General features: G+C 34.3%; 15 protein-coding genes, 2 long non-coding RNA genes and 2 other non-coding genes across 32 annotated transcripts; 11 read left to right on the top strand and 8 right to left on the bottom strand.

The window, feature by feature from the left end:
* Positions 1-2921: 2921 nt before the first annotated feature.
* Positions 2922-6178, bottom strand: LOC118062468 (peptidyl-prolyl cis-trans isomerase CYP21-4). Of its 3 annotated transcripts, none has more exons than XM_035076230.2 (8): positions 6021-6178; positions 5123-5289; positions 4955-4994; positions 4735-4788; positions 4249-4334; positions 3781-3918; positions 3546-3693; positions 2922-3454 (listed from the first exon to the last, which is right to left on the bottom strand). In XM_035076230.2, exons 2-8 carry the CDS (start codon positions 5272-5274, stop codon positions 3368-3370), a joined length of 705 nt encoding a protein of 234 aa, XP_034932121.1. In that variant the 5' UTR covers positions 5275-5289; positions 6021-6178; the 3' UTR covers positions 2922-3367. The 3 variants fall into 3 exon arrangements, with proteins under 3 accessions (XP_034932121.1, XP_034932122.1, XP_034932123.1); XM_035076231.2 differs by having other exon boundaries at positions 5916-6064; XM_035076232.2 differs by having other exon boundaries at positions 5123-5294; positions 6021-6039.
* A 575-nt stretch (positions 6179-6753) lies between these two features.
* LOC118062470 (protein Iojap-related, mitochondrial) lies at positions 6754-9983 on the top strand. 2 transcript variants are annotated; one of them, XM_035076234.2, is made up of 5 exons: positions 6754-6949; positions 7926-8245; positions 8553-8640; positions 9077-9174; positions 9766-9983. In XM_035076234.2, exons 2-5 carry the CDS (start codon positions 7946-7948, stop codon positions 9838-9840), a joined length of 561 nt encoding a protein of 186 aa, XP_034932125.1. In that variant the 5' UTR covers positions 6754-6949; positions 7926-7945; the 3' UTR covers positions 9841-9983. The 2 variants fall into 2 exon arrangements, with proteins under 2 accessions (XP_034932125.1, XP_034932124.1); XM_035076233.2 differs by having other exon boundaries at positions 6756-6949; positions 7892-8245.
* An 8359-nt stretch (positions 9984-18342) lies between these two features.
* Positions 18343-20964, bottom strand: LOC118062459 (receptor-like protein kinase ANXUR1). Its single transcript, XM_035076216.2, has one exon. The coding sequence runs from the start codon at positions 20962-20964 to the stop codon at positions 18400-18402; it is 2565 nt and encodes an 854-aa protein (XP_034932107.1). The 3' UTR covers positions 18343-18399.
* A 7602-nt stretch (positions 20965-28566) lies between these two features.
* Positions 28567-34572, top strand: LOC118062461 (ATP-citrate synthase beta chain protein 1). Of its 3 annotated transcripts, none has more exons than XM_073411014.1 (17): positions 28567-28901; positions 29504-29625; positions 29764-29866; positions 30445-30510; positions 30595-30718; positions 30853-30987; positions 31223-31283; positions 31391-31467; positions 31776-31931; positions 32036-32164; positions 32320-32452; positions 32539-32666; positions 32842-32947; positions 33075-33151; positions 33252-33322; positions 33420-33704; positions 34123-34572. In XM_073411014.1, the coding sequence occupies exons 2-17, from the start codon at positions 29526-29528 to the stop codon at positions 34196-34198; spliced, it is 1827 nt and encodes a 608-aa protein (XP_073267115.1). In that variant the 5' UTR covers positions 28567-28901; positions 29504-29525; the 3' UTR covers positions 34199-34572. The 3 variants fall into 3 exon arrangements, with proteins under 3 accessions (XP_073267115.1, XP_034932108.1, XP_034932109.1); XM_035076217.2 differs by having other exon boundaries at positions 28568-28912; XM_035076218.2 differs by lacking the exon at positions 28567-28901 and adding an exon at positions 29058-29278.
* Positions 34573-39423: 4851 nt separating this feature from the next.
* Positions 39424-47526, top strand: LOC118062457 (phytochrome B). Of its 2 annotated transcripts, XM_035076212.2 has the most exons (4): positions 39424-41916; positions 43407-44214; positions 45915-46208; positions 46720-47526. In XM_035076212.2, exons 1-4 carry the CDS (start codon positions 39831-39833, stop codon positions 46952-46954), a joined length of 3423 nt encoding a protein of 1140 aa, XP_034932103.1. In that variant the 5' UTR covers positions 39424-39830; the 3' UTR covers positions 46955-47526. The 2 variants fall into 2 exon arrangements, with proteins under 2 accessions (XP_034932103.1, XP_073266957.1); XM_073410856.1 differs by lacking the exon at positions 46720-47526 and having other exon boundaries at positions 45872-46075.
* A 4590-nt stretch (positions 47527-52116) lies between these two features.
* Positions 52117-58669, top strand: LOC118062456 (uncharacterized). 2 transcript variants are annotated; one of them, XM_035076211.2, is made up of 13 exons: positions 52119-52789; positions 53130-53544; positions 53627-54287; positions 54502-54542; positions 54987-55055; positions 55702-55802; positions 55986-56064; positions 56381-56479; positions 56613-56681; positions 56803-56852; positions 56988-57069; positions 57307-57401; positions 58087-58669. In XM_035076211.2, the coding sequence occupies exons 1-13, from the start codon at positions 52341-52343 to the stop codon at positions 58211-58213; spliced, it is 2337 nt and encodes a 778-aa protein (XP_034932102.1). In that variant the 5' UTR covers positions 52119-52340; the 3' UTR covers positions 58214-58669. The 2 variants fall into 2 exon arrangements, with proteins under 2 accessions (XP_073267154.1, XP_034932102.1); XM_073411053.1 differs by lacking the exon at positions 58087-58669 and having other exon boundaries at positions 52117-52789; positions 57296-57401.
* A 2544-nt stretch (positions 58670-61213) lies between these two features.
* On the bottom strand, positions 61214-62920 carry LOC118062455 (uncharacterized). Its single transcript, XM_035076210.2, has 3 exons — positions 62610-62920; positions 61545-61611; positions 61214-61452 (listed from the first exon to the last, which is right to left on the bottom strand). The coding sequence occupies exons 1-3, from the start codon at positions 62795-62797 to the stop codon at positions 61372-61374; spliced, it is 336 nt and encodes a 111-aa protein (XP_034932101.1). The 5' UTR covers positions 62798-62920; the 3' UTR covers positions 61214-61371.
* A 7729-nt stretch (positions 62921-70649) lies between these two features.
* On the bottom strand, positions 70650-72160 carry LOC118062342 (probable pectinesterase 67). Its single transcript, XM_035076039.2, has 5 exons — positions 71874-72160; positions 71601-71763; positions 71276-71482; positions 70939-71183; positions 70650-70840 (listed from the first exon to the last, which is right to left on the bottom strand). The coding sequence occupies exons 1-5, from the start codon at positions 72158-72160 to the stop codon at positions 70684-70686; spliced, it is 1059 nt and encodes a 352-aa protein (XP_034931930.1). The 3' UTR covers positions 70650-70683.
* Positions 72161-73781: 1621 nt separating this feature from the next.
* LOC118062341 (GDSL esterase/lipase At4g16230) lies at positions 73782-75067 on the top strand. The gene is made up of 3 exons (XM_073410896.1): positions 73782-74082; positions 74159-74289; positions 74795-75067. The coding sequence occupies exons 1-3, from the start codon at positions 73782-73784 to the stop codon at positions 75065-75067; spliced, it is 705 nt and encodes a 234-aa protein (XP_073266997.1).
* Positions 75068-78058: 2991 nt separating this feature from the next.
* On the top strand, positions 78059-80075 carry LOC118062453 (GDSL esterase/lipase At4g16230). The gene is made up of 5 exons (XM_035076209.2): positions 78059-78528; positions 78661-78791; positions 79140-79385; positions 79493-79748; positions 79835-80075. The coding sequence occupies exons 1-5, from the start codon at positions 78279-78281 to the stop codon at positions 80056-80058; spliced, it is 1107 nt and encodes a 368-aa protein (XP_034932100.2). The 5' UTR covers positions 78059-78278; the 3' UTR covers positions 80059-80075.
* Positions 80076-83954: 3879 nt separating this feature from the next.
* LOC118062452 (probable enoyl-CoA hydratase 1, peroxisomal) lies at positions 83955-85680 on the top strand. The gene is made up of 3 exons (XM_035076208.2): positions 83955-84602; positions 84954-85236; positions 85472-85680. Exons 1-3 carry the CDS (start codon positions 84193-84195, stop codon positions 85574-85576), a joined length of 798 nt encoding a protein of 265 aa, XP_034932099.1. The 5' UTR covers positions 83955-84192; the 3' UTR covers positions 85577-85680.
* Positions 85681-89570: 3890 nt separating this feature from the next.
* LOC118062491 (putative ubiquitin-conjugating enzyme E2 38) lies at positions 89571-91140 on the top strand. The gene has a single exon (XM_035076267.2). It carries the CDS (start codon positions 89797-89799, stop codon positions 90943-90945), a length of 1149 nt encoding a protein of 382 aa, XP_034932158.1. The 5' UTR covers positions 89571-89796; the 3' UTR covers positions 90946-91140.
* A 7596-nt stretch (positions 91141-98736) lies between these two features.
* Positions 98737-102859, top strand: LOC118062501 (probable protein phosphatase 2C 42). Its single transcript, XM_035076278.2, has 4 exons — positions 98737-99323; positions 100318-100688; positions 101523-101759; positions 102490-102859. Exons 1-4 carry the CDS (start codon positions 99002-99004, stop codon positions 102700-102702), a joined length of 1143 nt encoding a protein of 380 aa, XP_034932169.1. The 5' UTR covers positions 98737-99001; the 3' UTR covers positions 102703-102859.
* Positions 102860-103280: 421 nt separating this feature from the next.
* On the top strand, positions 103281-106368 carry LOC118062549 (uncharacterized). Of its 7 annotated transcripts, none has more exons than XR_012170472.1 (7): positions 103284-103616; positions 103995-104069; positions 104170-104277; positions 104511-104652; positions 105188-105349; positions 105434-105547; positions 105678-106366. It is a non-coding gene; the product is annotated as an uncharacterized lncRNA (long non-coding RNA). The 7 variants fall into 7 exon arrangements; XR_012170473.1 differs by having other exon boundaries at positions 105666-106366; XR_012170471.1 differs by having other exon boundaries at positions 103282-103616; positions 105188-105547; positions 105666-106368.
* A 673-nt stretch (positions 106369-107041) lies between these two features.
* On the bottom strand, positions 107042-107134 carry LOC118062562 (small nucleolar RNA snoR118). Its single transcript, XR_004689791.1, has one exon. It is a non-coding gene; the product is annotated as a small nucleolar RNA snoR118 (small nucleolar RNA).
* A 124-nt stretch (positions 107135-107258) lies between these two features.
* On the bottom strand, positions 107259-107333 carry LOC118062559 (small nucleolar RNA R66). The gene has a single exon (XR_004689788.1). It is a non-coding gene; the product is annotated as a small nucleolar RNA R66 (small nucleolar RNA).
* Positions 107334-113332: 5999 nt separating this feature from the next.
* On the top strand, positions 113333-114164 carry LOC118062500 (calcium-binding protein CP1). Its single transcript, XM_035076277.2, has one exon. It carries the CDS (start codon positions 113466-113468, stop codon positions 113979-113981), a length of 516 nt encoding a protein of 171 aa, XP_034932168.1. The 5' UTR covers positions 113333-113465; the 3' UTR covers positions 113982-114164.
* Positions 114165-114920: 756 nt separating this feature from the next.
* On the bottom strand, positions 114921-117915 carry LOC118062499 (DNA replication complex GINS protein SLD5). Its single transcript, XM_035076275.2, has 6 exons — positions 117639-117915; positions 117128-117250; positions 116965-117047; positions 116760-116869; positions 115464-115545; positions 114921-115325 (listed from the first exon to the last, which is right to left on the bottom strand). Exons 1-6 carry the CDS (start codon positions 117804-117806, stop codon positions 115229-115231), a joined length of 663 nt encoding a protein of 220 aa, XP_034932166.1. The 5' UTR covers positions 117807-117915; the 3' UTR covers positions 114921-115228.
* A 3413-nt stretch (positions 117916-121328) lies between these two features.
* LOC118062492 (uncharacterized) lies at positions 121329-121817 on the bottom strand. Its single transcript, XR_004689760.2, has 2 exons — positions 121731-121817; positions 121329-121591 (listed from the first exon to the last, which is right to left on the bottom strand). It is a non-coding gene; the product is annotated as an uncharacterized lncRNA (long non-coding RNA).
* Between the last annotated feature and the right edge of the window lie 79 nt (positions 121818-121896).

The following is a 121896-nucleotide window of genomic DNA, read 5'->3' as shown; positions in this document are numbered from 1 at the left end:
AAGAATGAAGTGAGCAACTAGAACTTTCCCGGAAAGGAGAATTGTAGTCAGCCTGCAAGAGATTCTTCGTGACTAGATTTTGAGGTGGTCGCTATGCTTGCAATTACTTTCAGTGCTTCAGACTGTGTCAACTCCTGCGTGAATTTTTAAGCGTCCTGCATTAGAAGGGAAGATTTGTGCAGCTGAAAAACCAAGGAAGCTGCAGGGGCCGTTCCATGCTCAAAGAGCCATGGAAAATGGATGTCTAATACCAACCTTGGAACAGCAAATTAGACAACCATGAATTGCAGCGAATTGATTGGCAGTTTTTTTTTTAATATTTATCGATGTTCAAAGCACCACCATTCTCAATCTACGCATCCATGAGTGGATGTTAATGGGCATACCTAATATGTGTACTTAGAAATGACTTTGTGTCGATATCATCAAAAGTTATGGAACATTAAGTAAAAAAACGAAATAGAAGCTTGTGTTGTATAAAACAAATCATTGAGCTTAGTCCTTATCTCAGGGATCATGGAATTCACCAGGGGATATCTGCAGCAACTCTCTGGCAGTTTGACAGACAAACCAAGCTAAACATTTTTCGAGTCTCGTCTGCAAGAGTGATTTTTAGGTGGAATATGCGCGCAACTTCAGCATCACAATTAGAGGCTGCATTCGACCTCCCCACTAGGCATCTTGTTAACAACATGTCCACAATGAGAGAATCTTGTATTCGCATGAAATTGATCCACGTGGTCAAGCTGAAATCGACATATCCATTAACATGTTTGTTGAAAAATAAGTAAAAGGATTATTAGCACAAGAAAGCATAAGCACTGCCCATTCATTCAATATGTAATGCTAATGACCGCATAAAATTTGAAATAGGGTTAGGAGATGCTCTGTCACTAAAATGCATGCCATTACCATTTTACCACCATGACATTTTGCTTCTTGTACCCCTTCCACATTTGAGCAAGCAACTTCTAGTACGATGCGATCATATCTGGGAAATCAAAGTCATGCAAACTGACTATCTTTCTTACTTTTAAGAGAAAACGTAGATTGACTCAATCATCCAGAATCATGCAAATGATTGCTTCTTTTACCCCTTCCACGTTTTAGCAAGCAATTTATAGTGCGTTGCGGTCATATCTAGGAAATCAAAGTCATGCAAACTAGCTATCTTTTTTACTTTCAAGAGAAAAAATAGATTGACTCAAATCATCCATAGAATAGACAACGGAAAGCATATAGAAATGAAAGTAAAAAGGATTTATTAAAAAATAGCCGATCCAAGCCTGTAAAGTAAGAACCTACACGAGTCAGCTGGCTTCACTGGATAGATCAGAGAGGCAAGATAACTTGTGAAGACAAGATGAGGTCAGCAATGCAGGCAAGAAACTAAGGTTTATGAAGAAAGCCCTTGCTGCATTCTCATTCCATGTTGCTTCAAGGCTGCAAGTGAAGTAAACAATCGTTAAAAGAGATTCTTGAAAGACAATACACACCAGAATGGAATAGAAACCACAGAAACCCATCCACCTAATACACATCTGCTAATCAGTTTCAACTGAAACTAACGAAGATAAGTGACTATATTTTGAATATACTCACCTACGATGTAGATAAAGGTCGATAGTGTTCGAGCTCCAAAAATCCCCCAAAGCAAGCATACAAATCAACTAATAACCAAACACGCAACGTTTTAATTTTATATCACTATCAGGTATAACAAAAGCATTGACAATAACAGCTTCCAAGACACTATTTAAAGACAAGAAATTCTTCTCATAAACAGAATCAACAATCGCAGTTTTTGCTAACTTTCTTCTCCTGTGTTTCCTTTTCAACCGATTCATAATTTCCTGTCTATTCTTCGACAATCCACTTCTTCTTTGCTCGCTTCCACGCCTTCAAAACAAATCAATCACTCTATAATGATTGATAACTCTTAAATAACAAAAACTAGCAACGATATAATAATTTATTAAAAGAAACCCTGATAATTTACTCAGATCCGTTTCCATTCGGATCGTAAATTTCTTCGTCTTCAACGGAAGATAAAACAGACCTGGCGTGATCGATGAATGCAAGAAACAGGTCTTCTTGATTGTCTATGTCCATTAGAGAGTCTTCTCTTGAGTTATTGAATTGACTCGTGTTTAACTCGTTGATTTGCGATTTCAAAAACCAGTGAAGGGTTCTTAACTTCTAGCGTTTTGGCGCGGGAATATTTTTAATGGGAGAAGAGTGAAGGTTTAGTTTTGGGCCCAGCACGTTTATTTATATGTCCAAAGGGAGTAGTTATTTCAAAGAATAACCTCCGAGACCTATAATTTATACTACATAAAAAGCTCAATGAGGGTGAAAAGAAGAAATTTCTTGTTTTGATGTACTGGTTTGGAATTGGATATGGATGGTTTACTTAAAAGACATCGTAATCATCCAAAGAATAACAATAACAATAATATTAAAAGTAAAAAATCCTAACCATCCAAAGAATAATATTATTATTAATAATAAAAGATTTTAATATGAAAAATAATCACATGAATTTTCTTTTTCTTGTTCATTTTGATTTGATTTTTTTGGTCCAAGGGATATGTTTCTCATATTTTTTCCTAGCAACATATTAAATTAAAATATAACTAAACCCAGGTCATAAAACACTCGTGAAATAAAGCTCGACCATGTTATTCGTGTTAATTTCGCCTATTGTAGCCCAACCGTTTTATGGGTCACGAAAAGAGAGGGAGGTTCAAGAGACTGGAGCGTTTCACTATTTTTCTGAATTGTCGATCGGATTGCTAAAGGCATCTGTTCTATCTCAGGATTGAAACCACATATGCGTTTAAATTTCTAAGGGAGATGGGAGGATGCATGGTTTAAAAGGCTACAAATGTTTTAAATGTCAAGCATGAACGAAGACAAAGTGCTTGAAATCCGTCTAAAATACATAATGGCTGAAGCCTGAAAGTGACTGCATTGTATCCAATCATAGACAACATGATGACAAGAAGGATGCCATCTCATAGACGATGAAATGGCATTTTCATGGTAGATATACAACCAACAGCAGTCGAGTACAAACTGTCGGTAACAATAACAGGACCAGATGTGAAACATGACATGTTATACATAGAATCAACAGAACGTGTTTTCTCCTATCCAAATATTAGCTCTTTAAAACCCTAAACAAGTCGGGTCAATTTAACACCCCTCCAAAAAAATTCTAAATTAGAGAAAGATGTCTGCATGGGGACAGTTGAAACAGAAGCATGAAGAGATGATGCAGCACCCAGAAACCTTGACAGAAATGATCGAGCAAGCAGCATCTCTGAAGGCAGCCACAGCACTTGCAAAAACCATTTAATAGCACTTAAATTTCACGTTTCAGTGTCACGCCAACGATCCCTACTGGAGACTTGGGGCGATAATGTTCATCTGTGTCCACCTCTTCAATTTCCTGATGGAACATTGCAGATAAATGGTTAATCCAATATGATACAGATGGTAGGAAGAGGAGCAAATAGATCATGAAGCAAATGCCTTTGTACCTGCACCACATCCTCACCCTTTACAGCCCGTCCAAACACCAAAATCTTGTCATTTAAATCTGGAATGGGTGCAGTTGTAATGAATAGCTCAAATCCTGTGCTGTCTATAGTTTTTGAGGTTCCAATCATAAAAGCCTCGTGCTTTGGGCTGATTATCAAAATTAGAAATTATCATCGCCAAAACAAGGAGCCAAATTCCATAAAAAGCTAGTCATAAAATTTCAAGGCAAAAAACCTTGTAGCAAGCCTACTGTGGAGCTTTCCTTTTGTGGTCCAATCTTCAGCAGCCCCAAGCCCTTGGGAATGCCCTGCTTGAATTACATAATGCTTGATCACGTGATGGAAAGGCATCCCTTTGAAGTACCCCTTTTGACTGCAAAACCAAATTTGAAGATTTAAGAGTAAGACAAAGCTAATGAATATAGAACTAAATAAAAATGAAGAAAAGAAGAGCATCATAATAACCACATTACCAAATCAGAAACTGAGCAAATAATTGGTCTTCTGCTATTAGACAAAATCACAAAAAAAAAAAAAAAAAAACTAAAGCAAATAGAATGGATCTTCTAAGCAACTGTCCTTTTAAAATTCAAAAGACAGCCAAATACATTCAATGCATTCTTGTTATTGCATGTAAACCATGTTTCAGTTTAACGAAACAGTAGATGTAGATCAAAGAATGCCAACATATGTTGTTGCTTACCACAAGTCAAGGAATTTGTCCACAATCATTGGAGAACCATCTTTGTACAGTTCTACTGTTATATAACCTTTTGATGTATTCAGAATCTACAGATGAATGAAAGATCACGACAAGTAAGTATAGGGGATTTCAATCACAGTACAGCAATGTAAATATGGTTTTATGCAGGTGATACAAAGGATTAGTCATAGAGCCATTAAGATAGAATCGAAGATGTTAAGAAAGGCTCAAGAAGTCATAAATCAGTTGCATCTCAGCAGAAACAGTCAGACAGACAATGTATGTTTTAAGACTCCAGTTAAACTTCACTAGGAGAAACTTTTCACATTCAGAGACGGGCCCCTCACACCCACACATAAATGGCTCTTCTATATAGATATTTAACTTCGCTTGTCAAACAAATACACAAATAAAATGACATCAGCACCTCAACTACAATCAACAATCACAGCATAAAAATTGTAGCAAGCAAATTCAACAACTTACAGCATAACCAGGGAGATCATACTTCTTTGAATCTGCAAATGAATCGGCAGTATCCTAAGTAACATAAAATGGAATCAACTTCAAATTTACAGATTTACTTCAACAGAATAACATAAATATGATTGAATTTATCAGAGAATCCCTGAATTGCTAGATGATTAAGAAATTACCAGAAAATTTTTATAAAAAAAAATGATGAAGAAGAAATCCTATTATATACCTCAAAAGTTGACAGGCCACTTCCTGGTTGGTTCTTTGACCTGCAAGTTATGGATTAAATCAAAAGAATCATTTCTCAACGAGATCCATGAGTAAATTCTCGTGAGAAAACTGATGACAGCTATCCACAAAACAACAGGTGCCATTGAGTAAGGGAGGGACAGCAAACCTTTGCGACCAATGTCTATATGTTGCAACTAAGGACAATATAATCACCAGAACAACTAAGTTACAGAGAAATATAGTAGTGGCGCTGATTCGAGCCGGCCCCTTCTTCTTTTTGCTCTGATTTAGCAATGCCTGAGGTTTTATCCTTGCCATGGAGCGTAACTTTGACTATAATTTCACAAACAAAATAAACTATGTCACAAGCAATAACTGTAACATGCATTTACAAAGTAAAATGAAAACCATAGTAAGCATCTCTACAACACCATTTTCCTTTCTCGTTATTTAGTTGATTAAATATATCAACTTGCATTTAAACCCATCAAAAATCACTCCAATGGCAAGAACAGCAGGTACTTCAATTAACTAAAGCCGGTCATAAAATGACTGGATAGGTAACTTTACCATATATATCTTCTATAAGTTTTTCGTGTTTATCTAAAACATATGTTTTCCCTACCAACCAGCACATACAATTAAATAAACATCCTTTATAATAAATACCAAACTCAAATCCATTCCACAAGAGATAAATTCCAACAATCGAAGCGATGATGCACTTGGCGAATGCAACATCCAATAAAAAAAAAAATTGTGTCTAATTCTTGTTTTGCAAGTTCAGTTAATCAGATAAAACAGTTCATAATAGCCATTTCTCTTTTTTCGATGTTAAATAAGTGCAGAACAACAAGATTAGAAACAGCAAATTCCTCTCAAACTAACGAAAAAGGTAATTTTCAGCTCAGTAAAATAGAATTCAGAGACTAGAACTTCAGTACAAATAAAGAATTTACCTAAAAAGTTCGGAAGAAAGGAAACCCTAACATTTCAGAGACTATCAGAGCATAAAAAGTAATAATCGCACAGTACATGTAGCTTGAAGACTAGCGAGGCAGTACCTTAATTTTGACAGAGCTGGTTAATTCTTAGCGTGCCACAGCCGGTGACGTCAATGACTTTTCTACTGCTTAAGGAGATAATCGAGAACCTGCGAGTTGGTAGAATTTGTATTATAATAGATTATCAGGCGATGGTAATTAATTAGTTAAGTTTCAAGGTGAGGTGGGTTCCACGTGAGGAGGAGATTCAAAAACTGACTGTATAGTGTATACGGGGAGTGGAGCAGACGGTTATGATTGAATCAATCAAGGTGGAGTACCGGACACGTTTACAGTCATGATGACATTTAGAGGTGGAGATGATCTAGACCGTCCGGGTTGAATATCACTTGAGCCTAGCCTAAGTTTATGTGTCTATGGGTTTGTACACTACACTATGGCCCAACTTCAAACCTCAAAGACCCCAATAGACAAAAAATTATATGGTCCTCGGATTCTGTACAAAGCCGATTTTTGGTCATATGACTCTCCATCTACTAACCAGGAAGACTCTACGGATTATCTTTTGGATTCCACTTTCATATAAATAAAAGAGAAGCACTCTGGAATTTGAATGCATTATCTCACTAGTTAGATACCTCGGTGATTGATGACTAACGCTGGGACTGCTACACAAATCCAATGTATTATGAAAATATACAGGGATTAGATGTGGAGTTCCTGAACTGGAGGGACTAACCCATCAGTTCCTTAAAAGTTAAAAACCTAGTAACAAGTTATAACATGTTTTTCGAATATATGATAGGCAGAAGAAATAACGGTGCTGTATGGTGCCCCTCCCTGGCTACCAGAGACAAACTCTCCAGTTATTCTAGAGAGAAGGAGCTCGATCGTGAGTCATCGTCTGCTTTGTGGAGCTAGATATATTCAGGGTTTTCTCCTGTTCTTACTGTCGGTGGAAAGCGATATATAAAACGGCAGATAAAAAGGTAATCTTTTCTTTTCTTACTTATTAGATATCTGAAGTATTTAGGGTTTGTTACTGGAATAGTGAGAACATCTTTAATTATTTGATGCATTTCTTGCTCTCAAGATAGCATTACATGATAAAAAATGGGGAGAGGATTAAGAAGAAGCTGTGTCCTTTTATTTTGGCCAACAAAATCCTCTCTTTCTCTGTCAAATGCTTCTTCAAGTGGCAACTTTTTAGTTTGTATATATACTCAGATCACGAAAAAGACTTTTTATTGTGTTATTTGTGTGTTTTAAAATAATTTACACAGAAAAAACTTATAAAAGACACCGAATCTCATTATTTAAGATTTTTTGTTTTGGAGGAGGAATTATTTACATGGTAGCAAAAATGTGAATTTTGTTAGCGAATATGGCTAAATGATGAGTTAAGTGCCGTGATGTAATGTAATACATATGCTAATTTAATACCTTTTCATCGAGATTTGGTTGAGATGGTACCAGCATGATTTCTTATGCCCTTGGACCTTTTTGTTCAGCTAATTGAAATGAAAGAATATTGTCAATCTATTACTTTGGCCAACACTAGAGATCATAGCGGAATTGCCTGAACTACTATGGAGATATGATTCTTTCCAGGTTGCTCCACCAAATGAAGAGAGTAAATTTTGAGGAGATTATTTTTTTTTACGGTAATTTAAATGTGAACCATAGAGTAGAATAAGGGATGAAGTTGTAACACAATGCAAGTATGCAATTTGTGCGGTGCTTAACGTTACATTATCATTCTAAAAAAAAGAAAAAGAAAAAAGAATTTTTTTTTGCCATTGAGCAGTGGCTGGTACAGTTGGGAACACAATGTAGTTTAGTTGCATAGGTAGTTCTGTTTTGCTAGTAATAATCACAGAAAGCATGTGCCACTCAAGCTAGTTTTATAATTTGTTTGTGCATTGCAACAGGCTTGCAAGCCATTTTGACATACTGCTTCAACAGCTCTGGACTGGTGTGATAAAATGTTGGCTGCAACTCTGCGATCTCGGTCTCTTCATCTCTCATCTTCACTCCTGAGTCATCCATGGAAACCTGTGTTGTCAGGTTCTGGTCATACTTTCTCTTCATCAGCAGTTGAATCCAACAGTGACAGAAGCATACTGGACCTAAACGAGATAGAGAAGGTTCTCACTGATGTGAGAGCAGATGACGTGAAAGTTATACCAGCTAAAAAGCACGCTGAATGGGCTGATTATATGGTCATTGCCACTGGCAGGTCCACATGGCATGTCAAAAACATTGCTCAAGCCCTTATTTACAAGGCACGTTCAACTCTCTCTCTCTCTGACTTCCTAGGCAGCTAAATTGAATAATATTAGCAATTGGTATCATTTTCCTTGTTTGATATTTGCAATTTGGCTCATGGGAAGATTTAGGGAAGGAAAAAGAAATGAACCTTTCAGTATCACATTGAATTCTTGGGCAGTGCAGGAGGGTTTGTGTTTATTGCTGTTTTGTTGTTTTGATTGATGATGGTTTCTTTGGTGTTTAAGAACAATTTGTAGTAAGATGTTTATTGATTTTTCCAAGGATTGAGATTATTTTTCTTTTCTTTTTTTTCATGAGCAGGCTAAGCAAAAGCAAAAGGGGGCTCATCGAATGACCCTCCCCAGTGTGGAAGGGCAAGAGGGAGGAAAGTGGATTGTTATTGACTCTGGTTTGTCTCCACTCTATGATGTTAGATACGTAGGCTGTTACAGAAAATCAAAAGTTAGATATGTTGGTCCTTTAATGGTATAATCAGTACAGGCCCCCTTCTATTTTACTAGAAATTTGTTACACCAACCAACTAATAGCTTTAATTACTGGTATCGCAAAGTTGAGTTGGTTAGAGTTCCCTTGCTCGCTGCTTAAAGGGGAAAACTGGAAACGAGCTTGTCAAATAATTTCCGTCTTATCTTTTCTTATTCAGTTTCTATCTTACTCTATATGGGCATCTATTTCACGCTGATGATAACCTTATGAGCTACATGAAATTGACTTAAATTATGTTAGCATAATTGTGAAACTGATACTTTGATGAACTTTAGTGTTGATAAAGTGGCTTATTGATTTCTAGAATCTTGCTCTTTTAGTAATTTTTCTCTCCGCAGGTAAGGTGATAGTCCATGCTCTTGACGAGAAAGCTCGAGCATACTACAATTTGGAAAGTCTTTGGACCTCAGATGCATCTAAAGAGGAACCAGATCAGGTAAAAGATAAAATCAAGGATTTTGAACTTTTCTGGTCTTTGTCCAATCTGCTACACCCCAACATGCACACCCACCCACCGATACATGATGTTGTAAGTTGTGTTTTCCTCTTGATCTAGAAGATAGAGGAATGCATCAACACAAACGGAGACTGTTAGTTAATTCTTTTAAGCTTTGTTGGAAAAATCAATGTGCATTTAACAAAAGAGAAATCCAAGTATATTAAAGCAGTTGAGTTCCAATCTCTCAAGCAAGTTGGTTTATCCCGGTTCCAAGAGAAATGTATTCAATTTTGAGAGTCATCTTGCTATAACCGCATCTCTGTTTTTTAAATCATTTCTACCTTTTACCCATTTTGTGTCTTCTGAATCTGCTAGTGGCTTTCTGATTATTTTACTTGTGAATTTGAAGGGGAAAGAGATTTCTAATTATTTTAATAATGAGCAGTTATGCTCAAAATATCCTTTATGTTTAAGCTGTGGAGTGATGTATCGGTCTTGTGAGAGTTCTATATACTTGCACTATAATATGAGTCCTCAAATTAGAGGGGAAATGAAAACCTGTTTTCTTTTTTTGTTTCATCTGTTTAGGACTTGGATAAAGCTTTTATCAAGATTCGTCCCAAGAGAAACAATTCTAAAAGACCAGCAAATAGAGATGCCTGAAGCATTAATAGTTGTTACATGAGCAGCTGCTGCCATTGTTGCCAATATAGTTTTCTCGTGCCAAAGTTTTTTCCACAATCAACATGTACGTGTAAACTGTATATTGTTCTCTTATGAATTATTTTCTGCAGTTTTCTTCAGAATTGTCTATATTGTCACATCATTTGCTTGGAATCTCTCTTCCATCTTTTTTTCGTACAAAAATTCCAGAAAAGGAACGAGGAATTAGTTCATAAATCACAACCTGATTTATGATTTTCTGCAGTTTTCTTCAGAATTGTCTATACGTTGTTTTCTTTGCTTATATTTCTACAAAAACGGATTTATAGCAAGTTACAGGATGTTTGGCATAATTTTTTTCCTGTTTTTTTAAAATATTTTTAATTCAAAAAAACATTAAATTAATATTTTCTTAATAGTCTCTAAGAATTTTAATGTGCCGATGTTAATAGTAAAAAAAAAAAATATATATATATATATATATATTTAAATAAAAAACTATTTTAAAAAGCACTCGTAGCACCACCTTAGTGTTTAATTTGTGGTATTAATATCATTTAGTTTGGAGTCTCCAAACAATTATTGTCTCACTCTCACCTTAAAACCTTGGAGCTAACTTGTGGGTATACCAACTTTCAGTTTGCAGTCCATCTCACCTTAGAGTACCCGTAAATTTGACGGGCCTTGCCCTTGAGAAAATACCTTCAGGGGAGGAGTGCTTCATGGGCCCAAAATCCCTTCTCGCATTGGATGACGTGGGATTGAGCACAGTAGTATGTATTACTAGAATGCCATCCAACATCAGCCCACTCGATTCAGTTGAATATTTTACCCGATCTGAATGGTGTCAGAGCAGATCGGATAAATTCTAATCCAATTATGGGTGAAGGTCTCGGCTAACTACAACAACATGATATTTTTACTGTTCGCTTTTTTATATATATTTATAATTATATTAAATCCAGTAAAATAAACTCAAATATCTAATCTTCACTAATTAACTAAACTTTACTTAATAATTGACAGTCTAAGTTTATTGCAGTATTCACTGCAATCCTCGTAAAAATCAATCTAAGTTTCTAACTCTACTTTATAAGTGAATTTTAATTTATAATTATTAACATGTGATAATAATGATAGTTAAATAACAATATATATAAATTAGTATGGCAATGTCCCTTGGTAATTGTATGTAACATCTCCATATCAAATACCAGGCAGTGCCCGTGTAAGTTAGGTAAATATTGATACATTCCTCTTTGAAATACATTACAAACATAATTTTAAATATAAAAGATATCTTCAATAATTCATATATACAACTATATTAATTGTTGATGATTTGTTGCTGAGTACAGAGCACTTATATGTTTAATCATATAATTTTATATTTCTAAAACACTTGTAGTGTTAGTTTTTAAATGTAATATAGAGAAATCAGATTATTGGACAAATAAATCAATATCTTGCACGATTTTACTATGAAGTGGTACTGCTAGGTGATAGAACAGTTTAAAGAGATGTTTTTTCAAAAATTAAAAAAACATGCCAGACTAAATACTCGGTTGGTATCTGATGGGTAAAAATAACCCTTCACCGAATCTGATCGGTCATGTGATGGCATTGAATATACCAAGCCGGGTGCATCGAAATCATGATCCGACTTGATATTTTGCCATGCTACCCAGCTACTAAAATGAGTTTTAGCTTTAAGTTACCTCTAGCACGGTTGAAGAAACAATGGGATGAGAATTAAATGTGAAAATTATGTCTGATGATGCAATATAATGTGTTTTTTAAAATATATTTTTACATAAAAATATCAAATTAATATATTTTTATATGTTTTTTCTTCTACCAAGCATAACGTTATCCTTGACTTATCGTTGCATTTCTATGATCAACGCCACTGTTTCCATGTACACTCATCGACTTGACAGTACAAGACTCTCTAAGCGTTCAGAAATCATTTGAAAGCCCGTTTTAAAATATAGTTATAGTTATTTTTTAAAGTATTTTTTAATTATAAATATATTAAAATAATTTTATTTATTTTTAAATATTATTTTTTATATTAAAATATTAAAATAATTTAAAAACAACAAAAAAAATATTAATTTGAATTAAACAAAGAAAAAATTAAAAATATTTTAATTTTTTTAAAAAATATCTTTAAAATACAAAAACACAAACAGGCCTAATAAGTAATTCCCGGTTAGAGGCTCAAGTTTGGCCCATAAATAAATCAGGCGGTCTTGTCGTGAAAAAATATATATTGAGGAAGAGAAGTGCCCAAGGGTTCATAACTGAAAAAAGACAAACACCTGTCGAAGGACTCGATCTCCTAGATTCATATGAGAATAATTTTGAAATTAATAAATTATGTTTTTTTTACAAATTTGATTATTTTTAAAGGTTTAAATTATTTTGGTATATTATTATTAAAAATAATTTTTTTTAAAATTAAAAAATTTATTTTAATATATTTCTAAAAATAAAATATTATATTTTCAAAAAAAAAAAATTAAAAACAGGATTGTGCCCACAAAATGGTAAAAATCATTCGGAGACCGCAGGAAGGAACTTCTAAGCCCAATATACTAAAAAATTGTTAAACCTCTTGCCTCCGTGCCGCAGTCAAACCCAGGTCCCAAGCTGAGGTACTACACCCCCCGCCTCACAAATAATCATGCACATACATAATATATGTCGATACCTTATAATAAGTCATTGATTCATATCACTTTTATCTTTGATTTACGAGAGTTAATCCGTTCATTTGATTCACAAAAAATATTTTAAAAAATATTTAAAGATAATACCTAAATTTAATATTCTTCTCATTTCATAATTTAAGTCATTGCCACTTGTACTAGTACTGTGGAATATGAAACCAGCCATGTTATTCAATTCGCTTTTTAATCTTTCTCCATTCCAGGAAAAATAAAAAAGAAAACGAAAAATAGAAACCCCATTTGATGCATGGCCCTTGAATTTTTGGCAAATAAATAAATAATAATAATAAAAGAGAAGCAGCTGACTTTGAGGGGGTGTTTTGGTCTAGTCAGATATGGTACGTATTTGGCGAGTAGACAATAATATTGTCATCTCATACAAGTCACTGTTGTGTGTTCTTCTGCACAGAGTGATCATGGTTATATCACAGTACAGACACTGTTATTTATGTCCCAAGCTCGCCTGCAACCCGGAGCTGCTCAGGTGGCTTTCCAAGTGCAATGTCAAGATTCTACAACTACACAAGCAAAAGGGGGCTTGAATGTTTTTTTATAGCATTTTTAGGTGATTTTTGTAAAACTTCTTTGTTTTTACGCTGATGAATTGTTGGAGGTTTTTTCTCTCTTGGTTTTTGTGTTTATGAGTAATCTATCAATTATTGCAAAGCATGACTGCATAATCTTGCAAGCCACGCACCTTGATAAAGTTCAAAAAAATCATTCAGTCAATGGCACAAAAAACTAAATATTATCAGAAACTAAAATTAGCTCCTTAATTTATTACCCACCCTTCTTCCTCCTCCTCCCCTCTAAAGCTCATATAAGCAATTCGTTGCAATTAACAGGGAGGATTGACGTCAAGCCATCGGCATTGTATAGGGAAAAGAGATCATGGGTGGCTCTGGTTCAACATAGACAGATCGCATATAAAGCCTGACCTGACCTAGCCAGGTCTATACAAGCCAGCTATCTGTAAGCCTATAACATATCCACGTGACTTTGATAGGTAACCATGCATATGCACCTGACGGTTTTCTGCCTGTGCATTTAGGCCAACCACTTCGTTATTCATAAAAAGAAACTTTTCATTGATTTTGGCTCGAAAAGAAACAGTGGACAGATGCTTTTTTTATGTGTGTGGATTGGATAACTAGATTCATCTTTCTTGTAATTCATCTACTAAGGTGACTGCTACTCATAAATCTCGTCCACATGGGCCATTGCTTCATAAAACCCATGATATGACATGGCTGACAGATTATAGGTTGCTCTATTTTGAGAAAGCAAAAAAATCGGTGCTTCCATCTTTGGCCTCGAAGTTCAGGCCAATTGTGCAACTAAACACAAGGTGATTCTACAGCGTCTTTGGTTTTCAACCAAAAGCGTTGTCTTTAGATCGACGACTCATTGACCGGAAGGTTCTTTCAAACGTCATGAGGCATGACTCCACCGGATTTATTAGATATCCTATTCAAATTGGTTGGCGAGATGTTGCAGTATCCTGTCAAAAACGATTTAGTTTTATTACATCAACAGTTTCATCATCCTGGAAGCATGCATGCCATCCGAAAAACTAGAAAATGCTCGAGAATCTGCAGTGAACCTGTATTTGAAAAAGGCAGTGCCTTCTGTTTTTCCAAAGCCATTGAAGAAAATGCTCTAAATATATAGAACATGGAACAGTGAATGGGGGCACGTCGTGGTTTACGTACAGGACTTATTTGTTAATTCTTTAGCGATAAAATTGTAGAGTCTCACAACAAATCACGTATGGATTCCAATATCTGTGATTTCTAGTCCGCCAGAAACCGCCACCTCTACGGTGTATATGCTTATGATAAGGTGCTCAAATCCTTTCCTGAATTCGCAATATCTGCTTCATGATAACATCTCAGGTCTCCAGGTAGCAGAAATTAAAGTCAAGATCTGAGGGCTCTTAAAGATTCACACCATAGACATACAAAGAAAATTTCAAGAAGGCGAGATGTTGAGTTTTTTTAGAAAAAAATGAAGTGAAAAACGCGTTTTTGTCTCTAATGGAAAGATTATCAATGGATACTATAGTTGTTTTGAAGACCCAATTCAAGTGATCAAACCAATCTTACAGTAGGAATATACTGTAGAATCCGATGATAGAAACAGAACTTGTTACATCAACGAATCAAATAGCTTGTTTTGATCCACATAAAATCTCATGAATGTGAATGGAGCTGTGAAGAGTAATTTGACTTGTGATAAACACGCCGTTAATTAATCTAACATGTAATGATAAATTATTAGAAGCACGTGACAGTATCCAAGAACTGATGAGTTTTGGAGGCACCTCATTGTATGAATTTGGTAAAAGACGTACGACAGAAGCAGGCACGGGTAAAAACGGAAAGGTATCATTCTTCTGAACGTTGTTTGGGCAAGTTCTAATTGAGCCCAGAAAGGACCTGCCAATGACTCCCTCTGTACACAGTAAGCCCTGAACTTTTGTCCGATCTCTCCCGGTGCAGTCCTATCAGGGGTTCAGACACAGAAATTGCTCAGAGAAAGAGTAGAAAAGATATGGTGATTTCAGTATTGAAATTCAAGTACTTTTAAGCAAATAAGATGAGTTAAATATTCACACACTGAGGTCCTACAACTACAACTACTATTTCGAGGAAAAGACTCGCCTAAACAAGAAATGGTAAAGGAAAGATTTTGAGTATTGGGAAAACAGATCAAGAACAAGTACTAGAAGTTGATGCCCTGTAACAGGATGAGGGGATTTGCTTTTTGGCCAGGAAACTGATTCACTCTCTATTGGACACATCAAAAAGATATGAGCAGCAGTAGAAAGCATGTAGAAGAATGGGATGTGATGTAACAACACGTACCCACTTTTATGTCCTTTTATATTTTGAAATTCTTGACGAAGATGAAGATCCCAATCCATGATGCTAGAGGTTCAGTTTTCAAGCACATAGTCTATCTAACATCTATGTATTATAAGGGTCGATTTAAGATGTGATTAGGAGATTAAGAGGTTGCAGTTGATGTTTTGAAGGTAGACTATTAAAAAAATAATAAAACTGTAAAATAAATCCCTTCTCTCTGTCTTTCTTGTTTTTTTTTTTTAAATTTTAATTTCTTTATTATCATCCAAGTCGATGTCAAAAATCATAACAAAAAAGTCCTTGGCTTGACGCAGTTCATTGTCTTACTTTTCCCCACCCCATGGAACAACCACAGTGATTGTGATGCGGCGGAAAATTGAGCATCTCTGTCAAAACTGGATAAATAAAATGTGTTATGCCATTATATCATGGCACATAATTTTCATTTCAATGCAAGAGGAGCATAGGTATTCAATCAAGGGTTTAATGCCTGTTGGGAAGTATACTTAGAAAATTAAAGACTGATAAGAATTTTCTAGACCGAAGAGAAGTAATTTTGATTTTTTAGTGCTATCTGAAATGGGATCGAACATACAGACTATACTTTACAGAGATGGGAGATCAGTTTTGCCTTTTGCATTAAGGAACTGTTTGGGAAAGCGGTTGAAACCGCGTTCCTATAAAATTAAATTTTTTTTTTTTGCTAAAATTTAATATAGTTTGTATGTTTTGAATTATTTTGATATATTAATGTTAAAAATAATTTTTACAAAATAAAAAAACATCATTGACATGTATTTTTACATGAAAAATTATTTGAAAAAAAACCACTGACATACTGTCAAACATACTCTAAATATATGGCGTCTTTCTTTTGTCTTGGCAACAATAAAACAAAGAGATGGGGACCTAAAATGTTAATGGAATATGAAATTAATGGTGGTCCTCAATCTTCGCAGCATTCCTCCCTCCCTCCCTCTCTCTCTGTCTCCAACACCCTAAACTGTACTTTGTTCACAATGCGGTCATGCATCCTACTTGCATGTCATAAGGAGCACTGACCAACCTTCAAAAGCTCAAATATAAACCCCATTTGAATGATGTCAAGGTTGACAGAAGCAAGTCCATGAGAATCTAGCTACTAGCCAAACTGCTAAACTGTGAGAGCAATTTCCATCTAGCAGTTGATCTCAATTTATCATGAGCTCTTGTCATATTTGCCTCCTCTACTTGATGATGATGATGATGATGCTCATCATTACAGGTTGCAGTCTTGGAATAAAAACAGGTGATATTGAACTCCTGTTCCTTCTCTCCAAGTCTTCCTTTCTCAGGCACTTATTTTACTTCTAACACACGTTGCAGGTGGTTCAGACAAGTTTTTGCAATCATGTGATGGAAGTAATAACCAATCAACAACACTAATCACCATAAGACAACAGTCATACTCAAGCCACAGAAAGCTTTCGGTACATGGTAAAATTCAATCTCTTGACAACTTCCTACATGCTCTATTGTTTGTCCTAGCCAGACTTCAAGTTTCCCTGGAAGTCTATACTTCTTCTTCTTGTCTCAAACGGTACTTGTCTTGCTTGGTCCTTTAAATTTTCAACAATAGGTACTTGCACAAACAGAGATATAAGCATCTCACAAAGTAGAGATACTACTTCTGGGATCCCACAGTACATAGTGCAGATTGTCAACACTTGCGTTTATGGTTGTGCTCCTTCAAATATCCATCTCCATTGTGGCTGGTTTGCCTCTGCAAGAATGGTTAACCCAAGAACCTTCAAAAGGCTCTCTTATGATGATTGCTTGGTCAATGGAGGGAAAGCTTTGAAGACTAGTCAGATTGTCAGATTCACATACTCAAACTCCTTCATGTACGCACTCCAATTCAAGTCTGCCAAGTTCTGCTGACTTGCCTAAAAACAAGGTCTTATCATAGAGAGATAAAGAGAGAATCGGACCATGTACAACTAAATCCCAGTAAAGAAAAACCCTAACACCCTGTCCCTGTTGGTCGAAAAAAAAACATCATTCCCTAGCATCGTTGAAAATGAAATATCAACAGTCTCAGCTTTGAGCTTTCTCATCACAGCCTAGAGCCTACAATCCATAGATGCTGAACCATAAGCTCCCCCTTTTGAAACTTTAAACCGGCCCGTTGTTCGTTGAGTTTTAACAGCCATTTTGTTTTGATATTTGAAGGTGAAAGTATTATTTTATTATCTCCAGAGACGTTAATATTTCATCATTCTGAAACTGGACTTTTTCGAGTCTAAAAGCTAATGTTTGTCTGAAAAAATTTGTGCGTTCTTGGCAGAAGCGTGTGCTCTCATTGCAGTCTCTCTTTTATTTTGCTTTAATTAAACACCAACCTGTGAAGGTTTGAGAGAGAGTTGACAAAGGAGGTTGCATGGTAGCATCAAGGCTCATTGCTGGAAAAGAAAAATTGAAAAAAATAAAATAGAGCAGCAAGAAACCAAGGGAACCCTAATTGGGAAAGTCTCTGGTAACATCAATGTGGTAGTTAGGAGAACTGTTACAAGCAAACGGGGTTTGAAATCATCCTCTGTAGCATACAAGTTGAAGCGCAGATGTTACAATCTTATAGTCTTGTTAACAAATAGTAAACAGGTAAAGAAATGCTTTTGGTTTTCTTACGTGGTAAACTGTGATTTTTATGTTAGCTCTGTAAATTCTGACTTGGTGTTTGATGTAGACTGGAGAATGTTGATATTGATTTATGCTCTAATCTTTCTCTTCTAAACCAATCAACATAGAAATGAAAATTAATTTACTGGCGAACTGCAATATTAACACCCTAGACTTGATCAGACTAGTGTTTTCAAGAATAGATTGCAAATATCCTACAGTATGACAACCATACATTCCTCCTAACTGGGCTAATTAAATAGAAAAGGAGAAACTTTAAGAAAAAGAAGAAAAAATCCTCATCTTCCTTTGGGATTTACTGCTGAAAAAATTTCTCTAGTGTATGGCTCATCAGTTCCCTCACGTCCTGTCTCCTCAGTTCCAGCAATCTCTCTATGATTTGCATCGGTGTCATTTGTTGTGCTGTCTGCAATTAATCCAGCACCTGCAGGATTGTCTTGCAATTGTAGAGAATATTCAAGATTCCACAGCACATCACCCATGGAAGGGCGATTGTGTCCATGATCAGCCAAACATTTTTCTGCTGTCTCAGCGAATTTGTTATAGCACTCAGGATTTATGTCTCCCTTTATATATGGATCAACAATATCCCAAAGGGTTCCCTTCTTTTGGCAATGTAGAGCCCAATCTGCTAGACTAACTTGCTCCTTGGGCAAGCTAGGATTAAGGGCCGGCCTGGCACATAATACTTCAAAAAGGACTACCCCGAAAGAGTAGACATCAGATTTTTCTGTCAATTGTTGCCGACGGAAGTACTCAGGATCCAAGTACCCAAAGCTACCCTTTACTACTGTACTGACATGTGTTTGGTTAAGATTAGGTCCAGTTTTTGAAAGGCCAAAATCGGAAACTTTTGCCACCCACTTCTCATCCAAGAGTATGTTTGTAGTCTTTACATCCCTGTGAATGATTGTGTACCTTGCACCAGTGTGGAGATAGTGGAGCCCTCTTGCAGCACCAATACATATCTCCAATCTTTGCTTCCAAGACAAGGCTGGATTGTTGCCCTTGTAGAGATGTTCCCTTAGAGTACCATTTGCCATATAATCGTAAACTAGAACCATTTCCCCATCTTCTTCACAGAACCCAATTAAAGAGACTAAATGCTTGTGTCTCAGCTTAGAAAGCATCTCAATCTCGGTCTGAAACTCGTGAACTCCTTGTTCTGAAGAAGGATTTGATCTTTTGATTGCAACTGCTATCCCTTGGTCAATAATGCCTTTGTAAACCTTCCCAAATCCTCCGACTCCTATGACTTGAGATTCATCGAAGTTCTTGGTAGCATGTTTAATATCTGGCAATGAAAAATGGCGACATAGGCCTTGTGCAAGAGTCGAAAGATGGCTACTGCAATTGCTTTTACCAGATATTGTTGATCTGCTGGCCGATGTGTGTGAATGTCCGTAGAGGGGCAACCAACTAGCACTGCTTCCATACTGATTTCCATAATCACAGCTCATCTTCCTGTATACAAAAATGGAGATAAGAGCTGCTATTGCTATTCCAGCACTCCCACCAAGAATGCCACCAATCAGTGGGACAAAACTGGATCTTGATGGTGAAAAACCCTTTTTTGCTTCTGCCTGAAGCATCATCAGTGATGGCACTGGATTCGGGCCTGCCAAATTCCCTCTGGAGTCATTAAGCTTAAAAATCTCCAGTCCATTAAGAATCGCATCATAGTATTCTGGCTTCATCGATACACTAGGATGCAATGCCACCCATAAATCATCATCACCACTCCGATCACCAACATAAACAGCATAATCCTTATAGATTGGCACTCCTTGAGATCCTGCCCAACCTATCACGTCAGCACCTTCTTGTGCTGTTTGGTTATTAACATAGATATCAAACACTCTCTGGTTGACCTTTGTCTCCTGATACTCGCAGAAATGGAACCTAAACGCATATGTAAAATTCGGATCAACCTGGAATATCCATGTTAGATTATAGTTCTGATTCACTTTCGAATCTGGCCCCATTGATCTTGCTGTACTATAAACATCTAAAGGTGCAATAGACTTTGGTAGATTATCTGTAGGGTATTGAATGCTAATGTTAGCTTGAGAAGTGACGCCGCTGCCTGCGCCAAACAAATATGGTGTATCATCATACCATGTTCTTGTAAGGCCTGAGTCCTTGATTGCAGGAATGAAGCGCCCACCAACATTTAACCTAAACATTGTTTGCAAAGTCGAGCTACCAACATCAAGGGTTTGGTCGCTGAAACCAACCAATGCCGCAGGCTGGTAAATATCTGGCATTGGAATTACTTCAATGCCATTAACAAAAGCATATGCATTATCATAATTTGAGGAGGGTGTGAAGGTGAGATTGAGAGTGCCAGAATCAATTGGTATCAGAGAGAATTCCCTAACAATAAAGGCCTGCGTGAGAGCCTGCGCCGTAATGGAGGCACTGAAATTGTTCAGGAGGGTGAAAGTATTTGCAGTAACGGAGAAGTAAGAAGTGTTAGGATCAAGAGAGCTATAAGTAGATGGATAAAAATGGAGTCTGACCCAGAGGCGACCCTTTTTAGGAACAGAAAACTTGTACGTAGATTTAGATGAAAATATCCTTGCAGTCATGTAAGGAATTGTGGATGGCAATGAAGGGTCTTGGTTTTGAGCTGTTGCAGCTGTTGAATTACCTGAAGAAATGATGTAATTTGCATCAGACTGCCAATTCCTGCCATCACTATCTGTGCCAGAACCAGAAGCACCACAAGCGAGGACATAAGAACCTGATCCTGATTTAGAGTCTTTGCTTACAACAGGAATTGTGTTTAAGCCAATAGACAAGACAATCAGAGAAAACAGGATATGGCTATTGCATTTCATATCTAAGAATAAAATATATAACAAAAACAGAGGACACGAAAGCAGGGGATCTGAAAAAATGAGAGAAAATGTTTGCTAATGGTCAAGAATGAATGAAGATGTGGGGAAATTGGGGTTAAATAATGATTACTCCATTGATATAAACGTGTTTTGTTTTGTTTTGATTATGAGGACTAAATTTGAAGGTTCACCTGGAATGTACAGGGGAAGAAGCAGAGAGAACATGGTTTTTTTTTTTTTTGTCCCTCTGTTTTTATTCTCTCTTTTTTTTTCCCTTTTGAGAATGGACGTTATGATAGGAGTGGCAGTTAGAGACTAGTGGAGAAAGAGAGCTATAAATTGCCTATTGCATTGATTTCCCTTAAAACATGGGCGTTTCTTTAGGATTCTCCCTTCACTTTATGCATAGCAACACCCTGCACAGATGACTTTCTTTAGTGCTTTCATTCTTTTTTTTCTTTTTTTTTTTACAAGGAGTTAATTGATATAACAAGTTCGAGAACTATAAAAATTAATAAAATTATCGAGAAAAATATAAGTTATTAGATTGAAATAACCTATTAATAACTTTCAGAATAATCTTGTGATTGGATGTCTGGTTTTTGTTATTTTTTACTGTGAAACGACATCACTTTTTTTTCATACTCTGTACAAATTCTTAGTTTGTAGGCACTCGGAGTGAATTTTATTTAAGAATTTCATTCAGTTTATCACCACAATTTTCTCAAATACACATAAGGCCTGGCTAACAGTTTATCTGGGCAACGAAAGAAGCCCAAGAGGCCAGCACTAGATGTATTAAAGGTCTTTAAATGATATATGTTGCGAAGTTTATGAATATTCACCCCATATTATCACCACAATTCATATATTTGTCTGTAACTGACATTAATATTGCAGGGTGGAGTGATTTCTGAAAGCCGCTGTGGTCGTTGCTTTCCATTTTGCCCATATGATAAAATAAGTTGGTGGTTTCTTGTCAGGTTTTATGCAACTCTTTTCCAATACTTTGGCCTTCCATTTTCTCCGTGATGAGCTCTTCAAACCTTTTTCCTCGTAAAATCACAAACTTCTTGTAGCTTCCCTCTCTCACTGCTTGCAGTATGTTCAGTTTAAACTAATGTTCAAATTGATCTAGGAATGGCTACATATGGAAGAGATGCTGCTGCCGCTGATGAACTCCATAAAACAAATAATGTCGATGCTATAGAGATACGTACAAGGGGAAGGTATGATTCCAAGACAGTTAAACAGTATACAAAGCAAATCCATTAGTATCTATCATATGGATCGGGAGCTAGTAAACCAGCTGGCTGTCTTATTGAGTTCTAGGTGATTATTAATGCGTACAAGTTAGCTTACCAGCTTATGCTGGAGATTCAACTATATCTTCGATGAAGACAATGACGGAACCTCGTCTGGCATGCCTCAATTAATGAAGGTGTTCCCTACGTATTTCCATCTATTATTAAATATGTTTCAAATATCATCATCGGAAACCATAAATAGCCTCTGATAACCCTTATGATTGAAGTTGGATGCCGTCCCATGAGTGGAGATATTGGCCTGCATTAATCTGGGGGCACAAATTCTCACCGGGTTGAAGAGTTGAAAAGGGAAGGGCTTTTCTAAACAACATTAGTTTACTGTAATTTTTTTTACCTAGTTCTCTTGTCCTGTAATCTAATCACCCTTAATTGTTTCTCAATTTTACTTGAACCTTTTCTTCTTCAGAGAATTCAAAGGATAGGAAATTAATGTCTACTCTACCTGCTTCATCACATGCTTTAGAAGGTGGAATAGCTTACAGCAGCCAAACAAAGAGCGAATGCAAAAGGTGGAATAGTTTATATAGCCATGATATATAAACCAGACTTGGTATATAGTAATCGATGCCGCCCGTATTCCTTGAATCTTGAAAACAAAAGGAATGATTAGATACCTCACACTGTCACTGTGGCAACGTTGCAGTCCATATAGTGTTGCTGATAAAATGATAATTAATTGAATAGCGATTTTGACCATTTTGTAAACCTGAACTATCCTTTTGAATTCAAATAGTTGATCGTGCATCCTGATATTCCACGGCCTGATAATCAATCCTGCGGCATCGAGCCTTTCAGCTTTGTAAAAGGATTTCTCTTCCACTGGAATTGATGGCTACTCAAACCCTTTTCAGATTGACTTGTAGATATAAAAAAGAAAACAAGACTTGGACTTTTGTGCGAGTCAATATTCAACTTTGTCTACAGGCTTCTTAGTGCTGAAATCTCCATGGTAGATATATTTTTTTGTGAAATCGCCTCCTAACATTTTAGAATTGTGTTAATTGCATCCTTCTGTCAAATATCATTGAAGAAACTAGCGGAAAACATTTTTTTTTTTTTAGTAAAATAAGTTCCAAAATCCAAATCCTCTGTTTAAGGTTTAATAGTTTCCAAATAAAGATGAGTTGATATATGATGTGTAAATTAATTGCTTACATGCAAAATCTGACTTGGTTTCAGGGAAAAAAATTGAATCCTTTTGCACTAGTTTATTGAGGTACACGGGTGTAATTTTAGAGTCTGTTTGATATTTTGTTAGTAATTGTTTTTTTAAGTAATCTTGATTTGAAAATCTATTCAAAAAGTATTTTTTTATATTTTTTTAAATTTATTTTGTTAAATTCAAATTTTTAAAATACACAAACAATTTTAAAATTTTGATAGTGATTCCAGCAGCAGTCAAAAGGCAACTGTGAAGGATATTTTCACACATAAATCATAACTCGGACCAAATTTTACATTCATGACCTCTGAATTATTATACTTCTAACGCTTTTGCAAGTCAAATGTCAACCTCGACCATCACAGGCTACTTGCGCATTTCTTTCCTTTATTTATTTTTAATTTTTTTCTTAAGAATTTACCTATGCATGTTGGAACAAGTAAAGCCGCCTTAAAGAATTCGTGCAGGATCCGATCTGTGAGGGGAAAAAACGCTATTTGTTAATGGTACCCATTCTTGGAAAAAAAAAGAGAGAAAAAAGTTGCAGTTTATTTCTCTTCTTATCGCCCAAAAACTTGATTTAAAAATAAAATCAAAGTATTCGAAAGGAGGTGGGGCGGCAGAAGAATCAACTATCGAGCCCTTGCTATCAGCCCATATATTACTAGTTAATTAATAAAACTGTATAACTATATATTTAAATTATTTTTTATTCGATAAATACAAACTCAGAAAAAAAAAAAAAAAAAAAGAACAGAGCAGGTTCAAATAGGACAAATCTTGGGAAAACGAAGACTGATGCGGATGTAGAGGCTTGAAGCAAAGGCTTTGTTGCTTTCACCAAGCTCTTCCGCTTTTGTAAAGGTACTTGTTTCACAGCCAGCATGCTCGGATTTGATCCTTGTGTTTGGAGTTATTATACTGCTGACTGGATTTTGCAGTATGTCCTGTTTGGTTTTTTTATTTTAAAAATAAAAAAAATTTAAAAATTTTTTATTTTTTTTTTTTATTAATTTTAAATTAATATATTTTTAGTGTTTTCAAGTTATTTTAATGTGTTAATGTTAAAAATAATTTTTAAAAAATAAAAAAATATTATTAATATATATTTTAACATAAAATATTATTTAAAAAACAACCATAATCATACTCTCAAGTCAACTCGCATGTTTTGTACGCTACTTCAATTGTGCATGATGCGCCAGGGACTACGTCTAGGTCAATTTTGAGGGGTTGCTTATATGACTAAAATATAAAACATGCAGGGGTGCATCCACGAAAGGTTATACGGAGGGGGTTTTGCGGTGCTGATGCGGTCGCCCATCTAAAACGTTTTTGTTCACGGTCAACTTTTCGCCATCACCCGTCGGAAAAAATAAATAAACAAGCAAATAAACATGCTAGTATAAATAAACAAGTATACATAATGTTTTATTGATGGTTGAGTGTATGAATGCAAATACTAGCTCAGCTTATTAACCGCGTCCTCAGGTGAATAGAATCTTAAGAAAAAACTACAAATAAGATATTATATTATTATTATTATTTATGTATATTTGATAAATGACGTCTTTAATAATCTTTATTTTATACTAGATTTATTAAGCAGAAATTTTGCGAGTCTTAACTTAAACCGGATTTGTAATTTAGGTAAATTACTGCCGTTTTAAAATCTTGGTTGAACAGTTGCTTATATAAATAACTGTCTAACCATGTTACAGCCGTGCGTTCACGTGTCACTCATTTATTTACTTTCACCGTTTAATTATTTATTGTCTGCTCTACCACTTGTACATAATAGACTCTTCATCGTTACAGACGCAACTCACTTTGACTGTCAAGCATTCCAGTTCCCATTTCACGTTTCTTTTCACAAGGAAGCATGGTGACTTCTACTTTTATTTAGCAGGAAAAGTCTTTGCAAACAGAATCTTTATCAATAAGTTTATTCTAAATTGATGTGCAGTGAGTCAAGCGAGTGATAATTACATAAATTACAATTTTTATTTGTAGTTTATATATATATATATATATATATATATATATATATTAGCTGTTCGTGTATTCTTTATTCAATATCAGTTCCGGTATTTTTTTTAAATCAAGGCGTTACTTTAGCCGATGCAATCATTTGATTTGAGATTAGCTGGCTTTAAGCTTGATTTATGTTTGGTAGCGGTTCAGAGGTTAGCTATATTGTGAATCTGTGACTGTGATTATAAAAAAAAAAAATGTTGTTAAAATTTAATTTATAACAAAGATAATTAGATATATCGAATACTGAGATTAACTTTTTATATCAAATATATATATTCAATATCTAACATGTGGATTATAGTATGATCTGTACAGAATTTTCAAAGAAGGGCTGCAGAATCCCCCCCCCCCTCTCTCTCTCTCTCTATATATATATATATATATATAAAGACAGCTTTCCAGCTTGTGGCGTCAAAAATATGATAACCACACGCTACAACAGCAGCGTTTGGCGCGATACGGCACCCAAGCTAATCAACGGAGCCACAGGACTCCTAATCCATATGATCATCAAGAGTGGGGCCATTCATGAATTGGCATTCAACAGCATGAAAACAATAGGGCGGCTTCTAAAACAGAACAAAATTATTTAAAAAAAAATGTTTTTGTAAATAGTTTTTATTACCGATATTCTACAATTCGACACCTCAATTTGATCGAAGGTTATATAATTCATTATAGTGGGCAGAGGCAACGGCCAGAGAGTGGTGCAGACTTGCAGTCGTCGCTTCTTCTCGGATTTCAACACGAAACTTTTAATTTAATGAATTTTTAAAAAGAAAAATCTTGTTTTTTAACAAAATGGCGTATTCAAAACTTGTAAGTTAGTCACGACCCTCTGTAGTTTGAATAATTTAAATACAAGAAAAACATTTTTACACCAACAAAATTCCTGACTCTGCCTTCAATTCTATTTAGTTTTTAATTCAAATTGTTTCTAAAAACTACTTTCAAAACATTTACATGTTTATTTATATTGTAAAAGTTGGTAAACTTCGAACACTTCGAGTAAAAGAAAAACCTTATTTGTTTTCATTAAACTGTTTTTTTATTTTTATTTTGAGTGGACTGTATTTTTTAAAAGTTATAAAAAAAAATATATTATTTATTTATTATATCAAATTTAATTATCAATCTCTTAATTACTATATATTTTATTTTAAATTATTATTTATTTATTTTAATTTTACTAGTTAAAATTTTAGTTAATTTGATTTTTAGATCTATTTTAGTCTATTTTTTTTTATTTTTTCTTGTTCTTTTCTTAATTAATTTTTTTGTATTTATTGGATTTGATCCTCATTGTTTTATTGCTATTTATTACATTTGAAAATAATTAATGAAATTAATTTTTTTTTAATTCATCATCTTTTAAATTTTTTATCTGTTAGATTTTTTTTCATATTTTTTTTTGTTATTTATTTTATTTTAAATAATTTATGAAATTTAAGGGGTTTTTTTGTTAATTTAATTATCTTTCAACTTTTTAATATATTAAATTTGGATCTCTTTTATTTTAATAAAATTTTTAAAAAATATTAATAATTTTTTTTTACTTCATTCTCTGTAACATGTCTATGAAATAAAAAGTATTTTTAACTGTTTTTAATGGTAACAAAAAATTATTAGAAATGAAAATTTTAAAATTAATTTCAAATTTTAAACAACAACTATCAACTACCCACTACATGCTGTAAATAACTAAAGAGACAGGCAACACGAGCCAAGATATGGCTTTTAGGATTTTAAAGATGACATGAGACGGTGAGCATTCACACGTGAATTGATATTAAGAGCATGTTAGATATACAACTATATCGTGAGTATTTTTACCATTTTAACATAGCTTTAAAAGTATTGACAAATAATATGAGTTAAAAAAATATTTGAAAAATTATATAGTTTGAACATGACCGTGATTCTAAATTGTCATGACTAATAGCTGTTTACTTGAGAAATCAAAAATAAATTTCATTAATACATACAAAAGTTAACATAGAATTCTATAAAGATTTAATGGGTAATAAATAAAGATTTAAAATTTAATCATAAAAAAAAAAAGAAAAGATAAGCTAACAGAAAACAAGAGAGAAATGAGAGACGAAATAAAGAATAAGGTTGCTGGGACAAACTGGGACTAAATTTTTATATATCCAATATTGTTAAAAAAATTTCGATGAAATAATTATAATTGCACAATGAAACGAGATTATAATTGATTAATAGTTTTACCTAAAGTTAACCAAATCTTAAAATACTTTAATCTAGGTTTTACTCATTTAAAACCCGGGTCAATATATTAGGCGAACGAGGTTCATAACTATGCTTGGCAACAACAAACTCGGGTAATCAATGGATCTTATTTATTTTAGTTGATAGAATGGTTAGCATTGTACAAGCAACCCGCAGTTGATTCTCGCCTACGCAAGAATGGAGAGAAATTAAAAAAGCTTCCAATGAAAAAATAAAAAAATGAAAAGCCCGGGGAGGATATAAAAAGAGACAAAAAAAAAACCCATGTTCCTCTAGTATATGACTACCATCTGAACCAATTAACTGTTTTTGTTCAAATCAAGTCATCGTCTCTCGAGTTACCCTTGATCGAGTCCGTTCATGCACTTCTTTTCCCAGGATATGGCAAATCCTGGTGGCTGTTGAGTAAGTTTGTTTTTGTATTTAAAGAATATTATTAAAAAATTGATTTTTTTATTTTTAATTTTATTTTCAAATTATTTTTAACGTGTTTATATTAAAAATAAATTTTAAAAATAAAAAAATATTATTTTAATACTTTAAAAAAATCTTAAAAAATAAGCATATTATAATAGCAAAATGAACTCAAAATTAAACATTAACTGAATAGAGAAAAAAGATATTTAATTTTAACAAAAAAAAATTGCATTGACTTGACCAAATATTCAAACTCGAGGGACTACACCGCGAATAAGTTTACTGTATTAGAATAAGAAACTGTAGCAGAGGAGCCCAACCCTTCTTTCAAGTCAAGCTACCTCATTTCATGTTAGATAGTTGAATCTACCTAACCCAACTACCTACCCCTCTCTACCTCCCCTCTCTCTCTGCCCCCCTCTCTCAGCATTCAACAAAGGCAAACTAAAAATCTCAAAAAATAACAACATTTCGTTTTTTACAAACACGAAAAGAAAAATAATGTTTAGCAGCGCATAAACAAGTCGTAGGTGGATGATATTGGTCTGTGAGCTAACCAGGCACCATCTAGCAGATAAAATACCGCCACGTGACCCATCTTACCATTCCTCCTCGACTTCCCCTATATAATCGCCCCCCCTCCCGCTCCAAATTTCTGTAATATTCCACTTCATTAACATTACCCTCTCCTTCTCTTCAAGTCGAGGCCAGAACATAGAAACAGAAACAGGAGTTGCAAGGTCCAATTCTGGTTAGTTAGATCCCGCTTTTTAACTAGGAGTACAGTCAAAACAAATTATTCCTAGTTTCCTTCTCAGATCCGCTTTTCTTTCTATTCCGATTCCATTTTGTGTTTCTTACTCTTGTCCGTTATTATTATTTTTTTCTTATTAAATTACAACCGTTCCTCGTTGACATCGAAAATGCGTTTTAATCCTTCGTTTTCTTTTTCTTTCTTCTTTAGCTAAACCACTTGAAAGATTTATTTGTTTATATAAATTCGTGTCGTTTGGAAAAAAAAGAGATCCCAAAGTGTTGTTTGGCAACTGAAGAGATTTTGTAAACGACATTTCGTTTTGATATTTTTTCGCTCATCTGTTAAGGATCTGTTTGTTAGGTAGGTATGGTTTGGTGGGTGTTTGTTTTAAAGTTAGGTGCAATGGCGTTTGTCTGGTTACTTGTTTAACGTTAGATCTGCATTTGGTAAAACATGGATTTACCGTCTGTTCACATATTTTTTTTTGTAATTAATTACACTTTTAAGCGTGCAATTAAAAACATTTTGCTTCATTTTGTTATTATTGTCTTTATAAACTGAGGGATTTTTGTTGTTTGATGACAGGCCAGTTTGAGTTTTGTACAATATGGCGACAGGACAACTCTTCTCTCGAACAACACAAGCTCTGTTTTACAACTATAAGCAGCTGCCTATTCAACGCATGCTTGATTTTGATTTTCTTTGTGGTATGTTTTTTTTTTTTTTGGATTCGTTTTTATCGAGGAAGGAAGAAATGTAATTGAATTGAATATATATTTTTTGGATTATTGAGCTTGCTGTTATTTGATAGTCAATAATTAATTTATTTATTGCTGTGTTTATAGGGAGGGAATTACCGTCTGTAGCTGGAATCATTAACCCTGGTGCTGAGGGATTTCAGAAACTCTTTTTCGGTCAAGAGGAAATAGCAATCCCTGTGCATTCGACGTATGATTTTCTTTTCTTTTCTTTCTCTGTTTTCTATTCCTTTCACTTGTTTTGTTTCTGATTATACGAGTCATTTAATGATTTCTGTACCCAGTTATCGATCTTGGAAGGGTTCATTAGTTATGTGGCAAAAGCAATCAATTTGGTTTGATTTGCTGAGGTTGAGTGTTTTATGATACCAAATCACGATCTGTATCAAGATTACATTTAACTCTTATGATACTCTGCCTTCTGGTGTGCTGGTTCATTAGAACATCAACTCCTTGATGATGAGGCTCCGGTCTACTCAAATGTGATTGGATTATGAGTTGTTGGATGTGGATCATGTGCTGGTTTTGTTTCTATTTTTACTAGTCATTTTGTGATTCGAGTACCGATTTTGGAATGGTTACTAGTTGTGGTTTGAAAAAAGTCCATTTAATTTGTTGTGATACTAGATCATGATTATTATTGAGATTACACTTAATTGCATGACCTTTTTCTCTCCCGTATGTTTGTTCATTACATTAACCATTAAATGTACTTGTATTTTTCTGAGGTTTAGTTTCCCACTTTTGTTTTATCGTCTTTCTTTGCAGTGTTGAGGCAGCTTGTGCTGCTCATCCAACCGCTGATGTGTTTATCAACTTCGCATCATTCAGAAGGTCTGTATTTGTTTGCTTGGTAGCATCAAAGATTGCATATTTTTGTTTGAACTGTGTAATAATCATCTGTTAACTTGTTTGCAGTGCGGCTGCTTCATCCATGGCTGCTCTGAAGCAGCCAACCGTTCGAGTTGTGGCTATTATAGCTGAGGGTGTTCCTGAGGCAGATGCCAAACAATTGATTGCATATGCTCGGGCTAACAATAAGGCAAGGACAATGATGCGATGCTATTTGAATTGCAATGAACGAAAAGTTTAAGTGGCACAGTATCTTTGGGTCCCTGAGTATTCATTACCCGGTTGACTTAAGTTTTTGCTAATTTAGCACTGCTGGTGTTTCAGGTTGTCATTGGTCCAGCTACTGTTGGAGGCATTCAAGCTGGAGCATTCAAGATAGGCGATACTGCTGGAACAATCGATAACATAATTGCTTGCAAGCTGTACCGGCCTGGATCTGTTGGATTTGTCTCCAAATCAGTAAGCATTCATTCCATTGCTCCTCTTTCTTTGTTGACATGTTTATCAATTAAACCTGAGGTCTCATTTGGTCACTATACATGTATGGCACGGAATTTATCATCAATGAAAGAACTGTTATACCAGAAATGAAAGGAATGACATTCTAATTGGTCTAGACGTGCTATCACTCTCCTCTTACTCACCATTGCTGTATGTTAAGGGTTCTGAGAACAATGCATCTTTTCCAATGCAGGGTGGTATGTCTAATGAACTATACAATACCATTGCCCGTGTAACCGATGGAATTTATGAAGGTAATTACACATGCTAACTACTTCTTTTGGGTTTGTTTTTATGATTTCCCTTATGCAGGCAGATTTCAATTGGAATTAAATCAGCATTATTTTTGTAAATCTTTTAGGTATTGCAATCGGAGGGGATGTGTTCCCAGGATCTACTCTTTCTGATCATGTCCTGAGGTTTAACAACATCCCACAGGTATATTATTGTTCCCACGTATTTTACATTTAATCAAGAGCATTTGCCTTTTGTTTCTCTCTTGTTGACAAAGCTGGCAATACATCAAGTTCCAAATTTGTATACATGCTCATTCATAAAGTTAATGTCTGTAATTAGTACTGTTTAATGGTAGATTTGTAATCATGCTATTTTGCCACTGCAACTCTCTGCTGTGACCATTTACTGATTTTGGCAATCTACACTTTAAACTGCTGCATATTATCATATTTGAGGCCTTTTCATGTATTTTTGTGCCTTCTCCAATTTTATTTTCTGTTCTTACACAGGTTAAAATGATAGTTGTACTTGGGGAACTTGGTGGAAGAGACGAGTATTCTCTTGTTGAAGCCCTAAAACAGGGAAAGGTAAGCAAACCAGTGGTTGCTTGGGTCAGTGGAACTTGCGCGCGACTCTTCAAGTCAGAAGTGCAATTTGGTCATGCTGTAAGTGGTTGCCCAACTTTATCACACTTATCTGTTAAAAATCACAGCTGCCATTGCAGGACAAGAGGCATATTCTGAATCTCCCTTGTGACATTGTAAACTAGGGTGCTAAAAGTGGTGGTGAGATGGAGTCTGCTCAAGCAAAAAATCAAGCACTGAAAGATGCTGGAGCAGTTGTTCCCACTTCATATGAAGCTTTTGAGACTGCAATTAAGGAAACATTTGGGAAACTGGTTAGTCTATATATGCTATAAACTTTTTCCCTTGAGTAACTCTCTAAACTTGGATAAATTAAAAGAGTAACTTTCCAAACCAGAAAAGAGACATTCAAGTTTCCCTTCAGGTGCTTGACCTGCTTTGAGAATGTTATTTGGTGATTTGCTTCTAGGTTGAAGAGGGGAAGATATCATCTGTTAAGGAGTTTACGCCTCCACAAATCCCGGAAGATCTTAACATTGCGATCAAGAGTGGAAAAGTTCGGGCACCAACTCATATTATTTCTACCATCTCTGATGACAGAGGTACTTTTACCTATGCATCCCGAGTTATTGTTATGGTGCAACTTGGCTTAAATGTCTAATAATGTACTCTTAACCCAACTTTGCAGGCGAGGAACCATGCTATGCTGGCGTGCCAATGTCTTCCATTGTTGAACAGGGTTATGGTGTGGGTGATGTCATCTCTCTTTTATGGTTCAAGCGCAGCCTTCCACGTTACTGTACCCATTTTATTGAGGTAAGTTTCTCATAATTAATTGTATGACCCTTATTTACACTTTTAACTATTATGCTGAGCTTTAAGTTCTATGTTGCACTTGCCTTTTTATCCTTTTGTTTTCATAGAATGACATTCATTTAGAAGCAATTTTTGGTCCAGCTTCTTTTTAACTGATACATATGAACTCAATCAGATATGCATCATGTTGTGTGCTGACCATGGTCCCTGTGTCTCTGGTGCTCACAACACTATAGTAACTGCGAGGGCAGGAAAGGACCTTGTTTCCAGCCTTGTCTCAGGTACACAATGGGCATGGGATGATTTATTTTCGTTTCTTTGGTGAAATTCTCTACACTTTAATTGATGGTAAGGGTTTTTGAGATAACATTACCAGAAAGAATACTGAATCATGATCTTCTGAGACAGGTTTGCTCACAATTGGTCCCCGATTTGGTGGTGCCATTGATGATGCTGCTCGGTACTTTAAGGATGCATATGACAGGGTAAGGCATAATAAATTTTGCATGTACATTTGAAATTGGCCTCCCATATTTCTGATAGCTTGTAGAGACTTGGATTAATTTGTGTGCCATTTCTTGTCAGGGTCTAACACCCTATGAGTTTGTTGAAAGCATGAAAAAGAAGGGAATACGAGTTCCTGGTATTGGGCACAGGTGAGAGTTTTCTAGAATTACACACAGCTTAAATGCTTTCATTGGTTTCCATTGCTAATATGAATGATGGAAATTCTTGTTTACTTTTTTGGAAAAGGATCAAGAGAGGGGACAACAGGGATAAAAGAGTGGAGCTTCTACAGCTGTTCGCTCGCACACATTTCCCTTCTGTGAAGTATATGGAGTATGCTGTTCAAGTTGAAACTTACACTCTCTCAAAGGCCAATAACTTGGTCCTTAACGTCGATGGCGCGATTGGGTCCCTTTTCTTGGATCTCCTTGCAGGCAGTGGAATGTTTACTAAACAAGAGATTGATGAAATTGTTGGGATTGGTTATTTGAATGGGCTCTTTGTGTTGGCTCGTTCCATTGGTTTGATTGGGTAAGTTGGATTCCCCTTCAAAATTTCCTTATCGCATCCCTTTGGACTTTCTTATGCTTCTCATTAGGTTACATCAAACCCTTGATACTGACACATTGACAGGGAGATCACCGACATGATTAACTCTTTCATTACTATGCTTCTAAAAGCTGAACTCCTTGTAGTCCCATCATAGAATTGGCTGGTTGTATGGCTGCTCGATGGATATGACTTAATTAGGACAAAAGAGTGCATAGTGTAATGTGTTAGGGGTGTCTGGGCTATACTAGCAAATGCCTGGCTTATGTAAAATAAGGTTCAGTGGCGGGTAAAAGGACCTTGTAAGGATGAGTGGCATGGACCACCATGTACTGCAAATTTGCGTCACTACATGCTTACATAATGTTGCATCTGACCCTACAAGTATTTGTTGTTTCAGGCACACCTTTGATCAGAAGAGATTGAAACAGCCTCTATACCGTCACCCATGGGAGGATGTTCTCTACTCCAAGTGAGAAAATTACAGGTAGCAGGTGCAGCTCTCACGTGCTCTACACTGGCCTTTTGTTTTTCAAATTTCTTGAGTCTTTGCTGAAATGTCTGCTCAGTTGTTAGATTAGTGTTGTGCTGCGGCAAGGTCAAGCGGTCCATTGTGTTTGGAAGCTATAAGTAGCCTTTTATCATTTATTAACCAGATGGTGCTATAAGATGCTAGTTTCAGATTTCAAGAAGGAATAACTCTGTTGCTGGGATGTATGGGTAAAGAACATTAACCATCACCCTAATGTAAGAGAATTTGTCCTTTCTTGGTATTCCCTTTGGATTTTTGGTCACATTCTCCTGTTTTGGATGCTAATAAAGGAAATGAAATAAGGTTTTTTTTTTTTTTTTTTAATTATTCTTGTTCTCCGTATCATTAACGATATTGAATTATTACGAGAAACCATCAAACATCAGATAATGTTGGTCCAGTCCACGTGAACTCGGTCCGTGTTGTAATTTCACATCCTTATGTTCATCGAAGATGCTCATCAAAGGTGCTTGGCTATCTTTCAAAGGATGTATATTTTTGTGTCAGCATTACGATGCAGGTAGTCAATTCTGGCTTTCAAAGTAAAAACTTCCATCACCGTGGAAACGATGGGTGCGTTGTTACACAAAACAAAAGACAAGACAGGTTGTGGAATAATATAGTATCTCTCACGTGGACGAGATGGTCATGTGGGGAATAAATCACATGGGCATTATACTTGGTTGTCCCCTGCCCTAGCTCATAAAACAGAAAAAAAACAGTTTTGGTGTCGGAAACCTTGTCCTGCTCTGTTGCCTTGTTTTGTAAAGTTTGTTGCACGCGTTGTTAGGATGGACGTGATGCGGGGAAAGAAAAAACCCAGAAGCAAGCAAAGAAAGAAGAAGCCAATAATCATAGTAGGAAGAAGGGAGAATTTAGATGTGTAATAGTGTGATACTTTTATTAAATCAATAAAAATTGTGACACATTCAAAAAAAAAATATAAATAAAATAATTCTAAATATCCAATTATTAAACTCAACTCATCAATAAAAATGAAGCAAGAATAATAAAATAGATTTAAATAAGCCCAGTCTCCTAATTAAAAAGTAACAGGCCGGGCATCTATTTGTATAATTTGCTGTGTGGATATAATGTCCCCACCGGTACCACTTCTCTGCATTTTGTCCCGGAATAAAACCAACAAAATAAAACATTTGAAGACATTTTATTTTGAGAAAAAAGGCGAAGCCTGCCAGTCAGGACGATCATGTTCTCTTTTAGAGAATGCTCTCAGATTTGCGTGTCGCAACTGTATATATATGTCTTGATAAATGGTCAGTTTTTAAGGTGTAAGGGGTGGTGAGATAATATTATAAACTCGAAAATAAATTGTGAAAGAATCGCTTATTCTAATTTATTTGAAAGTATTGTTATATATTAAAATAATTTTTTTATTATTTTTTAAAAATTATTTTTGATATCAGCTTATCAAAATAATTTAAAAATATATAAAAAGATTAATTTAAAATAAAAAAATAATTTTTTTTTAATTTTTTTCAAAAACATTTTTTAAAACGCAAAAATAAATAGACATCTACTCATTTGACAATATGTAATATTATCTATTTTTTTAAAATATTTTTTTATTTAAAAATATATTAAAATAGTATTTTTAATTTTTTTAAAAAATAATTTTTATATTAAAAAATATATAATTTAAAGAAAAAATCATTTTTTTATTATAAAAAAATTGAAATGTAAAAAGAAAGCAAGTATATAAATAACATAGAACTCGGAGATCGCGTCGAAGATTAAGGAAATGGTCTGGGGATCCTTGACCTTGCACTTGCCTGCTTGGGATGAAGAAACATGCTTTGGAAGAAGATTTGTTAACTAATCGTGTTTAATAATATGTTTTGTTCTCGCGTCAGTCATCCTAATAAATTAATATATTCTCTTCTGGTTTTAGCTTCTTGAGTCCTCTGTTAACTTTTTTGTCTTGCCTGACAGAAACTAATTTTTTAGAGGACACGGCTGTCCCGTGGGATATGTGTTTTTTTTTTTTTTAAGGTTGTAACTTCATTGTATGAATTTGCTTGTCTTAAAAAACTGGAGATTTATTTTGGTAGTTGAGAGTGTGTTGAAACAAAAACCTCGCTTTCAATTGTCGCAAAATTTATGTTTAATAATACGAAGCGTTTGAAATTGCTTTTAAAAGGGTGTAGACTGTAGAGGTCTCGAGACATTATTTTTAATACATTTTAAATGACCTTAAATAGTTTTAAAATAAATTTGCCATGCATAGTTTTTAGACCTGACTCGGTTCGAGGTTGGGGTTTCGGGTTCTGACCTGGTCACCAAGGTGTCCAAGTCAATTTTTTTTTTTTTAAAAATTAAAACGATCTCGTTTTAATAATAAAAACAAAAGTCAGCAGGTTACAATCGAATCGATGAGTCAACCCTTTAAGTCAACCGGGTCGTACTGGATTTTTTTTCCAACTCGGTCTGGTTTCAGTTCCGAATCGGTCGAATCCTATATCGACCCGCAATTACGCTGCTATAATCACTAATGAAATCTAAGAAAATAAAAATGATATTTTTCAATTAAAAATATTTTTGTTTTCAAAATCACTTGTGTCACGATTATACATGATCTTTCTTTATATTTTAAATGCTAGCAATAAGTTGACTAGTATATTTCAAGAAATTTCATCTGAATCTTTTTATTAATATATTTATGTTACTCGTGATTTTATCTTGAATTGGAACTGAAATAATGACACGGGGGAGCATATCGAGTTGATTAGTTGGTCACATTAAATTAAAATTTAATTTAAAAAAATAATAATTTTCTAAGTGTTTTACTATAGTTACATCACAGTGCATGCTCCCGTATTTTACTTTAGATTTCAATGGTGGATTTTCTTCGAATATTTTTTAGAATTAAAGGTTTTGATTGGATTTAAAAACTTAATCGGAGACCGATCACAACTTGTAGCATAAATATATAATTAAAAGAAAAGTAGCTAAATGGAGAACTAGAAGAAAACAGCTAGGCTTATCTAAAATTTGCGTGAAAAAATACATTATAGTCCATATATTATTCATTGACTCCATTTTTAGTCTCTTTAATTTTAGAATTTTAAGTTTTAGTTTTAAATTTTATTTTACTTGTGTTCCAGTTTCTAAGCTCGGGCGAGGAGATAAAAAATAGTTGAAAAACAAGGGGTTGAGAGTAATTGTATGTTTATAAGTATGATTGTGATTGTTTTTTAAAGTATTTTTTTCATGTTAAAGTATATTAAAAATAGTGTTTTTTTAATTTTTTTTTTAAATTTAAGATCAATACATCAAAACATACAAAATATAAAAAAAATATTAATTTTTAACATAAAAAATTTGAATTTTTTAAATGCAGGTTGCCCTGTGTTTTCAAACGCTCTCTAGATTGTCAACTGAACATGTCATGGCAATAAAAAAAAAAGATATTGATATGAATATGTTTTATTTGTCGCGACTTAAGATGTTTTTTTATCTTTTGTATTGTTGGGAAAAAATCGATGCTCAATATTTTTTTTATTAATTTGGATTGATTTTGTGTTTTTTGACATACTAAATGATAAATTTAAAATTATAAATGGGTTTATTGAGTTTTTTAATGTGTTTCCTTTTTAGATGAAAACTAATTGAAAATAAAATTTTTGAGTTAAATAAATAAAAACCCGGCCTTTTGACCATCTCATAAAAAAGCACCAACAATTATTTAATTAATCATTATATATAAATTTATTATGCATGATGTTTTAAGTTTGAGATCATGAATATTATACATACATATATATATATATATATATATATATTGCATGCAAAATAGCTAGACATGATGTTTAATATGTTTTTCCTAATTAAAACTTACTTTTAATATCATACTAAGTTTTTATATTTTAAAAAAAATATTTATTGTAGAAATTATTTTTGTTAAAAAGACATGTATAATTTTTTATTTATCTTATTAAATACATGTATTTATATTTTATTTATAATTCATTTTTAATGTTGTTAATAAGATGGTGTTTGAAATTACTTTAACAATTATTTTTTAAAGTACTTTTTATTTGAAAATATATTAAAATAATATATTTTTTATTTTTTAAAATTTATTTATGACAATAACATATTAAAATTATCTTAAATTATAAAAAATTTAATCTATTTTTTTTTAATATAAAACAACAAAATCTAAATTTGTTAGGACGAGCTAAAGAAGCAAGGAAAGGACAGTGTCGCAACTTCCCAAAACCCCCCTCTTCTATTGTCCACCAGTCAAGTGGTCCTCTATTGCATCCCTCTCCTTATTAGTGTTTGTCTTTACATTTTAAAAATATTTTTTTAAAAATTAAAATTTATTTATTTTAAATTAATATTTATTAATATTTTTAAATTATTTTAATATAATTTTTTAAAAATAAAAAAAATATTATTTTAATATATTTTAAAATAACAAATATTTTAAAAAATAATCATTAGTAAACTATCTGGGAAACACGTAATGCCCTCTCTACTCTTCGAGCCTGTTTGGCCCTGTGGCTGCGGTTGTGTTTTATTTAAAACGCAATGTGCAGCCGTTTAGTTAAAGAAAAAATTCATTTACTGTTCACTGGGCCCCACTTAATTTCTGCGTTAAAAACACAGGAAAAGAGAAGCAGTCATTTCATGCTTTTTTTTTAGTGTTCATGTTAATTGCACTGTTCAATGAACAATGCAATTAACATGAACAATAGTTTTTGTCGGATGTATTTCGTATGTAATATAATTATAAATGGTTTTATGAAATAATAAAAAATATTTTATATAAAGTATGATTTATTTCATGATATAATAGCAATAATTAAATCCATAATATTTAAATTAAAAATCATCAATATTAATATATATTTTTTAAAATTATTTTATAACCTTAATTTTAAAAACACTCTTAACCAAATACATTAAATTACTTTTTCTTCAATTTCAATTTCAATCACAGTTTTAATCAAACACCTATTTTTTCAAATTAACCTTAACTAAAAATACTTTTTATAAAATAATTTTTTTTAAACCACAACCACAACAGCTATCATAATACTAAACATTTTCTTTATGCACACAATTAAAAAATTTCCATTACGCGCACACGAGCTATAATACAAAATACAATACAATACAGTATATAAAAAGGAAAAAAAAAAAAGCAATGAAACTTTTTCGTCAATTTTCTTTTCGGGTTTTAATGGTCTCCGTATCTTGAGATCAGACGTCGGAACTAAATTTCTGCTACTGTCCAGCCTTGCAGGGTGAGTGCAGTACTCCTACTTAATTTTCTATTCAAACATTTTCTTTCCCTCAAATCCAAACTAAACTCTCTTCTCCAGCCAATCCACACACAAGATCAAAAAGAGCAGACCAGACTTTATTTGTTTTGATCTCCTTCCCATTTCTCTGCAACCCAACACGAGATCTCAGTAACCCATGTGAGGTTTTCCTTCCCTCTTGTCGCTGTTTTGTTGTTTTTTTTTCCTTGTCACTCTCCTGTCCACCGCTAAATATACTAGGTTAAACCAAAAGCAAGGAAAATAATTGAAAAAAGAAGAAGAATGGCATCACAGTCACAAAGACAAAGCAACCAGCGGCAACACCAGAATCAAGCGGCGCAGTCTTCTGGTACTAGTAACATGAGGCAACACCATCACGCCACAGAATCAGTAAGCAAAGCAATTGCACAATACACTGTCGATGCACAACTCCATGCAGTTTTTGAACAATCTGGTGGGTCTGGAAAGTCGTTTGATTATTCACAGTCAGTTAGAACTACTAGCCAGTCAGTACCCGAGGAACAAATCACTGCTTATTTATCAAAAATCCAAAGGGGTGGTCATATCCAGCCATTTGGGTGCATGATTGCTGTAGATGAAGGGTCGTTTAGGGTCATTGCATATAGCGAAAATGCCAAAGAAATGCTTGGTTTCACTCCACAGTCAGTCCCTTCTCTAGATAAACAGGAAATTCTCTCTGATGGGACTGATGTAAGGACTCTTTTTAGGCCTTCGAGCTCCGCTATGCTTGAAAAAGCATTTGGTGCAAGGGAAATAACTTTGTTGAATCCAATTTGGATTCATTCCAAGAATTCCGGGAAGCCTTTTTACGCAATTTTGCATAGGATTGATGTTGGTATTGTTATTGATTTAGAGCCTGCTAGGACTGAAGACCCTGCTCTATCCATAGCAGGGGCTGTACAGTCTCAGAAATTAGCAGTTCGTTCGATTTCACAATTACAATCACTTCCTGGTGGGGATATTAAGTTACTGTGTGATACTGTAGTGGAGAGTGTCAGAGAGCTTACCGGGTATGATAGAGTTATGGTTTATAAGTTTCATGAAGATGAGCATGGTGAGGTTGTGGCTGAGAATAAAAGGGCTGATTTGGAACCTTATATTGGTTTGCATTATCCTTCTACGGATATACCACAAGCTTCAAGGTTTTTGTTCAAGCAGAATAGGGTTAGGATGATTGTGGATTGCCATGCTACACCTGTCAGTGTTATCCAGGATGAGGCGCTTATGCAGCCTTTATGCTTGGTTGGTTCAACTCTTCGAGCTCCTCATGGTTGTCATGCTCAGTATATGGCGAATATGGGGTCAATTGCTTCAATGGCCATGGCTGTTATTATTAATGGAAATGAGGAAGAAGCTATTGGTGGGAGGAATTCAACGAGGCTTTGGGGTTTGGTTGTTTGCCATCACACTTCTGCTAGGTGTATTCCATTTCCGCTTCGTTATGCATGTGAGTTTTTAATGCAGGCTTTCGGACTTCAATTGAACATGGAATTGCAGTTAGCGTCACAGTTGTCAGAGAAACATGTCTTGAGGACTCAGACTCTCTTGTGTGATATGCTTCTCCGTGACTCTCCTACTGGCATTGTTACTCAAAGTCCAAGTATCATGGATCTTGTGAAGTGTGACGGGGCAGCTCTTTATTACCAAGGACAGTATTACCCATCGGGCGTGACCCCAACCGAAGCCCAAATAAAAGATATTGTGGAGTGGTTGTTGGCCCTTCACGGAGACTCAACTGGTTTAAGCACAGACAGTTTAGCTGATGCTGGGTATCCTGGGGCAGCCTCACTTGGCAATGCAGTTTGTGGAATGGCAGTTGCTTATATTACTAAGAGAGATTTTCTTTTCTGGTTTCGGTCTCACACTGCAAAGGAGGTCAAATGGGGTGGTGCAAAGCATCACCCAGAGGACAAGGATGATGGGCAGAGGATGCATCCACGTTCTTCATTCAAGGCATTTTTGGAGGTGGTGAAGAGCCGGAGTTTACTGTGGGAGAATGCAGAAATGGATGCCATTCATTCGTTGCAGCTTATTTTGCGAGACTCATTTAGGGACGCTGAAGCAACCAATTCTAAGGCTGTTGTACGTACCCAGCTCGAGGATACAGAATTGCAAGGGATGGATGAGCTCAGTTCGGTCGCAAGAGAAATGGTAAGACTAATAGAGACTGCAACTGCTCCGATATTCGCTGTAGATGTTGATGGCTGCATAAATGGGTGGAATGCAAAGGTCGCTGAGTTGACTGGGCTCTCAGTTGAAAAAGCCATGGGGAAGTCTTTGGTTCACGATCTTGTTTATAAGGAATATGAAGAAACAGTTGACATGCTCCTTCATCGTGCTTTAAGAGGTACCTGCTTTATATCTCACATATTTAAGTTGTTTATCAAGTCAGATTGTCATCTCATGGCAATGGATTTTTTTCTAAAGTTGCATCTGAGCATGCAGGCTTGCCCCTTTAATAGAAATAAATCTTGGAAAATGTATATGAGTTTTGCAAAAAACTGGAATTAAAAAAGTTGATAATGGAAATGTGAAAGGTCAAACTCAAATCCTGGAAATAATTCTATGCAATAAAAGGTTTCATAAAAAAATAGAAACTTTCATCAAACTAAGAATACAATTGGCTCACTCATAAGTGCTACATGAAGTACATTGTAATGGTTTCATCTGCATGGGATACCTGACTAGTCTTCTGATCAAATGACTTGAATGAAGTAATGTGTATAATTGTTTCTCTTGAATGCTCTCTGTTGACAAAGACAAATTGAAGTTCTGATGCAGCAAAGGCTGTGGCAATGCACAATTTATTCAAAATTAGCAATAAATAAAAAGGAAATTAAGGGTTTTGGGCTTTTAAGAGGAATCAGCTACTCAGGAATTTGAATACTGCGATGAAGAAGAATATATTCTACAGACATCATTCACTAGGATCTTGGGTGCCTCATCTTGGGCAAAATCCAGGAGACATTCGCCATTGAGAAGAGCCTAGAGGGTGAAGTATTTCTCATCAAACTTTCCTTGAAAGTGGATAACTGCAGTCTTGTGTATGACTTGCCATTGAGATTAGTCCGTTTTATATCTAGCAGCTTAGAAGCAAAGCCCTAGCATCCCTATTATTGTAAGACTCTTAAGGACTGAGAGGCTGCTGATGATATAGCTCTGTGTTCATAAGATCCAGCCTTCAAATAAATCTCTAGGCCCCTGAATGCAGAGGTAGCTCCAACGACTGAGTCTCCACAGCCCTAAAGAAACTGCTGATCCAGTTACTATAATTTCCAGGGAACAAACTTGCACTCAACACCTCTCGTGTAAGAAAATAGTTGTTCGCATATGCTATGACTCTAAAAAGTTAGTGAAGAGATCAGTTCCCTCTTCCAAGTACTTTGTAACTGTTGGTGGATCCACACAGAACATGTTCGAAATGACTCCTTTAATCATGTTTCAAGCATGTGATGGGCCTCCATAAAAAATATGTGCTTATTGCTTACATTACCTTTATCTACGCATTTTTTTAGGTGTCAAAGAGAGTATAACCTAGAACATTGTATGTTATATCGCTACAATAACTCAGTTTTGATTACAAAAAAAAAAAAACAGAAAAGATAATGCTCATGCAATGGTTTGAAATAGAAATTTGATAGATGCCTCATCCTACAGTGCTAATATGGACAGTGTATGTGATCATTCTAATCAGCACTTTAACATAACAGTAAGACAAGCTTTGATATAGTTTTGAGGAACTGAAACACAGCAACATAAAACAAGGCTACTTATTGTGGTTTGATATTCTATTAATTTTTTACAATCTTTTGCTTCAATTATGTTTAACTGATGCAGGTGAAGAGGATAAGAACGTGGAGATAAAATTGAGGACATTTGGCTCTGAACACCAAAAGAAGGCCCTTTTTGTGGTGGTAAATGCTTGTTCTAGCAAGGATTACATGAATAATATAGTCGGAGTCTGCTTTGTCGGTCAGGATGTTACAGGTCAAAAGGTGGTAATGGACAAATATGTCCATATACAAGGTGATTATAAGGCTATTGTACACAGCCCCAATCCTTTGATCCCTCCTATATTTGCTTCAGATGAAAACACATGTTGCTTGGAGTGGAACACTGCCATGGAAAAATTCACGGGGTGGTCCCGGGGGGAAGTTATTGGGAAGATGTTGGTTGGGGAGGTTTTTGGCAGTTTCTGTCAGCTCAAGGGTTCAGATGCACTGACAAAATTCATGATTGCTCTGCACAATGCAATTGGAGGGCAAGATACAGACAAGCTACCATTTTCATTTTTTGACCGGAATGGAAAATATGTGCAAGCTCTCTTGACAGCGAACAAGAGGGTAAATATGGAGGGAGAGATTATTGGAGCCTTCTGCTTCTTGCAGATTGCAAGTAATGAGTTGCAGCAAGCTTTGAAAGTCCAGAGACAGCAGGAAAAGAAATGCTCTGCAAGGATGAAAGAGTTGGCTTACATCTGCCAGGAAATAAGGAATCCTTTAAGCGGTCTACGCTTTACCAACTCGCTTTTGGAGAACACGGACTTGACTGAAGATCAAAAGCAGTTTCTTGAGACTAGTGCTGCTTGTGAAAAGCAGATATTGAAGATCACACGAGATGTTGATCTTGAGAGCATCGAAAATGGGTTAGTTTTCCTCTAACAAATTATCAAAACTTAATATTGATGGTCAGGCGATTATTTATGCTTTGGTACTATTTTTTGAGAAATGTATGTTAGTTGAGAAATACTACTTTAAAGGTATGGACATATTCATTTTGGCACTAGGTGAATGTCTGTCATGCAGTGTCATTCCCTTGAGTTCATTTGGAGATTTTTTATGTCTCTTCTACACATTTCCTGATTTTAAACCAACTAAGAATTTAAATTCTTGACTCGGATGTTACTATACTGATCTGCTTTTAGTAGTCCGACACTATTGACTTACCACCTGTGGATGCCCCAGGTGGTAAACAATATGGGTTTCTTTTCTGTAATTTCATTTTAAGTCTTTTTAGCAATCCCAGGTGATAGCTTTGCTTTTGACAACATCTATAAGGAACAAGATGTAGGGACACAAATCATATCGTAAATCCATTGCTCACAAATGCTGAATTACATTTTGATCCATAACTTTTTATGATTGTGTGATTAGGTCCAAAAACAACTAAAAAATAAAGCTCTCCTTTATAACCCTTTTGCCCTTGAAGTTTGATATATCAATTTAATTTTGCAACATAGATAAGCAATGCATAATACTGCAGTTCACTTTTTGATAGACCTTAGAAAAAAATTTAATTAATCTGTAAAGAAAATAGATACGTCCAATCAATAAAACTACAAGAATTAGATCGTCCAATCAATAAAACTACAAGAATCCAAATATCACGAATTAGAAAGTAAAAGGCGGAGAAAACTCAAGATCTACAATTAGAGAAACTTAAAAATCTTTTAATGGTTTCATTAGAGAGGAGATATCAAAAAATTGGATCCTCTTGCTATTGATAGCTGACTAATAGTTGAACGTATATGAAAAGATTAAGTTACCGACAAAATTACAAGGAAAAACTCATATTTTTAATTAAATAATTTGGATGGATTCATGTGATTATAATTTCATATTTGAAAATTAATTTCTCAAGTAAGATGAAATCGGTCATGTATTTTACTCATTGATATATTGGAAAAAAGCATAGCAGACAAGGTAAGGTGCGCTGATATTATTTCAAGTATATAACTTGACTCAATATTTTAAAGATCACTCTGTTTACGTATTGTTGTTACTGTGAAAGAAGAGTGCAAATGTTAGAAAGATTATCAATATAAAGAAGCCAAGAATTTCATCAAATGATAGAAAAACTGGATGAAACTAAAGCGATAAGGAATTATTACTAGGATAAATAACACTATCATGTAAAATTCATGAAAATTCAATTAGAAACAAAAGATATTATCTTTGACAACATAGAAAAATTTAATAGACTTGAGAAACAATTTCAATCTATGATAAGTAATCATATCATGTGAGTTTGATTATTAGTTAAAAAATTGGTTATTTTTGCTTATATTGATAAATTGAGAAAATTTAAGGATCAATATCTATTCTAGCATCAAATCCAAGGACAAACATGAAATCAATAGAAAAGGACAAAAATAACTATCTAACGGTTGCAATTCAGTGTATTGTAAAAGGGTGTTACACATGTGTGACAGTGTATCATGGTCCTACATATGATTTTCTTTTAAATTAATTATTGTGCATTCGAGTGCATTTTATTTTATTTCTCATCTCAACCTCTAGCAGACATATCCTAACGAGAGGGTGTCTCCGTTTGCTTTTGAATAAGTTTACTGGAGCTTGAGAAGGCTGAATTCTTACTTGGGAGTGTCATAAATGCTGTTGTTAGCCAAGCAATGCTATTGCTGAGGGAAAGAAATCTGCAATTGCTTCGTGATATTCCTGAAGAAATAAAAACGCTGGTGGTTTATGGTGATCAGGCAAGAATTCAACAAGTACTGGCTGATTTCTTGTTGAACATGGTGCGTTATGCTCCATCTTCAGAAGGTTGGGTAGAGATTCATGTTTGTCCAACACTGAAGCAAATCTCTGATGGACACACTCTCGTGCATTTGGAGTTCAAGTAGGCTCTCCTCAACTCTTTTGCATGTTGTTGATAACATTATCTATATTGATAAAAGGAAAATCCAAAAATTTGATGATGACAGTTACCTGTGTTCCTTTGCCCTTCTCTATTTTCTTTTAAACCCTAATAATCTGGTCTCCAAGTTGTATAGAATTCAATTTTTTAGATTTGATCTGCCATAAACCATGCTTCTCACCATGCACAGAGCTATAGTTGTAGAATTTTGACATCTAAACTGGCTGTTTCCTCGAATTTGTAGAATATTGGTTGTATGAACAAGGATGGTTGATGATGCTGTAATAGAGAGCTATCTGTGCTAACTGTTTGTTGTCTAAATGATAATGTGGTTTATATGAAGTCCAATTTGTGCTTCTTCTGTTCATCGTATCATATAGACCAAGGAAATATAGATGATAGTTGCTAATCACGTTGCAATTTTCTCCTCCCCCTCTTCAATGAACTTTGGTACTAAATTAACTAATATTATTTATTATCATTTTTCTTGAAGGATTGTTTGCCCTGGTGAAGGTCTTCCTCCTGAATTAGTTCAAGACATGTTCCATAGTAGTAGATGGGTTACTCAAGAGGGCCTAGGGCTCAGCATGTGCAGGAAGATTTTAAAGCTAATGAATGGTGAGGTCCAATATATTAGAGAGTCAGAAAGATGCTATTTCTTAGTTATCCTCGAAGTACCCATGCCTAATAGTGTGAGAGGTATAACTGTAAAAAGTGCTGCAGACTAGGATGCTTGGCCTGTAACGTCTATTAAAGAGCTTTCTCAATTGCAAACTGATACTTGTTCTGCTGCGTGCCCGAGGGGGTGGTTCCAAAAATCCAGGTACAAGGTGCATGTGCCAGTGCGGGCCACCTAATTTGGCAAATTTATCTTGCAAACAGAACTGTTTCGCTCTATCCATTGAGAATACGGTATATGCTTCTTTATCAACACGAGTCCAAATCAACAACCTACACATGTGAGGTAGCTTCTTGATTTCTAGCCTATTAATTTGAGGATATCATCAATGTAGATAGCCAAGTTATAATGCTGTGGTTTGCTGTCGTTTTTATAAATAAAGAAGCATCAAAGGGATGCCATTAGATTTTAGCAGAGGCTTCCACAATAAGTGCCCTCCATGTATGGATACATTCGACTGCTGCAAGTATATATCTGTATGTAACGTAGCTTCTGAAATCCCTAGGTAACTATAACATGTTTGTCTTTACGAGTTTACTCCAGCGAGAGCCAGTCAAATAATTTATCATTTTCTCAAGTTTAATAAAGTCAAATGTCCTGCTCTAGCATGCAGTTTCAGGATTTGTATTTTGTCTTTCCTGTTACCCCTTGGTTGAGGATTTTGGACTGCGTAAGTTTGGACCCCTTGTTTTATAGCTTGATTGGTCTTTCATTGTACGGAACGGTCACATGCATGCCCAAGAGTGTGCTCGCATGCTTCGCAGGTGGGTTTGTGCATAAATTTCTTCGTGCACAGCTAGCCTAAGTTTTAGACACTTCATTATTTAATTAGTAATACCATATGCATGAATGTGGGTACATTTAATAACTTACTTTTTCTTGAATTAATCGCCCAGTGACCCCAAAGACGAACTCAAATTCTTGTCCCCTCTGCCTACAGGGTCATGGATACATTGAATTACTCAAAGATACAAGACGTCTACTATTTAAGATGTATGTGCTTGGTGAACTTACGCAATTCTTTTTAGTCCCAGTGAGCTGGTTTTGATAACATGATTTGACGTAAACGGCAAGTGGGTAAACTCCACCTTTTTATGATTTTTGTGTTTTTCCTGGCTTTATAGCAGCAGGGTAACTCTCCCCTGCTTTCCTGATGAATAAAATCCTTAATTCATCCAAAAGAAGAAGAAAACTCCACCTTGTTGGAGGATTTAGCTCGAAGACTAAGATATAGAAAAGTGAAATAGCATATGATTAGAGATTAGTATTTGTCTCCATGCATGCAAGTGGTACCGATAAAACCAGCTCATACTTGATGGAAAAGTTTGCTTGATGAGATTTCCCGATCAACCTGCAAGTCAGCTTGAATATGTCTGTTTTATACTAGCTCCAGTCACATGAGCGGAGACAAGGGTGTGACTTGTAGAGACATCTCAAAGCTAGTGGAATTTCTATTTCATTGCAAATCTAGTGACCCCGGCCTTGGTCAGGACAAGTTTCTTGGTAGATTTTTATTTTTGCATTTCAAAATAATTTTTTTTAAAAGTTATTTTTATTATTTTTTTAAAATTAATATATTGTAGATAATTTTAAATCATTTTGATTTACTAATATTAAAAATAATTTTTTAAAAATAAAAAGTATTATTTTGATACATTTCTAAATAAAAATTATTTTAAAAAACAATCGCAACCATACTCTAAAACTCGAGCTTAGCCTATTCTGATACGTGATTGCAATCGAAACCTAATCAAGTTAAACATAGAAATAAATTAATGACGCAGGAAGGGGAAAATTTGATTTGTGGGTTGAATTCTTAACTTACAAATTGACTCGATGGCACAGTAGTTTGAACCCTTGATCATATTAGACCCGTCCGGGAAGCGAATTTGACTACTGTAATGCCCAAGGGTTTATAAACTATCCCTTGAATTCTCTAGTGTAAGATGGGAGTTTACCTGAATCTGCCTCCAGTCACTATCACAACTACTACGTCCATGCACGCCCTTAATCATGCTGTGCACGCAAAACGAAACCTGTAGAGAGGGCAAAAGTTTTAAAGCAGCGGAAAAAATAGGGCTAGTTGCCTCTTGCTTCCAAAATCGGAGCTAGCCATAAAAAAATGATTTATTAAGAACGACACGCACATTTTGGGGAGAGATTAGGCATAAAAATAGCTCACGGGCATGTATTTAAAAGAGGGAAAACATGGTCAAAACTTAAAAGAGAACCATGCCCATGCTCCCCCATTCAAGAAAAATAAGCCATGCATCCTGTTTATAGAAGATATAGACACCAAACATTTTTTTCTCCCTTCTAAATTCTTCTAGATATATATACACACAGAACAAGCATCTAAATTATAGATGGTTAAGACAGGTTCAGCTTAGACGTCAATTTTATTGCGTCTTACCTTTTTCAGGGCTGACCTGCATGAATCACTTACCTATCTTCTTTATTGATCACGCCTTCCATTAACTCGTAAGCCGACCTCAATCTTGTGTGAGGCGTTGCAGTAAACTTGAAAATGAGCTAGAGTAAAAACATATTTAATAGAAAATGTTATTCTTGGGAAGCTACATATACACGTGCGTTGTGAAATAATTCTTAATTTGAAAACCATCTTAAAAAATATTAAAATTAATTTGGGTTTGATAAAATTGATTTAGGTTAACTTGACTAATACATGACCTATGATATAAAATTAGGATAATTATGTAAAAAAAAAAAATACAAAGCTCAAAGTTCTATAACTAAATGTCAAAAGATGAAAGTAAATAAAAATCAATTGAAAAAAAAAGATACATAAAAAAAAAAAAACATCAAGTGAAGTTGGGATAAACTTTGTTAACCCACCAAATTAATATGAGATCATGATTTAAAAATTAAATTAAAAAAAAAGACCAGAACAAAAAATGATTGAAGTTAAATAAAAAACAATGAAAAAAAATCAAGTGCACACGTGTTAACTACCCTGCACCCAAGATAAAGATAAACTCGTATAAAGAAAAGTGAAAAAAATCACAAAACTCAATAATTAATAATTTAATGTCAAAGGATAAAATTAAAAAAAAATTAAAAAAAATTGAGTCTACCCAAGTTAACTTGATCAATCTTCGATTCAAGATATGTGACAAGGATAACCCAACAAAAAAAAAAAAAAACAAATCATGAAACTCAAAGCTCAAAAAATTAATGTTAAATGATAAAAAAAATTAGTTTTTAAAAAAAACTTAAAAAACTAAACTTAAATCAGGTCAATCGTCGAAATTAGTAAACTAGGTTATGAGACATAGATTGCCCTGTAAAAAGGTAAGACGCAAAATGAAAAAAAATCAATGAAACAGAATTCTCAATCATAAAACATTAAAAAACAAAACAATAAGAATTAAATCTTGTACAAAAATAATAATTGAAATACTTTTTTAAATAATTTAGGGATTAAATAAAAAAACAAGATAAATGAAGAAAATGTTTTATTTTTTATAAAAAAAAGAGTTTAAACAAAAAAAAAAGTTTAAGGACCAAAATTTTGGAAACAAAAAAAAATTTTTTAAAAATTGTAAAGGACAAAATTTGAAACAAATGCAAAGAATAAAAAAATAATAATTAAAAGAATAAAGATCAGATTTGGATATGAAATAAAATGTTAAGGAATGATATTTGAAAAAAAACTTTAAAAAAACATTAAAATTAAAATAAATAGAAAAATAAAAAAATAAAAATAAAATTTAAAACAAAAGAGGGGATCCATTAGCCGCCTAACCCTAAACAAAACACGTCACTCCAATACATTATGTGGTCACCTTACATATTGAATGAAATAATGCTCGATACTTTTTTTCTAAAAAAATCAGAACATCTTTTAGTACATCTCTATAATAAATCGGGGCACAATTACATGTGTGTAGTTTTTATTAATTTATTAGTATTTTAAATTACAAAACAGTCCTTAAAAACATTTGAATATATAAGAAATCCTCTTGCAAGGACAAAAATATTCTCCTAAACCAGTCTTAGATTTTGGCTAGATCTGTAATTTCACTGTATATAAAACATGAAAAAACTAAAAAACCTCTCTTTACAAGTTCAATGTTTTTAAACTCTTAAAGGTAACAGCGTCATTTTACTTTACAATAAAATGTAAAAGACACAAAAACCCCTAAGTTGAATAATACTTTAATGAAGGAGGTGCCATGGCGAGCAATCCAACAGCCCATCATCACATTTATTAGACAGTAAAGACAGAGAACCGAGAGAATATAATAGTCATCTTCAACTAGTCAACTCAACCGAGGCTTGCCTTTGCGAAGTAAGTAATTCAAAACGTTGAAGCTGTTAAGCTCCCACGTTATCCATAATTAAAGCCAGGTGGCACCATTGACAAAAAGGTAATTTAAGAGAAGGTGGAGTGAGATTAAGCTGTAATTTAATGGGAGCAGGAAACACTAACCTGACACGCTGTATCGCGTATAATCGACGCGCTATTACAGCGGACAAATAGGCAAAAATCTACCGCTACCATAGGCTATAAATATACACGCAATTGAGTAGCGAGTGTAAGGGACAAAAGTGTCTCGGCATTTTACTGTAACAGGAACGTCTGGTCTGGATTGTTTGATTCAGACGATGAAAAAGGAGCAGAGAGCCAGAGACCCAGAAAAGGACAACATGAGATGACCATAACCGAACCAACGACAGTCAAGCGCAAGCCTTGAGGGAGAGGAAGGGTTCCTTGCTGGGGAAGCTTCAATGCACATGGATCAATCATCCGGATAAATAAATGATTTTTTTTTTCCATTGGAGATATATTTTTATTATCATGTTAAAAAAAAGTTTACATATAGTGTATTAAATCATTTTATAATTGGACTTTGTCTGGATTAGATTATGAAAATCTCTTTCACATACTCATGCATAGAATCCACTAAATATTGGACCAATTACTTCAAAAAATATTTGAGTGTTGGGTGTTTCTACTTTATCTATATACATAAAAAAAAAACTATATGTAAATTATATGTAAAATTTCTTCTAATTGGATTTTAATGATTTCATTGTAATGGTGAAAAAAATATTTTTTAATTAAAAAAAACTAACTTGCAAGCAAAATAAATATTTCCGTGATGTTTAAGTGTTTTAAAGAGAGGAAGCAAGTGAAATAAAATATTAGAGGGAGAAAGTTAAAGGAGGGGAGGAATAATAATAATAGCAAGCAACAAAAAAACAAAAGAGAGAGAGAGAGAGGGAAGTCTTGTGAGCTGAAAGTGATTAGAGAGAGAGAGAGAGAGGGTAAAATAAAAGAAGAAGAAAAAAATATTAACTCAAGAAACAAATTCTTGACCCCTCAAACCCTATTCATCGAGAAATCTAGAACAGGCAAGTTAGAAAAAAAAGAAAGATTTCAATGAACTGATTTATCAAGAAGCAAAGGAATGGAAAGCACAGCACCAGCAGAAGAGCTGCTAAAAAAGATCGAAGAACTTGAAGCAGGACACCATCATCTTCAACAAGAAGTGTCAAAGCTCAAGCTCTCCTCTACTACTACCGATCCAAAATCAACCCAACAACGGTCCCATTCAATATCTCCTCAAAGGTCCGGTCCCAGGAGGCGGGTTTCTGGTGGGCCAACCGGGTCAAGTTTTGAGGCTGCTTGGAAGAAGGGTTCTGCTTCATCTAGACATTCATCGCCCCTACAGAAAGAAAGTAGAAGTTTGAATAGTGATAATGTTAGAGCTGGCAACAGTAATGGTGGTAGAGAAGGAGGAGATGGCAATAGTGGACCTTCTGCTGTGAAGTTTACTGATAAACAGTATTTGAATATATTGCAGTCTATGGGACAGTCTGTTCATATTTTTGATGTTTCAGGTCGTATTATTTACTGGTAAGTTTGTGTGCCTTGTATTTTTATTTCACATCATTTGTCATTCGGGGTTGTTATTTGCGTGTATCGGGTATTTCTTTTGGTTCGAACTTTGAATGGGTAGTTGATTTATAATCAATGCTGTTGGAACTTTGTATATTTTGATGTTCGACTATGGAAATTGTGATTCTGATTTCTGAATTTGGTCCGTACTATATGATAATCCCGTTTAATTCGGAGTTGTATTGTCAATTTGTGCCTTCGAACAAGTTTTGCGTGGTTTCTTTCTTCTTTTTTTATGTGAGAATTTGTTTGGAGGACATTGATTTATGGGGTTTAGGTGCATCTTATGATTGTGCAGGAACCGAACAGCGGAGAACCTTTATGGTTATTCAGCTGCAGAAGCTCTTGGTCAGGATGCTACTGGGCTTCTAATTGATCCTCGGGATTATGCGGTGGCGAATGGTATTATTCAACGGGTTAGTATGGGGGAGAAATGGACAGGGAAGTTTCCAGTTAAGAACAAAATGGCTGAAAGGTTTACAGTTGTTGCTACTAATACTCCATTATACGATGATGATGGCGCTTTGGTTGGGATTATTTGTGTATCGAGTGATTCACGGCCTTTTCAAGAAATGGAAGTTGCATTGTTGGATTCAAGGAACTTGGAAGCAGAGTCGAGCCATAGAAGGCCCAAGAATACTGTCATGACCAAACTTGGTCTTGATTCTCAACAGCCCTTGCAAGCAGCGGTTGCGTCAAAAATATCAAATTTGGTCAGTTCATTAGTTTTTATATGTTCTTGTGTATTTAAATATTCACCGTGGTGTATCTTGATAGTTAGAATCACCAAAACAGGCATCCAAGGTGAGTAACAAAGTCAAGTCCAAAATTCAGATTGGAGAGAACAGCACGGATCGTGAAGTAGGGAGTGGGGATAGTCACTATTCTGACCATGGGTACTCAGATGCAGCTCTATCTGACCATCGGGAGGATGCAAATTCTAGTGGAGCTAGCACACCAAGAGGAGATTTGCATCCATCTCCTTTTGGTGTATTTTCTAATCTTGATGACAAGTCCCCAGTAAAACCATCCAGAGACTCTGGTGATGAGAGTGAAGGAAAGCCTGCAATTCACAAGATCATTACCTCAAAGGCAGAAGCATGGATTGGTAAGAAAGGGTTGTCGTGGCCCTGGAAAGGGAATGAAAAGGAAGGTTCAGAAGCAAGGACAACCCGTTTTGGGTGGCCATGGTTGCAAAATGATCAAGAGAGTGAAACGTATCATGAGACAAGTCCCTCTTCTGTTGCAAAATCTGAAAGCCAGGTCAGTGAAAGTATTCGGCCTGCCACTAATGAGGCCTCTGGGTCCTGGTCTTCAATTAATGTTAACAGCACAAGCAGTGCTAGTAGTTGCGGAAGTACCAGCAGTACTGTGAATAAGGTGGATATGGACACTGATTGCTTGGACTATGAAATATTGTGGGAGGACCTGACAATTGGAGAGCAAATTGGGCAAGGTAACTGTCTTTAAATTCAAAAGCATGCTTCTAGAGCATTGACTCTAATCTGCATTTGATCTTTCCTGAACTTGAAATTTTTGCGTCCTCATTGAATGTCCAGTGACAGAACAGTGATCTTCCATTATACTTCTTTATCTTTAAGCTGGGACTATTTTTTTACTATGCTTCATTCTCATTTTCACCTTACCCTTTTTACTCTATATTCCTGCAGGTTCTTGTGGAACTGTTTATCATGCCCTGTGGTACGGATCAGTATGTTCCTTTGCTCTTTCCCTTTTAAACATCTTAATTCTTAATGATGCATAATCACAAATGTATATGAATTCAGATTTTTGAGACAAGATATAGTGCTGTCCCTGCTCTGTCCAAATCTAAGGCTTTCATTTATGTTAATTATGGATAATTTGAACAGAAGCAAATTGAATCCAAAGTGGCTGTCTGAACTTTGTAAGCATGTATGTGCATGGCATTGATAAGTGTTACATAAATCTCTTAAATGTGAGGTTTTGTGCAATTAGTGCATATGTGACTTTGCTTATTCTTACAAAAATAAGATGCTGCCTTGTGAGCTAGGATCTTTATGAAGCTTTAACTGTTTTTTATGCCTTGAATGAATTGAGGTAAAGAATAAATAAAAAAAAATTGTGATGATGATATTTTTTTGTCTTTGGTTGAGTAATATGCATTTTATTTCAGGATGTTGCTGTCAAGGTATTCTCCAAGCAAGAATATTCAGATGATATTATACTTGCATTTCGACAAGAGGTTGGATTTCCAGTTACCTCAAGAAAATCTTAGTTACAGTTTCTTGTTAGCTTAAGAGAATCTTATTTACAGTTTCTTGCCATTTAAATGCATTTCACTTGGGCTGTTTTTAGAATCGTCAGGTCTCTTGCTACGCATGCTCCGTTTTATCTAATTCTTTTTCTTATCTGCTACTAACTGGTTCATATATATGTACATGCTTTGTATTATCTCGCAATCAGTGTAATATTAACTTTTTAATGAAAGGTTGTTTCCTTAGAATGTCACGTTGTCTACAATGAATATCGATGCTTATGTTGGTGTAGACAAGTAATACCATTTAGTTGAAGGCTTTGAAGTCAGTAAACATGTAAATTAAGATAGTAAGAATTGAAATGGTAGTAGACTGAACTATACTGGCCTTAGTTGGAGATAGACGTGCAACACTAGATTTTCTTAAGTTGATGCATAAAGCTGTATTATGATTACTGGTATTGTCAAATCTTGAATGAAAATAGTGTAACAATGCTGGATCTTGCATGAAGAATTGAGTTATTTTTGGGATTCAGATTTGGAATCTATCATTTCTTGCATTGTTATATAATGAAGGATCCCCATCTCCCGCTATAATATAGCATCAATGGCATTATTCTTTTTATTCATGTAGGTATCTCTTATGAAGAGACTCCGGCATCCAAATGTTTTGCTCTTCATGGGTGCTGTGACTTCAACTCAGCGTCTCTGCATTGTTACAGAGTTCCTCCCACGGTAATTCTGAAGTCCTTTTCAACAACTATGAATGATGAGCTGTCAGTTTTATTAACTTTACTATTGCTTACTAAGAAATGACATTTTTTTTTGTAGGGTATCATATGACTGAAATTAACCTGTAAAAACTTGAAAAGATTACATGTGCTTTTCAGTAACTGTTCTATTTTTCCGTTAATGCAGTGGAAGTTTGTTTCGCTTACTGCAGAGGAACACAGCCAAACTAGATTGGAGACGGCGTGTTCACATGGCATTGGATATAGTGAGTATCAAATTTATTTACAGAGATATGCTTTATTTCCCTGGTAGGAAAATTACTGTTTGGTAAAGTGGTAAAACCCTTAGGCTTGTAACCACAGGGGTTACGAAAACATCTACTTCACGTAAGAAATCCTGAAGAGTAATGATGTCTCTGAATTTTTCCTTTCTAGAAACGCATTTTGGTTGTGATGATTTTGTTGTTTTCTTGTTGAGAATCTCTATGGTTTTGCATTTGTTGGGGTTTATGAGGTGTTCTGATTGATATTTAGTAATGAAGACTTACTCATCCTTTATTTTATTGTTTGAATCTTCTACAGGCTCGAGGTATGAACTATCTTCATCATTGCAACCCGCCTATCATTCATCGTGATCTGAAGTCTTCAAATCTCTTAGTTGACAAGAATTGGACTGTAAAGGTCTGTCATTAATTATGAGTATTTTCTTTTATTTAATTGTTTGTTCGTCCATTTGACTTCATCAATTTGAGATATCTTGCATCTTTGTTTTTCCCCATTAAGGTGAAAAAGTAACCAGATTATATATAACCAGGTTGGAGATTTTGGTCTATCACGTCTAAAGCATGAAACTTATTTGACAACAAAGACCGGAAAGGGAACGGTACTGCAACTTTTGTTATTTCATCCCATCAAACTAGTCATCCTGCAATTTTTTTTTCATTAGGTTGCAAAAACAATCAGGGTCAAATTCTCACTCCACTTCCCATATTTTGCTGTTGTAGCCTCAATGGATGGCACCCGAAGTTCTCCGTAATGAACCCTCTGATGAGAAGTATGTTCTACCCTTTGGGCTGGGAAAACATTAAACTTTTCAAGTTCTGATTGAAGTGTCTTCTGCCCTAAGCTTGGAAATAATTTCTTTCTTTTCTTTTCTTTTCTTTTTACCCCCCTATTTCGGTTCGTTTAGGTCTGATATTTACAGCTATGGAGTAATACTTTGGGAGCTTTCCACTGAGAAGATCCCTTGGGATAATCTCAACTCAATGCAGGTATAGTTTTCACTTGAAAATTTGTGAGGGTATTATTCTTAGGAAAGCAAATACCAAACTGTTGCATATGCAAATAGTATGCAGTCTTTGATTGCTTAAACAACAGAAAACATTGCTGGCAGCACCTGTACTGAATGTATAATTCAGAACTTTTTCAATTTTGTAATTCTGCAAATAATAAATAATGTTAACATGGCAATGCACATATGAACAATAGTCTGTTTAGTTTACTTGCAGGTGATTGGAGCTGTAGGGTTTATGAACCAACGGCTAGAGATCCCAAAAGATGTGGATCCACAGTGGGCTTCTATAATTGAGAGTTGCTGGCACAGGTGCTTATTTTCTTCTACTTGATTCCAAAAGATGTGCTTCAAGTGTTAAGCATTTTACCCTTGTTGAAAGTGCTTCTATGGTTGGTTAGGGTGCTTATTAGACTTCCACTGCTTTAAAGTATTCGACATGCAAATTCTCAAGACTTTCTGGTTATAAAATATTTAGGGTTCCATGTTTTGATGCTAATTGATGAACCTTAATCCTTTCAAATTTCTGTTTCCATATTTTGGCTGACAATGTTATGTTATGTTTTTTCTATATCATTATAAATATATTTTTTATTTTTTTAGACAACACATTATCATAAATGTAGACACTCATAAAATTTGAATTATTGTCCTGGATAGAGCGAAATAGGATTCATGTTACTAACACCATGCGGTTAAATGTTGGGTATGAAATGTTCGTTAAAAAGAGATTCAGATCGTTGGCTTTGTTTGACTCTGGCAGGCTGTGGAGATATTTCAATTATTGTTGGTAGATATCTGATGTTGATCTTGTGCATTTCATTTTGGTGGTAAATATATTAAAGAATAAATAGGTTTGGTCTTAGGTATTGATTAAGACGTACTGGAAATTGAAATCATTTGTTTTTCTTGCCCCCTTTTTACAGTTCTCAATTATTTTTATTCCCACTTTTTAAGAACTTCCTAGTGGCTAAATTCATAACTTTGTCAAAACCAGTGATCCAAGGTGCCGTCCAACGTTCCAGGAATTGCTGGAAAAGCTTAGAGATCTTCAAAGACAATATGCCATTCAAGTCCAGGCAGCCCGTTCTGCAACTGCAGACAACACACAGAAGGAACTGTAGTCCTAGACCAGATTCATGTGTTTGTTGTCTCATTAGCATGGCCTAAGAGCAATGACTTTACTTTTCAAAAGGCTCGTCTACCCAAGTGCTGATGAAGAGAATGGTTGCTAGGATAGCCTTCGGGTTGCCACCAAAGGCTTTTGGCATTGGCATGGAAAAGGTCGCACCAGATAGACAAAGAAAAGGAAAAGAAAATGAAAGTCGTTGGCGTCCATGTGAGCTGCCTAATCTTTCATGGTGTTTGCTGGGGTTGGTTGGTTGTGGATGTTTGTTTATTTACTAACATCATTAAAATATTTTGACATCCGACAGTGGTGCTGTGTGATTGGAATTATGTTGGTTGGATTCATGTAAACCCATTAGTGATTTCTACGTTGAGAGATGTTTAGGACCACTTAGAAAAGTTGTACAGAACACAGTTTTTAATTGATCAAATAGGAGAATCAGATAGATAAATTTCTTTTGTTGGTTATTTTTTCTTGTTTGTTTAAAAGAAACGGACACGTTGCCCTAATTGTTGCGCTTCTACATCACCCACTTCGGGCAATTTTAAAAGTCAGAATGAAGCACTCAGCTCGCATGAATTAATCTAATGTTTCTCTCTATCTCTTCTATGATGTAATCTAAGTTGGCTTATAATGTATATACCCTTTGATACTCTTCTGGTAGAGGTTCAATTATATGGGATGAGAGCAGGTTTTGGCATCTCGTGGTTTGACTTATCTTGGAGGAGAGATGAAGATTGATCGGTTATCTCTGCCCCTCGAGGGGCAACATGAGCATAATCTAGTAGATGATCCCAGAAATTCAGTTTAAGGAAAAAAAGTACTATTTTCTGGTTCTCAGCTTTTACTGTACCTTGCATTTAGTAGAATGTTAAAAAAACAGGAGGAATTATGACAGAAATAATTATTACATTGAGTGATTTAAAAAAAAAATATGTTATATGAGTAATTTAAAAAGGTGTAAGACTGTAAAATTGATTTTAGAAATCGTTTGTCAGGAGGCTAAACACCAAAATGTGCAAGAGAACCAACTAGACACGATTTTAAATAAAATATCGAACCTTGCATATTAGAGGTTTTCATAATAAGATGCAAGTAAAAAAGGGAGGGTAGGTTAAGTTTAAGACGGAAAATACACCTCCCTTTTCCCTTAAAAATCTTTCACCTTTCTCTCCCAAAGATTAAAATTGAGTAATTTTTAATCCCCACCCCCCAAACAACCTTCTGACTGAATTACCATAAATCATAGAGCCCGAGTCCCTAAGTCACGAAGCAACCTATAAATCGCAAAATCAACCTATAAACCATTGTCCAGAATGATGTCATTTTAAAAAAAATAATTCTTAGAATTAACCTATCCAAGTCTTACTTGAATTTGTAAGTCAACCTCCTCGCGGATCAATCTACCAAGTCACTTTATCAAATCACAAGTTTAATCTGGTCAATATTCAAAATGATTCAAAGTAAAACTTAATTTATGTCAAGCTTGAGGAGACTAACCTAATTCAGGTGAAGTTTTGAGGAGACTTATCAACCTAATTCAAAGTAAAAATATATGGATTTAGATTTTTTTAATATGATAATGTCAAAATTAATTTTTTAAAAATAAAAAAACTTTATTTTAATATATTTCTAAGTAAAAAATATTTTTAACCATTATTATTATTATAATTTCAAACAGATCCTGATCAAAACATCTAATTTCAAAAGATCATTGATCAACCCACTGAGTTGAAGCTGAACTGGGTTAAGAGCCCGTTTGGCTCTGCAGCTGCGGCTGCGTTTTATTTAAAACGCAGTACGTAGCTGTTTGGTAACATATAAAATCAATTTACTGTTCACTAGGCCCCACTTAATTTTTGCATTAGAAACACAGGAAAAGAAAAAGCAATCATTTCATGTTTTTTTTCATTGTTCATGTTAATTGCATTGATTGTTCATATTAATTGCATTGTTCAATGAACAGTCAATGCAATTAACATGAACAATGTATTGTGTACACTGTTCACTTAAAAATAGTGAACCAATTCTCTTGCACTGTTCACTTGCCTGCGGGAGCTGCTTCTTTTTTCTTTTTCTTTTTCTCTTTTTTTTTTAATATTTAAAAAAAAAAACTAGTTTAAAGTGAATTTTATACTTGATAATATTTTATTCAATTTTATTACATGGTAAAAATATTATGAAAAACTATAGTTTTTTTCGGATGTATTTTGTACGTAATGGAATTATAAATGGTTTCATGGAATAATAAAAAATATTTTATATAAAGTATGATTTATTTCATGATATAATAGCAATAATTAAATTCATAATATTTAAATTAAAAATCATTAGTATTAATATATATTTTTAAAATTATTTTATAACCTCAATTTTAAAAATACTCTTAACCAAATACATTAAACTACTTTTTTTTCAACTTCAATTTCAACCACAGTTTTAACCAAACACCTATTTTTTCAAACCAATCTCAACTAAAAATACTTTTTATAAAATAATTTTTTTTAAACTACAACCACAACAGTTACCACAATACCAAATACACTCTTTGTAAACTCAAATCCGAAATAATGCTTTGTTTTGCACCAATCGTCCCTGGACTGCAAATACACAGCTTCACCAAGCCTCCAACAGTGACACCGTATACTGAGATGGTTGGCTAGCTGACACCGCCAAACGACAGGTCTGGGAGTGCATTGCACTGTTACCACATGTGATGAGCAACAGTTTTCCATCGAAGTTCCCCACGTCGGAGTTAACAATATTTGATATGCCGATAAAGCTCAAGAAACATCCACTAGGACGATAAAGGCTTTGTATGAGCTAAGCAGATCCAGGCCCACACGTTCACTATTTCACGACAAGAAGTCGAGAAACACAATAAATTCGGAACAGAAGGGATTTTGGTAAATGATTTTTGCGGCCAACTTCGATATGGCCTTTTAATATGTGGTGGATAAATGATCACAGAGAAATAAAAAAAAATCGAGGCACGGAAAAAAAATATAGTTGGGCATCGCTAATGGGGATGCTAGATGCAGCTTTTGGAAAAGCATAGCAAGCATGTTTTACATAGATCATCAATTCCAATAGAAATTCTTCATGTAGCTCGTTCTATGAAAAATTTTGAACCCCAACATTCCCAATGAATTTCTAGTGAAGAAGATGGCGGATAGCAGCAACAGCATCGCCCTTGTGCTCGCGTAAGGTTCTCTCTGCTACCTTCTTGTCCAACTGGCATCAACACCAAAGTAAAATGCTATAAAACACTGACAGATGCAAATAGAAATTCGTTAATGCAAATGGAAAGATACTAGGAAAGTAACCTCTAATTCATTTGCAATTATGTCAACATCAGCTGCGTTGATCTTCACAGCAGCCAATTCTTTCTCCCTGTAAAGCAGCACAAGTGTAATGTTTAGTTGATAAAGGGAAGACATTCAACAGGTATCAGCCAGAGAAGAATCAAAATATACCAAAAGATGAGGGGTAAATTTCCATGAAAAAAATCATGCTGCAGTGCCTTTTGGTTTGCATACAATAATGATTAAAATTCAGATCAAGTCACAGAATTCTGTGATTCTACTTCGAGATCTTAAATACCAGCTCAGATAGAGAAAAAAGATGCACATATATATGAAATAACTAAAAGAATAAATATATTTTCGTCAACAAACGTTCAATGGAATCCACAAACCAATATGTAACAGGATCGTCTCCAAAGTCATCAGACCATGATGAACTCGTTGAAATTTCACTCTTTTAAGATCACATATCCTTTTTAATGGTATTCAAATAAACGAAGGAAAAAGTCTTCTAAATTTTTGCTAAGTACTCATATTAAAGATTGCCATGCCTAAGAATTCTCCATCCCCTATCCTTTTTAAGGTCACCTATCCTTTTTAATGGTATTCAAAGAAAAAAAAGAAAGAGTCTTCTAAATTTTTGCTACGTACTGATATTAAAGATTGCCATACCTAAGGATTCTCCATCCCCTGTCCATTTGTTTAGTCTAAACTCTCGTTTAAACAACAAAACAAGGCATCGACTTATCGCATTCACCAAAGTAAAATTAAACCAAGGCTGAACATCATTAAGAAACCCGACACAGCTACAATAATACGTTTGTATTGTTCTGCAAAAATTCATAAATCATACCACATTTACTAGTAAAACATATCCATTTTTTTAACTAATTCCAGAACATTGTAATATTTAAAAAAAAAAATCTAAATTATTTAGGCAAAAACCCCGAGCAGTGGAATTCGAGCTTCAGATTATTACCCTATTCTTAATCAAGAAAATAAATGTTCCACACACAAGCAAAATCTTTTAATAATACCTTTAATTAATAAGATATCTTTTAAAAAAATCTTGAAAGAGATTGGTACCTCAATCTCATAGCGTTAGCATCAGCTTCAGCAGAAGCGGAAATAGAAGCCATAGCTTCTTGAACTCGAGTAGAATCGAGTTGGCGATCTTCTACACGGTCGGTGAGTTTATCAAGTGCTTTGCTTTGTTGTTGTAAGTCTTTCGAATCTACTACTCTGTCTATTCCTTCTCCGTCTCCACCTTCCATTTTTTCAGTTTCAGTTTTGGAGTTGCAGGCTTCAATAGATTAAATTTCGAAGCTTCTGCTTCTTCTCTTGGTTTCGGCTCCTAAAACCCTAAATTGCTTCACCCCTCCCCCTGGGCTGTCTGTTTTTCTATTCTCGAATCAGGAATAAAGTGTGAAAGGACTAGAGTAACCTTCATTTGACCCGACCCGGTAGATTCGGTGGACTGGTCTGCTGCAAGTCCACATGGGCTTTGACATAGAAAATATGTCTCAAGCCCACTAGAAAGGGATCCCGACTCAAACCTACTAAGTCAGCCCAATGGGAATGGAGGCGCTGGTCACTATTGATTATCGAATGCATAGCCGGCCCTGCAAATCCGAATTAAGGGCCTTTTAGAGAACCGAGGACGTACAAATAACGCCCTCACCTTGTGTCCATCCAACACCAAAAAATCTGGAGTAAAATATGAAGGGACACTCGTCCTCGGATAACAGAAGGGATCCCAATTACCCTACTTATCCCTGTATGGTCTCTACCAAGCATTAAAATCCCCAGTGAATGCGATGTTTTATCACTCTTGTTACTGTCCCTTAAAGTAATTTGCCTGTCATGACAAAAGGCGCGTACTTATCAATCCTAGTTGCAGGTTTTCACGCATGCCTAAATGATATAAAACAATATATACTATTTCCAAATACAAAGCATTTGATCACAATTTAATTTCCAGTTCGTAGGTAGTAGCTTTGAAGATCAGAATTACAAAATAAATAAATGACATCAATTTTTTACTTTTTATGAAGACATGAATTATTATGAATTGAAATAGTATAAAAATAATTTAATCCTTATTAAAAAAATTGACTAAGCATGTAATTGGGGGAAGAAGATTTTTTTCATGGGATAATTTGGCACTGCATATTTGATTGAGAGAAAAATGGTATGTGAATTTTAATTTTTTTTTTGCTATGATATAAATATTATTTTTCCCTTAAAACACAAAAAACAAAATCCTTAAATGAGGAGCTCTTCTTTCTTTTCAGATAAAAAGGAAAAAAGAAACAGCAAGAGTACAACCATACTCCTGGTAGGGAAAAAAATATACATGCAAAGAGAAGCTTATTTGTCTTTTCTTTTTACTAAAATAGTTAAATGGCAGAGTTATCCTTGGGATTTGAAAATTCAAAGGTAATTGCGATGGTGTTTTTGTCTTTTTAAATTGTTTTGTTGTTATTTTTGGATTTTGAGAGGGGTATCTTGGTAATTTTAGGTTTAAAAATATTATTAAAAACAATATTAAGACGTAACGCGTGATGGCTTGTACATCATTCAAGTGACGTATGAGAGCGCGTACATCAACTAAAATCCTATTTCCTTCACATCGTTAGGAGCGACACATCATCTTTTTTCTAGCGACATGGTGCGTGTTCACAAAGAAGACCCGATTGAGTTGCAGTTGAGCCTTTTTTCTATATTTGCTCCTTCTCTTTTGTTTCCAAGAAAAACGCGCATGAACTTCCAAAAAACACAATTGTGTCGCCTGATTTGTAATCTTATCAATTTTGGTTCTTTTTCTTTTAATTGTTGTTTATTTGGCCTTTGAACCCTTTTGAAGTTTGGATTTTTTAAAGTTTATCACTGGCTATTTTATTCAATTTGATTTTTTTTATATAGTTTGGTCCCTTTATTTTTAATTGCTCCATTTATGTGTCTTATACCTTCCTTGAATTTTTTTTCCTCTTGAAATTTCATCCCTTTCTATTTTATTGCATTTGTTTTTTAATTTATTTTTATCTTCATTCTTTTAATTGCTATATTTTTATCATTTTCTTGACTTTTTTTAATTCTTATCCCTCAACATTTAATTTTCTTTGGTTTTCTATCAAGTTTCTGTACCTTTTAATTCGATAACTTTTTTTTTTTATCCCTTTCTTAGATTTTTTTTGTTTTACAATTTAGCCTGTAATTATTTCATTTCATCTTTTTTATACCATATTTGGTTTGCATTGTTTGAGTTTTAAATTGTTTTACGGTTTAATATTGTACTTTGTTATTTTTTTTTTTGTAGTTGCCTTCCAAAAGGGCAGTTTATTATTATTTTTTTTTAAATCACCATTTTCCATTTGGTTATCAAGTCCATTAGCTTCTGTTTTTTGTTTTTTTTTTTACCGAGTTATCGAGGTTTAATATCCTGAATAATAGGTTAGTCAGGTTAACCATGGCTGCCTTGGATTTTTTTTTTCTCGGTTTTTTTCATAATTTTTTTTTTATAATTTTATACTTTGATGTTGAATTATTAGCCCTTGAGTTATGTGATTTTTTTACTTTTATTTCTTTTGAGTTGCCCCGGGTGTGTGTTAATCAAGTTAACCCAAGCTGACTTGCATTTTCTTACCTAGTTTTTTTATTTAACTTCGATCTTTTTTGTTGATTCCTTCTTTTAGAAGTCTGTTTTTTTTTTTTTTTATCCCGATTCAATATTGTGAGTAACGGGCTAGTCAAGTTAATCTAAGTTGAATTAGTTTTTTTCCCTAAAGTTTTTTTGATGACTTTTTTTTTTTTTTAATTTCATCATTTTGCATAAAATTATTTGCCCTTAAGCTTTGTTATTTTTTCACTTCTCTTTCTACTTCGTTATTTCTAGAGCGGGTTGATCAAGCTCACCCAAGTCAGCTTGTGTTTTGTTCACAACTTTTTTTTTACTTAGCTTAGGCTTTTTTTGCTGGGTCCTCCTTCTAGAACTATTTTTTTTTTATTTTGATCTCGTTTCATAGGTGCCAAATTAGTTGAGTTAACTTAGGTTGACTTGAATTTCTTTTTCCCCATTTGTTAATGATTCCTTTTAATTTAATTTTTTTGATAAATTATTATCTATTGAGCTTTGTTATCTTTTCACTTTTTTTTTTTTTGTTATTTTGAGAGCAAATTGCTAAAGTTAACCCGGGTTGGCTTAGAGATTTTTTTATTTTTTTTTACTAAGTGAATATATTTTTTTTATTTTGATCCTATATTGTATCTTGTTGGCTAGTTAAGTTAGCTTGAGTTGTCTCAGATTATATATTGGTGTTATATTTTTTATATATTTTTTTATCTTTAATATTAAGTTATTAGATTTTAAATTTTATAATATTTTTGTATACTTTTTTGCGATTTTAGTTTTGTATCAAGGTTACATTTTTAATTAATTTAATTTGAATTATGTCGAATTATCTGGATATCATTTTGTTAACGTTGAAATAAATTTAACCCGAAACATGGCGTAGCGAGGGACATATATATCTAGTAGTTACTAAGAAGAGACAAGCCGGGAAAAGATAATAATCCGGGACAGGTAGGGGAGGGGCTACCTGTCGACACAGCCCAGCTGTATCCATGCTGTTATTAAAGTTTGAAAAACTGTGGCTGAATTTTTGAGGGAGATTATGGTTATTTTAAAAGTATTTTTTATTTATAAATATATTAAAATAATATTTTTTTATTTTTTAAAAATTATTTTTTGATATTAATGCATTAAAATGATTTAAAAATATCTAAAATATATTAATTTAAAATAAAAAAATAAAAAAAATTAATTTTTTAAAAATATTTTTAAGACACATAAATAATCATAATCAAGACAAAGGGAGAAAAAATGGACGTTGCCAGCCTATTTGCCTGCCATCTGAACATTCTAAGCAAAAAGTCATCTGTGCCATAAATACCGAGAAGATTACTTACGTGCATATGTTTTTTTCTCTTGTGAAAATTTAATTTTTTATATATTTTATTTGACTGTCATATAGTATATTTTTTAGACTAGTTTTTCCTTTTTTTTCTCTAGAGGAATTTAGATGCTAATCAAGTAAATCTTGAATAAGCGCACAACCAGCTTGACTCAACTGCTAACTAAAATGAAATCTACTGATCTGATTGGTGGCGACAAATATTAATATTCCTAAAATAAATATTCAAAATCTATAAACTATGAATATTTAAATATTTTTATCTAATGATAGGTTGTGGATGAATATAAAATAACCTGCTATGATTGTCATCCCGGCACAAGATTCTATCTCTTTTCTCAGCATGTGTTTAATACCATGTTGCATAATATTTTTAAAAATAATTTTTTACTTGAAAATAAATTAAAATATTTTTTTTATTTTTGATTTGAGTATATTAAAATATTTATAAAATACTAAAAAATATTAATTTAATAATTTTTTAAATTTAAAATATTTTGGAAAAGTTTTCAAAAACAAAAGCAAGAGAAGAGAACTACCCAACACAACTGTATTGACCAACGATTCATATTATGTGTTTATTCCTATATCAGTTTTGTGCACAACCAGATTAAGAAAATATTTAGGAAGGTGGTTGAAATTGTGTTTTTATAAAATTTTAATTTTTTTTTATTAAAATTTAATATAATTTATATGTTTTGGATTTTTTAATATGTTAATGTTAAAAATAATTTTTATAAAATAAAAAAATATTATTAATGTATATTTTAATATAAAAAATTATCTAAAAAACAATTTTTATCGTAATATAAACCTACTCTAAAAAGTTGATGTCTGTGCACGGTCATGTCAAAGAGACAGGCCATGAAAGCTAGGACCTAAGAGAATGCATTCTCATGATCAGACCTTAGAATTGATGAAACCCAAGGGAGAAGGTAGAAAGGACGTGTTAATTCGCCCTAAAAGTTCCAAAGAAAACATTGCTGAAATCATGCATATAATTGATGACTGAGTGTATAAGATACAACTCATCGATGATCTTCAATTTCACATGTAAATCATCCTGATGATCAGACCTTTTGAAGATATATGATGGTAATCAGACTTATCTGGGGATTAATCGTAATTAATGTATGAATCCAAACCTTTGCATTAATTATTTAGTTAACTAGGAGAAGTTGAAATTAAAAATTTATTTCTGTTTTTAAAAGTATTTTTTAAAAAATTAATTTTATTTATTTATTAACTTTAAATTAATATATTTTTAGTATTTTCAAATCATTTTAACATGTTGATATTAAAAATAAAAAATATCAGTAATATGTATTTTGATACAAAAAATTATTTTAACATGTTGATATTAAAAATAATATTTTTTTTTTAAAATCAATAATATATATTTTGATATAAAAAATTATTTAAAAAGTAATTATAACCACATTATCAAACAAACTCTATATAGAAAGATGTGTGTTGAAATATCAGGGACGGTGAGAATATACATGGTTTTGAATTATGTTTTGAAAATATTTTTAAAAAATAATTAAAAAATTTATTATTAATTTTAAAAATTATTATTGTTTTAATATTTTTACATTATTTTAATATACTGATATAAAAAATAATTGTTAAAAAATAAAATAATATTATTTTAAAATAAAAAAATAATTACTGACAGTACTTGTACGATATTTAGTTGGTAGTTGAGAGCTGAAAGACAGCATCTTAATGAGCCCACGTACCATGCTAAAAGAGAGTTGATTTTTTGCACCATTTCATTCAAAAAAAACTTTGCATATATATATATATATATATATAGAAAGAAAGAAATGAATTTGACTTCATCATTAATGATTTACTAGTTGGATTTTACGACTATCACTATAAATAAGCTCACCCTACTGGTGATCTTCTCACAGCTATCCTCTTCGTATAGATAAAGAGAGATGGGGAAATTTTCAAGCAAGTATGTTGGCGTTTTAGCTGTGATGTTTGTTTTAGTGCTGGGTATAGCAGAATGTAGAAAAATAGAGAAAGATGGCTTTGGAGATGGTGCTGGGGGAGGTGCAGGCTTTGGTGGTGGTGCTGGTCTAGGTGGTGGTGGAGGAGGTGTTGGAGGAGGAGGTGGTGCTGGTGGTGGCTTCGGAGGAGGCAAGGGTGGTGGTGTAGGAATTGGAGGAGGCAAGGGTGGTGGTGTAGGTGGGGGTGCTGGTGGTGGCATTGGAGGTGGAGCCGGGGGAGGAGGTGGTGCTGGTGGTGGCATTGGAGGTGGTGTTGGTGGCGGGGTTGGGGGTGGTGCCGGTGGGGGTGCTGGTGGTGGCGTTGGAGGTGGAGCCGGGGGAGGAGGTGGTGCTGGTGGTGGCATTGGAGGTGGTGTTGGTGGTGGCGCCGGTGGGGGTGCTGGTGGCGGCATTGGAGGTGGAGCAGGGGGAGGAGGTGGGGTTGGAGGTGGAGCCGGTGGGGGTGCTGGTGGTGGCATTGGAGGTGGAGGTGGAGCTGGGGCAGGTGGAGGGGTTGGAGGTGGAGCCGGTGGGGGTGCTGGTGGTGGCATTGGAGGTGGAGGTGGAGCTGGGGCAGGTGGAGGGGTTGGAGGTGGTGTAGGTGGGGGTTCTGGTGGAGGTATTGGAGGAGGCAAAGGTGGGGGGTTTGGAGGTGGCGTAGGTGGGGGTTCTGGTGGTGGCATTGGAGGTGGAGCCGGGGGAGGGTTTGGAGGTGGTGCCGGTGGGGGCATTGGAGGTGGAGCTGGGGGAGGTGGTGCTGGTGGTGGTGGAGGTATTGGAGGAGGCAAAGGTGGAGGGGTTGGAGGTGGTGTAGGTGGTGGAGCCGGGGGAGGTGGTGGAGTTGGAGGTGGTGTAGGTGGGGGTGCTGGTGGTGGCATTGGAGGTGGTGCTGGTGGCGGAAAAGGTGGCGGTGCAGGAGGAGGATTTGGTGGGGGGGCTGGAGGTGGTGCTGGTGGTGGCTTCGGAGGAGGCAAAGGAGGGGGAGGAGGTTTCGGTGGAGGAAGTGGTGGTGGGCATTAATTCCGAAAGTTAGCGAGCTTTTAATGTCATGCTTGTGCATGGGATATTAGTAAACATATTATTATATCGCAATTAAGATTATAATTAGAATAAATAACTAAAGCTTGTATTATCTTGCATCATTTTCTTCCACACGAAAAAATATAAATGTATAATCAGTCTTTGACAAGATGAACAAATTGAAGTTATCTGCGCGCGTTCATTGCACTAAAGACCCTTTTATGCACTCGAAAATTCTTTTGGAAGCAGAACCAAGATAATGGACAGGAACTGAAAGCTAGAAATCCACGTCTGAACATAGGGAAGGTAGGCATTTCCTAATTCATACAAGTGTAGACCCAGAAGGCTTCATTAGATATGAAAAGCCTTGTAGGTTTCCAAGATACTGCATAGTATATTATCTCATATAAATTGTTTTAAAACATGGTTAAATAACATATTTCATACCGGATGAAACATGAAGTCCATTCATTTTTTGTGTTAAGAATTTGTTAGAAATTATCCCCCAACAAAACAATCTTAATATGAAGTATTAATATGTTTAAAATAAAATGTGGGTAAATAAAAAATTAATCTAAAAATAAATAAATTTTTTGACATGTTTTTAGAAATCTAAAACCATGAATCACACTGAAAAATGACAAAATTCTCCGGTAGCTTATATAATAATAAGCTTAAGAGTTAAATTTAAAGTTGTGGGACATAATAACTTTTAGATGGGAAAGTTAAGTAGGCTACCAGCTTAAGCCACATGCGCTCTTTTATTTATATTTTTTAGTCAAAATAATAATTTTTTATCAACCAATAAATAAATTAACAATAATTTTTTAAGGACAAATTATATAATCTTTAACAACAATGTAATATGTTTGCAGCTCTTTTTACATAGTAAGTACTTCAATAAGTATAATAATCAATTTATTTAGATATTGTATTCGCTTACATGCATGTTTACGCTGATTATTTGTTATAGTAATTTTTAACAAGTTTACAAATTAAATAAGTAAAAATACTGTTTTTTCTTTTGTTCATGCATATCCATATAGTTAAACTAAACATTATCTTTTGCAATTTTTCTAACATTATCTAAGTCAGACACGCAAATTAATTCAGCACCGAGATGAAGAAATAACAAGAACAATGGCATCTGTATTGCTTGCCAACAACCTAATTTTGCCAAACTGGGAGCCATTCCTTGCCATCTATGAAATCAATGGACATGAAGCTTTTAGCTTCTTCCTCAGTAAGTTGTTTCGACCAAGGGGCGCGGTTCTCGGGATCGGCTCCCGGTCCGTGGCACTTGTATTCTGCCTGGTAGAGATTCCTGTTTCCATTTATGAAGAAGCAGAACACCAGAAATGTCATCAAGCCTCATATTTAAACACGGACGCTTATTCACAAAGCAAATGGAAAATTTCTTACTCTGTTTTGCCGGCGTAGCTCCAATTAGTCCAGCCCTGAGGTGCAATGGTCTTAGAAAGATAGGCTTTTGCGAAAACGACCCTGGAATAGGCGCCTTTAGCTCTTCCTAAGTACACATTACCAATGCCATAAAACTTCCCTTTGATAAAAACAAACCCACTGTCATCTTCTGTTTCCCTATTATGAGCTGTAATGGACCCAAGAATATCCACCCTCATGTCAGCAATCACGAAGACTTCACAGCTCTGCAGCTCCGCGTTAATTTGAAACAACAGAATCATTATGTTTATAATTTTGATAAAAAAAAATGAATTACTCATCAATTGATTGCACTCACATGGAAAATGGACCTGCCACGGCCAAAGATGAAGTCAATTGAGCCCTGAATGTAGCAATCGTCATAGTAATGCCTCCCCTTGTAATCAAATAACGTGTTGTGGGTGCTGTAGAACCCACAGTGGTAGAATGCAGCCATGTCCGAACCAACAAATGCTGCCACAGACTGGTTTTGTGATGTAAAAGCCATCCCTGTTGGAGCCTCATTCTGCATTAATAGTGATAGATAGATCCATTGAGGGCTAACAACAAATATTAAAAGAACGCAAAAAGCAAATTCATATGGATAAAATGAGCCCCAATACTTGAATTTAAAGGCCATGTACCTTGAAGCTAATACCAAAAGCAATGAAATTGGGGGCTTCGACGGTGAATGTTGCAGATGCCTTGTTATTAGCAGAGCTTTGAGACCAGACAATGGCTGTCCTTCCTTTACCATTCCCTCTCAAGAATATATACGGCTTATTCTTGGGAACGTGTACCTTTTCTCTGGTAGAAGATTTTTTTGTAACACCTCAAAGATCATCATCACCTTATACATGGCTCAATCCTCATTTATATTATAGTTAACCAACAAAGAGGGGATATTAATTATTTACCTGTAAACTCCTTTCCTGAGATGGATGATAATCCATTGAGAATTGTTTTTAGGAACAGCATTTATGGCCTCTTGGACCGACGTAAAATCTCCATCGCCATTGATATCGACCTTGATTGTCCGATTGGTGCCGATTTTTTGCGTCAACAGAGGAGAGTCTATAACTGTTTGTGCAGTCAAGCCATCAACATGGCCTGAAAATGACACGGCGAGGACTAAAATGGTAGCAAAGGAAGCAACATGGGCTGGTTTTAGGGACATAGTAGGAGGCAAAGACCAAACAGCCATGATGTTTAAGGAAAGTCGTGTTAACAGGATTTTGTTCAATTCTAAGTTAACGGCGATGAAAAAACATTTGGAAGTTCATAAAAAGACAGCAAGAAAGGAGATATTTATGATGTTCTTTAGAGGTGAAAGTTAAAATTGGATGTTGTTAATATGCGTTAGCGCGGGAAAGGTTGTTGGGAAACTATCTATAATTTCGGAAGGGCTCTAAATGAAGCCCGAACTTCTGTGGCTCATACGCGATTGTTTAATTTTTTTCTTTTTATTTTTATTTTTTGGCAACAGTATAATTGAGACCATATTCATTCAGACTAATAATTTTAAACCGAAACATCAGCTGCATCGATGAATAAAGCTGTTTATGTTTATGCTTCTTGGGCTAAATTGGGATGATAATGCAGTTGTCGGTTGCTATTTATAGGTACTGTTAAACAAACTAACATCTTATTGCTATTTATAGTGTATTTTTTTTATTGATTTTTTATTTTTATAGTAAAAAACCAACCCATTAAAAATAAATATATTGTAACCTAGGAGGTTTTCTTTTCTTTTCTTTTTCTCTTCAAATTTATACAAATTAATTGCGCTAATTATATCTATACATAACTTTAATAAATTTTTTTTTATTAAAACACCTTTATTATTATTTTTTTATTAATTCATTTGCATGTGAACGGGTTTAAAGCCAAATTACTTAGATCCCTTCTCTGATTTAAGTTTTTAATTAGAAATCTCAAACTTAATATACGCAAGTCTCCTTAATTAATTTATTTATTTTATCCAAACTTAAATTGGTTGCCAAATTAAATTATGATCTGAGTAAATTTCATGTTTAATTACTAATTATGTGCATATATATGAATTATAGGAATGAGTACCTAACACAGGATCTCAGCTTATCCTAGCTGTATTAACTTGCGGGAGGTGCTTAATTTTGGCACATCCAAACTTTCTATTGGCAGGTCGTCTTTCTATTGGCACATCCAACTCAACCAGTTCCACTTTTGAGCTAGCCACAAATTTGACAGTTTCACATATGGCCCACCAAGCAGTTATTCTTGACAGAAGCTAGCATCATCTGATGAAAGAGATCCTTAGCAGGTAGAAAGAACAATTCGCTGGTGCGTAGGTTGAATTTATATTATTTTTTAATATATTTATTCAAGTTAAAGCTCTTAAACTTGAAATTTTTACACATTTATCATTATTTTATACTTAATTTTATCAAATAAAATGAAAAAGGTTATTCAAATTTATGATAACTTGATGAATAAAGTTATCATACCGTATCAAAGAATAATTCAAACTCAATCCAAAAGTAGTAACAGACAAGCTTACGGTAACAGACCTTGCTATATGTAACTGACTGCGTACGTTGTGTATCATGTGAATGACGACCACATCGATTTTACGCTTCCAAGCTCCCATCATGGTAGGGTATGAACCTGGTCAGAGGTTGATGTTGCCTGTCATGTGACTGTACTGGTTGCCTGACCTCATATCCTTCTTGTCCTAAGAGAAGGTTCAGAGGAAGGAGATTATAACATTGGCACTTGCATTTTAGAATGGCCTTAAGTATCATTTACAGTCTCCTCTGGTGCAGATTTTGTGTGATTCAGAATCAATGAACAAGTCATTTCCTCTCTTATGTTTCAAAGAACTGTTGATGGGTTTTGTATCAGGAAGATGCGTTGTTATAGGTGCGATACTGCATATGGCAACAGCCTCTTTTTTGTTCAGTGTCTGCTCAGCGAAGGATCCTCCTGCTCTTTATATATTTGGAGATTCACTGGTTGATGCAGGAAACAACTTCTACATTAATACAGCAGCAAAAGCAAATTTTCCTAACGGGATTGATTTTGGGAATCCAATAGGAATTCCATCTGGGCGATTTACAAACGGGAGAATAGTAACTGATATGTTAGGCAAGTATTATTGCTGTTTCTCTCCACTTGTTATTAGCTGTACTTTCCCTTCACTTAATTTATTTTGTTTTTGCAGGAGAAGAAGTGGGGTTGACTAGTTTAACTCCTCCTTACCTGGCTCCGACAACCACCGGAGATGTGATTCTGAAGGGTGTCAATTATGCTTCTTCAGCATCGGGAATTTTGAATGATACTGAACGGTTCTTCGTAAGCTTTCTGTTCCATTGAAAATAGATTTCATCTTTAACAAAGTGTGGTTGAAGTTGATCAAATTTTCGAAAACTCCTTCGGCTGTTTAAGGAAATCAGTGTAGAGAAATCCTTCAAAGAATCTATCCAAAGCATGTAATTAATGTTTTACAGTGACATAATAGCACTAATCTATTTCATTGATAACAGGGTCATCAAATCCACTTGGACACACAAATCAGCAACTTCGTAAAGACTAGGCAAGACATCATCTCAAGAATCGGTTCACAAGCAGCTAAAGAGCAGTTTAAACAGGCTATCTTTTTTGTTTCAATTGGCTCAAATGACATCATATTTAGCCAGTGGCAGAATTCATCATCTTGGAATACATTGCTCGACACTATAATTTCAAGATACAAATCACAACTTGTTGTAAGATTTTCCTCAGCTCCCTTATTTTGATAACTTTCATCTTAAGTTTTGCAAAACTTTCTTAGAACACGAGATGTAAACTTTGGGTGCAGAGACTCTACAATCTGGATGCCAGAAAGTTTATAGTTACAAATTCTGCTGCTGTTGGATGCATCCCTTTCGTTAGAGATCTACACTCATCTGTAGATAGCTGTGTTGCTGTCGTGAATCAGAAAGCACAGTTATTCAATGGCCGATTGGATAGCCTGCTAGCGGAACTCACCAAAAATCTCGAGGCATCAACTTTTATTTGTGCAAATGTTTATGCAATGCTAGATGATATTCTGAATAACTACATGACATCATATGGTATACCGAATGAGTGAATTCCCTTTGCAGAAAACATTTTCCGTCGAAGTTGGATGGTCTTAAATTTTCTGACAGACAGAACCTCTATTTTTTTTTTTTTACAGACTTTGAAGTTGCAGATTCGGCGTGCTGTCATATTGCTGGAGCTGGACTCCATGGGGGTTTAATTCCATGCGGAATTCTATCTCAAGTTTGTCCCGACAGATCCAAGTATGTGTTCTGGGATCCATTCCATCTAACCGAAACTTCTTACGAAATCATAGCGAAACATATGATGGATGGTGACTTGAATTATATTTCACCTATGAACATTAGGCAGCTTCTGAATTATTGAACTGTTTACTGCGATAAGACGGATTTTGAGCTGCTCTGTTTATTTGTCTTCTGGATTCTGTGATGCTATAAAATAAACACAGTATGGTCTGTTAATCAAAATATGAATTCGGAAAAAATTCCAGCTGCGCATGGTCTTTCTTGTGTAATGGTACAGATACATGCATACAGGCGGGTGCTACGAAAGCTAGTTAATTTGTCATCAAAGATTCAAGTTCTCTCCTCACATTAAAAAGAATTTTATGGAAAAGAGATATGTTGCATACAGTCATAACATGTGTATGTGATGGTAGAAACTGATTGACGTGAATGGATAAAAAGTCTGCAGTGTGTCAATTGTGTTAAATCAAGTGTGTAATTAGAATATTTTAAACATGGAGGACCGACCATAACATAAGAGATAGTTGGAGTGTCTTAGATGTGGTTCCTGGCTTCCTGCCGCGTTTTACATGAGAGAATATTAGGAGTTTAGTAGTATTATTGAGTCCCTATACTCTTAATGGTTTCTTAAGATAGTCCCTCTATTATGTTTTTTACGAGTCGTTCCATTTACTCTAGAAAATCTTTTAATGTAATCCCTCCATCCCACTTCCTTACAATTTACCATTAATTTCTTACAACATGGTAGAACAATTCGACACATGTCGAAGTGTATGCCAGACTAAATGTCAAGAATCAATAATAATGAAGGGATCACATTAAAAACCTTCTTAAATAAGTGGACCACCTAAACCAAACATAGAGTGACCACATTAAGAAAATGTAAAAGACATAGGCCCCAAATATACATTAATCCGAATATTACGGGATAGATTACATGCATCATTGTTTCACGTTCTATTTTATTGGTTTTGAATTTAGAATGAATTTCATTGAATGAACAAAACCACACGCAGTACCTCTCAAAAATTAAGCCAAACCCTCCCCTGTTTCTTCTCCAAGGGAACAACTAGGGTTGCCAGATTCAGGATGGACTTTTCCCGAGGCAAGACTGGAAGTTTCCGACGAACAATTGAACGAAATACCTCACACCAGGTGTTAAGTTGTGGATAGTTATCTGTTAGACTTAGAAATAAATGTTACCTCACACCAGGTGTTAAGTTGTGGATAGCTATCTGTTAGACTTAGAAATAAATGTTACAGTACTTGGTTGGCTCGCAGTTCTGTCACAATCTATAATTCATTCATCTTTTCTACTGCACCAATGAAGAATATTATTGCATGAAGGGAGGTTTAATTTATAAGCCCACAACCCTAGCCAATGAGCTCATACAAAATTATATGAAGAAGTTATTAGCCCAGAATATTAATTACCACCCCCAACACGCACGCACAATAGGGAGTGTGGGCATACAATCAACCAGCTTAATGAGCTCATACAAATCAATATCAATGGAACTTAAAATCTATTTGCTATGTTTAAGTGACCGCATTAAATTCCTAACATCGGGAAGCTCATAGGTTCGGAATTTGAAGATGCGTGAAGGCTGTTAGGAAAATCAATACGCTTTTGCCTTTTGAGCTAAGCACAGATTCATTCACTGTGCCTCGGTCTCCAATATATTTTGCGTGAAATTACACTCTCAAGGATTTGCTTTGTAGTTTATAATTTATGAACACCGGTTCGGTGCTGATTCTGCAGGGCATTCAATGTTATAGTTCACTTATTATTCTTTCATTTTCAAGCGTGCCATCGCCGTCTATTTCTTAAATCCATTTCAAACTATCATCCATTTTCGTATATTTGACAGTCTCGAGACTTTCCCATGAATTGAATAGCATAAAACCTGGAAGAAAATCAAGCGATTTTGGGACTAAAACGGAGCATGTTTTGGCGACATGACTTGGAGCCAAATTGAGTGGCTGCTGATAGTTTCTGATAGAATTGCAAGTTCCTAAGTTTAAGGGAGTGGCTTGAAAGAAAGTTAAATGCGAGGGACTGTGTGTAATTTTGATATGTTTATTGAATGGACACAAGTGAATCTATGCAAATGGGTATCTGTAATTATTGCGATCTATCCTTTTAGAGAAAGTCTAGGGAAGAAGGATTGAAGTTCTTTCAAGTATAGGGATATGAAAGCCCCAGCCTAGGCCTTGGCTGATCAGATTGCACATGTTTTGATAGTCGATACAAGAGCGAAGTGTCCCATCTGATAAGATTTATTAGGATGGTTAACGGTTGCGCATCCTGTTGTAGCAAATTTATATTAATATTTTTCAACAACCATTACTTTTCGACCAATCACTTATGACAAGAACACTAAATTCAACTTCAATGTTTATTGTAGTAGGTGGTAGTTGTTTGGTACTTATTGATTGTTACAAAGCTTTCATTTGTCTTATAAATAGAGATAAAGAAAGAGGTATGTATGTAATGAGTGCAACTCTAATTGTGTAAAAGTGAAAAAAAAAAGATTTAAAAGAAATATATGGTGTAAGAGTGAAATACTAGATTTTATAAGATTATACTGGGTTAAGTTGAGTGTTTATATTATTTTTTTTAATAATATATAATTTGCTTTTTATGTTAACGTGTCTATTTTTTGGAAACCTCGTAAATTTATTTATTTGTGTTTGTTTTCGGTTTAAAATGCACAACACCTATTTATTTTTTTTATTTAAACTTGTCCTTTTGATTTGGTGATTTTGAAAATTAAGACACAAAAATAAAATAAAATAAAATAAAATAAGACTTTTGAATTAATTGATTTGCCATATAAACAAGTTCCCACAGTTAAAACACATTCAATTCTACTCGATAATGTTCTACCTTGTCCTTGCGTTCTTGAATACTTGTGATCTCCTTTTTGTTGCAAATTTTTTGAGCTCTAGTATTTAACGGCAACCGGACCCTCAATAATCAATAGTTACGCATATCTCGTTTTCTTTTCCGTCATGGATATCCTCTTATATAAACGAAGAAATGCGTGGATAATGTCTCAAGTACTGACAGTCTTTTTATTGTCAAGGGTCAGCATTGCAAACAGTGTTCCCGCGATTTTTATTCTTGGTGACTCCTTGGTTGATGCTGGAAACAACAACTACATCGTGTCACTGTCTAAAGCTAACTACATCCCAAATGGGATTGATTTTGGAAGGCCAACAGGACGGTACACCAATGGAAGAACCATTGCTGATATTATAGGCAAGTCCATTTCTCTTATTTTCTGATTGATAGCTACTACTGCAGTGCCTAAATGATGACTCAGCCTGATAGTGAAGCAGATAAATGATCTCATTTCCTCATCGTTATATCAAAACTTTGTTTAACTAACAGGTCAGGAATTGGGTTTTGAAGATTTCACTCCTCCTTTCTTGGCTCCTACAACAGTGGGATCTGTGGTTTTGAGGGGTGTCAATTATGCTTCTGGTGGAGGTGGAATTCTTAATTACACTGGAAAGATTTTTGTAAGTTTTCTGTTTGATTCAATCGAATATTTTTATTTTCCAGAATGTATGCATGCTTGAAAGTGAAGCACTGAATAGACAAAATCAACTCAGCTTCCAAGTTTTTTGAAAGCTTTTAATTAAGACACTTAATGCTTCTAGAAAAAGTCTCAGAATCGATGAACGAATTTGTACTTCCAAAGTTTTTGAATGATTGTTTTTTTTTATTTATCTATCTTTTCAATGTTAAGTGTGGGGTCAGATTTTTTAGAAAACCCCATACTTGAAAGTGCATTTTAAAAAAAGTTGCTGCACCTCTATTTTAGCCTGGTGAATTCATGCGATAAGCATTCTATGCATAATCTATAGGGTGGTCGGATCAACTTGGATGCGCAGATTGATAACTTCGCAAACACCAGGCAAGACATAATTGCAAGCATTGGTGCTCCTGCAACTCTGAGTCTGCTTAAAATGTCTCTCTTCGAAGTTGTTATTGGCTCAAACGATTTTATCAGCAACTACTTGACACCCGTCGTCTCAGCCGTAAACCAGAAGGTGGTACCTCCAGACGTGTTTGTAGATACCGTGGTGGCAAGATTCAGATTACAACTCACGGTAAAAAAAGCTCCTTGCAACTATATATGTTTATTCAGACCCTTAATTTTCCATGTATTAGACCCATTCTGGAATCCTATAAAGAGCTAGCTCCATACTATTTGCAGAGGCTCTACAATTTGGGTGCTAGAAAGATTTTTGTGGCAAATGTCGGTCCAATTGGGTGTATACCATATCAGAGAGATACAAATCCAGCTGCGGGAGACAATTGTGTTAGTTCTTCCAATCAGATAGCCCAGCTGTACAACACAGAGCTAAGAAGCCTTATCACTGAACTTGGTGCAAATCTGGAGGGATCAAATTTTGTTTACGCAGATGTTTACCGCATTGTCAACGACATCCTGCAAAATTATAGATCATATGGTCTGACATCTCGATCGTTTTTGGATGAGTACGTAGATGGTGTTTGTGTTCTAATCAGAAATAAGATTTGTAATTTTGTTTTGCAGGATTTGAGAACGCAAATGCATCATGCTGCTATGCTGCCGGGCACTTTGGTGGTCTGATACCATGTGGCCCTCCATCAAAAGTTTGCTCCGATAGGTCCAAGTACCTTTTCTGGGATCCATACCATCCTTCTGACGCTGCTAATGTGATAATAGCGAAACGGCTATTAGATGGCGACTCCAATGACATTTCACCGCTGAACATTCGTCGGCTCGCTACAATTTGAATCAAGTCAAATGAGAGCGATTATGTTGACAGTTGCCTCATTTGCTTCTAAAAAAGAGGTCATCCATGCTAAGAAGATTTAGTTCCAATTTATTATGATGTTTGTTGCAAATAAAGCTGTTATAAAGCAGCTCTTTTTCAGTTAAAATCTTGTCATTATTTTTTTAAAGTTTGTTATCAAAACTCTCCTATATAAAAAAGTGATTTCATTAATAAAAAAAATATGCTTGCAATTATAATAATAACAATTCTTATTACTATTTATTTCTTTGTTTTTTCTGTATCTCTATACTGTAATACAACTTTAAATTGATATTAGAGCTACATTTGATCTTATAAGACCAGCTTGAGTGAAGAGAGTAACTTGTAAGAAACCTTTTTACACTAAAAATACAAACACAAAACCCTTCTATCTTTTTTCAATGGCATCAAATATGTATTCTCTTGCATCACCACCAGTATTTACTGGTGAAAACTATCAAATGTGGGTTATAAGAATGAAAATATATTTACAAGCCTTGATTTCTAGGATGCAGTAGAACAAGAACATGAAACACAACCACTTTCTGTTAATCCTACTCTTGCTCAAATCAGAAACCATCATAAGAAAAGAGCAAAAAAATGTCTCTACTCTGCAGTTTAAAAGCAATATTCCCCATAATAATTGCACTTGATACAACCAAGCAAATATGAAATTATCTTTAAAAAGAATTTCATAGTAATGAGAGAATAATTCAAATGCAATGTTGAATTTGAGAAGGGAATTTGAGATGCAGGAGATGAAAGAAACATAAACAATCAGAGATTTTTCTAATAGATTACTTTCCATAGTCAACAAAGTAAGACTATTGGGAGAAGATTTTTCTGATAAACGAGTTGTTGAAAAAATTCTTGTAACTTTACCTTAAAGGTTTGAATCAAAAATTTCTTCGTTAGAAGAATCTAAAGATCTATCAAAAATTTATTTGGCAGAATTGCTCAATGTTTTACAAGCACAAGAACAAAGAAGAATAATATTGCAAGAGGAGTCCATGGAAGGAGCTTTTCAAGCTAAAATGCATGTTCAGGAAGGAGACAGGCAAAAAAAAAATCAACAAATATAAGGGAGTCGGTAGTAGCAGTAAAAGAATTGGAAACTTTCCTTCATGTCAATACTATAAGAAAACAAATCACTTACATAAATATTACTGGTGGAGACCGGAAAATAAATGCAAAAAATGTAATCAATTGGGACACATGGAGAAGATTTGCAAAAGCAAAACTAACCTGCAAGAAGATGAAGCTCAAGTTGCAAATCAACAAAAGGAGAAGCAGCTATTTTTAGCCACTTGTTTTGCTAGCAAACAAGCAAATGATTGCTAGCTTATAGATAATGGTTACACAAATCACATAACAAATAAAGAAAATTTATTCAAGCAACTTGACAAAATGAGTGTTTTTAAAGTTAATATTAGAAACAGTGAATATATTTCTGTCAAAGGAAAAGGAACTATTGCTATTAAAGGAAATTCAGGTATAAAACTCATTTATGCAAAGAACGGATAACCTTCTGAGCCACAATGACATTATCATAATTCGTCTACTCAGCGTGAAACAATTTTGCTGCGGACTAATAATGGAAGGAAGGAGCAACTTCATCTTATTTACCAATGTTCTGGTTGTCAATTTTACAAGTCACATTGCATAAACCAATGTGGCGAGATTGAGCAACATACACTGGCCTCTGTACTTTTGGAATTAGAGTAAGAGAAGTCTCATTAACCCGAGAAATATCTTTTCTTTCCCCAGAAAACATTTTGAACAATTTCAACAGTACCCCCTACCTTCCATTGAGCTTGGAAGAAACGAGCATGGAAGCCATCAGGACCTGCAGCTTTATGAGCACCCATATCAAATAAAGCACTTTGGGCGTCATCATGCACATCTGGACTCCTCAAACTGGACATAACAGCATCCGCTGAAGGAAAAGAAGGTGGTCGAGCCACCGCCTCCTTCGAAAATAAAACCTCATAAAGATTTCATACTGTACGCTGAATACTGGCAGTATTCGAAACCCCATTTCCCTTATCATTGCGCAGGGATCCAACACGGTTTCTCTTTCCACAAATCACGATGGTGGCATGATAAAATCTAGAATTCTTATCCCCTAAACAAATCCACTCGACTCTAGATCTTTGAAACCAGTGCAATTACTCTTGCCTCCAATAATCTCAGAATCTCCCTGCATCTGATTTTCTTTTCTTCTTTTTTTATTAGAAACCTATTAGGAAGAATAGCCAAGGCCTTTTGAATCACTCCCAAACGGGCCTCTTTCCGTTTGGTATGGTATTATATTGAGGCTGTGTTTTGACCCAATCATAAATTATAGCTATTTGGTTAAAAAAATTAATGTCTGAATGGGTTCCACTGAAAATTGATTTCATGCCGCAGGTTTTGTTAAAGCTAAAAATTGCTACTTTTCGTTATTTTTTCTAGCGTTCCGCACCGCTTATTTTCTTAAAGCTAAAAATATAGTCGTTGCAGAATTTAATTCAAAGAGCATGTGGAAGTGATTGGGAGCAGAGGGAAGAAATTAGATGGTCCTGCAATTAAAATCTGTCATGTGGCAAAATGATCACATGGGATCCTAATTTTTTTCAGAGATATTTTGCATGACTTTGTCTTAATTCACTCTGCACTCATTGTTCACATTACAAAAATGAACTGCATAGTGAATTAAACTCTGCACACAAAAGTGTGCCAAAATGAACAGTAAAAAATTTTATTTTTTTATTTTTAATTGTATTTTATTCAAAAAATTAATATTTAATATTATTCAATAACACCACATAAGTTAGAAGTAGATTACATGATGGCATAACATTTATAGGATTTGATCATAATTCTAATTTTATTCATGATGATATTTTAGATGATTTTATTGCATACTCAAAAAATCATGGAAACTGTAGTGATGAAATTGTAGATAGTTTAATGGAATAATAAAAAATATTTTATATAAAGTATAATTTTTATTTCATGATGTAATAACAGTAGTAGTTAAATCTATAATATTTAAATTAAAAACCATCAATATTAATATATATCTTTTTTAGTTATTTTATAACCTCAATTTAAAAAACATTCTTAAATAAACACATTAAATTATTTTTTTGTTCAACTTCAATTTAAACCATAGTTTTAACCAAATATATATAAATATCAAACCAATCTCAACACAAATACCTTTTATAAAATAATTTTTTTCAAACCACGATTATAAAAACTACCATAATTAAATTTGAAAGAAACAGCTTTAAGAAGAGAACAATTGATCCTCACCCACCCGTTTATTTTACTTTTATATTAATTCGCTTGGAAAAATTATACCAGGAATTTTGTTCTTATTGATTTTATTTTTTTTCTTAGTCTAATGTAGAAAAATACAATCATATGCTGATGGTGGTATTTTGGACTCTCTCTTTTCAAAGGAAATACGCTTAACATGGTGTCACCAAAAACGATTCTGCTATTAGAGTTTAATGAAATGAAGACTCAGTTTTGACTTTAAACAGTTTTTTTTTTCCAATCATTTATTCTTTAAAATTTATTTTTTTTATTAAATCTTTTCATGTATATTTAATCATTAATAGTGCACTGTTTTTTCAATAAAAACTATGTCCTTAAATAGTAAATTTAATATAAAAAGAGCACTGTATATAGAATGTTCCAAGTGATAATTGATATCATTTGAAAATAAAACTAATACGAACGTATTTTTAAAGATAAGATGAATATTAACAGAGGGGTATTTTTAAATTGTTAAATTATGTTGAGATTTGAGAATGTATAGATTAAAAGGAGAAAGTTTCAGAGCCGCAGAGGGTGTAGAAACCTTATGACTTAATCGAAAGAGGTAAAAAAAAAAAAACACATGCACGGGCAATAAAAAACAATATATCAAGGCAATGCCGGCGGGTTTATCATATCCAAAGACCGAGCCCCATGCCTCAGATGTTGCCATCACACAACCCTACCTGTAAGCTTTCACACGCAAATCAACAACGCACAAAACCTTAAATAAAACAAGCAATCGATCAAACCTACCTGGAAAAAAAAGAGAAAAAAGTAGTTGTGTCACTTCTCTGACTTGAAAATGGATCAAACCAGAATTGAAAACCTTATCTTGGTCACTCGAGACCAAAACGGCATCGCAACGATCACAATAAACCGTCCCAAATCGCTGAACTCCTTGACGAGGCCTATGATGGTTCGCTTAGCCCGTCAAATCAATGCCTTAGGTAAGGACGAGTCAGTTCGGGTCATCGTTTTGACGGGATCGGGTCGGGCGTTTTGTTCGGGTGTGGATCTGACTGCTGCGGAGGAGGTGTTTAAAGGGGATGTAAAGGACGTGGAGACCGACCCGGTTGCTCAAATGGAGCAGTGCCAAAAGCCCATTATTGGAGCTATTAATGGGTTTGCAATTACCGCCGGGTTTGAAATTGCACTTGCTTGTGATATTTTGATCGCTTCTAAAGGAGCTAAGTTTATGGATACACATTCAAGGTGTGTTGTATTTTATATTTGATTAAATTTTTTGTATGTTTATCTTTTAGTTTCGCCCTTTGATTAATATGGTTTTGTTATTGGGGTCGTGCTTGTGTTTTTTTTTTTTTTTTTTTTTTTGTGGGGGTTTAAAGGGTTTGGGGCTTGAACGAAAGACCTAATTGCAGTGCTTATAAGTAGTATCTGATTAGCTTGAATGTGCAGTAATTGAATGCTTTTGGGAATGTCAAAGTAGTTACGTTTTCGGTGGAATTTTGTGATTGGATTCGGTATGTGATAATATTCCATGCTTTCTAGGACAAGTTTTTTAGATTTTAGTGTTCGATATGATTGTTTGAATTGCCTGTGAAGGTTTGGGATATTTCCTTCATGGGGCCTCTCGCAGAAGCTTCCCCGCGTTATAGGGGCAAACAGGGCACGGGAAGCGTCTCTAACGGCCATGCCAATTTCTGGTGAGCAAGCTGAGAGGTGGGGCTTGGTTAACCATGCTGTGGAAGAAGGTCAAGTGTTGAAGAAAGCCCGAGAAGTTGCAGAGGCCATTATAAAAAATAATCAAGACATGGTGTTGAGATACAAGGCTGTTATAAATGATGGCCTGAAGCTGGACCTGGCTCATGCTCTCTCTCTAGAGAAGGTAGACACACACATATATACATATTTCTTTCTCTCAGTTGAGGGATTTTCCAGGATTTTTGTAAGCATATCCTAGTTCTTTCCAGACTCGTTTGCTTTTTGGTTCCTTGTGTTTTACCTAGCGTCGTGTTTCAGCAAACTTACTTTGTTATGGTATTGCGCGAATGTGCTTTTTTCTAACCGTGATTTACATTCTCTGTTATGACTAACAAATGTTTTCTCATGGTTTGTTTCAGGAGAGGGCTCACGCCTACTACAATGGCATGACTAAGGACCAGTTCCAGAAGATGCAGGAATTCATAGCTGGTCGGAGCTCCAAGACACCTTCTTCAAAGTTGTAAATTTCTAAATCTCCGAATTGTTATGTTATTGTGAAAACCAACGTGTTTCCTCCTTGAAGAAGGGAAATTTGAAATCAATAATAATTCTTTTATTCACCACTCAACACTGCAGTAGCAAGTTTTCAACTATTAATATATTTTGGACTTGTTTGTCATTGTAATGCAACCGTCCTTTTAAAAAAATTTGAGTTTTTTTTTAGGTTTAAATGAATAATTTTTTTTTTGTTTTTAGATTGTTTTAATATGCTGATATCAAAATAAATTTTACAAAATAAAAAATATTATTTTAATATATTTTTAAATATAAAATACTCTTTTCATCTTGAATTAGCACAATATTGCCAGTGTTAATGCCTTTCAATGTTAACTAATAAGATATGTTTCCTTCTTTCATTTCTTAGATTTAATTTTTAGAGTCGTTATTTGTAAGATTTTATTAGATTTTAAAATGCACACATGAGATGTCTCTTAGATTTATTCAGAAAGATGATTTAGACTCCGTTAATTCGAAAACTGAGTTGTCTTTGAGATCATTCAGAAAGATGATTTAATCTTGGTTGAGGATTTATTTATTTTTTTTTTAAAAAAAGGAATCATTTAATATCATTAAGTTTCATCAGCTAAAATAGAGCCAGATAAAGACTGGAGCATGGCTCCACAGGTCTTGACTTGATCGGTTACAAGAGGAAGATGATGGGCTGCCTTGTCGGCTGATCTATGGACATGAACAGTGCGGAAATTCAAGGCACGTCTGATAAGAGATCTGCAATCTTCTATGATGAACCATATTCCGAATATTCCCTCTGTGTGCTTGAAATGCTGTCCACGACGAGTTTCGCATCCATCTCAATTATGAAGATTAAGGGGGCTGATTTTCTGAAGAACTCCCTTTCCAGCCAAAGCTTCGGCCGGTGAAGGACGAACACTTCCCCTTAGCTGCCAACGTCCACACCAAATCACCTGACCATTTTGATCTCTTATGATAAAACCTGCTCCCATAGCGTGGTTTTGGAAGATAGCAGCGTCAACAATGCATTTGATATAACCCTCGATCCTCAGGCTTAGACCACGCCACATCTGTTCTGGGATTGCTTTGACGCGTGTTGAGATGGCAACCATCCATTTGCCACGTCTGCGCCATCTTCCATTGCTCCAGAGCATCCAGCCCCAGGCGAACAATTTGACTACAAGTCGAGTGATCTACGGTGCTACAAGTTCTGAAGTAACTCGTGTTTTACTCTTAGGAAAAACGCAAATGATCTTCAACCAAAAGTTACTCGTATCTTGGTGGGTAGGAAGAAAATACCTAGACACGCGAGACAATTCTCTATAAGAAACTTTGCAAAATAACCCTATAAATTCAAAAGAGAACGGGTGCTTCCTCATAAACAGGAGCGCATCGACAAAGTTCGGACGACTATTCAACACAATTCTTCGTATAATCGTAAGACTCTGTATAAACGCTGACGCATGCATGCCTAGCATCGAAAGTTCAAGGAAGTTGGTGATCTAATGACAAGGGAGCCAACAATCGAAGCCCTTGCAATTTCAACTATAATGGTCTTGAGGTAGCAAAGTTCCTTGTCTGGTAAGTTTCAACCGGCTTGACGATTTGGACATATATTGTTTTAGAGAGAGGTTCGATGAAATAGAAACAAAAAACCAAATAAAACCATGAAATTTAGATTATATAGATCTAAATTTATAATTATTTAGAATTTAAAAAGAAAATAATTTAAGGGAAAGAGTGAGGGATTGCCACCGGTGTAATTTTAACACCCAGCCGCCCAAAAATATGTATTTTTTAGGTAGTTTTTAAAATTTTCCCTTAATCCTTGAAGTTTCTTTGGCCGAGAATAAATCATTTTTTCTCAAAAGTCCAAAACAACAATTTAATCCTGATATAATTGATTTTGTAAAGAAGCAATTTTCTTAGATAAGATGGGCGTTTTTTAACGTTTCCACCCTCAGAGTGGAGGAGGGCTCTCTTTGATCCTGTGTGAAATCCAATCCTAATGTATTATAAACAGGAGTTTGCTCTTTTTTCATAAGCCCCGCCACATGGTAAGTTACAAGTGACAATCATACAGTTGTTTGGTTAGTTCAACAAAATGTCACAATCATATCATTTTCATGCAAAATATATAAAATAAAATTATTCTATGAACCGAGGTTCTCAAAATCGCGATTCAACTCGTAAAATCGTATATTTTTACGAGCTGATATAGGCTTTACATGCTAAATCGCTTGTAAAACTCGAAAATAGATAAAATCGAGTAAAATCATTAAAATCGGGTAAAATCGTGTAAAATCGCGATTTCACCACCGATTTAACGATTTTACCCGCAAGAATAAAAAGACATATATCTGTCAGGTGTCGACTGCTTATTGGCTTTAACAAAGCAAAAGCAAAATTGCAAATGCAATGTTTCTCTTCAGTCTTCGCATTTCAGTTCATCATTCATGTTCAGAACCAAAAAAATCCCTAACTTGAAATCCAAAAATTCTACCAGCCGTCCCTAAACTAAGGATTCCTCAGCGACTCAGTCTCTATCTCTTTCTCTTAGCCGTCCACGATTCCAGTCTTTCACGGTCACCGTCCACTGGTACTCCACAACAGCTCTCGCCCCTCATCGACGATGTCCTTTTCACCAGCCACCGTGAGAACCAGAGTCCACCCAACAACAACGGCGTCTCTCCAGTCTCCACCAGGTAAGTTACTCTGTTTATCTTGTTTCTCTGGTTCTCTCTTCTTTTTTGGTAACTACCAGTGGCTGCGAGTATTTTGTTTTCCTTGTTCTAGTTCTCTCTTCTCTAATGTAGTAATGCTAATATTGCAAGCTCCAAATTTGACTGCAATATTGATCTCCTCAGTGCTCACTGCTCTGAACAGAGATAAGAGTTTCTTACCATGTCCATTTCTTACCCTGTTTGTAATCTGTTGTGACTGTTGTTTAGGACCATTAGATGCTTTAATCTTTACAGTTTAATAATGTTAAAGATTGAGATTTTGATTCAAAATTTCTGTGACTGTCTATTATTGAGATATTGCCTATGAATTTTAGATTTAATTTTAACCGTGTGGTGTGTGTGTGACTCTGTTTTTTCACATAAATCAATTGTCTCTGTTTCTTAATCTGAACAAGTTGGAGTCAGGTTAGTAACCCATAGAAATTTTTAAATTCTGATTCTGGGAGTAATCCATGTGCTGATTTCGTTAGAAACCTGAGTTTAATAGTTTTGGTTTAGTTACCAAGCAATTTGTTTAGTCCTTGTTAGTTGTTAGTTGTTACCTCATCTGCAATGCTGCAATGCCTGTGATTGGCTAGTGAATTAGGTTGTGAAGCCTGTGATTATATTGAAAATGCATGTTTCTTCAATGTGCCTATGCACCAGCACCCAGCATGCATTTGCTATCATGTTTTGGGTGTTTGATGTTTCTGTTTCTTGCCATTTCCTTTTCGTTTTAATTTCTTCTTTTTTTTTTTGGAATCTGTAATGGTTACCTTATATGCATAAAATGTTTGGATTGATTACAGGGTTGATTTGAATTGATTCTTGAATTGTTGAACTTATGGCATCTAGAAAAAATTCTTTTGGTAATAAGCTTGATGTGGGATAGCATACATTTTAAGGTGCTATGAATTTTTATTTGAAGTATAATTTTTTTTAATGTATTTTAAAATTCCTTATGATTTTACGATATTACGATTCGCTTTTACAATCCGAGTTTGGTTTGCATGTTCCGTGCCGTGTTAAAATCGCGATTTTAACAATCTTACTATAAACCTTCTAGGAAATTTGGATTTTCCCGAAAATCTATACAAGGCCGGTATTATGCGAATTCAAAGTATTTGTCTATAGAAGTAAAAGGGGGAGTTGTAAAATTTCCTAGAAACTTGGAAGGAAAGTTTGTATCAGCTTCTTACCAAACACCAACTTAGCTAAAAAATCAGAACTTAATTCACCGATTTTTTTTATTTTTTTTATGATCCAAGGGTATATAACCCTCACTATATGGCCCGCAAATTCAACTTTCCTTCCGATGATGCTCAAATTACCGAGAAATTCCAAATCACATCATGGACCCACTAATTCCTATCAATAGAAACTACTAGCAGTACAATTAGTTGATTCTATTCTACGAGAGAAACTTCATTCTTAGAACTCCCCAAATTCCAAACAATCAAAAACAAAAGCCTCTCTATTTCTCAACCAAAATGGCTCTCTCTTTACCCTTACCAAAACCCCAGCAACAGCAACAGCAAACCACCTCCACCACCACCACTGATGGTGAGATCCAAGAAATCGACATTTTCCATCAATTCGACGTCGTATCTGACTCGTCAGATCACCACTATCTCGTAAACAACATCGACTACGACAACGACAGCAGCAGCAAAAAAACCAAAGACGGTGGAGGAGATTCTTTAACAAATATCTCAAGTGGGGTCTACAAGAAGATCATGCAAGAATGGAAAATCCTCGAAAAACACCTCCCTGATTCAATCTACGTTCGTGCGCACGAGAATCGTATCGATCTCTTAAGAGCAGTAATCATAGGAGTCGCAGGTACACCATACCATGATGGACTTTATTTCTTTGACATTGCTTTCCCACCAGATTACCCGGCCCGCCCCCCTCTGGTTTATTACAGATCATTCGGGTTACGAATCAACCCGAATTTATACGCAAATGGGCGGGTGTGTTTAAGTTTACTGAACACTTGGCCCGGTAGAAAAAGTGAGAAATGGAACTCCAGTGAATCCACAGTACTTCAAGTTCTGGTCTCCATCCAAGCCCTTGTTTTGAATGAGAAACCATATTACAACGAACCGGGTAATGGGGTGTTACCGGGTCGGGCCATATGGGAGAAGAAATCAAATGCTTATAGTGAGAATGTTTTTTTATTGTCTTGCAAGACGATGTTGTTTTTATTACGTAGGCCACCAAAGAATTTTGAGGGTTTTGTTGCTAGCCATTTTAGAGAGAAGGCAAGCGTTATATTATCAGCTTGTAATGCTTATATTAATGGTCAAACTAGAGTTGGGTATTATAGAAATGATGGGTCATGTTCGAGTGGTAATTCATCAACTGTTGATGTCTCAGATAAATTTAAAGGGTTGATGGGTCAATTATATCCAGAATTGCTTTTGGGTTTCAAGAGAAATGGAGCGTCTTTGGGGAATTTCGTGGAGCCGTCGGTGCAGCCGGTCGAGATGAAAACGAGGTCGTTTAAGGGGAAAGCGGTGATTCAAAGTAAGAAGAGTGGATTTGCAAGGACGGTGTTTGCGAAATTAAAGAGAGTTTTGGGGTTAAAGAAGATGAATAAGAGTGGCAAAAGCGGGGTCAAAAAGAAGGGTTTTTGACGGAGGTTCTTGATTTATTGATTTATCAATGTACTTTTAGAACTTGTTTTTAGAATCTTTTACAACGATGATCATGACCATTCAATACTGTTATCGCTAATATCAAGTTTTGACTCCTGTACTGTTATGATGATGATTAGCAGAGTAGTAGCCAATATATCGATAGCCTTTATATATATATATATATATATATATATATATATAGAGAGAGAGAGAGAGAGAGAGAGAGAGAGATGAGCTTAAATCTGGTTGTTAGTAATGGGTATGATTTGTCGTAAGTTTGTTACGTTGTTGTTTGGTGGGTGATAGAATTTTAATAAAGATTGGTTTTAAAATAGTTTTTGTTTGAGAATAAATTAAAATAATATATTTTTTTATTTTTTAATATTAATACATTAAAATGATTCAAACACACTAAAAAATTAAAATAAAATAATCAAATTTTGATAAAAATCCAGTTAAATTTCAATTACAAACAATATTATTTTTTATTATGCTATTTTTTTTTTATTATTAACATGAGTGTTCGAGCTAGCTTGAATGCACCTTGATTAATCTCACCGGTCCTAAAGTTAATGGTCATGTATATTTTCAGTATTCTTGAGGTTCATGAGATTCGAACTAATAATATTTAAAAAATAAATTTAAAATTTAATCAATTAAACTATATCTTTCTTATTATTAGTTAATATTATCATGGCAATGCTATAAAATACTAGTTATTGTTGCATTGTTGAGATGGAAATTCTTAAGCAAATTACACTCGTAAACATTAAGGACGCAATAAAACCATACGGTCAAGCGGGAAGGATAATGCAAAGAAGGGTTTTGTTTTCCTTTAATCGCACGGCCAGAATCTCAAGCAACAATCCATATTGTTATTTGTTCCCGAAAGAAAATTAATTTTTTTTGCATATATTAATATCATTGCCTGAACAGTAAAGCGTACCTTCATATTTTTTTGGTGTTATCATAAGTTTTTTTTGTAAAAAAAATAAAACATTGAACCCGTTTGGTTGAAATATTGTTACATTTATCTTTTCTGTAAAAAAATCAAAAAATAAAAATATTTAAAAAAACAACAAAAAAAAATACTTTTGTTTTTTATAGATATTTTCACCATCATACCACCACACTACCATTAACATATCCTAGTACTATTTATAATAATAATAATAATAATCATTTCCACTATCATAATACCATTAACATATCACAATGCTCGTCTTCATTGTCATTTTTTTTTTTATTATCATTATTATTATTATTCATTCTATAATATTTACAGATGTATTTTAAAAGAAATCATCTTATTTTATTATATTTTATTTTATTATATCAGCATCATTTGCTATAAGTGTTATTGATTATTAATAAACTAACAATCATTATTGATTTTTTATTTTTATTATTATAATTATACTGACGGTTAAAATAACATTCATTGTCATGTATTGTCATCGTGATCGTCACAACTATCACACTACCACCATAATATCACAATTTCTTGTTATTATTAGTTTTGTATTTCAACTAAAAATATATTTTTATATTTCTTAAATTAAATATAATTTGTTTAATTTCCTTTCATGTGCCTTTTTTGAAAAATAAACCGTTTCTTAAAAAAATACAAGTAATAATCAATTTCTAGGTTCTTAGTTGCATAAAAACAAAAGCAAAAAATAAAAAACAATACCGAATACCTCATAAGCCATGGGATGTGGAGTTTCCATAAATCTCGAAACTCAAACCCTGGCTTTTTTACGGGTTGAATCAATATGCAACAAAGTTGACTAGTCTCTTCTAGAGAGCTGAACTAGCATGTGACGGATATTAGAGGATAATTAACATCTGTGGTTGGTGTGCTGCCCAATCACAGCCATTAATTTGAGGTTAATCAGACATTGATTTTTCGATCTATAGGTCGTTATGATCATAATCCTATAGTTACCGTATTGAAGCACGATCACCAGCTATAAAATATTCGACTTATTATGCGGGTCAAGAAAATCCTCGGCAAATCTTGGGCCCAGGACCGCAATCAAAGAGGAAGGTCAATAAAGAGTGTATATTATCTTGAGTTTGTGATAAAGAGAATATTCGTCCTCTCATTTGCTTTATCCATTTACCGTACGGTGCATTTTGATTGGTTTAAAATGGCAAAGGCTTGATAAGTCGGTTTGAGGGCTCCAGACTTTGGATATATTTAGGTCAAAATGTTTTTTTTTTAAGATGTATTAAAATAATATTGTATTATTATTAAATAAATTTTATTTCTGATATTAATATATTAAAATGTTTCAAAAATATTAAATTAGTTTGTGTGGTTTCAATCACAAAATATTTGCTCTGGCCCTAGCTCTTTTTCAGTACACTGGATTTAACTTTTAAAAATACAATCAATACAGGAATACGTTTCTTAAATTATTTATAGAAAAAAAACTGATTTTAATCGATTTACAAGTTAATCTAGAGATATTTCTTACTGTAAAATCAAAAGGATAAAAAAATATATTTACGATCTCATATTTCTCTTGATCCATTTATAATCTAAGTATTTTTTTAACCATATCTACGTATCTTTCCAATTTATTCGCTTTTTTTCCTTTGTTAGAAAATAGAAACAATAAAAAAGAGATACTTTATATGGTCAAATGTAATTATCACATAAGGAAATTACGGTATAAAAAAATATTAATTTAAGGATAGTAATCAAGGGACTAGTTAATTGTTGTTTACAGTGTAGGGATTAATTAATTAGGTTGAATAAACTATGGGGATTGGAGTAATATTAACTCGTATTAACGCGTAAAGAAATGACTTTACACGTTCAAACGGTATAACGTGGGCCTAAAATCACGCCTATTTAATATTTATTTTGAATTTGGAAGGGGGGCAAGGAGAGAGAAGATTCGATGAATTGGCTTATATTATTTTATCAGATTAATTTGTTAAAGTTAGGATACTGTAGATATTATAAATAACAATAAATAAAAAATCTAGAACATGAACATCGCAAGTTGGGTGGTAAACTAAAATTCTTGAAACCCTAATTGAGCCGACCTAATTTATATGCCTAATTCAATATTATGAATAGAATATATATTTTTATTTTAATTATAAATATTTTAACTTTAAAATTTATAATATATTTTTTTAAGATAGTAATTTTTTTTTTATCTCTTTCTCAACTAAAATTTAATGATGATGAAAAATATAAAAATTAGAACCAACATTGAATATGTTACGATACTAATAGTCCATATTGTATAGGTTTACATTTAAATATAAACTTGTAAAAATTAGCAATACAAATCCAACTTGTAAATATCTATAACTTTCATGACAAATTTAATTTATCTTATATATTCTATTTGTTTGGATCTAACAAAATTTAAAAAATTAAATTTGTAATCTGTAAACCATAAGTTACATGCAATTAGGAATCCATACCCTACCCACCTGTAACAGGTGCCTTACTAATTGCTGTAATTATGTGATTTTTTTTTGCCCCACAGGACAATAGATATTTATTTCGAAAATAAAACCGTAGATAATCTCGAAGGAGACTAACTAACCACACACACACACACACACACACACACACATATATATATGTATGTATGTGTGTGTATATGTATATATATATATGTATATATACATGGTACAGCACCATGCTATTACATACAAATATCATGTATTAAATTAAAGCATGGCTATGATATTATTCCATATATTTTACACGGCATATAGGTTTATTATTAATAGGATTTATATAGAGTTGATTTGATTCAATGGTATCTAAGTTATCCACGTCGAAATTAATATGGATTCATACAACCAAGTTATGCTTCTATCCTCAATCCATTAGTGGTAGTCCAACGAAGTATATAGAGGGGTGGGAAGTATGCCCGACGTCATTACGGGGGCAGCTTTCATGGACGGCGCGGTAGCTTGTGAGAGGTACTGGAGCCATGAAGCCAAGGCAGGAAGGGAACACTAGTGGATACTGGATAGATACTTTTAACTGCGACGGTGTGCTTTTGAATTACGTATGGCAGCCTGGTTGTACTTTTTAGAATTTTTTTTGTTTTTTTAAATTGTTTTTCTTGTACCAGCACTCCACGTCATATTAGGTCAACTGATGATCCCAGGGTGGCAACAATACCCGTGGCTGATGATGCATTGGCAGGCCATTGTGGACCCATTGAATTATCAATCAAAACGGGCCCACTGGAAATTCTGGGTGATGCGGACCAATCGGGACACCATCCCTCCCATACCTCATCTAGCTATTTACTCAAACCGCCAGTGATGAAATCCTGGCTGGCTATATCGACGCACCACGCCGAGCACTCCATATCCCTGCTATTGCTGATTTCTTTCCTCCTGGCCCAAGATTTTAAGGTTGGGCCAGCAATGGTCGCATCTGTTAAATTCGGCCCATGACCTCTTATAACTCCCATCATCCTTTTTTTGTTTTTAATGAATTTCAAATCATTTGAACAAAAAAGAAATATAACTCTGCAAAGTATAAGTCGCCATGATGGCTACTGTGCATGCTGCCATTAAAAGTCACCAAGATGCCTACTATTTATTAACTGGTAATATTTTAGTAAGCAAGGCAAAACCAAAACCAAAACCATTAATGATCCACAAACAAAGAAGATAGAAACCCTCGTTCTATGCCAAAATCCTGGGTTCATGTTCCCTCTACTTTTGAATCTGCTGCCTTTTCTGCTACTCAAATTGTCACCAAACAGGCCCCATCTCATGGGCGACCATCTCTCGTTGTTCGAAGGACTGCCGAGGCCTAGCAACACAGACTTTGCTCGCCTCTGTACATATTAGGATGATTATTGACCTTCCTGATTCGTTAGATTAACTCGGGCAAATTTTGAACGTCAAACCTTCTCTTTGAAGGCATGTGTGTGGCCAGAGCGTTAAATTACTCAAATCTTACTGCACAAGCGAAGGCAGTTATAGTTCGTACAAAATGGGCTAATACGAGACATCAACATCGGAGGAGCATAACTTTGTCTGCAATGTCCCCTCACGCGCCGCATGATGACAACTGGAGAAGGAAAACCTGCCGCCAATTCCGTGCTAAACCGGCCCCTACTGAGTTACACAACTGAAACACAAATTTGTGTTGCCCCTATGAGGAATGGGCTCTTTGCCGGGTCAAGCTCTTCTAGGCGTGAATTGGAGATCAGATGAGGAATAACGTGTTTACACATTGTGTGGTATTGATTATTTTTTAAATTATTTTTTTAATTTTAAAAAATTATTTTTAATATCAGTACATTAAAATAATTCAAAAAATATAAAATTATATTAAATTTTAATAAAAAAAACTTTTGAATTTTTTAAAAATGCTAAAATGAAGGTTGATATTCCACAAAACCTGAAACTGCTTGAAATTATTTAAAAATATATTAAAATAATATTTTTTAAAAAAAAATTTAAATTTTTTTTTTAATAGCAATATATCAAAATAGTTTAAAAACACAAAAAAATATATTAATTTTAAAAAAATCTAATTTTTTTAAAATATATTTAAAACAAAAAAATAAAAATATTCTAAAAGTGGAGTGGGCCGCTGCCCACATGGGCACCACGTTCCATTGTTCTCCTTAATTTGTGTCAATGTGTACTTACTGCGATTGTATCCCTGAATAAATTCCCAACATCTAATAAGAAGCAGGTTTTTTTTAAAAAAAAAAAAAAGAAAAAGAAAAACAAACTAGGAAAAGAAGCGGTTCATGCTCGAAATTTCATAAAAATGGAAACCAGCATGATGTGTACTGTAACAATCTTTACATTTTAAGCACAGGAAACCACGCAAGTAATGTCTACAATTCTGGAAAAGCATGGATCACTTTCATTGTAACGTTGCCTTCCAGCATATAGGTCCAGGTCTTTCAACATAACGAATAATAATACATATAATATAAAAAAATTTATAGCAAGAACTAGGTTATTCTGCCGTGCTAAGTTGTGATTATGATGATTTTTTTTTGGAATATATAAAAATAGATATCTGTATTGCTAATGTTTTTTTAATAGAAAAAAATAATGTGAAAATCAATCTAATATGATTTAATTACCTTGATGAATCTAAAAATAACTTAAATGACCGGTAAAAACACAAATCAAGTCAAATTAAATATTTAAAATGAGATTGTTTTTAATAAAAATTAAGATAAAAATATATTGGATCAATTTAAGTCAATTTGAATTAACTTGTTAATCTATATATCAAGTAATAAGATTATGATAACCCCATATAAATCAAATTAAAAATAAATAAAAAACTTAATTTTCAATAAACCTAACATTGAAGGATAAAACTAAAAAAAAAAATAACCAAAAAAATAATCCGAGTCAATTCAGGTTAACTCACAAAACCCGTGTCTCTAGTCATGAAATTAGGATAACATGATAGAAAGAAAAGTTTTTTTAAAAAAAACTATAAAGTTTAATTTTCAACCAACTCAATATTTGAAGATAAAAGTATAAAAAAAAAATTGATAAGAAAAGATATCAAAAATAAATTGAATTAACAATGGTTAATTCACCAAACTTATGATCCAAGCCATGAGATAAGAATAACATCATAAAAAATATATCAAAATAAATTACAAAACTTAATTTTCAATTAATCTAAAATTAAATAATGAAATTAAAAAAATTAATTAAAAGAAGAAAAATAAAACGTCGAGTCAATAAAGTTAACTTACTAATCCAAACTCTAAATTATGAATCTAAAATAACCTCATAAAATATAAATTAAAAAATATAAAATATAATCGTCAATAATGTTAAAGAATAAAAATAAAATTGAAAAAAAAAAATATATTAACAAAAATAAAAATTAAATTGAAAAAATATATATATTAAAAAAAAATAAAAAAAAAAATATTATTCTAGTAAATAATGTTATATGAGGAGATAAAAACCCCTTATCCTATAGTTTTTTTTAATTAACTTAATATTAAATAATAAAATAAAAATTAATTAAGAAAAAACTCAAGTCAACTAGTTTAACTAGTTAAATTTCAATCAATATAATGAAAATAAGATAAACCAATAAAAAATTAAATTTAAAAATAAATGATAAATAAAAAAAACACTACTTCAAAATTAATAGTATAAAACTCCTCCTTTAATTATTTTGTAATTGTTAACTGGCCTATCGGAAGTGTTGCTTTCAATTCTCTTTTGGCAACATGGTGGCTGTCTCCATCCGAACATAGAACTGTCAACTCCCGAAATGTTTTTGCACATCTAAAATATTCTCAACTACCGGAGGAGGAGAGGTGGCAACTTATATCAATTCACCCAGTTGATCACTAATACTTAACACTTTAGACAAAAGATTTGTTACATTTTCAAAGATGCTTTAACCGTGAAAACACACTTTTCCCTCGATCTAAGGTTAGAAAATCAATATTGTCGAACATGTCCCAGATTCTAGTTGAGAAATTGCTGGTTACAAAACTCCTCTCGTTTGAGATTGGCTACGATTTCCCCGTTCGGTAGGAGCAGAGGCAAAGGTCCCTGTGTCTTGCTGAGTGGCGACTGGCGAGATTAATGCCCAGTTATCTTTGCTTCACCAATATATTCTATCACTTTACTGGATTAATTAAAATTAAAAAAAAAATATTCTATAGCTCATTGCGTCTAAACCGGGTTTTATAGGATATCCAAAAGTTTTGTCAGCAAGGAAAAATGTCCCAAGCCAAAGTGAAAAACGAATACTTATGATTTGGACCCATCCTAAAGCCTCTTTCTTTTCACATGCATACAAACAAGAGACATTGAGAACAACACCCACCAAAACCATCCCCTCCCCTCCCCTACAAAGGAATTACCTTTTTTCTGTTCCTCCACAACCGAGCACATCCTTCCACTCTCACCATCACCGCCATTAAATTTAGATCATTATATCAAAAAACCGCACTGAAAAACATCGAGAAAGATTAAGTGGGAGGGAGAGGAGATTGGTTTGGTTTGGTTTGGTTTAGGGGCTAGTGTGATTGAGAGATGTGGGATGCTTCAGGCATTGATGAATCTGCTTTCGTTATGTCTTAAGCCATTTGGGCATGGTAGAAGTAGCAGTAGCAGTGATTCAAAGCTTGAGTCATTTGTCGGTGTTAGCAAAGAAGGGAAAGATGGTTTGCTTTGGTATAGAGACGTTGGAAGATACTGGCCTGGTGAATTTTCAATGGCTGTTGTTCAAGCTAATCAAGTAATTGAAGACCAAAGCCAGATTGAGTCTGGACCTTTTGGAACTTTTGTTGGTGTTTATGATGGTCACGGTGGACCTGAAGCTGCACGTTTTGTCTGTGATCACTTGTTCAGGCACTTTCAAGGTCTGTTCTTTTTAAATATTTTTGATCAAATATCTAAAAATGATTTTTACTTAAAAGAAAAAAACTTTGTCGTGTTCCTTTTATGTCATCGAATTGGCCACGTTTCTCACTAACCTTTGTGGGATTCTCAAACAATCAGCCTTTTTGCTTTGGAGATTTTGAAAGGTTCTGGGAGTAATTTTCTTTCGTTGCTCTGGATTTTTTTTGTGAATTTAGATGAGAAGCTATTTTGTACAGTTGTATTGGATGATAGAGAGCTACTTCTTTTCAGAGTATAATATAGTGAAGAAAATTTATTGGGATTTGAAAGACGGGATTTTGCATGTGAATGTCATGGACTGGGAGGTCAGTACTTATTGGCAATGCTTGCTTTTAATTGCTGAAAGTGATTCAGTTTTTTGGAGCTGTTCACTTTTGTGGTTGTATCTGTCTTGTCAATTTCATGGATAACTATTAAGTGATATTCAATCGGATTTTGCTTTCTGTGTAAGCTTCTGATTGGCTTTTATGAGTTTGGAGTATTTTTTTTTCTTCCTTTAAATTGCAGTTTTAAACTTGGAACAGGATGATTAAATGTAAGCTTAATGATTAGTGTTTAGCAGCCAACTGCCTAGTTTTTGCTATCGATACCCAAAACCAATGCAATTTCTCACTTCAAAAGTTTTCAGATTCTTCAAGGCACTATTTGCAGTGTTTAGGAATTTAACATTTTGGCTTTTAAAACTAAAATCCCTACAGCTCTTTTTTTAGATTAAAATCTAAGCTAGTGCTTCTAAAATGTGTGCTGGACAAATGCATTAGCTCTAGGTAGAAACTAGATTTTGCTTAAGGGTGACGGGGGCTTTGAATTCCAGTGAAAAAACAGGGCATATATCTTCCTTTTTTTATCATTTTTGTTTGTAAAATGTTTTGATATTTTTTTGGTTTAATGTCGTTTAATCTTAAAAAAGTATTGTGCCTTGTGTTGGCATTCTTAGGCTTTGTGGTTATGCAGCCATTTCAGCAGAGACACATGGTGTTGTGACAAGCGAGACCATCCAAAGAGCTATCTGTGCAACAGAGGAAGGGTTTACCAATCTGGTGTCAGAGTTATGGAGCACTCGTCCCCAAATGGCAACAGTTGGATCATGCTGTTTAGTTGGAGTGATATATCAGCAGACCCTCTTTGTAGCAAACCTGGGAGATTCCCGTGTTGTCCTGGGCAAGAAAGTCGGCAGCACTGGAGGTATTGCTGCAATACAATTATCAACTGAACATAATGCAAACCTTGAGGCCATCAGGCATGAACTCAAGAACGAACATCCAAATGATCCCCAGATTGTTGTTCTTAAGCATGGAGTTTGGAGAGTGAAGGGGATTATTCAGGTTATTTCAAACCCCAATTTAACCTTCAGAATATTTCAAATTAAAACACATCTTAGGTGCTTTTGTATTCTTGTGTTTTTTGGTACTCAAGGAGTGATAAATTATGAAACTACTTGGTGGGCTGGAATTTTTATGGTTCTTGGTTGTTTATCATTTGGTATTCACAATAGCTGTCCCGACTTCTTTCAAGAAGTCGTCAACTTTGTTGTGGCTGTTAATGCAAAACCAAATTTACCCGTTGCTATACAATTATTTCTAAAACAATTTGTTTGAGTTATAGAATTGTGTCGAAGATTTACAAGTTGCAAGAATCATTAACTGGAGATGAGAAAGAACAACATATAAGCCTATACCAAACCCCAGCACGATTCACATGCTCTGACAACCAGGTCTTTTGCAGATATGACTTCAAATATAGTTGAGATGGTTTTATAGTCATTGGTCAGAGAAAGGGTTCATGTATAGGGGCAAATTAGTTGATTGAAGATAATCTTCGTTGTTCTAGGTAACCTGAAATTCACCTTTTCCCCATAGGTATTCCCTTTTGTGCTTGATGGATAAAATGCACCACATCTCAAGCTAGATGCTTGTTATTTATATTTTCTGACATGTTTAAGAAAATAAGCATGTTGATTATGAAAGAGAATTTGAACATCCTTTATCTAGCCTTTGCATCGATGAAGATTACTTTGAAGTCAAGTATGTTATGGAAACTCCTTGGAGTACATCTTGGTTTGCATCGGATTATCTTCATCTTGCTTCTTATTATTCATGGCATGTTCCTTTGCAAATTCTAATTTCAAATAATGAAATCCATGATTATATTTGATGCAGGTTTCTAGATCCATAGGAGACGTGTATATGAAACATGCACGATTCAACAGGGAACCAATTAATGCCAAGTTCAGACTTCCTGAACCAATGGACAAGTCAATCTTGAGTGCCAATCCAACAATCATTTCACATCCTCTCCATCCAAATGATTCGTTCCTTGTATTTGCATCTGATGGTCTTTGGGAACACTTGAGTAATGAAAAAGTAGTGGATATTGTCCACAGTAATCCATGTGCAGTAAGAGTTTTCCCTTGTGTATTTGGTTGTCATACTTTCTACATTGAATTTACTTTCATGCCTTTGTGCTTCTATTAAATAGGAAAAAAATGACCATAAAGTTTTGACCTCTTTCTGGAACTCATATGCTGCTTGGTATTAGCTTAAAACTTGCTTGCTTGGTCATTTCATAAAAAACTCTTGGAAGAGTTTGGAAGGCAAACCTATGTCCTTTTCTCTAAGATGTATATAGTAAAAGCAAAATATCTCGGAATAGTTTGAAACGCAAACCTATGGAAGCATTACCCTGCATTTTATTTAGTAGATATGTTTGTCATAATCATCGATGAGTTTTTTAACATGATCTATTTGAGTTTTGACAGAGAAGAGAACTGCAAAGTATCATTTAAATCTACTTTGATCGTGCATTGCTGGGATATGGATGCATGCACAGAAATGTAGATCATGCACTATGATCCAAAACTTATATAGTTGTCTCACAACAGGTCTCACAGTTTTTTTATTATTACCAGTGAAGCTATCAGCCTCACTGCGACTATTCTTGCATTTGACTACCCAGGTTTAGCTCTTGGTTCATTCTTCATGTTTTTTTCCCTTCATGTGTTTTTTTTTTTTACTTGAAGGATGCATTTAAGTGGTGGTTTACTGTATTCTTAAATTTATGCTTCGTATATGTAGTTCTTGCTCTAAATTTATCTGTGTTAACATTCACGAGCTTGTTTTACTGCAGGGAAGTGCCAAGAGGCTTGTCAAGGCCGCCTTACAAGAAGCGGCTAGAAAAAGGGAAATGAGATATTCAGATCTACAGAAGATTGACAAGAAGGTTCGACGACACTTTCATGACGATATAACTGTAATTGTTTTATTCTTGAACCATGATCTTATATCCAAAAGCGCTGTGCAAACACCGCCGGTTTCCGTCCGAAGCGCCTTGGAGCGCTAATTAATCACCCGTTGGCATATTTCTGCTGCCTTATCATGGACACCCGCAAAAGCATCCTCACGGAGCTGCACTGACAAAGCGGTCGCGGTACCTGAGTGGGAATTCCAAGATTTAATTAAGAGCTTTAGAATTTGTAAAAATGTTGTTTGTCAGGCAAATAAATTTTAGTTTGTCTGAAAAAACTAAGTCCGTGCTATCCTGATTACGCTCATTTCTACTTAAAATGCGTTTTGCATTTTTTTCAATAATCTATTTGCATGTCAAAAATATATATCAAATGTTATAAATTATGTTTGTGAATGTTATAAATGTTAAAAAAAAAATTGTCCAGAAATATATTAAAATAATATTTATTTTATTATTAAAAAATTATTTTTAATAATAACACATTAAAAAAATTTAAAAATTTTAAAAAACATGATTTAAACTTTTTATCAAACACACCCGAATCTCTATACAAGGTATGGTAGGGACTAGAGGGGCAGGCAGCTATCCAAGAATATCGAAAATACCATGGGGTCATCAAAACCTTTGAACGACATGTCAACATGCCTCGAAACACGAGAGCTTATTTATTTACCAAAATCAACCCAAATTCAAATTCCATGGCCGTGTGAGTCCCTGGCTGGCCTTCAGCGGCATTCCTTTCTTCTCTACGTATCCATCAAATGCACCTTTAATTCCTCTTCTTCAAATCTAACAGTTATCGAACATAAATTCATGGCTACGAAATCAATCTCAAGCTTTTTATTATTGCTTTATTTCACACTGACTCTCCTCCTGTCTCACTCCCACTCAGCACCACAACCCATCCGTGGTGACCCCGGCCCCCTCACTGGCACCATAGCGCTTTTCACGATGTCCGTGGCAGCGTCCTATCCGACGTCCGCCGCATGCTCCACTCTCGCGCCGAGGTATCACTACAATATTTAATCATCAATTAGATTACAATTACAATTACAATTTAGATTCGCAATAATTCATTCGTGCTCGTTTAGCTAAACTTCACGTCGTTTTGAATCATGTAGTAATTGTTTGTAATTCCAATGAACTGCGTCTTTTATTTTCAGCAGCCAAATAGTCCGCAATTCCAGTATTGCGGATTGTCTGTTCGTTTAAGTTAAAAATTTAAATATCTACAGCGTAATTCAAGTGAAAAACACAGATTCTTGCATTTCTGTTAACTTGTATTTATTTATTTTGTGTTTATGAGATAATTAAACTTCACGTCGTTTTGAATCATGATATGAATGACACGAGTTGTGCTTTTATTTGTGCTGTTTTGTCAATAGGCTGGGCAGCCAGAACTGATTGCACTTGAGAAGGCATCGAAACAGAATAAGGTTCCTGCTGGGAATGCATGAGAGGTGAGTGATGCTGTGGATATAAAATGTTCATTGTTTTGGGGTAGTAAGGTGGAGTGTGTTTCAACAGGAAATTCTGAATTCTGTATTTTCTTTTGCTTAGACCGATTTTGGAAGGGAAGTGCCAGTATTTCGCAAACTGTATTCGTACTCTGCCAAAGATAATGACCAACCTGTTCCTATTGCAATCTTTCTTGTAAATTTTGATAAGGTATGGTTTTCAATTTCAATTATCTTTTTCTGGGAAAATCAGTTTATTTTGATTTCTAATTTGCATATAGAAACAACCATTTTGAGGTTGGAAGTCAAATTCTCATAATGTTTTTTTCCAGGCTATAGCATTACTAGTTTCGGTTTTGTTGGTTTTGTGTTGGTATTATTCATAATGGTGTGAACTTTACTTCCTTATGATCATGTGTGCGTTGGTTTGGCCCTCGATTGCAGGTGAGAACGGACCTTGGAAATAAGGAAATTGACCTAGACAATGTATGGCAAACTTAAAGAGTTGTCTGATGAAGACTTGAGGAAACAAAAGGGAGACTCAATATAATGGAGGAGCAACTCAAGTGTGGTTGAGTTCAGACAGGTACTGAACACGATCAATATGTTATCGTGTGTCAAAGTAAGAGAGTCATTTGTGGAACAGTATTGGTTGTGCCTGAAGTTTCCTTGATTTAGTTTTGGGTTGGTATAAAAATGCAAATATAGCTAAATGGACTTTGTGGTTAAGGATTTAGACCGAATAAGAAATTCTTATTTAACAACCAAATGTTGCTTTTTTGGTGTATTTGATGCTCAATATCGCATGAACTTCTATCAATCATGTATGAGGTGATGCAAGCAGAAAATAGTCGATCCTTTTATTACATTTCTTGTTTGTTATATTTTCATGAAATTTTTAAGATCCTTGGTTCAGCTTCAGCATACAGTTACCTTGAAATAGTAAGCTATGAAGTTCATAAAACCTATTTCTGGCATATGAAAATCCATTAAAAATCATAGAAAAAGTTCATTAGCAAGTACTTACAAGATTTTATTTTAGCTGCAGATTACTAGTTCCAGTCGAGTTGGATGTGTGTAAACTGCAATTGTTGAATTATCTTTATGGCTGTGAATCTCAGGACAATTGCTACAGAGTATCTAAAAGCCCCCCTGGTGAACCTGTCAAAGGCAAGAACAAGACAACAACCAAACTATGGTTGGAGAAGTTCTACCAAAAGACAACGAACTTGCCAGAACCTTTCCCGCATGAATTAGCTGAACGGTTGGAGAAGTACCTAGATGTAAGTCAACCGTGTCTAGAATAGCGCCTTGGAATTCATACTCGCAGAATTGTTCAGTTGATTTTATTTTTGGTTAAAAAACAGCGCCTTGAGGAACAGCTTGTAGATCTGTCTTCTTTGTTGTATGATCACCGGTTACAAGAAGCACATTTGAACAGTTCGGAAGTTCTTCAAAGCGCTCTCTTCACCCATCAGCAAGTTAGCTTTGACTTATTTAACCCTCCATTAGATGATTATTTGTCATTGGTTATTCTCCTCCAAACTGTATATATGCTTTAATTTGATTATTTCAGTGGGTTAAGTTTTAATTTTACAGTCCATAATGCAGCTATCTTGAATATTTGACTAGAGAGAGAGAGAGAGAGAGAGAATGAGATGCTGTGACATGGAGTTCAAATGTCCTGTACATTCGTCGCAGACTTGTACATACGGAGGGATTCTGCTTGCTGGGTTCTTTGTGTATTTTGTCGTCATTTTCTTTTCTAATCCTGTCCGCTGACGATCCCAACCAAGAGACTATTCTCATTTTTTGAAGGGCTGATGTTTTGCTGTGGGTGGGGAAAAAGCCCTATACCGGCGAGTATAATGCTATAAAAAAAATTTGAGTGCTCCTTTTGTAGTTTAAATTAGAATAATTTGATAGATTACAGCTTTTCATGCTCGTTCATTATTTTCACCATCAAACCCTGTGTTGGCCTTGATTCCGCTGATTATCGATTAGTGGAATAGTTTTCGTTGAGGGTTAACGGTTTCGCTTTGTTTTAGTGGGTTCAAATTGATACTGGCAAGGATGAGCAATAGAGCGAGGGGTTGTGGAATAATTGTGGCATAAAGGAAATTTTTGATAATCTGAAAGTGTTTAATTGTGTTTTCAAAGTGTTTAGCTTAGCTTGAAAAAATACCTATTTTTTTTAATGTTATCTGATGGTTTTGATTTGTTAATATAAAAAATAAAAATAAAATCTAAAAAAAAATAAAAATATTTTAAAAAACTACATTTCATCACATGAGAAATAAATATCGTTTTCTGTTTCAAGAATAGGTATCATGAAAAATATCATTACTCTCAATCTTTTCTTATTATTAATTTGACCAAAACAATTAATAAGAGATAATAGTAATGTATATCTAAAAACTGGAAGTTCGCATCTCAAAAAAAAAAAAAAAAAAATATTAGTTCGGGAATTTCATTTGCATTGTATCTTTAATTACGAATTAAAAGAGATTAATTATTATATAATTCTTAAATATTACTCACATGCCTTTGAAATCTTAAGAGTAAAAACTGGGTCCATTCCTCCTTTTGCTTTGTTAATTTTTTACACTAAATTAGATTCCTCTTTTTATTAGCGTCGGCAATGTTCTTTGAGCACATTTGTGGCGTAATTAACATAATTCGGCCTCTTTCGAATGATCACAAACTTGCATATTGGCCTCCGTTGCGTGAATTATTTGACAAATTTCACCGAGGTCGCATATTTATGCATTGCAAGTCATAGAATCGTCCTCCCTCAAGTTGTTATATTTTGCCCGTAAAAGTTTTCTATGTTCACTGGAGTATTCAGGTAAGTTTCCATTTCCAGTATCAGGCAAGGTTCGACAGCGTCTGGACTTCGACAAGGTCCATCACCCTTCCATGGACAACAAAAATGAAAAAGAAAAAAAAAAAAAGAAACGATTTAAAATAAAAACAGATCAGACATAGCTTTCTAGGCGGCAACTATGCATCAATTAAAGCAGCTGATAAACAGCTTGCTCAGAGCCCAGTGCATATTCATCATCTCTGCATCAAACAGTCCTTACAAAAACCTAATCGAAGTACAAATCATGGTGTAAAACAAAATCACCACAAGAGAAGAAAAACCCATCAATGTAAAATCATCTTTAATAACAAAGGATTGACGAAGGGGTCCTCAGCAATTATGCTTGTAGTTGTCATCCAGTGAAAACAATCAGGTCTCAAAGATTACATACCATCATAGGATCCCCGCGCCTTATACACACTGATCCAAAACAAATAATATTTCACAACTAGAAAGAAGATAGGAAAGATAGATTTGGCAGGGTATAATTCACTGCGCCTGTGGAGGACAGAGGCGCAGCGACTCAATTTCTGCTCAAGCTCTAAGCCTCTTGCAAACAAAAAAATATTTTCTAGAAACCAAAAACAATTAATGTATTTAAGGTTTCTATCAAGAGGCATCAAATGAGAACAAGATTTAAAACACGCAAAAACATACATAAGATAAATGAGAGAGAGTGAGAGAACACGAAAGAGCAAGAGAGAAGCATAGCGAAACATGTTAATCGTCACATCATGATAAAACCCTAAACGGCTTCTGCTTGATTTGGTCATGGGATTATATACTGGTAGCCTGCAAGAGCTGATAGGGTTTTTTGGCTCTGCGGATTACCGAAAAAGCCCTCTGTGTACACAATATATAAAGTAGACTTGAAAGAGCCCAATGGCTAGTCATGTCCACAACTCATTGTTAAAGCTTTGAATCCAAACCCAGCCCATATCAACTTGTTCTTTCTTTTTTTTTTTTTTTTAGTTTTTATCGAGAGGCGTTGCCATGAGGGAATTATTATTTTGTTTCTATGTTTTTAATGAAATAATTAGTTAATCTCTTTTTATTTAAAAATAAAACGTTGAGTTCTTAGATTTCATTTTTTTTATTTATTCCTTTAGTTTCTTATGACGGTTTAGTTATTTATTTTCTAAAATATCTCATTTTTAATTAAAAATTAAAAATTTATTAAAAGATGAAAGCTAGAAATCTCAAAAATAAATTATGATTTTTGAAAACTATTGACTAACTTACAAGGCCATTAAATCTAATTCCTATTACTTTAGCTGGATTATTTGTAATTGCTTATTTATAATATAGACATTATGATTAGTTGGATCTTTAATCAATTAATACCCTTATTTTTATCTTATTTTTTTAATCCACAGGAGGTCAAGTTAAAATTAATATTCAAGTTTTTCTCTAAAATTTTTTACTAAACAAAACAAGAATGAAATCACGATATAGGATTTTAACATTAAATTTTGGATATCCATGTTCTACCAAACTAAACTAAGAAACACAAGCACTCTTAATAATCTACACTCCTTTCACTTCTTTAGACATAAAAACATGGGATTAAACATGGCTCATTCGAATTAAAACTAATTTTAGCAGCGGCTTAACTCGGACTGCAAATGGATAACTCTCAACATTATAATATTGGTTTTAGGTTTGTATCGAGAAAGAATAGATGAAGTTTGCAAGAAAGAATCTTCTTACAAAACCCAACTTATTGGTTAATTCTTTGTTTATAATTTGATCAGAAGGATCTCCAAATACGAAAATCAATCGACCATTAAAAGCATTCATGATAAACAATCACAATTTTATTTTTTATTTTTTAAAAAAGCGACAGAGCAGGTTCATAGAAGCGAAAGATGCACTCCTTTTCTGCATCTCCATTAAGGTTTTCTAACTTTTATACCCATTCCCATTTATATTAGAGGTGAATTACTACTTGCTCTATATACCCGCCATCATAAGAGGTGAATTTTGCACCGGAGGAAGGTTCATGTGATTTTATTTTATTTTTTATCAATTTATATTGAGTGCACAGATCATCAAAAAATAAAAGCATTTTGCAACTATCAACAAGGTTAATCAAATGTAATTTTACAAATAAATTATTGTATAAATTGTGTTAAATATATTTTGAAAAGATTACAAGTATAACAAATGATTTACGTGTACAAATTCGAGCAAGGAGATCCAAGAATAAGAGTGCCGATGTTTACTTGTAGTTTTTATGTTTACAGTGCAAAAAACATAATAAAGTATTTGTTAACATATCAAACTATATTTTTTATTGTAGGCTTCATTAAAAAATTGAGTTTGAAACGTTGTTTTTGATATGTAGTTTTTACATGTTTTTATAACCAAGTTTCGCAAAATTCTGTTTATTTTTTGCATTTAAAAAATGCATTTGAAAAATTTTAATTTTTTTTACTTTAAATTAATATTTTTTTTGTGTTTTTAAATTATTTTGATGCGCTGTAATATTAAAAATAATTTTTTAAAAAATAAAAAAAAATATTTTGATAAATTTCAAGTAAAAAAAACATTTTAAAAAACAACAGTAACCACATAACTACTAAATATTTTATACATATTTTTTTTGTGCGTATAAACCTCAACCATAATTTTTACTATATATGTATCTAAATCCAACTAATAATTTATAACCACACTTTTTTAAAACTTATTTTTTTTCATATCACAACCATAAAATTATCTAAAAAAAAACAATTCAATGATCATAACCACAAAAGCTATCTAAACATGCTTTACCCATCTCCACGACCCAGGACGCCGAGTATTATTTTACTCGTTTCCTCCTCTCGCGCTTCTAGATGGACAAATCTTTTTATATGCCTGTCTTCGTACGGATAAATAGGAACGGTATTCCACGAAAATGGACACAGTTACATTCCTTGCAACAAAGGTTGCTATAAGTATTTTCCTTTTGTTTTGTAACCAACTCTTCGAAAGGATGAAGGGCTGAGGTCGAAGTTCTAATTATTATCATTATATATTTTTATTTTCATTTTCATTTTCGGCTTGAAGAATCTTGAATTGCACAACAAGAACATTCCCTTTTAATTTCTTAACTCGAATACTTAAAACATTTGGTATTTATAAATCTGGCTACATCATCAACCTTCAATTTTTTATTTTCCTAGACAATCATGCACTCGAAAGGATATTAAAGGAGTTGTTAGGTATTATTTATCTTAAAAAAAACATAAAAATTGTTTTTTATGGATTTATTTTATTTTTCTGGAAAAAATAAAACCAACTATTATCACAAAAATTGGAAAACTTATTTGATTTTGAGATTTTTTTACAGTAGTTGGTTTCTATATCCTTTAGGGAAAAAAAAAACTTATATCTCTGTTTTAAGATTTTCGAAAACAGAAACGGAGAACATGAAAATACCTACAACCCCAAGCAAAATCAAAACGATCACAATTTTGGGAGATAGTGAGTACATCGATGGCCCTAAAACCTTCCATGAGCAAACTTTCATGTTTATTTTGTTTTAAAATTAACTAAATAATCTCAATCCATAAATCTTAAAATTATTTAATAAAATATTAATACAAAATTTATTTTATTAATTAATTTTAATTAAAAAATGGTAAAATTCAAACATGTGATGAAGTAATTATTAAAATCATAATACAACTAATTATTTCAGTATAAATTTTTTTTTTTTTGTAACCCGAGGTGTCCAGGTCAACTTAAGCGCACCACAACTAATCTTCTGATCCACTAAACATCCTATAAGCCCAATAGACAGGTAAAGCACCGCGAGGGTGATAGACTGATGCACAGAAAGGATCGAACTCGGGACAGTCACAAAGTAAGTCTTGCAGTTGACCACTGAACTAAACCCTCAAATGCAGTATAAAAATTTAAAGTTACTAGATAAGATATCTTGCAGTAAACTTTCTTTTATATATATACAATAAAAAAACTACCTTCTGCATCTCGCTGTCGATTTACATAACATATAGAGTTGTAAATATTCTAAAAAGGAAGGTCACCGACTTAGCTGCAGCATGCGGCAGCCGCTATGATGTCATGACTCGGAGGGAAGAACTGTCGGGTGTAAATATGCTGCGATGGGAAGGAATAAATCGCATGCCTGTGAAGGGGTCTAGTTATTAAAAATTAAATTAAATAAGTTTTATTAGATTAATATTTTAATCAATTTGATTTAATTAAAAAATTGAGTCAATCAAATTTCAAATCCTGAATTATTGACGTCATTAGTTACGTTGGATTTAATAATTATATCTTGTACCATAGAAAACAAAAAAAGGAAAAGTAAACTAACAAAAGGACAGAGACGCTTATGGCAGAAACTGAAACCATCAAAGAATTGCACGCACGACACATTGTCTAGTCCCTTGTAGCCTTAATACGCGTGGACGTCACGATCACCAACATCAATAATGATATAATAGCATCTTCGTTGAGACAGAATTTTTTTTATATTTAAAATTATTTTTTTATATTTATTAAAATTATTTTTTTTATATTATTATGTCTTAATTTAAAGTATTATTTAAAAAAAAAACACTTTTAAAATATAAAAACTAATAGGCTTTAAATCGGGTTGAACCTAACCTTCAATCTATTATATTTTTTTATATAATTATTTTATTCAAAACAACATCATTTTTAAAAAATTTAAAGATCAAACCTTCTACCTAAAATTTTTCTGAATTTATTTTCGAGTTTAATTTTAAAATTATACACAGAAGAATTGTATGTGTAATACATTGCCAAGATGATTTTTTTAAAAAATATAAAGATAACAATATAGTAGATAATTTTGAGCTTCATGATTTTATAAACCATACACATGACTTAGTTCACGGACTTCACTAGATTAATTTAAAAAAAAATTATTTTTTTAATGATATACTAATAAAAATAAACGCTTGTAGAATTGAGCACCAACCACCAGAGTGTCTATTTAAAACTATGATAATATCATAAAAAGTAAATTGAAATAAATTATGAAAATTAATGTAAAATTAATCTAATATTAAATAATTATACCTATAAAAAGGCATAAAGGATTCAATCAAGAGAAATAAAATGGAAGATGAGATTTCAATTAAAAAAACTATCTAACATTGTAGATTTAATGGGTAAATCTTAAAATCTCTTGAGCTAACTCATTGATTAACATGTACCATTTAACCTGACAGGGTCAAAAACATATTGAACGATCAATAAAAATATGGTTTGATTTTGAAAAAAATTTAATGATATATTTTTTTTAATATTGAAATGATAATTTATTAAATCAACCTTAGTTAACAACACAAAATAAATTACTATTAGCAATCCAAATTAATAAAACATTGAATATAAAAAAGAAAGAAAAAATTTAAAAGGTATAATTTAAGAAATAAAAAAAAGGAAAAAAAAGGGTTCATTTTTTTTTTATAAAAAAAATCAAGGTGATTTCTCCATTTTTTTCAGTGGAGAGAGTAACAGATAATTTAAATCTCACAGGACTTTTAAATCAAAACAAACAGAACTATAAAAATTATATTAAATCAACATGCATTTACAATAAAAAATGAAATTCTTATCATCAAACATTTTAATTGTTTTGCTTCACACCATAACACAGCACAATTAAGTGCAAGACAACATAAAACAACAACCGAAGCATAGCACAAGGCAAGACATACGAGACAACATTGCCAAACAGACTTTTAGACATTTTCGCGCGCCAATACCAGACACCACCAATCTTGATAGCAGCAGCAGCACTTCTCTCAAAATCTCCATGTAAAGACAATATTTTATTGAAACGTGACGAGTCTGTATCTGCTCACGAACAATGGTATCGGACTGGCATCCATAGAAGGCCGAAAACTTTGTTCTTCTGTGATAATAATGCTCAAATCTATGACGATCAAGGAAAACAAATAAAACAATTAATTTCAGAGAATAAGTCCGCCACTTGCCTTTCAAGAATCTAAAAAGCTATACGCCACTCAAAAACTCCACACAGCCGAATACAAATCAAATAAAGAATCCAGCAAGTAGTAACAACTCGAATAGCAGTAACATCGGCCTCGAAACTTTCAAGAGAAGACTTGTCAAGTGGGTAGTAATGGCAGAGTCTACGTGCCATAATTCGATCTTGACCCATGACAGAGCAAACTTGACCTACCAGCCAAACAAAAGAATACCACACAGCCAACGACCGGCCAGCCTCGCATCAAAGATTCAAAAGGGAGCTTGCTCCTTCCTTCCACAGAAGACGACACGTCACTGCACACGTACCTCACGAATAAAATTAACCCACGCGTAGTCGTGTACAAAGTTTAGACTTCCAAGTTCTTGTGAATCAAGTCACATGTCCCGTAAATATTTTGTTTGGTTTGACACACACCAACCCTCTCTCTCTATTTAAGACAACAAACTTGACTAGTTCTCCTGCTGTTTTGCCTGCCTTACTTTCATCAACAACTTCCTAGAAAGAATCCCAAGCCTGATCTCTCTTCCACAAAATGTGCCCATCTGGGACAAGTCTAGCTGCAGGGACCAAACGGGGCGGTGCAGATTTCAGGCCAGCATTTGATGTTCTTGATGCAGACCATGACGGGAAGATAAGCAAAGATGATCTTCGCATGTTTTATGCAGGGTTTTCAAGTAATGGTGCCGACGATGATTTTATAGGCTCAATGATGTCTGTTGCGGATTTTAACAAAGATGGGTTTGTTGAGTATGATGAATTTGAACGTGTTTTGGATGGTGCTAGTGAAAAGAAGAAATCTTCATCGTCAACAAGGTCTAGTTCTGGGGTTATGGAGGATGTATTTAAGGTCATGGATAAAGACGGGGATGGAAAACTGAGTGTCGATGATCTGAAGAGTTACATGCAATGGGCAGGGTTTGATGCTTCTGATGATGATATTAAAGCTATGATAAAATTGGCTTGTTATTCTGGTGGCGGTGATAAAGATGGCGTCACTTATGATGATTTCCTTAAGATTTTGGCTCTTGATAATTCTTCTGTTGCATAGTACTTCTGTAATTTTAACCTTTGATTTTGTCCTGCTTTTTTGAAAGAAGATGCTCATTAATTTTGAATAGGATATGTTTGTGTTTATGTTTATGTACTGCCACATGAAATTGTTATGTAGCAAATTATGATTTTTTGGTGTAAAGTGATCCCAATTAGGATGCATTGCCAGCTTTGTTTGTGATGCTGATGCTTCTCTTAAATGTCTTATTTTCTGTCTCATGCTGTGTGCCTATTAAAACCTCCTCTGATTTCTGTGGTGCCCAAATGTGCTGGTCTTTTTGCAGTGATGTATTCACGTTTAGCTTCTTATATTCTCTTATCACAGTGGCAACTTCAGAAATAACAGGCCGTTTAGTATTGGGTTTTTTTTTTCAAATTTTTTTTTTTTTAAAAATGTTTTCGAATCATTTATGTTAAAAATAAATTTTAAAAAATAAAAATTATTATTCTAATAAATTTCTAAATAAAAACGACTTTAAAAACACCCAAAACGAAGTTCAGAGGAAATCATGCAACAGACAAGCCGTTGGGCAATAGGAAAACTATTGCGAGAAAAGCACAGATTAATACAATTCTGCTGCTTGCAGAGTATTTGCGGAGCTACAGCACAAAATTTGTGACGTTAAAGACTCACCAAGTCGATTTCTGCTGCCGCTCACACTGACAATCTGTTCTCAAGAACCGTTGCACAATGCTCGAGTTTCTTTGTTTTGCTTTTAGATTTTGAAGGAGCGGGGTTTTCAAAGCACGCCATATGAGGTCGAAAGGCCAGTGAAACTTGTGCTCTACCGGCATCTCTCTTTTTTCAAGGCGGGTGTTTAAAATACTCTAAAAAAAACCCTAAAAACAAACCGTTCCAAACACCCAAGATGTCTCCGTTTGGAGCAAAAGGCTAGGACATTCTGTCACAAAATTTATCCGCAGAGGACACAGCAGAAAACTTAAAACTGTTCTGTGAATGATTTGGAAATTCAAACCATAGATAGCAGATATTAATGTGTATAATAATACAAGAGATGAGACATTAGACCCCATCAATGGAGATGACACATGAGACCCCATCAATAATACACATTTGGCATCACATTCAGGAGAATATCATAAGACATGCAATCAATTACTAATTTACTACATCCTACTGCTCTGACAACTAAAGTACAAAGCCAAGTTGCAACTCGGAGTAGCATTTTTAACTTCTGGCTCGCTGCTCTACCATTGCATTGTTAACCCAGAAGCCGGGATTATTTAGACCAAATCTATCTTCCCATTCTCTAGAGGCTTCTTTATGAACTTGTAACATACAAAGGTAAGTAAGTCGCGCTCCATCTCTGTGATTTCCATGCTGCCACAGTATATATATATAGATCTTATCAGTAAGCAGACAGATAATTCATTTTCTTACTTATAAGAAATCAAATACAACCCAACCCATAAAGAAGGGTTGCCTTTGTAAAGGCCATTAATTACTGTCATTAATTACCTGTACTCAGGCTCAAAGTCAAGACCAGAAAGATATTGCTTGGCTTTGCAGATAACGAATGTGTCGAGTCGGGGCACTGGCACTATTGACGTACAGATCAGAACAATGAAAAACTCATTTTAGTTACTGTCTAGGTGCGTGTACTCAAGTACATGAAAGTTAAAAAATGGACAAAACTGAGGAAAGATTAACTGGGACACTTCTTGAACCAGGTAACAGACACCCCTATCTGGAAGTTAGAATTGTCCTATGTTGGACAGGAAAATCTACAAATTAGATGACTAAACGAAAATAAGGAGAGGAGAGGCTAAGCGGAAGCAAGGGAGGAAAATGATATGCATAAAGCCAGTGATGTTGTTAATGAGCATATGATGCTATAAATACAGTGAAAGCATTGTTTTACAAGAAATTAAAGAGGGAAGTAATGAAATCCAAAGACCAGGAAACAGAATAAATTGACTAGCAGATAAGCAAGAAAAACACTTCTAGAATAAGATAACACATGAAATCTAGGATAAAACAAGCTTAATGAGGAACATCACTTTTCCTCATTCCTAAGATCTGTAGATGCATGCCTTTCAGTCATGGAGGCATACATGTGCGAGGATCATCCAGTGCTTCAGCAATTTCATGGAACAGAGACTACAGAGTGCAGCAGCGAGCTACTAACAAGCTCATTTAACCAGTGGGTAGCCTATGATTGGATAGCAGTTCTTGGGCACATCTAACAATAAAAAGGCTCAAGTAAGGTCAAATCCCTCTCTCAATCACAGTTTCCGGAAGTTTCAAGTAAAACAGGGCTGTCTACAAATCCAAAAATATTCTCTCAATGAGAATATTATAGCTGGATGACAAGTGCATGGCAACCTAGGTTCGGTTTCATACTCATTTCAGGCACTAGCTGCATTTGCATTCACATTGTCATCCCAAAGTAACATCAATAAATCATGAGAGCAGTAGTTTGATGCATCCAACAATAGAAAGGCCTGCTATGCTTGAAATCCTTCTCTCATCACTCAGATTGTGAAAATTACAGAAAAACAAGTTTTTTGGAAAGTAGATAAATATTCTCTTGACAAGAATATTGGGATTTCTACAACATGCTTAATGGAAAATATAAACCACTCCTACATTCCATTTGCATATCCGAAGAAAACAACAACTTGAGCATCTCAGATAATGATTTGAAAATGCCAACTCGAGAATCAAAAGGTTACCATGCATAGCAATCTCACAAGCTTCCAAACAAATTATAAAAAGAGTAGGAATGAAAGCGACTCAGAGAAGAACGAGTACCCATATCATCCTCTTCACTGGTTATAGATTGCTTTAATATGGACTGGTAATTATCAGGCAACTTCGCCAAAACAGTCTCATCAAGATGGCTTCCCAAATCATCCGTGCACCTGTAATCACACAACAAACATCACAAATTAACAATCCAATTAACCCCAAACCACATATCTTTATCACAAACAAGACAATCACTTAAACCCTTCACCTTCTTGCAAACATTTGCTCCTGCTTAGAAAGCCGGTTTAGATACTCATCAGTTTTCAAAACATAGAACAAGTACTTCTCAATCTGCATTCCAGGCCCAACAAGCAAATCAAATTCAACATAATCTCCAAACAATACCATAACAAAACACAAGAACTGACTACCTTCTGAAGACGAACCCGAAGATACGATCTCAGCAAAAATTGAGTCCTATCCAAGTCCATTTGGTAAAGCGACACAGTGAGTGGATCTATATTATTTGCTTCGGATATTTCCACATTTTGTTCCTACAAATCACACGCCAAGTCCATTTTGTTCCATTTAAATAATTTATGAATCAAATCGCGACATAATCTTTATTTCCATTTGACTAATTCATGTAGCGAAATCGCAATGCAAAACAAAAAATAAAACAACAGCAATCCATTTTAAGCTTCTTATTTCTTAGCTTCGTAGAATTGGATTTACAATTAAGCTAAATAATAAACAAAAAAACGTAAATTAAATAATCACTCGAAAATCTGCACTAAAGCAAGCTTCTCTAGGAAGAATTACTTAAAAATAAAAAATATAAATGAATAGACAGCAAAAGAAATAATTTCTCTACTTCGATTTTGATTTTTCTCAGGAAACAAATAAAAAGTTAGGGTTTCCGATTTCAAAAAGAAAAATTACCGCTAATTCGATTTGCTCTTTGATTCTTTGAACTAAAGAAGATTCAAATTGAAGAATCTCCGGAGCAGCTTTCTCGTTACGCCAAGCTCTTTTCAAGAGCTCAACATCGGTCGTCGAAATCAACGTCTCATAATCATCCATCACGCTCGCTGATTCCTCCGTAGCCATCTGATCTGGTCTGAATCTCTTTGATTTTTCCCCCCTCTTTCGACTTCCAAATCTCAACCAGCCATTAAGATTCTCTTGTGTATGAAGCAAATAGTTTGGGTCAAAATCAAATGAAAGATTTCAAAAGTACACCAAAACAATGCAATGGAGAGTTGCACCCTAGCTAGAAGGATTCTTTGGAAATTCAGTAGTAAGAGAGCCCATGGGCCAGGCCCCTAAGGCCCAATTACACACTGCCCGTTCATTTCCCAGTGAAAGTATTCCCAAATGTGGTCATTCTAACAGCGCAACATCACCAATTCACCACGAGGGCAGAAAAGGTGCCTCGTAAATAATTTGCTGCCAAATGGCGTGTGTTTTGCCCTAGCTATCGATAAATACTGTTCTTAACAGTCTTCTTCTCTAGGTTTCATCATCCTCTAATAGTTTCTTGGCTTGCAGGCGATTCTATCCATTCCTTAAGTGGAGAATCCATTCATTAATTACTTGATCAAGTCTCCAAACAACTGTTTTCCTTTAGAGTATTAGCTTTTCATAGTTGATATTGATTTGAAGTTCTTCCCAAAGTTGTTTTGTTCTATCATATATTGATCACTAACGGTTGACCTTCTGTTTCTTTACTTTATATATTAATCAACTAGGTTGCGGATTCAATGGTTCTGACTTTAGACTAATTATGAGTTAATTCCTGGAATTTTATTATTACGCATGCAATATCTACACGTATAGTGGACCCAAAAAAGTTGATTTGTGTCTATTCGATACACCTCAAGTCTTGCTTCTCTGGTTTTTGGCTATTAACTGAAGCTTGGTGGAGTTGTCGACGGAGGATCTCTTGCTCATTAAGCTGTTTCCTGATCTTCTGGTATATGCATTTTGTTTTTGCTGCTGTTTCATTGGTAATATTTCTCACCAGCGGCTAGCTTGTAGCCTCATGGTGCTTCTCTTCTACAAGAAAAAAGAAAAGAAAAGGGAAGAAGCGTATACGACCCAAGCCTTCATTAAAATTACTCCAATGTCAATTTCAAACCAGTACAAGGACGTCAAACTCACAGTACCACTAACTGCATATGGCCGTAAAACATCCCAGGAAGACTTGACCTTTCTTTAAATGTCCTTTTCATACATTTGAATTTCCTAATCTCCCATTAACTTGCTTGCTGCTTGCCACTTAATTTGAAGATCAGATGACGTTTAATTAGTCACAATTCCATATACATGTTGTCTGAAACGGCTTACATCAATACCGAAACATTTTTACTACTGACATCCCCTCATGGAAGAGCTAATGATCTCTAAATTATAACTGATGGCACTCGTATGTGTAAGCTGAGTAGAATTGCATCCTTCTAGTACGTAGTGGATTTGTACAAGCTAATCTGCTTAATTTCTAATTCAGTATCAAGGCATAGTTTGTTCACTAATGACAGGAAACAAACATGGGACATGGTGATGCATTTCTTACCTTTTTTTCTTCGCTAGGCGGTGATTATATATTAGTGCATTCTCTTAATCATCAAACTTTTCATATTCAAGAGTCGCACGGCATGTTTTTCGTGCAACTATATGCAGTTCCACATCAGGCATATGCATATTTGATCGAGACTGAGGCAAGGTTTGGAGCAGTAGAGGCAAAGAAAACTTGAGGGATAAGTGCATATTTTGCATATTGCACTTATTATTAAACAGGTTTATAACTTAAATCAGTAGCTATCATACCGGGGAGAGGAGGTGTTTGGCAGTGTGTTAAAAAACCATCTTAATTTAATAGTTTAAGTTATTAAGTGAGGTTTTTAAAATATGATTTATATTATTCTTTAACATACCTCCTCAAATGAAAGCCCTTGAAACTTACACTAGCTTATATTATCTTGTGTTTGTCAAAGAATCATCTCAACCCAATAGCTTAAGCTGTTAGGTAAAGTTTTAGGATATAATTTATATTATTTTTTAACACACCCTTTCAAGTGAAAGTTCTTTGGATTTGAAAACTTGCATATAGGCCCACATTATCTTGTGCTTAATTTTTATTAAATAAATGGAGGTTGTAAGATTCGAACTCTTGACTACTTGGTCATCAAGGCTCTGATATTATGCTTTAAGAACCATCTCAACCCAATAGCTTAAACTGTTAGGTAAAGTTCTAGGATATGATTCATTTTATTCTTAATAGTGTTAATTTTTATCAAATAAATAAGGAAGATGAAATTTAAATTTTGCAACCACTTGATCATCAAAACTCTAATATCATGTCAAAAAACTATCTCAACTCAGTAGTTTAAACTATTAGGTGATATCTCAAGATATGATTTATATTATTATTTAATAGAGTGTGTTAAAATTTCTTTTTAAAGTGTTTTTCGCTTAGAAATATATTAAAATATTATTATTATTTTTTAAAAATTATTTATGATATTAGTATATCAAAATGATCAAAATATATATAAAAAATTAATTTTGAAGCAAAAAAAAACAATTAAATTTTAAGAAAATGTAATTTCAACTATGTTACAAAATGATAATTAAAGTGCTTTCTAATCAATTATTATATTCAAGTTGGTACGAACTCATTGACTAGGAGTTTATTTTTGTGGTTTCTTTCTATCTTTCGTTGTTTTTTTAATTTAAATCCAAAACTATAGCTTGAGAAACAAATCTACTTACCATCATATCCAAATCTCGTGAAGTAAGTGTGTGTGTGTATATGTATATATATTGAACAGCTATTCTAACTGTTTAAGTCTGTGAAGAATTTGATGGTGTGCTAAAGTCAGACCAATTAATCTGCTAAGAAATATTATTGGTAATCTAAAATGAGAAGTTATGCTTGGTTGCACAAAAACCATGCTACGATATGCCATTTACAGTATTTACTGAACTACATACATGTGAGATACACCATCTCAATAAAATCTTAACACGTTCTTTTCTTGACCTAATAAAATCAGTCGTAAAATTTCATGATCAGAAGGGAGAGCTTACCAAACCGTGTCACGGTTTTCCCTATATGAAATCTTAACAGTGTATGTTATCAGTCAAATTAATTCCCTTGATTATATATATATATATATCGTTTAGTATACGTAGCAAGGTAAGCTATATCGTATGATATTCATCTAGCATATAACTAAAACATAATTATTAACCTGGCGCAAATCAGTAGCTGGCTAGCCATGGCCTTTTTATTTCAGGCAAAGTAATAATATATTTTGGCCTCAAAGCTAGATTTGCATCACACGCTGATCAATACCTTCACGTAGGAAATGACAACTATTTCACATGAAACAATACATGTGCCACAGTACACACTTGTTTTCGTGGCTAGTAACATGTTTGTTTCCACTTTATTAACATTTTAAGCAAATCAAGCCACACCATACTTACATGCATGTAAGCTTCACGAGCTTAATTATCAAGCGTGATTAGTTTTTGGGTGGTCTAGTACCATTTGTGTAATGGTGGTGTGTCTGAGCAGAAGAATATCCACCTCCATAGCCACCCAAGCCTCGGTTTGTTTCGTCGTCGTCGTCGTCGTCGCTGGCAGTTTTACTTTCTGTGTTACTGTTTCCCTTGTTTGAAGTAGGCGTCTTGGCATCATTTTCCCCAGCGTTACCCTTCCGACCAAGAGATGATGGTTTACTCAATAGATGACGGTTGGCCACCTTAGGTATCATGGTGGTACTGAGCACTTCTGCATCAGCTTGCAGAGATGCTAACATCAACAGGAAAGCAAGGAGAAGAGCTAACAAGATCTTCATCATGATCAGATATTTGTCTGCAGTATCCTGTAAAGCAGCAGTAATTAATATGCTAAATTATTAGTTAAGATCCTCTCTTCTTCTTTTTTTCTTTCAAAAACAAACTATCTATAGAAATTAAAGCAAGATGAAGGAACTGAAGCTAGATAGGATAGGAATTACACACATATAATTTGCTTTGTCTGAGCTATTTAGAAACAGGGGTCAAATTAGGGTTGCTATATGTAAGCAGGTTTTTCATCACTGTTTAACGATTACAATTGGATGAGAGATCAAATTAACTGTGCGAGCACTAAAAAAGCAAGAATGTAGTGGTTGTATCACAATGCCGT

The sequence above is a fragment of the Populus alba genome, chromosome 8 (assembly GCF_005239225.2).
Source record: "Populus alba chromosome 8, ASM523922v2, whole genome shotgun sequence".
Classification (NCBI taxonomy): Eukaryota; Viridiplantae; Streptophyta; class Magnoliopsida; order Malpighiales; family Salicaceae; genus Populus; species Populus alba.
Note: the sequence above shows the minus strand (reverse complement) of the source record. Positions and strands in the feature narration are given on the sequence as shown.

Bases quoted from the DNA above. Each gene is read 5' to 3' on its own strand.
- LOC118062468 (XM_035076230.2), bottom strand. From the start codon at position 5,274: ATGGCAAGGATAAAACCTCAGGCATTGCTAAATCAGAGCAAAAAGAAG. The intron at 4,335-4,734 runs GTAAGTTGTTGA...ATTCATCTGTAG, and splicing joins ATGATCTCCCTGGTTATGCT to ATTCTGAATACATCAAAAGG. The intron at 3,919-4,248 runs GTAAGCAACAAC...TTGGTTTTGCAG, and splicing joins GACAAATTCCTTGACTTGTG to TCAAAAGGGGTACTTCAAAG.
- LOC118062470 (XM_035076234.2), top strand. From the start codon at position 7,946: ATGTTGGCTGCAACTCTGCGATCTCGGTCTCTTCATCTCTCATCTTCA. The intron at 8,246-8,552 runs GCACGTTCAACT...TTTCATGAGCAG, and splicing joins CTCAAGCCCTTATTTACAAG to GCTAAGCAAAAGCAAAAGGG. The intron at 9,175-9,765 runs GTAAAAGATAAA...TCATCTGTTTAG, and splicing joins CTAAAGAGGAACCAGATCAG to GACTTGGATAAAGCTTTTAT.
- LOC118062459 (XM_035076216.2), bottom strand. From the start codon at position 20,964: ATGAAATGCAATAGCCATATCCTGTTTTCTCTGATTGTCTTGTCTATT.
- LOC118062461 (XM_073411014.1), top strand. From the start codon at position 29,526: ATGGCGACAGGACAACTCTTCTCTCGAACAACACAAGCTCTGTTTTAC. The intron at 29,867-30,444 runs GTATGATTTTCT...CTTTCTTTGCAG, and splicing joins GCAATCCCTGTGCATTCGAC to TGTTGAGGCAGCTTGTGCTG. The intron at 30,719-30,852 runs GCAAGGACAATG...CTGGTGTTTCAG, and splicing joins ATGCTCGGGCTAACAATAAG to GTTGTCATTGGTCCAGCTAC.
- LOC118062457 (XM_035076212.2), top strand. From the start codon at position 39,831: ATGGCATCACAGTCACAAAGACAAAGCAACCAGCGGCAACACCAGAAT. The intron at 44,215-45,914 runs GTTAGTTTTCCT...CTTTTGAATAAG, and splicing joins CTTGAGAGCATCGAAAATGG to TTTACTGGAGCTTGAGAAGG. The intron at 46,209-46,719 runs GTAGGCTCTCCT...TTTTTCTTGAAG, and splicing joins CTCGTGCATTTGGAGTTCAA to GATTGTTTGCCCTGGTGAAG.
- LOC118062456 (XM_035076211.2), top strand. From the start codon at position 52,341: ATGGAAAGCACAGCACCAGCAGAAGAGCTGCTAAAAAAGATCGAAGAA. The intron at 54,543-54,986 runs GTATGTTCCTTT...ATTTTATTTCAG, and splicing joins ATGCCCTGTGGTACGGATCA to GATGTTGCTGTCAAGGTATT. The intron at 55,803-55,985 runs GTAATTCTGAAG...CCGTTAATGCAG, and splicing joins GTTACAGAGTTCCTCCCACG to TGGAAGTTTGTTTCGCTTAC.
- LOC118062455 (XM_035076210.2), bottom strand. From the start codon at position 62,797: ATGGAAGGTGGAGACGGAGAAGGAATAGACAGAGTAGTAGATTCGAAA. The intron at 61,612-62,609 runs GTACCAATCTCT...GCTGCTTTACAG, and splicing joins GCTAACGCTATGAGATTGAG to GGAGAAAGAATTGGCTGCTG. The intron at 61,453-61,544 runs GTTACTTTCCTA...TGTTGATGCCAG, and splicing joins TAATTGCAAATGAATTAGAG to TTGGACAAGAAGGTAGCAGA.
- LOC118062342 (XM_035076039.2), bottom strand. From the start codon at position 72,160: ATGGCTGTTTGGTCTTTGCCTCCTACTATGTCCCTAAAACCAGCCCAT. The intron at 71,764-71,873 runs GTAAATAATTAA...ATCTTCTACCAG, and splicing joins CTCAGGAAAGGAGTTTACAG to AGAAAAGGTACACGTTCCCA. The intron at 71,184-71,275 runs GTGAGTGCAATC...GCGGAGCTGCAG, and splicing joins GTGGCAGGTCCATTTTCCAT to AGCTGTGAAGTCTTCGTGAT.
- LOC118062341 (XM_073410896.1), top strand. From the start codon at position 73,782: ATGAACAAGTCATTTCCTCTCTTATGTTTCAAAGAACTGTTGATGGGT. The intron at 74,083-74,158 runs GCAAGTATTATT...TTGTTTTTGCAG, and splicing joins AATAGTAACTGATATGTTAG to GAGAAGAAGTGGGGTTGACT. The intron at 74,290-74,794 runs GTAAGCTTTCTG...CTTTGGGTGCAG, and splicing joins ATGATACTGAACGGTTCTTC to AGACTCTACAATCTGGATGC.
- LOC118062453 (XM_035076209.2), top strand. From the start codon at position 78,279: ATGGATATCCTCTTATATAAACGAAGAAATGCGTGGATAATGTCTCAA. The intron at 78,529-78,660 runs GCAAGTCCATTT...TTTAACTAACAG, and splicing joins AACCATTGCTGATATTATAG to GTCAGGAATTGGGTTTTGAA. The intron at 78,792-79,139 runs GTAAGTTTTCTG...CATAATCTATAG, and splicing joins ATTACACTGGAAAGATTTTT to GGTGGTCGGATCAACTTGGA.
- LOC118062452 (XM_035076208.2), top strand. From the start codon at position 84,193: ATGGATCAAACCAGAATTGAAAACCTTATCTTGGTCACTCGAGACCAA. The intron at 84,603-84,953 runs GTGTGTTGTATT...TTGCCTGTGAAG, and splicing joins TTTATGGATACACATTCAAG to GTTTGGGATATTTCCTTCAT. The intron at 85,237-85,471 runs GTAGACACACAC...GGTTTGTTTCAG, and splicing joins ATGCTCTCTCTCTAGAGAAG to GAGAGGGCTCACGCCTACTA.
- LOC118062491 (XM_035076267.2), top strand. From the start codon at position 89,797: ATGGCTCTCTCTTTACCCTTACCAAAACCCCAGCAACAGCAACAGCAA.
- LOC118062501 (XM_035076278.2), top strand. From the start codon at position 99,002: ATGCTTCAGGCATTGATGAATCTGCTTTCGTTATGTCTTAAGCCATTT. The intron at 99,324-100,317 runs GTCTGTTCTTTT...GTGGTTATGCAG, and splicing joins CTTGTTCAGGCACTTTCAAG to CCATTTCAGCAGAGACACAT. The intron at 100,689-101,522 runs GTTATTTCAAAC...TATTTGATGCAG, and splicing joins GAGTGAAGGGGATTATTCAG to GTTTCTAGATCCATAGGAGA.
- LOC118062500 (XM_035076277.2), top strand. From the start codon at position 113,466: ATGTGCCCATCTGGGACAAGTCTAGCTGCAGGGACCAAACGGGGCGGT.
- LOC118062499 (XM_035076275.2), bottom strand. From the start codon at position 117,806: ATGGCTACGGAGGAATCAGCGAGCGTGATGGATGATTATGAGACGTTG. The intron at 117,251-117,638 runs GTAATTTTTCTT...TGTGATTTGTAG, and splicing joins AAGAGCAAATCGAATTAGCG to GAACAAAATGTGGAAATATC. The intron at 115,546-116,759 runs GTACTCGTTCTT...GTACGTCAATAG, and splicing joins CAGTGAAGAGGATGATATGG to TGCCAGTGCCCCGACTCGAC.